We start from the raw sequence: 135,895 nt of genomic DNA on the forward strand, positions 1-135,895 counted from the left end.
GCCAGCAGGAGCAGCACAAGGGACTGAGGACCAGCACCGCCAGCAGGAGCAGCACAAGGGACTGAGGACCAGCACCGCCAGCAGGAGCAGCACAAGGGACTGAGGACCAGCACCGCCAGCAGGAGCAGCACAAGGGACTGAGGACCAGCACCAGCAGCAGGAGCAGCACAAGGGACTGAGGACCAGCACCGCCAGCAGGAGCAGCACAAGGGACTGAGGAAGCCGAGGACAGCACGTACCTGCACCACGCTGCCCACGCTTGGTCCCCAGTGCCAGGGCTGTGCCAGGGGACCCCACTCCTGGGGCCTGCAGCAGGAACTGCCTGGTGCGTCACTTGGGCAACCAGGGTCCCCACCTCCCCAGGCCAAGCTGACTTTGGTCCCTGCAGGAATGGGGGGGGAGGGAGGGAGGGGAGTGGCAGGTCGGGCAGGCAGGGCTGAGATGGGGCAGCCCCAAGAAGGCAATGGATAGGGCCCCGTGTCTGGGAAGGCCAGAGTCAGGGTGGCCTCCTTCCAGAGGAATCTCTGGGCTCAGAGACCAAGCAAATGAGCTTCAGTGAGAGAGGAAGGGGGCTGTCTGGGATCTAAATAAACAGGATTGGGGGGGGGGGGGGGAGTCCAGGGAAGGGGGCTTGGCCAATGCCCTGGTGGCCCTGAGTCAAGCACAGAGGTATGTGCCTCTGCTTGCTAGCCTCCCACCGGCCCCCGGATGCTGTGCTGGACACCAAACTGCCTGACAGAACCTTCTGGAACTCTTCAGAACCCTCTAGGCCCAGAGGAGCCCTGCCCCGAGGAGGAGGCCACCGTCAATGGCCATGCATGCCTCATGGGTCAGCCCTGAGAACCATGACAGAGCAGCCCTACTCCTCCCTGCACCCCAAATGCTCCCTGGCCCCAGGACTCTGAGTATTTTCTCAGAGCCCACACAGCCCACCTCCTGGGCCCAGGTCCTCTATCCACCCCTGCAGGCAGAGCCCCCACTCCCCTAGGTACAGCCCATCTATACCCCTGCCGGACAAGGGGTTCCCGGGAGGGGAGGGCAGATCTGAAGACTGCCCGCCCCACCTCCCCGCACACCAGCATGCCTGTCGCCACACCAAGGGGACACACGTCAGACCTCACCCTGCCGCCCAGTGTGGCCGCCGATGGCCCTCTCCTGAGGACCACCCACCAGGGCCTCCCCAGGGAGGCCGGCCTGAGGCCCTGGGTGCTCACCCGCTACTCCCAACACACAGCTCACCTGGTGCGCAGCGCCTGCCAGGCGGCGTCGATGTCGGCATACAGGTTCTTCTCGGAGGGCTTGCCCGAGCTCACGCCGTAGCCAGAGTAGTCGTAGGAAAAGATGTTGCAGTTGATGCGTGAGCCCAGGCCGATGTAGAAGCTGCTCATCTGGCCCAGGTCCACCGCGTTGCCGTGCGAGAAGAGAACCGTGTACCTGGGGGGTCGGGGCGGGGGGGGGGGGGCAGGTCAGAGGGCAAGGGAGGCTCCCAGCCGCCCCATGGACGAGAGCACTAATGCGGGAGAGAGGCCGCCTCTGCCACAAAGTGGCCTGGCTCCTCTGGCCATGAGGGCTTCCCCTCCGTGAAAGGGGACTGCTGGCCATGGCCTCAGCACAGGGTGGACCCACAGCTCGGCAAGTCAGTGACCGCCGCACCTCTATTGCCTGGGGACAGCAGCTCTCTCCTCTGGAATCACTCCTTTTAGAGGGACTCTGACAGCCCAAGGATGGCATGCACGTGTGCCCGCTGCTTGGAACCTTCCAGAGAATGAGACAGCGGCTGCTCCTCTCGACAGCTGGCCCCCACCCTTGCCCCCACAAACGAACCAGATCAATCCCTGTTCACACCATCTCTTCCCCTCCTACAGAACATGACCCCAAAACTCATTTCCGCCCTACAATGCTGCTGGCCATCAGGACCTGCCCCAGGTCACCCCGACAGGCTGGATCCTGGCCAACGCACTCCTACAGTCTTCTTCCTCCAGCATCCCTGGGCCCCAGCCTAGATAAAACGTAAAAGCTTGCCCTTTGAACTCAGATCTGGACTCAGACCCCGCCCTGTCTAAAGGCAGAGACACCTGAAGGGCCCCACCTCTTTCCCGCTGTCGTACTCAAGGAAGAGCTGTGCCTCCAGGCTTCAAGGACACTCTAAATGAGGAGGCAGACTTGGCCTGAGCCACCTGCCAGGCCTCAAGTGCCCTGGCCCTGAAGCAGATGTCAAGTCCTCACTGAGCACCAAGCACCCAGGAGCCCTTTCCTGGGCAGGTGAGCACGGAGACCCTGACGCAGGCGGCTCCTTGTCAGGCAGGTGCGACAAGGCCACTCAGGAACCCCCCCCCCCACCCCAGCCCCAGGGTACTCCTCCATGACGGGGCTGGGGCTGCACGTGGCAGGGCACTCGGCAGTAAGGGCCCAGGCAGTCCCACGTGGCCTGCTCTTGGTGGATCCCATTTGCCACCCCTTTGGCAACAAGAATCCCCAGGGCACCCGCGCCGCCTGACGGGCTTTCGCCCCGGCTCCGGCCCGCGGGGAACGGCCTCCGGCAGGACGCCAGGGGCCCGAGGACGGGACACATTCTGCTTCTGCACCGGGAACCTCTCGGGCCTCCCTCCGGGCACTGTCCGGACCCCGTGCCGTCCTTCCGTGACGCTCACCTGGCGCCGGGCGCGCAGCGCACGTACATGCAGGAGACGCGGTTGCCCCGGCTGCTCTTGGTCAGGAAGACCTCGATGGTGTCCAGCTCGCGCTGGCTGTATTGGAAATCAGCACGCTCCATCAGGTGGAGCTTCCAGCGCCCCGGGCTGCCGGCGGAGGCCCGCAGGGCCCCCGAGGGGGCGGCCCCAGCTCCACCGGGCCCCGGCTCGGGCTCGGGCACCAGCGAGTAGGTAGGCTCCGGCGGCAGGAAGGCGAGCTTGGCAGCGATGCGGCCGGGGCAGGGCGGGCAGCAGAAAAGGCAGCAGAGCTCGCTCACTGACAGGCCGTTCATGGCGGGCGCCGGGCCCCAGGGCGGGCCTCACTTGGCAGGGGAGGGGTGGGGGTGCTCTGAGACGCGGGCAGGGCTCAGGGCAGCCCCCAGCCACTGCCCCAGACGAGAGCCCCCTTAGGAGGCTGCAGCCCAGCCCCATCGTGGTCCAAGCCGAGCCCTCGGGAGCCTCGCAGCCTTGCGTCTCCACGTCCTGCAGAGGGAAACCCTGGGGAGGGGGGGAAGCGAGAAACGGGGTTCCCTCAGGGTTCCGCTAGGACACAGTGACCCGATCTTGTCCGTACCGAGCCTCTCGGCCTTCCCCGCAGCCCAGTCCACCCTCTCCCACTCAAACTGGTCTGCTCTCCGCCCCATGGGCCTGGGGGCCCAGCTCGTCATCCACAGGGACCACGTACCCCCCATATGCCCCTTGTGGGACCCAAAGCTAACCGGACCACCACCTGCTGCACCCTTTCTCAGCACGCAGTCACCAACTCTTGCCAGGTAAGCCCCCCCAGTCAGCCCAGCCTCGGCCAGCAGGCTGTACTGGGCAATCAGACCCCTGGCTCACGCCAGCTCTCCCCCACACAGCCCCTGCTCTGGGCGCAGAGAGACCCCGGTGCTCTCCCTACGCCCCTGTTCACACAGCCGGCCCAGACTCCCCCACCCCCCCAGCCCATCTCCAGGCCATCCTTCAAGGATTCATCTGCCACCAACCCCAGGTGACACACCGCAGCCAAGGCAAGGACAGACTGCCAACTGAAGGAACTCGGACCTAAGAGCATGCTCACAGGGGCCGGGCCTCGAGGGGCAGGACTGCAACGTCCAGAGACAGTGGAGCCCAGGCAGAGGAAATACAAGAAACAAAGGCTCTGGTAACAAAAGCAGGATACATCTAGAGGCTGGGAAGGCCTACTGAGCTCGGACAATGGCTGGGCCCTGTGCTGGGGCCAGGCTGCGGGGGAGGGGGGCACTGGAGCCCGAATGGCTTCCTTCTCCAGCTCAACGGAGGGCTCTGTGACCTTGGGCAAGGCTCCTTCCTTCCCTGGGCCTCAGTTTCCTCACCTACTGGGAAAGACAACACTGCCTCCCACGGGGACTTAGCGAGAAGTAGGTGGGGGACGGGGGGTGTGTGGCTCAGAGGCGGCACAGTAAGTCACAGACTACAGCTAAATCACTAACAGTCCCACAGGGAGTTGCCAACAGAGACTGTAAGAAATACAAAGCCTTGAGAAAATAACCACTTACTAGGCTTTTCCTTACAGACTGGAACACTCACAACTCACTTTCAGCAGCACAGCGCCTTGGCACACGCGGTTTTGGGGCCGTGGCATTTGAAAACCCCCCGGGCCGGGGACCCACAGATTCAGAGCGGACCAGAGCAGGCTGAGGCCCAGAGACACACGTGCCCCCTCTGGGCCTGTGATCTGGTGCCAAGGTCAGGAGACAGCCACAGCCTGAGTTTGCCCAGAGTCTGGGCACACAGGAGGGAGTGGGAGGGCCCAGGTGGGGACACCAGGAGGGGACACCAGGCAGCTTCCAGGGTCCCTGAACTCGCAGGCGGGACGCACACTTTACGTGCAAGCATCCTTTGGAGGAAAGAGTCCATCGTACCTGTTCCCAGGTAGGAGTTTGTCCCCAGAACACCTGCCAACTCCTGGGGACACTTTGGGTTGTGGCAAGCGGGGAAGGGTGTTCCCATTCCTGAGTGGGTGGGGGCCAGAGATGCTGATGGATGCTCTCCAGAGCACAGGATGTCCTCCCCCATTACCCCAAGGGAGTTATCCGTCCCCAAGTGTCAACCAGTCAACCCAGCCCAGGCGGCTTCAATGTCTTCTCAGATCCAGGCCCGAACAGCAACACTGCCCTGGTGCTGGGGAAGCTTAGAGGGTCTGGAGCCGGGGCAGCACAGCAAAGACTGCTTTTGAGAGAAGGCCTGGCTGAGAGTCCGTGGGCAGGCGGGAGCCCCCCGCAACCCCGGAAATGAAGGGGCACACCAAGGTGGAGAAGCCCCACTGCCCGAGCCAGAGACACAGCATGCCATCCTTCGCTCCCCCGTCTGCCGGGGCCTGATGGGTCTCCATCCAACCAACGCCCGGTCCACGCAGCCACCACCTTGAACCTGGACGGCTGTGCCGTCCCGTTCATCGCCCGCCCGCACTCTCCCCCAGCAGCCACAGAATCCCTCTCCCGGCACAAACCTAAGATAAGAAAGCACACCCTTTTTCTGGACACGCTCTGGCCTCCTGCCACTTCCAGGTAGAAACTGAAGCCTTGCCACAGCCTGCCAGGGCCCACCTCTGCGGCCTCACTCCCGCTCGATCTCCCCAGACAAGCCAGAGCCCAGGCAGTTGCCCAGCCAGGGACCCCCTCCCCCAATCTCCACTGGCCAGCCCTTGCCCCCTGTCCTGCCCACCCTTCAGATCAACCTTCCAGCGCCCCTGGAGAGGCCTTCCAAACCACGGGAAGATGCCACAAGCTCTCCTGGTTCCAGTCTGTCCCCACAGCACCTGCCACAGCTTGTATTTACCTGTCTGACCACCCCCGACAGCAATCAAAGAGAAACCCCATGAGGGCAGGACAGCTATCTGTTCTTATCCAGTGAACCCTGGCTGAACAAGAGAGCAAGTGACAAGAGGTAAAGAGAAAAGAGGGAAGCTACAGTGTGCCGGCTTTGACAGGGAAGGAGGACAGTCTTTTCTTAGGCCATGAACGCCTGGGGCCTCCCGTGCGACATTTATGAGTGTCCCTAGGCATGCCCTGCGAGCGGGGCAATTCGGTCCACGAGCGCGGACTGGGCACTCTGCCGCCAGGCCCCGTAAGGGCTGCCGGTGTTCTGAGCACCAACGAGGAAACAAACAACCGCGATACTCGAGAATGACCTAAATACGCTCGGCCTGGCGGCACCTCACCCAGCCAGTCGGGGTGGGAAAGCTGCCTGGAGTAAGGTGCAGTCTGAGAGGTGCACAGAAAGTGACCGAGTGGCAAGGAACAGGGCACTGCAAAACCCCAGAAGTGACGGCGAGTTCCAGGAACTGCAGATCTCCCTGTCGAGCGGACGCTGGGAGGAAGAGGTGAGCAGAGGGGTCCCAGAGGGAGCCAAGGCTGGGTCAGGCTGGGTCAGGCCGCGCCCGTGAGCCCTGCTGCAGAGTTTGGACTTCATCCTGGAGGAAACGGGGAGCCCTGGAGTCCTGGGCGGAGCATGGACGGGCACCACGGGTTAGGGGCTGCGGTACGTCCCCTGGCTGCAACCTGGAGATCAAACTGGAGTGAAGACCGGGAAGTCTACCCCGGTGTCCCAGGCGGCCAGAGGACGCCCGCGAAGGGGTACAGGCGTCCGGGAGACGTTTAGGAAGGAGGACTCCGCTAAGGGATGCTGCGGCGGGCCCGGGTGTCGGGCTGGGGCGGGAAACTAGGTAGAGTCCGCGACTCGGACGGCCCCGGCCCGGAGGCGGGGGCCGCGTCCCCAGAGGGGTGGGCGCTCACCCCACATCCGAGACCTCAAACGACCGGGGGCCAGGACTCTGCCGGGGTCGCCACGTTGGCCCGCGGTCCCGGTCCCTGGTCGACGGGTCCTACAGCCGGGACCGCGGCCTCCCCAGCAGTGAGGGGTCTCGGGGGCGTCCCACCCGGCTGTCCCGGCCTCGCGGGCAGGCCCAGCTCCCCAAACGGCCGCGGGCGGCACCGAGGTCTCCCCGCGCCGCCGCGCTCGCCCCTGCTCGGCACTCACCGCCGCGGCCCGCGCCCCCCGGCCCCGGGGCCGCGCTCCATGGCTCCCGGCCGCCGCCCGTGCGTCCGTCGGTCCCTCGGCACCCCGGCCCGGCCTCCTGCGCCGCCGCCGCCGCCGCACCCCCACAGGCGGAAATGAGCCTCGATCCCGCCACCGCCCCGGAAGTGACGCAAGGTACGCGCGGGGGCCGAGGGGCTGCGGACAGGCGCTGGCGCTGCAGGCGTCCGGGGGCCGGGGGGCGGGCTTGGAGGCGGGGGCGAGCGTGGAGTAGGCGGGGCCTAGTTGTGGTTGGTGGATGTGGGCTTGGGGGCGGGCCTGGCTCGCTGGTGGGGCGGGGCATGGTGGGGTGGGCGGGTTCGGCTGCCGTGGGCGGGCGTGGCAGGGTGCGCGGGGCGGAGTTAAGGGTTGCAGCCCAGGTTTTCTGCAGAGACACGGCCATTCATTCGTTCTTTCACTCATTCCGGGGCCAGGAGTAGAGTGAGGCGAGTGAGGCACTCGCTTCGGAACGAAATTTACAGAGGCGCCAGGAAACTCTGTAATCAAGATAAAAATAGTAACGGACTATCAAAAAATAAAATTTTACTAGAGCCAGGACCCTGACAGGGTGAGGACGGCGAGGCAAGGTCATGCTAGTGCAGGGTCTGGTCCTACCTTTTTAAAAATCTTAATATTTTGTCCATTGTGGATTATTTTGCATTTGTTTCAGCTTTTTATTTTTTTATTTTTATACTGTTTTAAGTGTATTTATTTATTTTGAAAGAGAGAGAGAGTGAACACAAGCAGGGGAGGGACACACAGAGAGAGAATCCCAAGCAGGCTCTGCACTGTCAGCACGGAGCCCGACTAGGGGCCTGAACCCACGAACCGTGAGATCATGACCTGAGCCCAAGTCGTTCGCTCAACCGACTGAGCCACCCAGGTGCCCCTAGTTTCAGCTTTTAAAATATTGGATTAAAATACTATGTGGGTGGCTCAGTCAGTTAAACATCAGACTTCAGTTCAGGTCATGATCTCACGGTTTGTGGCTTCTTCGAGCCCCGCGTCAGGCTCAGTGCTGACAGCTCAGAGCCTGGAGCCTGCTTCGGATTCTGTGTCTCCCTCTCTCCCTGCCCTTCCTCCGCTCACACTCTCTCCCTTTCTGTCCAAAAATAAATAAATGTTTAAAAATTTTTAAAAAATACTATGAACCTTGGGGCACCTGGCTGCCTCAGTGAGCGGGGCATTTGACTCTCAATCTCAGGGTCTTGAGTTCAAGCCCCACATTGCACATCAAGCCTACTCTAAAGAAAGAAATGCACAAGCTTTGAGTCTTCGTGAGCTTTTTCTTTGTGCCCCTTGAACTTTGTGCCTTCAGGGAGTGCTTCTGCCCCGGCCCTAGTCCAGTCTCAGCTCCCGCTGCAGGGAGGGAGCAGAACATTAAACAAGGAAGGAACAGAAGCTGAATAAGGATGAGAGTTGGGAACCAAATGGGGAACGTGGCGAAAGTTTACTGATGAGCCTCTGTTGAGAGGGTGATCAGGCCCAGCCTTCAGAAGAGGTGACAGGGACAGAGGCAGAGTCTGCAGAAGCCAACAGAGCCCAGCCTGGAGGCAGGATTGTGAATTAGTTGGAGAGCCCTGCCCTTCCAGGCCTCCACTCTGCCCCCTCTGCCTGCATGCAGGGTTTTCCAGCTCAAAAATGCTCCCACCGCAAGCCCCGGCTCCCTCTTCTCCCCAGGGACTCTAATCTTCAGTTTTGTTTACAGAGATAAGCCTGAAGCTCTGGGCTTCCCAGCCAGCCCTTCCCCAGCGCCCCAGATCTCCCGACAGGGGCCAGAAGAGGACCTGGGCTCCTGGGCTCGGGGGTCCAGGCTCCCCAGGGTGGCTTCCTGTGATTTCCTCTGGCCACCTTCCCCAGCTGTGGGTCAGGGGGCTGTCCAGAGGGGCCCCACAGTGCCCCTGCCCAGCTGCCTCTGTCAAGCTCAAGTTCCTCTGAACTCCAAAGGTCACAACCATGCCAGGTTCCTTGATGTCCTCGTGACTTCTCTGAGCAGGAAGAGGCTTGTCCACAGCCTCCTTCTCCAGCCCCCCTTCCTCCCCTGCCCCTCTCCCTGTGGGCTGCACCAATATGCCTCAAGGGGAATGCTGGTGGTTACCAGTGACAAGTGGGGAGGGCCCAGGAGGTGGGGATGAGGCTCCATTCCCACCCAAATGAGATCTGCTGAGCTCGGTGAGCTTCCCCCACTGACCAGAGCAAACTCTGCAAAGACACAAGCATTGCTGTAAATCTCCCAATGTTTCAGGACAGTCACCTCCATTTTCCTCCCTTCCCAAGGGTCCTGGGTGGCCCAGACGCCAGCCCATTTTTTCCTACCCCTTCAGCCCCAGCCATGCTGGCCTTCCCAAGTTTGTTCCTGCCTCAGGGCCTTTGCACCAGCAGCACCTACTGCTTGCAGTGCCCTGTCCCCAGATAACCCCGCAGCCAACATCTTCTCATTTCAGGCCTCAGGCCTCGCTCACACATCACCTCCTCAGAGAGCCCACCCTGACCACCCCCAGCCAGAGTCCTTACCACAGGCACCGCCATCCCATGGCCTCATTTATTTCCATCATAGAACTTACCATTTGTGATCTTTTATTTACGTTTATTTATTTTGAGAGAGAAAGAGAGAGAGTCAGAGAGAGAGAATCCCAAGCAGGCTTTGTACTGTCAGCACAGAGCCCAATGTGAGGCTCAATCCCACGAACAGTAGGCTCATGACCTGAGCCGGACCCACAACTGACTGAGCCACCCAGGCACCCCGATCTCTGGTCATTCTGGGGGGTTGTTTCCTTGATTATCCCGTCTTCCCCACATTCCATGAGCTCCTTAGGGCAGCGACCCAGGCTCTCGTTCACCATGTCCCCAACTGTCCCCCATGATGTCTGACAAATGTGTGGATGCATGACACTTGGGATGAGGATAATCCGAAGGCTTTTGTGAGCATCTGAGCGGCACCCAGCATAGATCTCAAGCGGTCTTGACCCTGGACTTCTTCTCCTCTACTGACCTGAGACACAGCCTGGGTCACAGGAGTCAATGGTCTTAAAAATGCTCCCACCCTGGAGCCCTGAATTCCAACCACGTGCCATCCAATAAGGAACCTATTAGCCCCATGTGGCTATTTAAATTTAAATGAATTGATTAAAAGTAGGGGCCCCTGGGTGGCTCAGTCGGTTGAGCCTCCGACTTCAGCTCAGGCCATGATCTCACAGTTCGTGAGTTCAAGCCCTGCGTCAGGCTCTGTGCTGACAGCTCAGAGCCTGGAACCTGCTTCGGATTCTGTGTCTCCCTCTCTCTGCCCCTTCCCCGCTCATACTCTGTCTCCCTCTGTCTCTCAAAGATGAATAAACGTTAAAAAAAATTTTTTTTAATGAATCGATTAGAAGTAAATAAAATTTGGGCTGCTTGGGTGGCTCAGTTGGTTAAGCCTCTGACTCTTGATTTTTGGCTCAGGTTATGATCTTGTGGTTCCTGGGATCGAGCCCCGCATTGGGCTCTGGCAGTCTGCTTGGGATTCTCTGTCTCCCTCTCTCTCTGCCCCTCCCCTGCTCACGTGTCTGAGTGCACACACTCTCTCTCTGTGTCTCAAAAATAAAAAATAAACACTAAAAAAGTAAATAAAATTTAAAACTCAGTTCTTCAGTTGCAAGGACCCATTTCAAGTGTTCAAGGGCCACAGGGCAGCTGGTAGCTCCCAGATGATACAGATGGAGAATGTGTCCATCGCCCAGAAAGTTCAAGAAGCATCGACCTAGCCAGTGAGCTCCAAGAGGAAAGGTATCTGTGTCTGTTTTGTTCCTGGTTGTATTTCCAGTGCCTGAGTCAGGTTTTAACATTCAGTAAGTGCTCAATAAATGTTGATGGAAGGAGAGAAGGGAGGGTGGGAGGGGAGGAAAAGAATTCTCCTTCTCAGGATCTAAGCAAATAATACAGAAAGAGGGCGGCTAATTCTGCCCATAGCTGTCCATCCATTTGTTTTTTATTTGTTTGCTTGTTTACTTATAAAACATTTTTTAATGTTTATTTTTGAGAGACAGACAGAGCACAAGCAGGGGAGGGGCAGAGAGAGAGACACACAGAATCCGAAGCAGGCTCCAGGCTCCGAGCCATCAGCACAGAGCCCGACACGGGGCTCGAACCCACAAACCGCAAGATCCTGACCTGAGCTGAAGTCGGACGCTTAACCGACCGAGCCACCCAGGCGCCCCTGTTTGCTTGTTTTTAATATTTTATGTTTACTTGCATTCATATAGGAAATATACTTGCATGGTTCAAAATAAAGGGTCCGGGAGACAACGCATAAAGTGTCCTGCTTTCGGTCCTGTCTCCCAGGACAAGGATGGTCCCATCCCAAGGCAGCCAATGTTCAGTTGCTTCTGTTTCTGTGCTCGGAAATCTATGCATCTGTGTGCACCTGTGAGCAGGTGCAAAGAGATCCTCCCTCATTTTAAAAACTCTTAAACACACATAGTAGCCTTCAGCCAACACTGCACGGGTGGTGACTTCTGCCTTGGCCCAGCCGCAACCTTCCCGTGCAACCCCCAGGCTGGTCCAACGCTTGGGGACTCCCATCCCCTCCTGATGAACATGCGTGTTGTTTCTGGCTGTGGCCAGAACAGAAACGGCATGTGGGGCATTTCACACTGGTGGGCAGGGACCAGCGGGGAAGATTCCTGGAGGCACAGGATTCCAGGGAGAAGGTCGAAGGTCCGGGAAATGAAGAACCCACAGGTCCCCCCCTGAGAAAAACACGCCGCCATGAGAACGGCCAGCAGTGCAGGGAGATGAGGTTTCTGGTGGCTGTTTTCTGTTCTTTGCACTTTGGTGTGTCTTTTGAGTTTGTTTGGGTCTTGCTTGGCAGAGGATAGGTTTCACTGTTATGATCAGGCAGAGGCTGAAATAAAATGAAATGGTTTAAAGAAGACTGGCCGTTAAAAAAATTAATGTTGGGGGGCGCCTGGGTGGCTCAGTCGGTTGAGCACCCGACTGCGGCTCAGGTCATGATCTCACAGCTCGCGAGTTCGAGCCCCGCCTCGGGCTCTGTGCTGACAGCTCGGAACCTGGGGCCTGCTTCCGATTGTGTCTCCCTCCCCCTCTGCCCCTAACCCACTCACATTCTGTCTCTGTCTCTCTCAAAAATAAATAAACATTAAAAAAAATTAATGTTGGCCCCCGGGTGGCTCAGTCGGTTAAGCGTCCGACTTCAGCTCGGGTCACGATCTCGCGGTTCGTGAGTTCAAGTCCCGCGTCAGGCTCTGCGCTGACAGCTTGCTCGGGGCCTGGAGGCTGCCCTTGGAGGCTGCTTCTCTCTGCCCCTCCCCCGCTCACACTCTCTCTGTCTCTCTCAAAAATAAATAAACATTAAAAAAAATTTTTTTTTAAATTAATGTTTAGACTTCTTGGCATCTGCCCAAGAGTGAGAGCAGGGACTTGAACCGGGGAACACACCTGCCATGAAAGTTAGGACGTCCTGCCACCTGCCACCGCGTGGAGGGACCCGGAGGACACTGTGTGCAGTGACAGGAGCCAGACAGAGAAGGACACGTCCCGCGTGACCCCACGCACAGGGGGTCCCCAGAGGAGTCCCGTCCACAGAGACAGAAAGCGGATGGTGGGAGCCAGGGGTGAGGCAAGGGGCGGGGAGTCCGTGCTTCCTGGGGACAGAGTCTCGGTCTGGGGAGATGGAAAGTTCTGGAGACGGATGGTGGGGGGCGGCTGCACCACAGTGTGAGTGTGCCTGATGCCGCTGAGCTGTGCGCTTGGAAAGGGTTCAGATGGTGAATTTGATGTTATGTGTATTTAGCCACAATAAAGTAGATAAATACAAGTTTATGGAGCCACGAGGTGTGGGGAGAGCCCCAGATGTTCAGGGCGGCACCAGCTTCGGGGGGCTGGGACCTGTGCAGTCGCCCAGAGCCTCAGGCTCCGAAGGACCCCACTCGTGGTTTATTGCTCTGTGGCTGCTGTCTTGAAATTCCTACTGATTTTTGAACAACGGGCCCTGTATTCTCATTTTGAACTGCGATCTGCAAATTACGTGGCCGCTCCTGGTTTGTGCAATGGACAGGGAAGCCCAAATTCCGGGTCTGGGGCCCTAGAAACACCCCAACTTGCAAGTCTGTCTTTACCCCACCCTGAGAGGACAGAGCGAGCGAGACCCAGTCAGGAAGTGGGCTCCTGACAGGGGTGAGGAAGGAAGTGGGGGGTGACTTAAAATAGCACCACTTACCCAGCTGCCTAGGGGTGGGGTGGGGAGGGGGGGCTACACAGGAGGGGGCACCGGGAGGCCAGGGACTTCCCAGGAAGCCTCTCCCGGGAATCCAGCCGTCTCCTTCTCCCAAGTTGGCCAGACTCCTCACCCATGCCTCCTGTCCCTCCTGGGCCTCCTGTCCCTTCTGTTCCACTGCCCTTCCTGTCCCTCCTGTCCCCCTCTCCTCGTGTCCCTCCTGTCCCACTGCCCCTCCTGCCCCTCCTGCCCCTCTTGCCCTCTGTCCCTCCTGTCTGTCCCACTGCAGGAGTAGGGCTTGGAAGCAGAGAAGGAGGTGCTGGGAGGAGCCCCTGGGAGCTTGTATTAGTCGGGGTTCTCCAAAGAAACAGAACCATAAGACATATAAGAATATGAGAATGCAGCGGGCGCCTGGGTGGCTCAGTTGGTTAAATGTCCAACTTCAGCTCAGGTCATGGTCTCATGGCTTGTGGGTTCGAGCCCCGCGTCAGGCTCTGCGCTGACAGCTCAGAGTCTGGAGCCTGTTTCAGATTCTGTGTCTCCCTCTCTCTCTGCCCCTCCCCCACTCATGCTCTGTCTCCTTCTGTCTCTCAAAAATAAATGCCAAAAAGGTTTAAAAAAACAAAAAAAATATGAGAATGGATGCCTGGGTGGCTCAGTCAGTTAAGTGTCCAAAAGTGTCTTTTTTTTTTTGTAAAGTTTATTTATTTATTTTGAGGGAGAGGTGGGGGTGCAGAGAGAGGGAATACAGAATCCCAGGCAACCTCCGTGCCCAGAGTCCAATGCAGGGCTGGAACTCACAAAGGTGAGATCACGACCTGAGCCGAAATCAAGAGTCTGGCACTTAACCATCTGAGCCACCCAGGCGCCCCTTAAATGTCCAAATCTTGATCTTGGCTCAGGTCACGATCTCACTGTTTGTGAGATCGAGCCCCGAGTCAGGCTCTGTGCTCACAGCTCAGAGCCTGGAGCCTGCTTCGGATTCTGGGTCTCCCTCTCTCTCTGCCCCTCCCCCATTCTTGCTCACATTCTCTCTCTCAAAAAAAAAAAAAAAAAAAAAAAGAACATGAGAACGGCTATACGGACAGGGACTTACTATGAGGAATTGGACCGTGCAGTTATGGAGGCTGGAAGTCCCACGATCTGTCATCCGCAGGCTGGGGACCCGGGAGGGGCTGGTGGTGTGGGTCCCAGGCCGGGGCTCAGCCTCAGTGCCCAGGCAGAAGACACAAATTCTCCCTCCCTTCACATTCTTTCGAGTTCAGGTCCATGACCGACTGGAGGATGCCCACTCAGCAGGGGGTGGTGCCTCTGCTCTGCTGAGGCCACCAACACGCGTCATAATCTCATCCAGAAACATCCTCGCAGACATACCTGGAAATAACATTTATACAATGAAGATACGCCTTAGAAAGTAGCGTGCATGTACCTTGCCCGCATAGCTTAGTCAAAGCACACACGCACAGGCCGAGCTAGGCAGGCAGCACGAAGGGGTGGGGTTGCCGGGGCCTGGGGAGGGTGGGCACGGGTGGGGCACAGGGCAATTTTAGGGAGTGAAACAACTCTACGGTGCAGACATGTCTGTAACACGGATGGGGGAGCTGGTCACACCCCCGTCTCCTAGAGCTGGGGGGTCTGAGATCAGGGTGTCTGCCGTTTTCTCCTGAGGTCGCTCTCCTCGGTCTATAGACGCTGCCTTCTCCCAGTGTCCCCACAGGGTCGTCCCTCTGTGTCCCCGTCTCCTCTTGTTATGAGAACACTGGTCACACTGGATCAGGGCCACCCTTGTGACCTCGTTTTAATGTAATCACCTCTTTAAAGATTCCGTGTTTAAACAGTCACATTCTGAGCTCTTGGCAGGTTCAAGGTATAAATGGGGGGCGGGGCGCAGTTAGGTCCATAACAGGTGCTTATCTATTCAGGAGTTGATTTGTGTGGTCAGAGAATATGCATGAATATAGCTTTAATGGAAACTGCCAAAGGGTTTTGCAAAGTGCCAGCACTCTCTGGCTCTCTTGGCTTCTCCGTGAACCTCTGAGTTCACCAAACTCCAACCTGCAGGATCTTGTCCCTGCTTTGACTATGCTGAGCCAGGCTCTGCCTCAGGACCTTTGCACTGGCTGTTCCCCATGCATGGAATGGTCTCCCACGGAAAACATTGCATTGTTTGGGGCTGTGGGAAAGTGTCACCTCCATAGAGATGTCTTCCCTGACCACTTCAGGTACCTTAGCCTTTCAGTCCCTGTGAAGGCCACACCTGCCTCCAGCTCTCCGCGGAATACTCACCCCAATGGCATGACCTCTCCCTTCTTTTGTCCTCCTTGACTGTCATCTGTCCCCTTCCCTTGCTCAGGAGCTCTGCTGGGCAAGGATCAAGTCTGTTTTCCAGAGCCCTGTGTCTAGAGCCCAGGAAAGGAGCTGGTGCATAATAGGTGTTCAATAATCATTGTCACCTCCACATCTTGAGTCATCAGGGAAATGCAAACCCAAAGCATACTGAGATGATTCTTCACACCTGCTAGGACAGCTACCTTCAAAAAGACGGGCCATCGGGGGCGCCTGGGTGGCTCAGTCGGTTGGGCGTCCGACTTTGGCTCAGGTCACGATCTCACGATCCGTGAGTTCGAGCCCCGCGTTGGGCTCTGTGCTGATGGCTCAGAGCCTGGAGCCTGCTTGGGATTCTGTGTCTCCCTCTCTCTCTGCCCCTCCCCAGCTCACGCTCTGTCTCAAAAATAAATAAACGTTAAAAAACAAAAAAAAAAGACAGGCCATAACAAGTGCTGGTGAGGGTACGGACACGTCAGAATCCTCGCACACAGGCAGGTGGAGGCACGAAACGGTGTAGCCGCTGCAGAAAACAGGCCGGCCGCTCCTCCGAGGGTTAAACACGGAGTTGCCATCCGATCCAGCAAACGAAAGCATATGTCCGCACACAAACTTGTGCACACGTGTTCCCGGAAGCACTACTTGCGATGGCCACGGAGTGGACGCAGCCCAAATGTTCACCCTTTGACGAACGGAATGTGGTCCAGCACGCTGGAATAGTATTCACCTGTAAAAAGGAGCGGCATGCTGGCACACGGGGGGGTGAGCCCTGAGAACATCGCCCTCAGTGAAAGGAGGCACGAAGGGACAGATGCTGTGTGTCCCACTCACACGAAATGTCCAGAAGGAGCAAATCCGTAGAGTCAGGGGAATTGGTGGGTGCCGGGGGTCTGGTGTGGAGGGTGACTGCTGATGCAGTCTTTTCAGAGAGATGAAAATGTTCTGAAATATATTATGGTCACGGATGCACAGCTCTGCGAATGTACTAAAAACCAATGAACTGTACATTTAAAATTTTTTTTAACGTTTATTTATTTTTGAGACAGAGAGAGACAGAGCATGAACAGGGGAGGGGCAGAGAGAGAGGGAGACACAGAATCGGAAGCAGGCTCCAGGCTCAGAGCCGTCAGCCCAGAGCCCGACGCGGGGCTCGAACTCACGGACTGTGAGATCGTGACCTGAGCCGAAGTCGGACGCTCAACCGACTGAGCCACCCAGTCGCCCCTGAACTGTACACTTTAAATGGGTGAATTTTTGGGTAAGTTTTTATTTATTTAAGTAATCTCTACACCCAGCGTGGGGCAGGAACTCACCACCGAGATCAAGAGCCGCACGCTTCACTGACCGAGAAGCCCGGGGCCCCTAAACGGGTGAATTGTATGGTATGTGAATTCTATCTTTATACAGATGTTGCAGAAATTGATAATTGTGTCTAATTACTTAATTTTTTAAGTTTATTTATACATTCTGGGAGAGAGAGAGAGAGAGAGAGAGCAAGCGAGCAGGGAAGAGGCAGAGGGAGGACAAGAGAGAGAATCCAAAGCAGGACAAGCCCACCAACCCTGAGACCATGACCTGATCCAATATGAAGAGTCACGTGCTTAACCGACTGGGTCACCCAGGTGCCTCTAATTACTCAATTTATTTTTAATTTTTTTTTTAACGTTTATTTATCTTTGAGACAGAGAGAGAGCATGAACAGGGGAGGGGCAGAGAGAGAGGGAGACACAGAATCGGAAACAGGCTCCAGGCTCTGAGCTGTCAGCACAGAGCCCGACGCGGGGCTCGAACCCACGGACCGTGAGATCGTGACCTGAGCCGAAGTCGGACGCTTAACCGACCGAGCCACCCAGGCGCCCCCTCAATTTTTGAATATAAGGCCAAAGGAGCCAGGTCCCCTCCCTGTCCATCCCCTGAAGGTCAGTAATGACTCTGACCCCAGCATCAGTGTTCCCCAAATGTGGATCCACTGAACTCACTTGCCTATGACCCTTTCTGTTGAGCTGGGACCTGGGTCAAAAGGGCAAGAAGCTCAAGTTGGGCCCAAAATTTACAAGACGCAAGAACAAAAACAAAACGGTCATGGAGGTAAATACTATTTTATTGGAATATATTTAAAAATCAAAGGTAATGCAGAAACAACACCCCACAGTGTTGAAGATAACATTAAAAAAATATTTTTTACATTTATCATTCATTTTTGAGAGACAGACAGAGACAGGGCACAAGCGGGGGAAGGGCAGAGAGAGAGGGAGACACAGAATCCGAAGCGGGCTCCACGCTCTGAGCTACAAGCACAGAGCCTGATGTGGGGCTTGAACCCAAGAACCTGAGCCAAAGTCGGACGCTCAACCGACTGAGCCCCCCAGGCGCCCCTAAAAACACTTCTTTTGATGTTTACTTATTTTTGAGAGTGAGAGAGAGAAACAGCAGGAGCAGGAGAGGGGCAGGAGAAAGACACACACACATAGGAAGCAGGCTCCAGGCTCTGAGCTGTCAGCACAGAGTCCGACGCGGGGCTCGAACCCCAAAAGGACAAGATCACGACCTGAGCGGAAATCGGAGGCAGAGATAACATGTTAAATAAAAGCGGGTAGCCGGGACTGAGTTGCTTCGTCTGAGAAAGGAAAAGTGGTGGCGGCTGAGGACCTGCAGACTCACCTCCCGGCAGGCCCGTCCGGCGGTGGGCGGGGCGCTCTGCAAGCCCCGCCCCACCATAGCAGCAGCCCCGCCCCTGTCCCCACCCAGCCGGCGCCGAGCCAGGGCTTGCCTACAGGCGCAGATCCCGGGCAGGGCCCTGGAGGCCCCGCCCCAGCCCGTCCATCACTCGCCGCTACACGCCTCTCGGCCAATAGGACCTGGCTACCTCTGCCTGATGGCCAATAGAAATTGCTCTTCCAGAGCGGGGGCGGGATGTGGCGCAAGTCCCTCCCCGTAGCTCCGGGGCCACGCGGGCTCCACGTTGGGACGTAGAGGACCGAGCTGTGGGGGGTACAGGGGCAAGGGGGTTCTTCCAACCCCTGACGCAGGGCACTGCCTTCTCCTGAGGAAGGGCCCCTATTGCCCCAAGTAGATATCGCCAAGTCGGAGAAGAGCCTCCGTTTTACGGGGCGGGGTCTGCCGCCGAATAGACCCTCCCGCCCCCCACCCCAGACCCGGGGTTTGGGTCTCTCCTTGGCCTGGCTTGTCCCTGTCTTTGCAACAGCCGAAGGCGAATGGGTGCTGTCATCATTCCAATTTACAGGTGGGGAAACTGAGGCTCGGAGCCCCAGGACCCTAGTCCAGGGTCCCTCACCGTGGTTAGTACATCGTGGGCTCTAGGGCAGGATTTCTTAACTTTGGCACTATTGACACTTGGGGTGGATGATTCTTGCTTATATGGGATTCAGCAGCATCCCTGGCTCCCACCCACTCTATGCCAGGAACACCCCTAGTCGTGAGGACCACGGACATCTCCAGACATTGCAAACGTGGGGGAGCAAAGTTACTGATTCTCAGGGCCTGGTTCTCAAAGTCAAGAGCACTGGAACCCCCAGGGGGGGCCAGCCCAGAATTCTGATTCAGAGGGTCTGGGTCAGGGCCCAAGAGGCTGCATTTCTAAAGGAGTTCAGGTTGTACCTGGTGTCGCTGAGAGGCCCGCTACCAACAAGACACCCCTGCTTCGCTGAGTGACCTGGAGGAGGCAAGGCCCCTCAGATGGGGGGTGGGGGGGGCGAGGCTGTGGGTGTGGATGCTTTAGGGAGCCCTCAAATAACTGCACAGCTTATCAGGACTGAGGCCAGGGATGCGGACATGCTGCCTTTAGTAGGTGAGTGAGACGGTGCCCTCTTGATTCTTATAGGTTGGGGAGGCTACACGGGGCTCTTAAGGGGATGTGTGAGCGATCCCGTCTGTCTTGTTTTGTTTCTTTTCAAAAATATTTATTTATTTTTGGGAGAACACAAGCGGAAGAGGAGCAGAGGGGGACAGAGGATCTGAAGCGGGCTCTGAGCTGACAGCACAGATCCCCCCAATGTGGGGCTTGAACTCACAAACCGCGAGATCATGACCTGCGCTGAAATCAGACACTTAACCAACTGAGCCACCCAGGTGCCCCCCCCAATTGTTTAAAAAAATTGTTTTTTAAATGTTCTTATTTATTTTTGAGACAGAGAGAGACAGAGCATGAGCAGGAGAGGAGACACAGAATCCGAAGCAGGCTCCAGGCTCTGAGCTGTCAGCACAGAGCCTGACGCGGGGCTTGAACTCACGGACTGTGAGATCATGACCTGAGCTGAAGTCGGTTGCTTAACTGACAGCCACCCAGGCGCCCCGTAAATTGTTTTAAATAATAAAAAAAATAGGCAGAAAAATACATTGAGGAGTTTCATTTTTTGCATGCAGAAAATCTAGTCTTTGCTTTTAATATGCCTATCAAACACCATGAAAATTTAAAAAAAAATCAGCAAAAGGGGCTCTACATTAGTCTGAGGGACACCTCCAGGGGTGGAGAGATCTGTGTAACAAACAAAAAACATGGGGCACCTGCGTGGCTCAGTCAGTTAAGCTTCTGACTTCAACTCAGGTCATGAGCTCACCATTCATAGATTCTAGAGCCCCGGGTCAGGCTCTGTGCTGACAGTCAGAGCCTGGAGCGTGCTTCTGATTCTGTGTCTCCCTCTCTCTCTGCTCACACTCTTGTCTGTCTCTCTCTCTCTCTCAAAAATGAATAAACATTAAAAAAAAAAAAAAAAAGCCCGAACACTAAAGGACATATTAATCTGAGTTTTTATTTGTAAGAGAAAAAGGAAAGTGACCAGCTGTGAGCAGCATTGTTTCCTGGGATGTTGTTTTACCAGGAATGAACGCGGACATCACGATGCTTTGCAAACTAAGAGAAACACCTGCGGATTGATTCCCAGGGCCCCGCAGGGTTGAGGGACATGGTGGCAGCTAGGGTTCTCCCCTGCAGCCACCCCCTCCATGGATAGACATCTGACAGATGTGGGGGGGGGGGGGTTCCTTGGTTCTTGCAGGAAGTAAGCATCCAGAAAATGGAATTCCAGTACCCCCCCCTCCCCCGCCCAGGGTGCTTTTAGAGCTGTATTTTTCTCTTTACTCAGCAACGGGGTTAAACCAGGGTCGTCCAACCTCTGCTCTGTGGACATTTGGGGTTGCTTGTGTTGCGGGCGTCCTGTGCACCGCAGGGTGTGGAGGGACATCCCTGGCCTCCCGGTTTTGATGCCATTTGATGCTAAGCGCACCCCCAGTTGTAACAACCACAAATGTCCCCAGACATTGGCCAATGTCGCATTGCCCCTGGTTGAGAACCGCTGGGTTAAATCTGTTTAACTAGAATGAATAACTGGAGTTGCTCATAAAGTTAGCACGTTTTGCCTAAAAGAGTCAAGAGGTCCCCTTCATCCACTGTACAGATGGGAAAACTGAGGCCAAGCATCGCCCACTCCTAAGACCCTTATGGGAACCTGACCCATCCATCTGGGTCTCTGGGGACAGCCCTTTTAGGAGCCACGTGGCAGCAGCAACCTGGGCTGGGGGAGCGTCACATTGGGGGTCGTGTGCCCCTCTGCCTCAGTCCCCCTACTCTGACTCCCTAAACGGCAGCCAAGGTTTTCTTTTTCCGGCCGCCCGCAGGAGGTCTTGAACCCTCAACTCCGCGCTCACCCGCACTCGAGAGAAGGGCGGCGCTCGGCGGCCAGGCGCGCAGCCTTGTGGGGATTGTAGTCCGGACCCCGCCCCAGTCCCGCGCCGACCCCGCCCCTGGAACTACGCTCCCGTCGTGCCGCGCGGCGCAGGCGGAGGCGGGGCAGCGGTCGGTTGCTAAGACTTGTGAGGCGCAGTCCTCGCGTGCGGCTCTTCAGGTAAGCGCGCGGACCCGGGGGTTCGGTTCTCGCGGCCCCGGCTCCCACGGGCGGCGAGCCGGGGCAGTCAAGGAGAGCCTCGGCTGGCGTGGGGGCGCCGGCCGCGCGGGGCGCGAGGAGGCAGCAGGGGGCATCCGCTCGTGTGCGCGTGCGCGTGGGGCGCCCGGGCCGCGGGCCGCCGCTCCCCGCGCCCGTCGACCTTTTGCGCGTGCGTGCGCCCCTGCGGCCGGGGGTGGAGGCCCCGTACAGCCGGCTGCCCCTCTCCTCCCATCGCCTTTCCCTTCCCCTTCCCCTTCCCCTTCCCCTTCCCCTTCCCCTTCCCCTTCCCTTTCCCTTTCCCCTTCCCCTGTGCGCTTGCTTGGGGTCATCGCGGCCAGCCCCCTGCCTCCGGTCCTCCCTTTCACTAGCTTCCCGCCAGCTCCTGGCGTCTTAAACGTTGGTAAACGTGGCAAACATTAAACTTTCCTGATACTGAAAGAGTGGGTTTTCGAGGCCTTCTCTTACCCTGGCTCCGCGGATAAGGGGTCTCCTACCACACCCCACATGCCCAGTGTTCGCGAACTGTCACACACAGAGGGGCCGTTTGTAGGGTGGCCAGGTTGGGCAGGTGAAGCGCAGGACGCGCCGGGAGGTTAGGATTCCGTGTACACGACAAGCGATGTCCGTGTTCGCGTCAAGCCTCAGAGCTTGCAAGGGACCCCACCGCGCTGGCAAATTCTGCGCATGTCCAGAATTCGATTTAGCGGCCCCACTCCAATGGGGAGTTTGTTAGGGACGCAGGTGGCAGCCAAACCCTGGAAACTATTGGAATCCAGCAGCTACCGCCCCGTGGGCGTGTGTGAGGCTCTAGCCGTCTGTTCCTTCTGCTCAGGACTCCCCACCCTGCTTCCCCTGCCTTCCGGGTCCAGCTGGGGTCACCGCCTCCGAGGAGCCCTCCTGGACTGCCCACCACAGGGCACTAGCCCTCGGAGATTCTGCCAAGGACTCCCCACCCTGCCTCACCTGCCTTCTGGGTCCAGCTGGGGTCACCGCCTCCCAGGAGCCTTCCTAGACTGCCCACCACAGGGCACCGCGCCCCCTGGGAGCTGTACCCTGGGACAGCGTGGAGCTCATGTGGCTTTTCTCAGCCTTGGGAGGTGGTGATGGGTTCCCATTTCTCAGAGGGGGCACTGAGGGTGGGGTCTAGGGCAGGTGCCCAAGGTCTCACAGGCAGGGAACAGCTGGGCTGGGTGTGGACTTCTAGGACAGGGCAGGACACACACCCAGGTCCAGGTTCTGGCCTGCCTTCGTCACCCAGGGACAAGATGAGGCCTCGAGCCTATGCTTTCCTGGGTGTATAAATGCCATTTTCTGTCTCCCTCCCAGAGCCAGCTGCCCCGTATCTTCGGGGGGTCCCGGAGCACCCGTGCTTCCAGTGGGGAGGTGCCTAAGCTGCCAAGGGGACTTGAGGTTAGGGTCCCATCTCCCTGGTCCAGCACACCCTCTGGGGGCCGCCGATGCTGTTAGTGCTCCCGGGCCCTGGACTTCTGCACCAGAGGCAGAGGCGCTGCAACCAGAAACGTACACAGGCAGTTCTGAGCCCGCCGCGGCTGTCCTTGCAGATGCCAGGGTGGGGACTGAGCTGGGTGAGACCAGCAGAGTGGCGGGGGGGGGGGGGGGGGGGGGGTAGAGGCAGCCAGGTGCCTGGAGCTGGGGACTCATCTGGGGCTTTGGGGACAGAGGAAGAGCCCAGGTCCAGCAGCTGACCCCATCCTGCTCCACATCCCTGGGCGTGTTTAAAAAAAAATTTTTTTTTTCAACGTTTTTTATTTATTTTTGGGACAGAGAGAGACAGAGCATGAACGGGGGAGGGGCAGAGAGAGAGGGAGACACAGAATCGGAAGCAGGCTCCAGGCTCTGAGCCATCAGCCCAGAGCCTGACGCGGGGCTCGAACTCACGGACCGCAAGATCGTGACCTGGCTGAAGTCGGATGCTTAACCGACTGCGCCACCCAGGCACCCCCCTGGGCGTGTTTATACGGAACACGCGTGCGTGGACACTGCTTGCCCCCGTGCTGGCACTCCCCTCCCGACGTTGGGGTTGGGGGTTCAGGCGGGTGGGTCACTGTTTCCTGAAACCGCTTCTTTCTTTTTCTTTTATTTATTTTTTTTATTTCTTAAAGTTTATTTAGTTTGAGAGAGCGGGATGGGGGCAGAGAGAGAATCCCGAGCAGGCTCCACACTGTCAGTGCAGAGCCCAACATGGGACTCAAACTCACGAACCGTGAGGTCTTGACCTGAGCTGAGGTCCACGCTTAACCGTCTGAGCCACCAGGTGCCCTGAAGCTGCTTCCTTCTTATCTGTGGGAGAGGCTCAGGACCCCTGCCCTACGCAGGGGCTCCGAAGGCAGAGGCGGTGAGCTGGCCCGCCTGGCCAGAGCCTGGTCACATCGTGACTCTGCCTGCCTGTGGCCCCAGGCAAGGCCTTGCACCCCACAGAGCCTTGTCTTTGTCCTGTGGAACGGGGACAGTTCCAGGAGCTCCCTCCTGTGTCACTGGGAGGACACGTGGTGGGGACCGCACCAGTGGTTGGGCCTCGCGTGGAGTCTGCTGACCTCACGCCTGCCCCGTGTCCTTCCCCCTCCCCGCTTTCTCTAGCAGCCTTACCGCTTTGCGGCTCACCCGTTTCAAGCGTCCGGCTCTGGGGTTTTCAGTACGTCCGCAGGGGTGCCGGACTCTCCTCGCTGTCTTCTTACAGAGATCTCCATGCCCCCCACAGCGGAAGCCTCGTCCCCATCACCAGTCACTCCTCCATCCCCTCCCTGGCTCCCGCGAGCCCCCTCCCCGTCCGTGGATGAGCCCGTTCCGGACGTTTCACACACGTGGACTCACACCCCGCGTGGCCTCTCGTGTCGGGTTCCCTCCCTGACCGTCGTGCGTTCGGGTCCGTCCGCGGGGCGGCGGGGGCGGGCGCCTCGCCCCTGCTCGCGGCCGAGGGACGTGAACCTTTCGCGGTGGGCGCGTGTATCCGTCCGGTCATCCACTGAAGGGCGCTTGTGCTGTATCCGCCGTCTGGCTGCTGTGGACACACGTGTGCGGGGTTCTTTGTGGACGTGTGTTCTCGGCTCTCGTGGGCACCCGCCTGGGCGTGGAGGGGAGCGGCCACTGGCTCACACGGTGACTGTGCTGCGGGTTTTCCCCCTTCTGCCTCAGAGCTGGCACCCCCGCCGGCGGCGTCCCCCTGACAGCCCCCTGTTGCCTGTGTCACTCAGCGGCTGTGCTCCTGGAGGACAGGTGAGACGGTGTGTTTTGCCGTGGAGACAGTGGGAGCCTCGTGACCGGTGCGGGCCGTGGGGTCCTGAGCGTGGTGTGTGCCGGGAGCAGATTCAGGGTCGGTGCTGCGGGCCCTGCCGGGCACAGTACTGGGAACGCACGCGGGGCCCCTCTCCGCTCTCTGCCTCTTGTGGCTGCCGTGGGCCCCCCCCGATTCTGTGCGTTTGTCAAATTTGTATCATGAGCTTAGGACGGACTGCGGTGGGCGAGGGTGCCCTGTGCCCTCCAGCGGGCCCGACCGATGAGTAAGTGAGGTTCTGGGCGGCTCAGGCGCATCAGAGAGGGTGAAAGCCCACGGCTGTAAGACGATCCCAGCACTTTCCTGTCCACGGGGAAGGGGCAGGGGGCTGGTCCACCCCAGGACTCCAGAGGACGGTGTGTTCCGGGCACACGGTGGCACCTTTGATGCCTCTGAATCTCGTCAAGAGGACCAGTGGTTCAGCTCCGATGTAACCCGAGGCGGTGCTGACCGACGGGGTTATGACGCGGGGTACGCACGAAACGTTAAGCGTTTTAGAAGCCGCGTTTCCAAAAAAATGCGCAAAGAAGCAGGTGAAATTCGCTGTAAAGATGCGTGCGCTTAACCTGAAACACGGAACGTGAGCACCTGAGCACGTAGTCAGCGTGAAGACGCTTCACGAGACCGCTCACGTTCACCCGTGGCACCTCGCACAGGGAGAAAAGGATGCCAGTGATGGCCTAAGCTCTGCAGACCAAGAGTTAGTAGGATCTGAGGGCGAGCGCGGCCGGCGGTGCGCGTCGCGTGGGCAGAGCTCCCGGACTTCGGACGCCGCACGCTGGGACCTGGGACCTGGGACGGACTCCTGCGGCTGAGGGATGATGCTCTGCCCCGATCTCTGTCTCCCACAGTCGGAGCCCTGCCGAGGATGGACCCCGCCCCGGGCCTCGCGGAGCAGCGTGGGGACGAGGAGGCCACGAGCCCCCAGCCAGCGCCTGCGCCGTGGCAAGCCCTCCCGGTCCTGTCCGAGCAGCAGTCCCAGGACGTGGAGCTGGTGCTGGCCTACGCCGCGCCCGTCCTCGACAAGCGTCAGACCTCGCGCCTCCTCAAGGAGGTGTCGGCCGTGCACCCGCTGCCCGCCCAGCCTCACCTCAAGAGGGTGCGGCCCAGCCGCGATGCCAGCCGCCCGCACGCACTAGAGATGCTGCTGTGCCTGGCGGGGCCGGCCCCGGGTGATAGATCGCTGGCCGAGCTCCTCCCGCGGCCGGCCGTGGACCCTCGCGGCCTGGGGCAGCCCTTCCTGGTGCCCGTGCCCGCCCGGCCGCCCCTGACCAGAGGCCAGTTCGAGGAGGCGCGCGCCCACTGGCCCACGTCCTTCCACGAGGACAGGCAGGTGGCCCGTGCCCTGGCCGGACGGCTCTTCTCGGTGCAGGAGCAGGCGGCGATGCAGGGCCACATGGAGCGGGCCGTGTGGGCGGCGCAGCAGGCGGCCGCCAGGGGCCTGAGGGCCGTGGGGGCGGTGGTGGTGGACCCGTCCTCGGGCCGCGTGCTGGCCACGGGCCATGACTGCAGCAGCGCGGCCAGCCCCCTGCTGCATGCCACCATGGTGTGCATCGACCTGGTGGCGCGGGGCCAGGGGCGCGGCGCCTATGACCTCCGCCCCTACCCTGCCTGCTCCTTCGCCCCGGCCGCCGTCGTCCCCCAGGGCGTCCGCGCGGGCTCTGTGCGCAAGCTGGAGGAGGACGGGGACGCGCACGGGGACGGCCTGCCCTACGTGTGCACCGGCTACGATCTCTACGTCACCCGCGAGCCCTGTGCCATGTGCGCCATGGCCCTGGTACACTCCCGCGTGCAGCGCGTCTTCTACGGGGCGCCGTCGCCCGACGGTGCCCTGGGCACCCGCTTCCGCATCCACGCCCGGCCGGACCTCAACCACCGCTTCCAGGTGTTCCGTGGTGTTCTGGAGGCCCAGTGCCGCCGGCTGCACCCCTTCGTGTAGGCGGCCGTGCCCGCTGGACCCCGGACCCCGGGCCGGGCTCTCCCCTGGCATCTCAGCCTCCCGGCAGACTCTACCGGCGGGCCCCTGCGTCCGTCCTCGTCCCGGCTGTGATCCTGCCGGTCAGTTGGAGGGACGTTCACGTCTCCCAGCCCGGAGCCAGACCCTGTGCTGTCTGCACCGGTGTGTGGGGACGCATCTGCGCCCAACTGAGCTCTTCCCTGGGCTTGAGCTTAGCGGGGGTCCGGCCCGGGCCGGGGAGCCGGGCACTCGGACTTCCTTCCTCCAGCTGCCCTTTGCCCCCAGCCCGAGGGTCCACTGGCACGGTGTCCCCCGTGTGTCAGGTGTCACGGAGCGGCTCCACATGTGAAAATAAACACCCCCAAACCAGGTCGGTGTCTGTTGACGGAGGCATGGGGCCGTGGTGGCCGAGGGTACCTGGGTCGGAGTGACCGCTTCCTCCCGGGTGTGGGGTTTGTACAGCGGAAGGGGAGCTTCTGAGCCAAGTGGGGCAAGAGCGTGGCCCTGGGAGCGGGGCCTCTGCCTGCGTGCTACGTCTGGAAGGGCGTGGCCGGCCAGCGTGTGTTTACGCTAGGGTGTAGCCTGCCGGCCTGGACTCACCCCACCGAAAGGCTCCTTCCGGTCAGCCCGGCTCCTGACCTTCACAGTTGGCCAGAGGGGCTGAGCCGGGGGTCTGCCGCAGAGCAGGTAGTGCTAGGAGTGACTTCAGCAGCCGTGCGTGATTGGATCACCGGGCCAGCTGGGGGCCCCGGGTGGTCTTCGCTCTGAGCCCGCCGTTGAGCCCTCCCGGCCCGTCCTAGCCCCTGGGGCCGGGGCAGGGGGTCTGCCCTCGAGCTAGTGCAGTGGATGGGCGGTGCGGGCGGGAGGGTCTCGGCGGCGTGGACCCTGGAAACTCCGCGTCACGTCACTGGAACCTTCTCGCCCGGGCTGTGCGTGAGAAAGACGTCTGTGGGTTCCCGTCCCCCTGCCCGCCTCCAGGTACGGTTCCCTTGCCCACGCCGGGCTCACCTGTGCCGTGAGGCCCCGGTGGGTGCCGGGCAAGGCCGCGTTGTGGCTCATTTCCTGGAGATGGCGGTGCCCACCCGCAGAGCCCTCGGGGACCGGCGCGTTCTCTTCGGGTGTGTGTGTTAGTGGCAGCCTGGTACGTGGGGCCGCCGTGTGACACCAGCTCATGTGGCTGCACGTAGAAGGGCCGCTGGGGTGCCACGTGCTTGGCTCAGGTCGTGACGCGATCCTCAGCTCTGCGAGGCTTGCAGGGGCGACAACCGCAGGCCAGAGAGGTCGTGTGACTGATTGCGTGTCACGTAGCAGTGAGCGCGAACCCAGTTCTCAGTGTCTCACAAGTTGGGCTTTGTGGCCCCGAGGAGGTGCTCAGAGCCAGTCGTGGATAATGAGAAAGCCTGGGGGGTGGGGAGGGCATGGGGGGTAGGTTGGGGGGGGCGTCCCAGGAACATTTTGGCTCTGGCCGGTGTGTGACCTGGCAACAGCCTGACCCCTCTCCTGCCAGCTGCCGACGGGGCTCTGGAGGGAGGTGGTGCAGGGGACTGACCTCTGGGACCAGACCATCCCTGGGGTGGCCTGGAGGTGAGGACTCCACCCGTGGGTGCTGCTGGGCACACAGCTGGTGTGGGGGTCCCCCAGTGGCCTTGGGGACCCCCTGACTGTGGCTGTCTCCCCTCCAGGTGGCTGTAGGCTTCGGCCCCGCCAGTTGTCACAGCGGAAATGTCTGGTAAGTCTCGCCCGGAGGCCCTGCAGCGGGGAATCCAGCTTGTCTGTTCCTCTGGGAAGCGTCCCCTGGTGGCCGGACGGACCGTAATGCCCCCCACCGCGGGGAGGGGCGCACACCTCGCTCCCCTCCTCCCACGACGGGTGTCGGGGCTGCCTCCTAGCTTGGAGCCAGATTAGAGGGAGAGGCCGGTCTCCATAGGAGTAGCTGGCCCGGCCAGGCCTTCTGCCTTGGGGCCCGTTGGGCGGTTGACATCAGTGTAGGCGTGAGGTTGGTACATCTGGGTTCATCCCTACGTGCGTAAGATGACACCCTCACTCCCTCGTGGGTTTGCCTGCCCCCCTCCCGCTCAGGAGGAGGGGTGGGGCACGTGAGGTGGGGCCCTGAAGCCACTGCCAGGCGCCACAGGGACACGCCTTCCAGACAGGGTCACCCTGCCCCCGAGCTCAGGTGTAGGGCGGCTGGGGCCCTAGGTGCCTGGGGTCAGCTGGTGGTGCTGCTGCTGGGATTGGAACTCGGGCCCCCGAGTCCCAAATCTGCGCACAACGTTCCCCTGGGGCTTTTCATCTGCCAAGAAGACAGGGTTTCAAGGGGCGTGTGATTTGCCTGGTGGTTTTCTGTCTCCCCCCTCGGCACAGGGTGTGCTGGCCGCCTGGCCGCTGGAGGCGTCACCCCGTCCTTGCTGTGGGCAGCGGGGGGCGGGGTCACACGTCAGGGGAGGGGAGAGCAGCGGGGCAGGGGCCAGGTGAGGTCCTTGCTGGGGCCTCGGGCAGGAACCGCGAAGGGCTGTGACCTGTGACCGTGGCACGGAGGCTGTGCCGGGGAGGCCCTTCCCCGTGTCTCATCACACAGGCGCGGAGCCAGCAAGCTCGGGGTGGGGTCGAACCCTGCCGGGCTCAGGCTTGGCATGCTCCACGGCTTCCTGTGTCCCTTGGTAGATGCCTGGGGCTTCTCTGTGACCAGTATGGTATGGTCTGCCTCTCCCTGTCCTCCCCTCCGGCCCCTGGTCTCCCCGCTGCCTCTAGAGCACCTGGCACTCACCCCGGGGCCTTTGCAGGGGCCAGAACCACCGGCCTCTCCTCTTCGCTTTCTGGAGTCTTGGTTCCAATTCTGCCTTTTCGAGTGAGGCCTGCCCTGACCCGCTTCTTAAATCACAGCTAACCAGCACCCAGCACACATCCCTGGTGGCCTGCACGTGACATCTCCCATATGATTACTGCCGGGCTCCCCCTGCCTAGGAGGGCAGCACCTCGAGGGCAGGGGTCCTCTCTGTTTTGTTCGTGGTCTGGCGCCCCGAGGTAGTTGGGAGTCGTGTCCTGCCACACGGTGGTATGATGTCATTGACACCTTGACCTCAGACTTCTGGGCTCCAGGACTAGAAGAGAGTAAATCCCTATAGTTGATACCTCCCAGTTTGTGGTCATTTCTTAGAGCTTCCCCAGGAAGCTCATACGTTCAGGATGCCAGAACCTTCCTTCGAGGCAGCTGTCACCAGCATTTGTGTTCTGCCACTGAGTCTGCGTGTCTTCTGTGGCTGCTCTGAGGAATCACCACAACGTGGTGATTTAAACCACGATTATGGGCTCCGAAGTCCTAACACCCGGGCGTGGGCAGGGCCGGTTCTCCCGGGGCCCCAGGGAGACCCGTGTCCCCCTTTTCTGGCTGCCAGAGGCGCCGCATCCTGGGCCCGCGGCCCCTCCTCATCCTCACGGCCAGCAGCGCGGGGTCCGCCCGGCTCTCCGGCCTCCCTCTCGTGAGGACGCCGGGCACCCAGGGCACCCAGGGTCACCCCCGCCTCAGGGGCCTTGACACGGTCCCCTCTGCCACGTGAGGTGACATGTCCACGGGTTCTGAGGACCAGGACAGGGACGTGTGTGGGCCTGTCACTGGGTCCCTTAGCCTGGTTTTGTTTTGCGGTGGTTTCTGTCTCTGCAGAAAAGGAGAATAATTTCCCGCCGCTGCCCAAGTTCATCCCTCTGAAGCCCTGCTTCTACCAGAACTTCTCCGACGAGATACCCATCGAGCACCAGCTCCTGGTGAAGAAGATCTACCAGCTCTGGCTGTGTGAGCGGCCGGGGTGGGGCGGGGGCGGGCATGGGGCACCTCCGGGCCACAGCTTGCCCCCTCCCGGGCGGTGAGAGCCCAAGGGTTCTGGGATAAATCCGTTTTTCCAACCAAATGATGTCCCTCGAGCTGTTCTCTGGCCTCCCTGGTGCCCACGCTGAGCAGAGCCGCAGCCCTGCTCGCCCGGCGGGTGGGAGAGGCCCGGCCCGGAGCCCTCCGCCCAGGCTCACCCTCCTCGCCTCTCCCCCCTCCCCCCGCCCAGTCTACTGTGTCACCTTGGGGGTCAACCTCATCGCCTGCCTGGCCTGGTGGATCGGTGGCGGCTCGGGAGCCAACTTCGGCCTGGCCCTGGTCTGGCTACTGCTCTTCTCCCCCTGCGGCTACGTGTGCTGGTTCCGGCCTGCGTACAAGGCCTTTCGGTGAGTGGGGGTGCGGGGCGGCCTTGGAGCGTCTGGTGCTTGGAGCTGGGGGGTGGGGGGGAGCCAGGACGCCCGACCGCGTGTGCTCAGGTCCATGCAGCTCCCGCTCTCACTCTCGGGACCTGCACCTGCTCTGTGCCTGGTGCCTGGGTCCCTTCTCCTGTCCGGTTGGCGGGGGACAGGTTGTGTTCACGGTCTGCGGGCTACAGCCAACCACGACCCGTTGTCTTTCAGTAACTTCGTCAGGAGACGCTTCGTGTATCAGTGTTTCCAGCATCTTTACGGGGCTGTGGGTCCATCGCCTCTTTCCAGTTCCAGAACGTTCCATCCCTGTTCCACCCCCTCTCCTCCCCCAGCCCCCACGAGCCCCCCTCCTGTCCGTGGATGAGCCTGTTCTGGACGTTCCACACACGTGGACTCACACCCCGTGTGGCCTCTCGTGTCTGGGTCCGGCAGCGGGGCAGCGGGCGTGGGCACCTCCTCCTGCTCGCGGCCCGAGGGACGTGCGCGTGCGAAGTGGACACGTGTGCCTGTGTCTGGCTGCTCATGCGTTTGCGAACACTTGGGTCACTGGCACCTCTTGGCTCCTGTGGATGTTCGCCCCCAGTGGGCCCCACGACTCAGGAGCGTGCCGCGTTTGCCCCTAGGTGGTCACCGAGACCCGGGCTGACCCGGGGAGGCAGCCAGTCCCCTCACTGGCCGTGCGTGCGCGCGGTGACGGCCGTCCTCTCCCTCCTCTCCCTCCGCAGGGCCGACAGCTCCTTCAACTTCATGGCGTTCTTCTTCATCTTCGGAGCCCAGTTCGTCCTGACCGTCATCCAGGCGATCGGCCTCTCAGGATGGGGCGCGTGGTGAGCCGGGCCCCCGGGCTGTGGCGCAGCGGTGTGACGTGTGGGTGCTCAGCGGTGCCCCGGCCATCGTGAGCACCCGCACGGGGCGGGGGGGGAGGGGGGGGGCTGGGGGTTGTTGCCCTCCGGGTTCTGCCCAGGACGCGCTCGCGGGCCACCGGGGCCACCGGGAAGTGCGGTCCGGTGGCATGTCCTGGGAGGAGCGGCTTGGGGCACAGCCGGAGAGAGGGCCGGCCTTCAGTTTGCCTGGACGGGTTCGTACCTGGTCTCATGGCTGCCGGAACAAATCACGGCAAACGTGGGGTACTCGGAGGGAAGCAGGTTTATCTCACAGCTCTGGGCTCCGGGATCTGACACGGGCCTCACGGCCAGGTGTGCGCAGGGCTGGAATCCCCCCCGCCCGGGGCCCCAGCGAGCCCCGTCTCCTCCCTTTCCCGGCTCCCGGAGGCGCCGCATCCTTGGCCCACGGGCTCTCCTCTTCACGGCCAGCAGCTCGGGTCGCCTGGCTCTGCCTTGCTCTCGTGGGACCTCGTGAGGATGCTGGGCACCCAGGGTCACCCCCGCCTCGGGGGCCTTGACAAGGTCCCCTCTGCTGCATGAGGGGACAAGTCCCAGGATGAGGATGTGGGCACCCCCAGGTCACGTCTGCGGCACCGAGCGTCCTGTGGGCGACAGCCACGGCTGCGTGTGTGTGGCTCTGCTTGGTCGGTGCCGTGACATCACGCGCCTCTGTGCTCACGTGTGTCTTGCTCGGCCTGTCGGTCGAAATCTCGGTATCGGGAGCTCGTCCCCTGAGGGTGGGTGTCACACGCCGTGGCCCTTGCCGTGTCTCCAGCTCTCAGCTGGGGACACCCTGCTGCCATCCTCCTGGGTTTCACTCCTGTCACTCTTTCCTCTTTGCCCTGGAAGAGCCACGAGGCTCTGTCCTGGTCACCGCCTGTCGAACGTGTGCTGTCTTGTTGCTCGAGGCCCCGGGTGGGTGCTGGTGGCCTCCTGGACCTGCTCCTCAGCTCCCTCCCGTGTCTTCTGCCCCCTTTATAGAGGCTCGAAGTCCCTTCTCGCCTGGGACCGTTTCCAAGATACACCCTCCCTCTGGGTCTTTGCACCTGTCGGGCAGATGAGCTCTCTCTGATGCCCTCTCAGATCTCGGTCTACAGGGCCAGTGAGGGGCTGGCTTCGGACCCCAGGGGTGGGGCTGTGCCGGGAGGACACCCAGGGCTCAGCAGCCTGTCGCCCCCAAGGCCCCGGTTTATACAGAGAAAGGATAGGAAGTAATTTGAACTCAGGGCAAAGGGATGGAGGGCAGGGGCGGGGACACTGGGCCAAGCTTCTAGAATCCTCTCCCAGGGTGTCCCCCAGGAGGCACTTAATTCCCCCAAAACAACATGTGGCCGTGTGGGAGGTGTGGTTTCCAGGGGGCATAGAGACCCAGCGCCCAGGTTCTCACTGGGGTCGGTCAGCAGGTCCCTCTGCCAGGCTCAGGTGGAGACCCCAGACCCCAGGAGGGGAGCAGGTCCTCGGCGCAAACCTCGTGTCTGCACAGACAGCTCCGGGACACGAGCCCCCGGGCGGCAAGGGTGGCGGGAGCCCCGGAGTCCGGGTCCGGATGCTGCTGAGGGCCAGCCTCGCGAGCCGGCCTCGGGGGCGGGAGGTGTCAGGCCCATGCGGGCTCTTTTCTGCCCGGTGCCACCCCCACGCCGTTTTCCACACTGGGCTGGCATGGTGGGCACCTTCCTTGGGGGTTGGCTTGCAGAAAGGGGACTTCAGGAACGTCCCAGCCCTCTTTGAGTGCAGGCCAAACAGAGCAGGGGACGGTGACCAACCAGCTGGTGAGCCTGGGCAGAGAGCTGCTCTGGAAAATTAGGGGGAGGCGGGGGGAGGGGGACGCTGCAGGCCCATCCGCTCTCCCGAAGCTCGTCACCGCTCCCGTTCTGTCGCAAGGCTAGGCCTGGGGCCAGCATAAGCGGGGCAGGGCCTCCGGGCCCTTTCATTTCCCCAAGTGTATGGCGCGCCCCACCCCCCTGCCCTGCTGTGGCTTCTTTGACTGTCACACAGGTGGACTGCCTGGTGCTGGCACACCCCCGGCCCCCCCGCCGGCCCCTTGGCCTCCTCAGGGCGCGGAGCAGGGGGTTGGGACCGAAGGTGTGCTTCACCAAACCGCACTCCCCCTGAAAGCCCGGCCAGGGTCTCCCCGTCCTCCTGGTCCCCGGTGGCCGGGTGGACCGCGGCTGTGGCCCCGGCCAGTCCCTGCTCGCGACCTTCCGCGTGGGACGCGGAGCGGCCGCTGGGCGCTTCCCGGAGACGGTCCAGCGCGTCCTCAGAGGGTGCTCTCGGGGTGCCGGCCGCGCTGCGCAGCCAGCTCTGTATCCTGCGGGTCTGTTGCCCCCCTCACGCTCCACGCGTGGGTCATCTCCTCCGCAGACGCTTCCCCGCGAACTCATAAAGGAGAAGAACTTTCAGGACGTACAAGTATCCTATGCAGTGTCCCTACGTGCGAGACCGTGATGCTGCCTCACGCCTCACAGACCAACCTAAAGTCCTTCGTGCCGTCCGCTCGCTGAGATCCTGTCTTTTTTAAACAGGCTGGCTCAGTCCGTGGAGCGTGCAATCCTTGATCTCGGGGTTGTGAGTTCAAAACCCACATTGGGTGGCGCCTGGGTGGCTTGGTTCATGAGTTCAACTTTACTTAGTAATTTTTTTAATTAAAAAAACTTTTCTTAATGTTTATTTTTGAGAGAGAGAGAGCGTGAGCAGGGGAGGGGGGGAGAGAGAGGGAGACACCCAATCCAAAGCAGCTCCAGGCTCCGAGCTGTCGGCACAGAGCCCGACGTGGGGCTTGAACCCACGAACCACGACGAGATCATGACCTAGGCCGAAGTCGGATGCTTAACTGACTGAGCCACCCAAGTGTCCCAATTTTATTTGTAAAGTAATCTTTATGGCCACCGTGGGTCCTGAACTCACAAACCTGAGATCAAGACTCACCCGCTTCACCGACTGAGGCTCCCAGGCGCCCCTTGAACAGGGTATTTTATGTCAGGCTACTTGGAGGTTTACAGAGAGGCGCGGAGACGGGACAGCGCGTGGCCGTGCGCCAGCAGGGGTGTCTGATACGCCTTTGGTACGACCCCAGGTGTGCGCGGCTGCAGTGCCGGTGCTCAGACGTGGGCCGCGTTTGGATTTCCGCCGCGTCCCCACGGCTGCCCCCCCTGCTCAGGATTCCACGTGGCGTTGAATTACGTTCTGCTTTAGCCGTCCTTCCGGGTCAGACCCAGATGAGGCGCGCACGTCTCCATGAGTCGTTTTCTGTCTTCGCTCTTCCCAGTCTTTTTCTGATCGATTCATCGAAGAAACAGGCTTGCTTGTCCTGTAGTTTCCCAGACTTCAGTTTTTAGAATAATGGCTTTGGTGAGGTACGTGTCACAGACCAGAAATTCGCTCTTTTAAGGTGAACAATTCAGTGGTTTAGAGTACGTTCACAGGTGGTGCAGCCATCACCTCTGTTTAGTGCCAGAATGTTCTATTGCCCCGAAAACAACTCGCCCCCATTGGCCGTCACCCCCACCCGCTCCCCCGGCCCCCACAAGCCCCCTCCCTGTCCCCGGATGAGCTTTTCTGGACCTTTCACACAAGTGGACTCACACCCCATGTGGCCTCTCGTGTCTCATTCCCTCCCTGAGTGTCGTGTGTTCACAGTCGGCCCGTGGGGCGAGGGGGTGGGGGCCTCGCGGCCGAGGGATGTGCGCATGCGCGGTAGACACGGTCATCTGTGCGCGTGCGCGGTGGACGCTGTGGTTCTGTCCACAGCTCACGGGCTCTGGGTGTCTATGGGCGTTGCCGTTAGTAGTGCCGCTGTGACACAGGTCTCAGTGTCTCGGGTGTGCACCCGGCTGCCAGGTTGCTTGGTGACGCGGCAGCTGAGTTGACCTCCTGGGGAGCTGCCAGACTCCCCAGGTCTTGTGTCCGCATCGTTCTTTTACGTGCATGTTGTCCTGTCCCTGGTTCCAGCCCCGCGAGCTCCTGAGACTCTCTGGGGGAGCACCCAGCAGCACCCCCTCATCTCCAACCTGAGCCCTGCCCTCTCCATCTTCCCTGCTCCCCAGCCCTGATGCCGTGGTGTCTCCCCGACAAGGGTGGCATGCGGCAGGCTCCGTCGCTCATCCAGTTGGTCCTGACGGAGGCCAGTTTGTCACCTGCTGTCCTTAGAACCTGAGTGCTGTCATCCTGGGTAATAAAGGAGGTTATTCTCACTGCTGGGCTTGCTGGGAGCCTGGGGCAGACTCCCAGTCCTACGTTCAGCCCGTGGGTGCCTTCGCCCTCCCCGGGGACCACGATCCTCAGGCTGGGGCCCCCGCCCACCGGCCCCTCTTTCCAGAGCCCCAGATCTGGTGGAAGGATGTTCGTCCCCAGGTGACACCCCCAGCAGAGCCAGCGTTTCTCCCCTCCCAGGAGCGCCTGGTGCCCGCCTGGCCCTGCAGCTGCCTAGCTGTGCTCACACCCACTATGGGCTCCCACCTACCTCTCCCTCGGCCTAAACACCCAGCTGAGTCTCCCCTCCCAGTGGCTTTTCTTTTTTTAGTTTTTTTTTAAGTTTTTTATTTCAAAATTTTTTCTAATTTTATTTTGGGGAGGTGCAGAGGGAGAGAGAGGATTTCAAGCAGGTTCCACGCCCGGCACAGAGCTCCACGTGGGGCTTTGATCTCATGACCCTGGGATCACGACCCGAGCCGAAATCGAGAGGCGGACGCTTGGCCGACCGAGCCCTCCGGGCGCCCCCAGTAGTTTTTCCACCTCCCCCAGGCTGAGTGGGAACAGGCAGCAGGCCTGTCCCCACCGCCAGGGTCATTCTCGGCCCCGGCACCCAGCACAGAATAGGCCTGTGGGCCAGGGGTCCTCTGCCCCCACTTCACACACTTGGGTGAGGAGGACACGCAGCTTCCCTTTCGGTGGGAGCGTGGCATCGTCCCTAAACATGCTTGCGGGAAAGCCCACGTGCTGCTGAGCGCTGCGGTCCTCGTGCTGTTCCGGAAGGCACGAGCAAATACGGGCAGCCCCTGGAGACGTGGGGCTCCACCACGTGCGTGCTGGGCGGCCACCTCTCCGGGTGTGACGCTCCCACGGTGCGGGGGTGGCCGCAGGAGCCTGTGCGGGGGGGACCTGGCTGGACTCTCAGTGGATGTGGCCACACGACAGGCTCTGGAACAGGGATGCCAGGGGAACAGCAACAAAACCTGAATAAAGCACATGGTTCCAGTAATAGTAATGAACTGGTGATAATTTCCTAGCCTTTAGGTTCCTTGAACCTTGAACCGTGTGTCTTTATTACCTGTTTAGAAAAATGAAATCTCAAGGGGCACCTGGATGGCTCAGTGGGTTAAGCGTCTGACTCCTGATCTCACCTCAGGTTTTGATCTCAGGGTCGTGAGTTCAGGCCCTGCGTTGGGCGTGGAGCCTACTTTAAAAAAAAATCAGTAAAATGATAAAATCTCGACAATAGTTATCTTCTGTCTCTCCCCCCAGAGGCGGGCGTGGGTGTTCTTTCCACTTTGCACATGTGCCATGGACAGAACGGGTCACGTAGAGTCTTGCTGTCCTGACTCATCTTCAGCTTTCTTTTCTGCTCTGTTTTTGTTAACGTCTCCTCAGCATTCTGTCGTGTGGCTGTGTTTCCGGCTGGTGAACATTTGGGTTAGTCCTGGCTTTTCATTATAAGTCATTGCCGTGGTGTGAATTCTCAGAGGAGGAGAGCCGGGGTGCAGGAAATGAGCTCTTAGGGCTTTTTGTAGGCCACTCCCACTGCTCCCGCAAAGGGACACGCTCCCACAAAGGGACACGCTCCCGCAAAGGGACACGCTCCCACCGGTGCAGTGCTCCTCTCGGCCCCTCACACACACCACACGTTCCCGCGTTCTAGCTTGCATTCCCCACTGCTGGGTTTGAGCATCGTTTCATGTGTGCATTGGCCCCTGCGAGCCCTTGCACAAATTGCCCATTTCTCTGCCATTCGTTTTTGTTGTTGTTGATTTGTTGGAGCTGTTTACATATGAAGGATGCTGGGCCCTTGTTTGGTGGACGTGCTGGCACCCATGCTGCTCTCTCTTGCCCCTTGCAGTGGTTGGCTGGCGGCAGTCGGGTTCTTCCAGACCAACGTCGGGGCCGCCGTGGTCATGCTGCTTCCGGCCATCATGTTCTCCATGTCAGCTGCCATGATGGCCATCGCAATCATAAAGGTGAGTCCTCTGGGCCCGGGACTTCCGGCATCTTCCGGTCGCCGGATCGCCCGGGCCCTGGGAGCTCGTATCCTCCTTGTTCCAGGACGTGACCTAATGTCCATGACGAGCTGATCTCTGCTAAGGCAGGCTTAGGGAAACCGCAGAGTGTGGGCTGATGATGACCGCGCCTGCCTTTGGGGGCCCACCCACTAGTGTCCCCGCACTTGCGTGTCCCAGGGTGTACTCCACGCTGCCCGATTTGGCCGCCACCGGACATTGTTGCCATTTACGGTTAAAGTCACATGAGGTAAAGTTAAGTAAAACTAAACACGGAGCGGGGGGATCCGCTGCACCCCCCCACCGCATCTCAGATACTTGCCGGCCGTGTGGGGCTGGGGCGCCGTCTCTGTGCCGGAAAGTTCCCGCGGGCGGTGCCGCCCCGGGTGTGCGGAGGCCGCAGCGGGAACGCGCACCGAGCGGTGCTGGGGAAGCCGGCCGCACCTGGCCGGCGGCCTCGAGCCCCCCCGGAGGTGGTGGTCACAGGCCCGGGCGCGGGGACGTGCGTGGAGTCCCCGTGGGAAAGAGGAGCGGTGCGGGCTCTAGCGCTGCGCCCCCAGCACGCGCGGAGTGTCGTGAGCGTTTGGCCCCGCGCCTCTAGCTGTCTGAGTGGGGCTCCTGGCCTACGTAGGCTTTCTCCCGGGTGCACCTGGCTGGGCGGACAGAAGGATCCTGCCACTGCCCCCCCCCCCCCCCCCCCCCCCACCGTTTGCACCCCAGATGCCTTCAGCCGTGTGGACAGTCTGAGGGCAGGGAGGGGCCGGCAGAAAACACGCGCGAGTGAGCCTCCAGGCGGTTCCACCACGAGGTCCCTGCAGGAGCCGACTTTCCAACCAGGGACTTCGGAGCAGCAAACCTCACAGAGTAGAAAGCAAATGCAAATTGAAAAGGGCTCTTGGGCCAGAAAGAAAGGCTGCCTGGACAGAAGGAGAGCCTGTGCTTCCAAAACAAAGAGATGCCCCAGGGGCGGGGCATGTCAGGAGGACCCCCAGGGCTCAGCAGTCTCCCCAAGGCCTAGGTTGATACAGAGAAAGGATGAGAAGCAAAATGACCTAAGGGCAGAGGCTTGTGGAGTGGGGGTGGGGACACCAGGCTAAGCTTCCAGAATCCTCTCCCAGGTGTCCCCCCAAAACGGCACGTGACCACGTGTGAGGTGTGGTCTCCAGGGGGTACGAAGGGACCCAGCGCCCAGGTTCTCACCGGGTGTCGGTCAGCAGGCCCCTCTGCCGGGCTCGGGCGGAGACCCCAGACCCCAGGAGCGGAGCAGGTCCTCAGTGCAAACCTCGTGTCTGCACAGACAGCTCCGGGACACGAGCCCCCTGCCGGCGAGGGTGGTGGGAGCCCCAGAGTCCGGGTCCTGACGCCCCTGAGGGCCAGCCTCGGGAGCCGGCCTTGGGGGACGGAGGTGTCAGGCCCGTGTGGGCTCTGTCTTGCACACCCCCCACTGCCTCCAAGAAAAGAAACATATTTAGTAATAGTTGTGTGGAAGAAGAAAGGCAAATCCCAGTGAGAAACGAGGAAAGTGTTCAGTGTCACTAAGCATCAAGAGCGTTGAGTTAAAATGCCAGTTTTCACTTACTAACTTTTCCAGGACTTCTAGAGTTTCTCGTACTGCCCCGCATTCCCAGAGGTGCGGTGGGGGGCCTGTCAGCACAGGCCTGCTGGGCCGTGGGGAGTTAGTCCTTTCTGGGGGTCTCTGCCTGGAAGCCACCGGTCACGCCCAGGGATGGCTGTTAGCATCACAAGGGGCCCGAGGGTGGGTGTTGGGGGGGGGTGGCGGTCCACAGAGAGAAGCTGGGAGGGACGGCCTCAGCTTCCATGCATTTCCTGAAGTCTCCACAAGGATCGTTCTGGTATTTTATAGTCTGCTTAGGAAAAGCACAGGCTTAAGCACGAGGTCTCTCTTGGTCACGTGCACTTCTCTGCTCCCCACCCCCACCTTCTGTCCCTGCAGGTGCACAGGATCTACCGGGGGGCCGGTGGAAGTTTCCAGAAGGCACAGACAGAGTGGAATGCGGGCACCTGGCGGAACCCGCCGTCTCGGGAGGCTCAGTACAACAACTTCTCGGGGAATAGTCTGCCCGAGTACCCCACCGTGCCCAGCTACCCGGCTGCTGGCAGCCAGTGGCCTTAGAGGGGCCGACCAGCCCTGCTGCCCGCCCCCGCCGCCCACCTCCCCTGCCCCCGGCCAGAGCGTGGGGCCCACTCGTGTTCATCTCACCTTCAGGCGTGGAGGTCCAGCCTCTGCTGCCCAGCAGGAGGACGCCTCCCTGGCTGCGAGTCCTGTCTGGTTACCGAAACGCCCACGCCCCCTCCTGTCGAGGTCTCAGAGGGCCGACCACAGGCCTCCCCACAGACAAGGCAGCAGCAGGCCGCCCACCCGCCCTTCCTGCAGAGCTGACGGCCCCGTGTCCGCCCGCTCGCCCTCTGCCTTCTCACCTCGTTCCTGACGGGCTTGGCGTGTGGCCGAGTCGCCCATGTCCTCGTCCTTCTAAGTCTCTGTTCACCTGCAGCCAGAGGGCTCTTGTGGACCAGCCTCCGGGGTCGTCCAGAGGCTCGTTAGCTGGGCTTCCCCGTCCGCCTGCCCCACGCGCTCCCTGCTGGGGCCATTGGCCAGCCTGGCTCCAGCCTTCCTGCCCGCGGTGGCTCTCCTCCTGGGGACTTGCAGTAGACCTGTCGAGATCCGAAACTGGGGGCAGAATCCTTCTGGGGGAGGATGGGGGGCCGCTGGCCTCTCCCTCCGTGTACAAGCCGAGGAAAGCAGCGGCACCTGGCAGAGGGCGGGTGGCCCGCACGCTCACCGCCTGCCCCCGGCTGCTCGGAGCCTGTGGCCTCACAGCCCTGTGCTCGAGCTGCAGGAAGCGGGGGATGGAGTTTCTCAGGAGAACGGCTTTTCGGAAGGAAAGAAGACAGGACAAACCTGTGCCTTAGTGAGGAACCGGAACAAGACTCCACTTTTCTCCCCTCCGATTGTTCTAGCTCCTTCTGAGACGGAGCAGCCGAACGTCCCATGGGGATCTCTGCAGCACCCTTGTGAACAGATGGTCCGAAGGAGTAGTGGGCTCTTCGCCCTTGCTGGCCAGGCTTCCCGGGCGCCCCGAGTGCTGCCCCTCTCCTCCCAGCTGGCTGCCTCGGGGTAGGACGGGGACCCTCTCCGTCCCACACTGCCGCACCGGGTCGCCGGCCTCTCCAGAAGCCCCAGGACGGCCAGCCTTGTTCTCCACACATGCTTGCTTGCTTTGGCTACTCGTGCTGAACACCACGCGGTGTCCAAAGGTGGCCGCGGTCCCTGAGAAAGTGCCCGCGTCTGGGTGCCCGAAGGTCAAGGCCTCCTGCGTGGAAAACCCAAGCCTTGGGTCTCCCGGGGGTCCCTTTAACTAAGTCCCCAATTCAGCCTCCGTGAGAGGCACGCATTGCACTAACTGTGGGGCCGAGTCCCTCCCGATAGCCGGCTCGCCAGGCGGTAGCCCGTCCTGGAGGACCGTGCGTGCGCACGTACGGATTCGCCCCTGCACAGCCCGTGCCCCTGTGGCGCTGGGCACCTTTGTTACGTCACGGTGGGTTTTGTTACGGGGGAGGATCCTGGAAATAAACATTGTAGTCCTGCCTGCATCGCAGAGCCTCTGCGGGGCCGTTTGTGGCTGGCGCGGTGTTGCCCTACCCGGCGCACGGCCCCGGTGGCCTGTCGCCCCTGCGCCCTGCCCGTGGACCCTGCCCCGCACAGGCACCCCCTCAGCCCTGCCCATCCGCCTCCACGGTGTGCTTTCCCTCCTGTTCTCCTTTTCAATCAACTTGGTTTTATACGCTTAGCTGTTTTTTTGGTTTTGTTTTTAATTATTACTTTCTAATTTTGAGAGAGAGTGTGGCAGTGGGGGGGAATCCCAAGCAGCCTCCACACTCAGCACCCCGCCCGATTCCACGACCCTGGGATCATGACCTGAGCCGAAATCGCCAAGAGTCAGATACGCGTAACCGACTGGGCCCCCCAGCTGCTCGACTTTTAATTTGAAAAAGGGAGTTTGCAGAAAATGAAAAACCAGCGTCACTTGGCATGAAGGCAAAGTAATGGTGGAAGTGTCTGGAATAAAAACAGGAAGGTCTCACAGAAACCCACCTGGAGGGGCCTCCCCGGGGCTCAGCGTGGCGGCCTGTTGGCAGAGTGGACATCCCGCGTGGACACAGGAGGGAGGGCGGAGTCCTGTTCCACAGGACGCTTTGCCACCACGGGAAGGAAACGAGACCTGCGGACAGAAACCAGACAAAGCAAAGCCCCAGGCAAGCAGCGTGGGTTGTGCTGTGTCCTCCCCCCAGGTCCGTACGTTGAAGTCCTGACCCTCAGACCTCAGAAGGGGACCTTATTTGGGAATAGGGTTGTTGCAGGTATAGTTATTTGGGGTGAGGTCACGCTGGAGTAGGGTGGGCCCTAAAGCAGTGACTGGCGTCCTTCTAAAAAGGGGACGTTGGGACTCACTAGCAGGGGGAAGCCCCGCGAAGATGGGGCCGAGATGGGGTGATGCTTCTACAGGCCAAGGGGCGCCAAGATTGCAGTGATCCCCGCAGCCCTGTGACGCTTCCTGGGCTATGTCCTGAGTTGTGAAGATAAATGTTTCGGCTGCAGCAGGAAGGCGCCCCGCAGATATTAGGGAAATGAAACCATGAAGAGATGGGGTGCGCTGTGCTGGGGGGATGCGCCTATGGACGTGGGACACGGGTTGCGTGGTTGTGCCTTGACTGCACGTGTCCCTGGGCTGGGTGGGAGATGGTGTTGGTGACAGGAGGAGGAGGAGGGGACGGCCTAGGAGATGGACGCCCAGGCCCGGAGGAAGGAGTGCACGTGTCCTCGGCCCCCAGGTGACCTGTAAGGACAGAGGACGGGGGTGGAGTTGAGAGTGGGACAGTTTGCCTGGGTGGCTGCTCCAGGAGATCATGAACTGGGGGCTTAAGCCACAGGCGTCTATCCTCCCACCTTCTGGAAGGCAGAGCCTGCAATCCAGGGGAGGCAGGCGGAAAGGCCCTGGTGGGGATGATGGGGCGGTGTGGGGGCTCAGCGTTCTCAAATCCTGGGGGCCGGACCATCCCAGATCAAGGTCTCCGTGGGGCTGTGTTCCCTCTGCAAGTTCCAGGGACCGGTCCTTCCTGCCTCTCCCTGTTAAGTACTAGGACTAACCAGAATTTAAGACAAAGTTTAACATTTGTTAATGTTATTTAAAAATATGCTCATTACATTCTAAGATTAAAAAAATAACATTTTTTAGAAAAAGGGATGAGTCGTATTCTTTTCATTTTTGCAGAGAGGGCAGCTCTATTCTCCCGTCGCCGCTGCATTCACTGTGTTGTGACCTGTCTGGGCCCAACATAAAGACTGGGGGTGAAAGCTTTATGTGGGAGACGAGAGGGCAGGAGCCAGTAGGGAGGTCAGAGGTACAGGCAGTCGGGGCTCCGTCCCTCTGGGACGCTTTGGAAGGCACCGAGCCTGTCTCAGGTTGTCCGTGTTTTGGGGGTTGGAGGGCCTTGACTGTGCCCTCACTCAGGTGGAGCGTGGTGGGTGCTGGTCCTTGTGCCCGTGTGCGTACCCCCCGTGGTGGGTCCGTGCCGTGTGCCCGTGTGCTTGCTCTGCTACGAGTTCAGTTGAGTACCTCTCCATCTATACGTTGGAAGTCCTAGCCCCCAGGATCCCAGAAGGTGACCTTCTTTGGAAAGAGGGTCATTGAAGGAGTAATTTTTCAAGTTAAGGTGAGGCCACACTGGAGGAGGGTGGCCCTAATCCAATACGACAGGTGTCTGCAAAAAGGGGACATTGGGACACACAAGCAGGGAGAAGCCCCGTGAAGATGGGGCCAATATGGGGTGATGCTTCTACAGGCCAAGGGACGCCAAGATTGCAGTGATCCCCCCAGCGACGCTGCGAGAGCCTGAGGCAGATTCTCCCTCAGCAGGAATAGCCCTGTGACACCTTGATCTTGGACAGGTATGGGAGTTGGAATTTCAACATACCTTTTTGGGGACCACAACTCAACCCAAAACAGTGGCCAACTCTGGGTCCACGTCTGTGGGAGTTTCCTGAGGCTGCCGTTTCAAAGTACCGCAAACTGGGTGGCTTGAAACAACGATTTATCCTCCTAAATGCTGGAGCCCCGAAGCCTGTGTCAGGGCTGCTCTCCCTCTGGAGGCTGCAGGGGAGGGACCGTCCTGCCTCTCCCAGCTCCGGGGGCTCCAGGCGCGCCTTGGCTTGTGGCTGCATGCCTCGGGTGTCCACTCTGTCCCTGTGTGTCTTCTAAGGACACCAGCCATTGAGTCATGGCCCACCCTGATCCAGCACGGCCTCATCTGAATTTAATTTCCATTGCAAAGACGAAAGACCGTATTTTCAAATAAGGTCCCATTCTGAGGTTTCAGGTGGACTTGAATTTTGGGGTTGACGCTATTCAACCCTCTACCTCACCCAGGCCTTGGCCCCCTGGGAGTGGGGTGGAGGAGCTCCTCATCTGGGATCTGTGGTGACAAATAGCACATTGCGTGTCCCATGCTCGGGTGACGAGGCCATCTTGGTTTGCTGGGACTTTCAGGGTTTTAGCACGAGAAGTTTCAGGTCCCAGGAGGCCGGGGCACACTGGGGCGCTTGTTCACCTATGGTGCATCTCAACACCACCAGAGTCAGATGCCGGAGAAGCCACACGAGGTCAGAAGACCACTATCTGGGGCACATTTAACATAAGCAGACAGAGATACGTCCCGCCCCGCAATCCCAGAGGAGGAGCTGATTGGCTCGCTCTGGGCCAATCAGAGGTGGCTGGTTGGTCACATGGTACAGCCTTGCTGGGGTCCGTTCTCAGAGGATGGGAGACCTTGGGGGTGGGTAGTTACACGCGCGGGAGCTTCTGCACTCTCTCCCAGAAACTCCTGGGTTTCTTCTCATTGGCTACCCCTCACTGGCTGCCTCTCACGTGCCTTCTGGCCTCGGTTTCCCCTCCAGAGCTCACAGAGAGACAGAACTGTGAGCGTGTGGCACCAGGCCTCACCTTGGGTTGAGCGTTCTCTTCCACCACAAACACTGGGACTGGGAGTGGGGGGTGCTGCCTCCCCCCAAGCGGGGGGATGGGGGACTGGAGGGAGAACAGTGGGGGCGGGTGCTACCCACCGGCGGAGGGTACCAGCGTTGCAAGTTTGAAGCCAGGGGACAGTGGGCCAGCCACTTCTTTGTAAACCTCAGTTTCCACATCTCGAAAACGGGAATGTGCGCGTCTGCATCCCTGCCCCACAGGGGGAAAGGCCTGGCTGCAGGGAGCGAAAATCCAATTCAGTTTGACAAAAGTGACCCCCGGCACCTGCTTGTGCCTGTACGCTGTCACTGGACCCCAGGATGCAGGCCTGTTCCTGTGCTGGGGTCTCTCCAAGGACAGGCAGAGAGATGGGCCTGCCTCTCGTAAGGGTAAAGGAACAGAAGGGGTCGCTTCCTGCCCATGCCCTCCCTGAAATCCACAGCTGTTTGGGATTTATCGGGAGGCTGGGATTTTGTTTGGCTTTTCCGGATGGGGGGATGGGCAATGGAGAGAGCAGCTCACCCTTTTTACAATGTTCTTATTGTGCTGAGAGCCCCCGCGGGGCTGCTTCCCACCCCAGCTTTCCAAATGGTGTCCCCATGATCAAAGCTAAAAGGAGGCAGGGACATGTGGACCACATTTGAAGTGGGTCCAAAATGAGGAAGCACAGAGGCCGTTTGCTTTTTCAGAGACTCCGCGATTAGAGAGATGTTCATTTGAGGCAGAGGGTCCTGTGCTGGCAAATTCTTTCTCCATGAATTCCCATAATATACCTGAGGAGGCTATGGATAGTCCTAACTTACAGATGAGGACGCGGAGAAGCAGAGAGGGTGGGTGATCGGTGCATTGTCACACAGCCTTTTACTGGCACAACCCCAGACTTGGCCTCACTTTCCATGATCTTTCAGCTGCATAGCCACGCAGCTTTTTACAGGGGCGGGGCTGGAGCTCAGGGTTAAGGCTAGGCTGAAATTCCTCTGGAGAAGCGGCCACCGTGCTTCCTGACCCCCTGGGAACTGAGCGCAGAGAGCAGATTTTCCTAAAGAATGAGAGGAGAGGAGAGATGGGGCCAGGAAGTCTGAGGAAACAAACCCCTGAGTGCTCCAGAATCTGGAAGGACTGTGAACTCTGTTCATTCATTCCGTCATTCCTTTGCCACACGCAGTGATCACACACAGACTGAGTGCCTGCTGCTGGGTGCACAGACATAGATAGTGAGCAGAGCAGATGTGGTCCCTGGCCTGGCTGGTGGACAAGGTAGATTTCTTTCTGCCTTTTTCTCTTTTCTTTCTTTCTTTTTCTTTCTTTCTTCCTTTCCCTCCTAGTAATCCATTGAGCACTGTATTTAGGAGGAGGCTGATTTTAAAATCTACTTCTTTATGGAAAAGGGTCAGGATGTGGTGAGAAAGGACAACTCGGGAATGTGGCATGGGCTCCCTGGTGGTGGTGACAGTGCAAGGGGGCTGGAGAAAGTTGTGGCAGGAAAAGCCCTAACGTGGCGGGGGTCCAGGGGTGCAAAAGCACCTGGCTCCGGGAATCCCAAACAGACCAGGTCCAGCCTTTCGCTGCCAACAAAATCCAAAGGCAGAGAACCCGAGTGGTGGTAAAACGAGAAGTTTCTTTCAGTGAGGCCAACGCCGGGAAGAAAGCAGACTAGCGTCTCAAGACCCCCTCCCAAATGACGAAAATACTTCCAGGTTTATATAAGGAAACTGTGGGACAAAGTCAGTGGGTATGAGCGTGTGGCCAGTGATGTCAAGCACATCGCTGTCCCGGGATCCATCACAAGTGGGGTCTTGCTGGCTCAGGGCAGTCCCTCTTGCTTGTTGGGGTAAATTTTGGTTCCCATCAGGGGATGGTTCCCCTGCAGGCTCTTTTGCCTGAGTTAAGAGATAAGCTGGAAAGAAGTTCATCAATTAGAAAGTACCGACTGAGGTGGAATGGAGGTGGCTGAAGTCCTGGGTTACCAACGCCAGCCTCTGCGAGCGCTTGGCTTGCCCCCCACCCCCACCCCGCCCGCTCATGGCACCCGGCCGCTGGCCCTTCCGGCTGGACTCTTCCCAGCCGGTTTCCTCTGCATCCCATCTGGCCGCCACCAGCAGGACCGCACTCTTCCACCTGATCACATCTTTTTTCCAGAGTACTGGGCCCTGCCCCACGCTGCCCACAAGACCTCGTGAAGGGCCCTGCCCATTATTCACTGCCCGGACCCCCCGGGAAAGCCGCGCCCGGGGTCCTGGCCGGCAGCCACCTTGGGAGCCCAGGGCAAGCCCTGCAGGCCGCGCCAGATCAGGTGGACCTGCCCCCGCCCCTCGAGTTTCCGCTGCCGCGGCGCGCGCCCGGCGGCGGCCCGGGGAGCGCTCCCCCGCCCCGCCTTGACCGGCCCTCAGCTGCGCATCCCGGGCGCCGCCCCACCGAGTCCCGGTCACTCCCGGCCCGTCCCCGCGCCGGCCACGCCCCGCGCCACCGCCCGGCCGTGACGTCAGGTGGCGAGACCGTGACGTCACAGAAGCGCGGCGGGGCGGCCGGCCACGCGTCGCCATGGCGACGGCAGGCGGGCCCGGGCGAGCGGCGGGAGCCCCGCCCCCGGGAGGGTGGACGCTGCCCGGCTCCTTCCCCGCGCGCCCGCGCGCTCTCCCCTGCCCCCACCCAAGCCGCGGGGCGCGCGCCTCCGGGAAACCCCCCGCGGGCAGCGGTCTGGCAGCCCCGGAGAGGCCGCAAAGCGCGGCGGCCGTCGTGCGGCGGCGCCCGCGGCCTCGAAGCCCCGCCCCGCGCTGAGCCGTCGCGCGCCCCGGGCCGGACGGCGGCTGCGCAGTGGGTGCGGACCCTCCCCCGACGCCGGGGCGTAAGCGCGGGCCGCGGGCGACGCTGCGAGACCGGGGCGAGCCGGGCGCCCGCGCGGCGGGGACGGCCCGCGCCAACATGCGGAGGCCGGCGGCGGCGGCGGCGGAAGCGGCGGCGGCGGCGGCGCGGGAGCGGGGGCCCGAGCGGGCGCTGGAGCCGGAGCCGCGGCACGAGCGGGGCCCGGAGCGGGGGCCCGCGCCGCGCTGCTGAGGGAGCCCGGGCCGCCTGCTGCCCGGCCGGCCACGGCCACGGCCACGGCCACGGCGGAGGCCCCGAGGTAAGGACGCGCGCGCCCTCGCCGCTGCCACGGCCACGCGCCCGGGCCGCCGCGCCCCACCGCGCGGACCCCTCACTCCAGACCCTGTTCACCCCCGCCCCCGGGGCCCGTACTCCATCCCCACGTCCCCCGCAGCCCGGGGACTCCCGCGTTCTACCCGCCGCCTCCTCGCTCCAGACCTTGCCCCTTTCCCCGGGCTCAGGCCTTACTCATTCCGGCTGGCGCCTACCTTGCAGATCTCACGGTCCTCCCCGACCCCCTGACTCCAGACCCGCTGTTCTCCACGGACCCCTCACTCCAGACTCTGCTGTCTTCCACGGACCCCTCACTCCAGACCCTCCTGCCCACTCCCGGTGTGCCCTGACTCCAGACCCTGCTCTCCTCCACTGTCTCCTGACTCCGGACCCCACTGCCCACTCCCCAGGTCCCCCACCCTCCATCTTTCACCCTGGACCCCTGCCCCAGCGCACCCACCCGTTCCTGGCTTTGTGGTGTTGAAGGCCCTGAGGGAAGAGCAGGGGCTGGGGGGTGGGGAGCGCTGGGGTGGGGAAGGGGCGTGCAGCCCGAGACCCGCAGCAGGAGGGGTCTCGTCCAGGGTGACCTGTTGCAGGGCACTGCTTGGGAACTGCGGCCTCCGTGTGGCTGTGCCCTCCCCCTTCCGCCCTTGCCACCGGTTTTGTTTTCCGGAAACACTTCGGATCAGGGAGGGGGTGAGGTGTCTATGCGCCCGGGGCGGTGGCCACGCTGATCTCCCTGCCCCCTTCTGCCCCAACTTTCTGGGGAAGCTTTCATGTTAGGGGCTGTCGTCCTAGGCAGGCTTGGGGGTTCTTGGCCTCTGGACGGCATTGTTTGTGGGCAGTGGCCCTGGAGGGCTCCAGCACTTTGTTCCCAGTCTCCCCACAGAGGACCCTGGCCTGCGGGGGCGTCCACACATCATCCATCTGCTGGGGCTCCATCTGTGTGGGTCCTCTGTCCCTACCCTGAAGGACATGGCCAGGCTCAGGCCCCTGTAGCTCGTGGGTGTGAGAGATGAGTGGGAGCACAAAGGCTCCAGTGTAGGGGGGTGATGTCCGCAGGGACCTGATCTGGTCCCCGAAGGAAGTGGTGTCTGTGACGAGAACAGATTGGGAGCCAGACCCGCAGGTTTGAAAGGGGGAAGTTTGCGGTTTCCCTGGTAGTTTGTTTTTGTTTTTCGCTCGTGTCTCCAAATTGTGCCCCCGGAAAGGGACCCCCAGGCTCTGCAGGTAGATGGGCAGGGTGATGGCTGGGGACTGACTGCAGCACCTCTGGGAGTGCATAGGGGGTGCACACACCTGAGATGATCTGCCCCCCCCCCTTCCCAGAATGGTGTCAGTAGCCCTGATAATTGGAAGGGGCTGGGGGGCCACCGCTGTGTGTGCTGCATTTGGCTGATGGAAGTGTGACCTGCGTGGGGCCGTGGGGAGGGAGGTGTGAGAGGAGCTGGCTGGACACACCCGCCCCGCCCCAGCGGTGGGCAGAACCCCAGGGGCGCCGGGCTCGCAGTAGTCATGGGGCACAGGGCTTGCTTTTTCTGCCTCAGGTTGGCAGTCGGACCTTCTCGGGTAAAGGGGCTTGTGGTCGGATTTTGACTACTTCTCATTTCTCTCGAGCGGATTGGGGATGAGTGTCTCGTTGCCTGGTCCTGGGCGTGTCCCTGCTCGGGGAGGACAGAGCCCCTGTGAAGACAGACTTCTTTGAACTCCTGGTTCCGGTTCCAGCTGGCTTTCCTCCTTTTCTTCTTAATTACATAGTAATTATCTGTGGGTCGGGAGAGGAAGTAGGTGAGGTGTGTTTTTTTTTTTTTTTTAAGTTGAAAGCCTTCCCATCTACTCATCCCCGCTCTGAGGAAGCCGGCATGCTAGTCAGTGGACATTCCAGACACCTACGGTGTCACCTGTGTCCACGGGGATTTCCTGGTGGGTCTGAGTAAATGCTTGGGACAGGTCTGGGGGCCCCCGCTGACCCGGTTCCCTCAGGGCTGTACTTGTGGAGGGTGGCGTTTCTCCTGGGATGCCCAGTAACCTCTTGTCCCGTGATTGCCTTTGGTGCCCGTCCCCTGGCCCCCATGGAGCTGTCCCAGGCCACCTCACGAGCAGCAGGGTCCCTTGTCCTGGTTGTGGTGGATTCCTGGTAGATTCATTCCAGGTGGGCGCTGAAAACCCAGGGCTGAGCAGCTGGGGCTCCGTCTCCTCCTGTGAGGAGTTAGAAGTCCATCAAGGCCATGGGTCAGGTGATGGGCAGAGGGCTGGGGAAGGAGCAGGAGAGACGGGGTGCTGGGGGCCGCCAGCCTTCAGGCCTTCGGTGGCATTGGGCAGGCCAGTGTGGGCGTGCTGGTTGGGGTTGGGGTCCGCATCAGTGTCCGGTGGCCCGTCGCACCCGATGGATGCCTCGGGGTCTTGGGCTTCGCAGCGGGACATGCCAGGGAGCGCTGTGATGACTGGTCGGCAATGTTGACGTGTGGCACACTCCGTGAACCTTTGGGGAAGGGGACACCTGAACCAAGTCTTGGTTGGCGTGGGAGGACCCCACCTAGGGCGGTTTCGAGTCTGCTCCCTTCGCCTTTGGGGGCTTGGGGAGCCCGTGCCGGGCCAAGCCCTGAGTGACCCGCTGAGTGTGGAAGACAGCGCGCACGCCTATGCTCCCCGGTGCCCGCGGGACTGGCCCACGCAGGAGTGGGTGTGGCGGGAGTCTGCTTGTAAGCACTCCCCCGCCCTCACTCTCCCCGTGGCTGGTGGCCTGCCTTTACGTCTCTCTCCTACCCGGCTTCTACAGAAGCTTCTGGTGCAGGCCGTGCTCGCGCAGGACCCTACTGGCGTGGGGGTCCACACGCAGGGCCGGAGGCGCTGTCACAGGGTGGGGATGACAGCACATCTTTTCCTTGCTCAGAAACCCCGTGTCTTCCTGCTCCCAAGAACAGACCGTGGCTCTGGGCCCCGCTGTCACGCCGCTCCTGTCCAGGCCTTGTCTGGGGTCCCCTCCTCTAGAAGGCCTCCCACGTGCTCTGTTCAACCTTGGGGGGCAGCCGGAGGTCCCCTCTGGGAGCCTTCCCCCTTGGGACAGGTCCTTCCCCTTCTGGGAGCTCGGCCACAGCCGTCGTCGAATGCTGGGTTATTCCTGTGAGTTCCTGGTGGCGCGAGAAGGAAGTCAAGTCAACTAGCAGGCCGGAGCTGGGGTGCGAGGTCGGCTCTCAAGTTACACCTCCCGAGGTTCTCGAGAGCCGCAGTGACGCGGAGTGAGTCCCTCAGCGGAGAGGGTGGCCGTGGGGACCAGCGTGGACGGGGTGCGTGCAGGGGAGGGTGGGGACACCCGGGGGCCATCGCTCCCCCCGACCCCCGCCGAGGAGGGGCTGCTTGCACTTGGGCCGCTCCCCCCAGAAGCGCCAGTCCAGGAGCGTTCTTGGCGGGCGGGCCAGGTGCCAGCCGTCTCCGCGCTGCTCAGAGCCTCCTGCCAGACCCCGAGTGGTTCCGGGGGGGGGGGGGGGTCCCGGGGCCGGCAGTTGTTGTCTCAGAGGTGGAAAGGGGCGTGACGTGTTGTTACCTGCCTTCCCGTTGGGCTGTGATACCTTAGAGTCCAAAGACAGCCGGGGACCCTCCTGGAGCTGACAGCTCATCTGGTCTTGGGTCTGGAGAGACCGGTAACTCTTCCCTCTGCGGACATGGCCTCCACGGGCAGGCGTTCCCAGTGCTGCCCCAGAGGCTGTGCCTGTCATCGGGGGTCTCTGCTTGCTGTGGTCCCAGGACCGGGCTGCTGGGCACTGAGTAGGCGGGGTGGCTGACCCAGCGGGGAGTGGGCCCAGTGGAACTTTGCTGCCAGCCTGTGGTCGTAGGGGCTCTAGACAGCACCCCTCGGTCGAGCGAAGCCTCTAGCGGCTTCCCAGCAGAGAGATGAGGACGTTTTAGTCTCTCCAGGGTCACCTGGGTGCCCCAGGGATTAGAAATCCCAGACAGAGATTTCCAGAAAGGCTGGGGGCTGCGGGGGCGGGGGAGACTGGGATGTGGTTTGTCTGGACGCAGGCACCTGAGGGCTCTCTCACTGGTTCTAGAAGTGCTTAGGGGCTGTGCTGGGGGGCAGATGTCTTTACAGTATGTTTACTGTGCCACCTGTGCATCTGTGCTGGCTCTCAGGACTCACCCCCAGCCGACTCAGGAAGAGCCAACGTACCGGGGGCGGGGGGCGCAGGGTTGTGCCTCTGCCGTTACACCAGCAGGGAGGGTGTTCGGGGGGCTCGTGGCTCTGCTCGCTCACGGCCCACCCTCTTAGTCCGCTGGCCCCCGCTCTGGGCCGCCTTCTCTTTCCTTCAGCTGCACTGATGGGTCTGTTGGAAATTTCTGCCGAGGACACTTTCTACACTCGGCTCTTTGCCTTTCGGCACTGCTGACATTGGGCTTGGATCGCTCTCCGAGGACGTCCTGGGCGCTGTGGGGGCTGAGCGGCGTCCCGGGCCCCACCCACGCGATGCCAGGAGCCCTCCAGTCGTGACGGCCACAGATGTCCCAGGTGTCGCCCACTGTTCCTGGGGGCAGGATTGTCCCGGGTGAGAGCCCCGCCCTAGAGATTTCCTGCCAACCTGCAGCTGTTGCCGTGAGCTGGAGCCCCGAGGGAGCCCGTCTCGGGGCCTCGGGGCCTCCCAGGGTCTCGGGGCCTCCCAGGGTCTCGGGGCCTCCCTGGGTCTCGGGGCCTCCCAGGGTCTCGGGGCTTCCCTGGGTCTCGGGGCCTCCCTGGGGGTGTGGCCGGGCCTCCTTGGCTCTCGGTCCCAGTCCCGGACCTATAAAGTACGGCCCTCCCTCGCCCCCCGGAGCAGGAAGGCTGAGGAAGCAGGTGGGGAGAAGGCGATGGGGGCAGGTCATTCCAGCAGCCGTTGGGGAGGTGGTCTGTGCTGCCTTGTGGCTCCCTGGTGGCCAGGGTCGCCCCACGCCCGCCCCGCAGGGGGCAGCTGTGCGTCCCTGCCACTCTGCCCTGTCCTGCTCCTTCCTGGTTTCCTCGATGGCCGCCTGGCTGCAGGGGGAGGACTTGTACCTGCTGCCCGGGGAGGGGAGGGGAGGGGGGGGTCTGCCTTCTGTTCCGGGTGGAGGGCCCCGCGGCCAGGTGGGCCGGGGAGCTGGTCAGGAGATGTCCTTGGTTGGTGGAGAGCAGAGAGCCACAGCGGATGCTGCACTGTCTCCTTCCAAACCTGAGGGCCCTGCTCGGCTGGTCCCCACCCACCTCGTGGCTCTTGCCCTGGCCCCCTGCTCCCCGGTGCCTCTCACCCCTGGGCCTCGGCTGAGGTCGCTCGGTGGTGCTAGGTTCCTGGGTGGTGACCCCGGTGGAGTCCCCCGGTGGGAATGGGACTCGGGCCACACGGCTAGTTGACAGGACACCGGTGGCCTTGGCGAAAACACAGTAGGTGAAACTCACTTTATCTTGTTTTGGTCAACGTATTTAGGGTCACGTAGGCGTGTCCTTGCTATTAGAGGTTGTTGGGACGGTTTGCTGTTTTCTTCCCATTTGGGTGTGTATTTTATAGTCTTGGTTCGTCACTGCTTGGAAGCTACATTTTCTTTGGAAATGCTGGGTCTTAAGAGTACACAGGACTGAGTAGAAAATTAGCGCCCTTGCGGCCAGGAGGCTCTCGGGAGGTCTGTCAGTCGGCCGTGTCTAGGGACCTCGGTTTCAGCCAGCCAGATGTTGCCGGGGATGAGCGTGTCCCCCACACCGCGAGGGGCGCAGCCATACGGAAAGGTGTCTGTTGCTCAGCTGCAGTTGGTGTTCACTGGGCGCCTTGCGTTCTTATCCGCTCTACCCGGCTGCTGACGCCAGGGCCGCTTTGGGCTGGGGCGGGTGGCTGACGGGCCTGTGAGGTGTGGAGCGGAACCTTCACGGTCTCACGGTGGCCCCCAGGCCACACTCCGGCCGCTCCGGCCACCCGCATCAGCATCTCGGATGGAATCCGCGTTTTCAGCAGTCCTGCGAGTGAATCCCGGTGCGGTCTCCTGGGTGTTGGGGACTGTTCCGTCTCGGGGCCGATCTAGGGGACTGTGGTTGGGGGCTGCCACACTGGGGCCAGAGGCAAGGGCTGGGCAGCTGTGGGGTTTCTTTGGGTCTTGAACCGGCCCCCACTGCTGCACGGGGAGGGCAGCGTCCCGTGTGCCTTAGGTCGGCCCGCTCCTGGTGAGCCCCGCGCAGGTAAGTGGGGGTCCTGCCGTCGCCCCGAGCCCCTCACTGGGCCTGGTGCGCCTTCACCTCTGTGCCGAGTGAGCTCTGTGTCCTCCCCGTGGGCTGCGCCCATGGGGGCAGGGGGCTCGCCCAGGGCCACGGAGAGGGGCCGAGGCGCGCAGCTTGGGGTCGCCGAGCCAGCCCTCCCACCTCTCCTGTCGTACACTTCCTGTGGCCCCACGGGCCCTGAGCAGGAGGCGTGGCCCCGGCTGTGGGCTTTCTGCACGGGTCTCCCCACTCGCTGTGCCTTTTTCACCAGCTTTATTGACACATCACGCTCTCCGCTTGGTTTTAGTCGAGACGAATTCACAAAACCGGACAAGTTCACTGGAATGTGCACCTTGGTAGGTTTGGTTTTTATTTTTTTTTGGTTTTTTAAGCTTATTTCAGAGAGAGAGCGCTTGTGCGCACATGGGGGAGGGGGGCAGAGGGAATCCCAAGCGGGCTCTGCGCCGTCAGCACGGAGCCCGACTCGGGGGCTTGAACTCAGTGAGCCTGTGACATTGTGACCTGAGCCAAAATCAAGTCAGAAGCTTAACTGACTGAGCCACCCAGGCCCCACTTTGGTGGTTTTTAACACAGTCACAGGGTTGTGCAACCGTCATCTCTGTTCAAATCCAGAACATCCCATTACCCCAAAAGAAGCCCCCTGAGCCCCCGTCCCCACGAGCCCCCTTCCCGTCCGTGGACGAGTCTGTCTGGACGTTTCACACATGTGGGCTCACGCCCTGCGGGGCCTCTCGTGTCGGGTTCCCTCCCTGAGCGTCGTGTGTTCGGTCCGTCCGCGGGGCGGCGGGGGTGGGCGCCTCGCTCCTGCTGCGGCCGAGGGACGTGCGCGTGCTCGGGGGACACGTGTGTATCCATTCACCCGTCTGTGGACGTTTGGGCCGTGTCCGCCTTTCGGCTGCCGTGAACACGGTTTCGTGTGGACGTGTGTTTTCGGTTCTCTTGAGTGGACACTGAAGAGCAGTGTTGCTGGGTCACTTGGTGGCTCCGTGTTTAACCTTTTGAGGAACCGGTGGCCGTTTTCCACAGTGGCCACTCGTGTCTCCTTCCTGGGTCAGGGTCTGATCCCTTTCCGGGCACGTCTGCCTCCTCTGGGCACCCTGACCGGTTTCTCTGCAGGCCCGCCTCCCCGCTGCCCGGCACTTTCTAGAAAGCCGGGCTCCCGAGCCTCATGCGGCAGGTCTCCCGGCTCCCGAGGCCGTGGGCTCCCCTCATCCACCCCCCTCTGAGCAGTGAGTCCAGTGTCTTTGAGGGACACGTGGGCCTTGTGAGGACACAGAGTCAGCGCCCTGGTTTTGGTGGTTTTAAGTGGCGGAAACGCCGTGCGCGCACGTGGGTAAGCACGTGCTGACCCTACAGGGGAACATGAAAGGACGTTGGGAGAAGCCCCTCGGAGCCTGGCAGGTGGGCACCATTGGCACTTCAGCGTGACCCTGTGGGCATCTGAAACACAGGAGCACGCTCAACCGTGGGACCTGCCAGGCAGTGCCTGCCCTGGACGGCCGGCGCGGCTCTGACTGTGGGGGGGACAGAAACCGCTGGAAGGCCCCGTGGAGGCTCAGGTGTGGGCTGAGTGGGGGGCACGGTGCCCGGGCACATGGGGCACGCGCTAGACTCCTTCCGGGGGGGGCTGCTGCCTCCGTGTCGCCTGTGTTGACGTAGCTGTCGGCCCTTCCGGCCCTGGCGAGAGTCACTGGGGTCCCTAGTCCGCTTCCGTGCCTGGTTCTCGGGGACGCGTGTGGGTCGAGGGGTGGTCCTTACCCTGAGGGAGTCCCTCCCGCAGGTAGCCCAGTGCAGCCCCAGTAGAACCAGAGAGACGGGGCAGTGCCCTCTCTGTGCGTTCTGGGTGGTTTGCAGGGGCCTTGGGGGCCCTCCAGGGCCCACACCATGACCTCCGACCTTTGCACGCCCGGAGGCTTCGCGTGTGCTGTACCCCGAGCTCACCCCTGAGGGTGGCCAGGCCTGGGGCAGAAGGGAAGAGGCTAAGCTCCGCCTGGCTCCCCTTCCTTCCCCCCTCCTTTCCCCTCTTCCCCACTCCTCCCCGCTCCTCCCCGCTCCTCCCCTCCCCCCTCTGCCCTCCTCTTCCCCCTCCTCCCCCCTCCCCCTCCTCTTTCCCACTCCACACCCACTCCCCCCCTCCCCTGCTCCCCCCTCCTCCCCCACTGTTGTACATTGTTTTCATGGCGGAGGGTGCACTCACCTGGAGGGAGAAAGCAGATCCCTGCGTGGGAAAGGCGGACGCGAGAGTCCTGGCGTTTCTCCCCACACCCCAGCTTGTGAGGGGCCCCTGAGCCCGAGAGGCCACCTCTGGGACCTCTGCCCACACACAGGGACATGCTTTGTGGGACTGGCACCATCGCTGCTTCCTTTCTGTGCGCGAGGCCACCGAACCTGCAGAGCGGCGGGCGGTCCCTTGTCCCCCTGCGGGCCTGTGGCAGTGCAGACGCCTCCTCCACCCCCTTGGAGGATGTCCCCTAGGAAGCACGGTTCTGCTGACGTCACGGTCGTTATTCCCGCGCTCTTGTGGCTCCTGAACGCCACTCCTGTTCTCAGTCTCCGACAGCCTGACCGGTGGCGATGGTCTCCGTCACCGATGAGCCTTGAACAACACGGGCGTTGGGGGCGCCGGCCTCTGACGGCCGAAAATCCACGTGGAACGCCTGAGTCCTCCAACGCGGTTGACTGGAAGCCTCGCCCGCGACTAAACCGTCACCGACAGGGGTCTTTGCCTTACGACAGAGCGAGCTAGAGGGAGTGAGCGCCCCTGGGAAGGCGGAGGAGGAGGAAGTGCTCTACGGGGCCGCGCCGATGGAAAAGTCCGGAGTGCGTGGGTGCCAGCCCGCGCTTCCCGAGGCCGGTGCACGTGGCCCGCCGTCGTGGGGCCGTTTGTGTTTCTTCTGGGGCTTTGCCTGTTCTCTCTTTTGCGTCCTGTCGTTTCTGGATAGTGTGCCGTCACCGTGAAGGTAGTGACCGCCCCTCCCTGCATCTGTGTCCTCTCTTCGCGGGGACGCTGGTCTGAGGAGAGGGCCTACCCTGATTTGCAAATAGGGTCACGTTTCTGGGGGTCAGGACGTGACTTCGTGGGGACACAAGCCCGCCCACCCTGAGGACTGCTGTGCTGCTGGCGTCGCGGTCACAGTCACGCTGGGCCGGTGGGCCTGCCAGGTGAGCGGCGCCCTGGGGACCATCATGTGCGGTGGGACGCGCCTGCCCCCTCGGCAGGCAGTAGCTCCGTGGACAGGTGCGGGTGGGGGTTTGTGGGCACAGGCCGGTGCTTGCTGATGGTGGCTGGTTCCAGACGTGCGCCCTCCAGGACAGTGTGCGCCAGCCCCGGGCAGCTGCCGAGCCCTGGCACACGTCCGGCACGACTGAGCGTGTTTCCGGTAATGTGACGGTGACTCCTTGCTGGACGGCTCGCGTGGACTGTGTGCGGAGCGTTGGGGGGGCGGGGGGGGTCAGTGCTGCCTGAGCAGCAGGACCCAGCCGGACGCTCGTGCCATTAGTGGCCCAGCGTCTCACGCGAGCCATCCGGTGGAGGGCCTGCGCCCGGACCAGCCACGCGGGCATCCCTGCCGTCACCCCGGACCCCTCCCGTTTGCCTTCAGCCCTTCGTTTCGGAAATGTTCGGACGCAACTGGGTGCAGAGAGAGGCCCCACGGTCACCAGCCTCCCAGATATCCTTTCCTGCCGCTGGAAATAGAGCAGGAGGTGCCGGCAGGTGACCCTGGGCCTTGCCATGGCCCCACCGTCTGGAGGACGGCTGCTGACAATTCTTTGCTCGGTCCTGGTGGCCACAGTCTAGGCTGTGGGGCTTGTGGTCGGGACCTTGCCTCTCTTTTGTAATCTGATTAATTCTGGGAGAATTCTAGCGTGTCCAGAGGTCACAAGGAAAGTACAATGCTCTGGACGCCCCTACTCTTCACGGCCCAGCAGCCTGTCACCTGTGCCTCTGTCCCTCGCCTGCTGTGATGGGACCAGCCTGCCTCCTGTCCCTGCGTCCCGGCCAGGACTCTGGGCAGGAACCCTGTGCCCCCTCAGTGCGCCCGCGGGCTTACGCTCACCCTGGACGTCGGCCTTTCCCTCCTGGTCACTGAGAAGTGACCTCAGGCCACCCTCTTGGCACACGTAGCCCGCGTCTGTGGTTCCCACGGATGACGGTTCTCCCGCTTTCACCCCGCCGGTTAGCTGGCAGCCCCCGCCGTGGGGGTCGGGGTGGGGTGTGCACTCTCCTCCCCGGTTTATTTGGGGTCGGGGTCCTTCATCGTAGCTCCACTGTGACGACCCGTTTCTGCTTAACTTGCGTCAACACTGGCCTCGTCACGGGGGGCCGGTTGGGCTGGCGCCCGTGCCTGCCATTTTGGGGCCGCTTCCTTCCTCTTTGTCATAACATGACCTCGCGGGTGACCTTGGACTTCTCGGCTGCTGCTACAAGGTCGGCCGTGTCTCCGGGGTCCAGGTCGCTCCCGGGGAGTGGCACCCACAAGGGGAACTTGGGGCTCCTGGGGCACTGTGACCCTGAGCCCAGGTGACTCTTGGGGAGGGGGCCTCGCCTACGCGTCAGCAAGCTCAGGAGGGATGCGCGTGCCCAGGGATGCCCGGTTGGGTCCCGAGTGAGGCGCATGCTTCTGAGTCCGCACCCACCGCCGGCTCCTACCTGTGCTTAGGCAGGAGGCTGCCTGCGTCTGCACGTGCCCCAGCTCTGGGCCGGGCTGGTGATGTCAGCCAGGGACTGTGACATCACTGAGTGGGGCCGGTCAGAGAAGGGGGTTCTTGGAGCCTCCACCAGGGGAGCTGACCCCTGGCCCTGACAAGATGGGGGACGCCCCCAAAACCACAGCAGGTAACTCAGCTGAGGGGGCACTCGCAGGACGGCACTGCCCCGGCCCGGAGCAGTCTCTGCAAAACCCGCTCGGTGTGGCCACGGCGGGCCGGCAGCTTCCAGGGGCTCTGCCTGGGCGCTGGGCAGTGGTCCCTGCGGTGGGGTTCCTACCCCGTGTCAGGAACCCAGGCCCACGTTGGTTGCGTTGGGACGGGGTTTATTTTCGTCCCGAGTGAGGGATGGGAGGCCCTCTCCCCCAGGACAATTATTTTTAGCTCTGGCGCTGGGCCTGGGCCGACAGCAGACACTTCCGCTCCCCTGAGGTCTCGGGTTACCCTGCCTCCCCCAGGTATGCCGGGCTGGGCCCCTGCCCGCTCCTGGGACCTGGAGGAGCATCGTTCTCACTAGGCTCTGGCCCCGGACCTGTTTCAGCGGCGCTGTGTCGTCCCTGTCCCTGCTTCCCACCCGCCAGCACGTGATTCGCTCTTGCCATTCCCCTGCGGGTCCCACCTGGCTTTCAGAGTGTCCCGAGGGGACCCAGAATGCTCCCATGTGGCCCGTGCTGGGTGGGGTGGCCTGCCAGGGCATGCTGAGTTTGGCCACCGTCCGGAACATTTGCAAGTCTGTGCTGCCTTTGGGGTTGTGGGGTGGTGGCCCTTTCCTCGTGAATAGGGGCCGGTGTCCTCCAGGCTGTCCGTGGAAGGGGTCGCAGTGGAGCGCTGCTCCCCCGCCTCCATGGCGCCTGCCGTCCTCTGCGGGCGGTGACCCACGTGGCGACCGTACAGCCTGTTGTAAGGAGACCTACAGGGGCAGACGTGAACCAACCCTTGGCCAGCACGCGGCTTGGGGAAGCTGCCGTTGGGGGGCGCCGGCGTTGTGTCGAGGGACCTGTGGGCTCCGGGACCGGTGGTGGGGCGGTGCGTGCACGAGCAGGCCTCCAGCGTTGCGCCCGGTCGCCTGGTCTCTGTTGCCCGCGGGGCCGTCAGAGGCCCCCTTGGGACCGTGAGGCCACGAGGGGCTGCAGGGAGGCGCACGCAGAGGGAGCCTGTTGTGGAGCGGGGAGGCTGGTGGAGGCTGCTGCCAGACCCCGGACCCCCAGCGTCACAGGGATCTCTCAGAGGGGACCCTCGAAGCCGTCCCACAGGGGCACGCGGGCCTCCCTGGCCCACAGAGGGCGGCTCTGCGCGCCCAGGAAGGGTTTGCACCCCAGATCACGCGGCCGGGCGGAGATGGAGGGCGTGCCTGCCGATCTGGGGTGGGGACCGAGGGCGCCTCCCACCTGGAAGCGCAGGTGGGGGTCACTGCGCAGGGGGTGAGGGGGCTGCTAGGGCCGAGGAGGGGCCTCCCAGGAGGGCTGCGGGCTAAGGTGCAAAAGCGGGAGGCGTCCAGAGGGGCGGCTCCTGTGTGCCTCGGGGCAGAGTGGTACGGGTACTTCCTGCCCCATGAAACCTGTGTGCAGGGTGGGGTGGGGGGTGGAGTCCGGACCCGAGTCTCCCTGCCTGCAGAGGGGGTCGCCGAGCCCTCCCCAGACCTTGTGCTCTGCACCGCAGCCTCTCCAGCTCCGTTCTGGTGCCCTGTCCCGGCATGAGCTCCTGTGTGCCGGGAACGGGTTGCTTCAGAAGGGCAGAGACCCTCCCATCACTCGGGAGGTGCCCAGGGTTTGAGAAGCTGCGTGCCAGGCCCCGGGACAAAGACCGCATCTGTGGTTATCTGCCCCGAGTGTGTGTCCCCCTGGCTTCATCTGCGTGGAGGCCGTCCCTGGCCGCCTGCTTCTGTGTGGCCCCGAGGAGGTCCCGCTCCTGGCTTCCGCCCCGTTTCTTTGACGCTTCCTCTTCGGGGCGCGCCCAGGGCCCTTCAGCCCTGAGTTCTGCCGTCATCAGGACAGTGCAGATCATGAGATGAGGGCGCGTTCTGTCTCCTTGGGGTCTTTTGATTTCCCGTGGATTTTCCATCTGATTGACTCTGGCGGCCCGTGTGTGTCTGTGTGTGTCTGTGCATGTGTGTGTGTGCACGTGCGTACGTTCTTAATTACTTTGTGACGGAAGGTGTGTGTCTGCAAGGGACGCAGGCATTCGGGGAGCTGCAGACTAGAAGCACACCCACCGCAGGCCGCGGCACCGGGGCTGGAGGGCACTGTTGTGCGCGCTGTGCGGGCTTCCAGGAAGTCGTGCCGCCAGTTGGAAGTTTCCATCTGAGCCGGCAGGTGCACCCCCAGGTGTGCACCGCGAGAAACAGAAGCTCGCGTCCACACGGGAACTCGTGCACCAGCGTCCGTCCACACACACGCTTCTCAGCACCCAAAGATGGACACGACCCAGATGTCCGCTGACGGACGAACAGATACGCTTGGTCCACCGCGCGCGCACACGTCCCTCGGCCGCGAGCAGGGGCGAGGCGCCCACACCCGCTGCCCCGTGGACGGACCCTGAACACGTGACGCTCAGGGAGGGAACCAGACACGAGAGGCCACACGGGGTGTGAGCCCGCGTGTGTGAAACGTCTGGAACAGGCTCATCCATGGACACGAGGGGGGGGCTCGTGGGTGCTGGGGGGTGACTGCTTGATGGGGATGGGGTTTTTTTATTTTGGTTGATGGAATGTTCTGGAGTTGGATCACGGTGATGGTTGCATAACTGAACGTATTGAAGACCTCTGAACTGTCCACTTTTCGAGGGCGAGTTGTATGATATGTGGATCGTATCTCCATAATGCAAATAATAAACTAGGGACTTCGAAGCCAAAGCAGGCAGCCTCCACCCTGCGGAGGAAAGAAGTGCTCTCTGGCTTTTCTCTTCGGATGGATCTGATGCCCCCACCATACGTGGGGAGCAAGGCTCTGGCATGAGCTCAGGAGGGCGGCTGCAGCCGGTGGAGGACTTTGTTCTAATAGTAAACTTCAGACTCGGGTCCGTCCGTGTAGACTCACCTTCAGGTGGACAGAGGCATTCGCAGGCCTCTGGGTGCTCATGGTGGGCGGGGGACGGGTCCCATCGGCCCCAGACGTACACATTCCTTCCCGGGTGAGCCCAGCCACCGTCCTGAGACCCCATCCCCCCTGCCTGTTCTAGGCCATGCCACTGATGGAGCGAGGAAGTTGGGGATCTGTGCAGACAGCCTCCTTCGGGGTTGGGCCCTGTTCGCGACTGGTCCTCCAGGACCCACTGGAGCGATGGCCCAGGGTCCCCAGGGCGTACCAGAGCGATGGCCCCCAAGGCAGGCAGGGCCTTGCTTCTTCCTGACTAGGAAGCCTGAGGGCCTGAGGTCTTCGTGGCTCAGGCAGGGGGGTGGGAGGAGCTTTCTAAGCGATGCGGATGCGCACGTGTGTGCGTGGGCATGTGTGTGTGCACCACACCCCGGACCCCCTCCGTGGGGCCCCCCCGGCCCTGGGCTGGTCAACGTCGAGGGAGTACTGGGGTCAGGTGACACGGTCACTGCCTCCCTGGGACGTCCCGCAGCAAGGGCGCTTCCACATCCTGCCCACCCTGCTCACACAGCCTCAGTGTGGTTCCCTCGAGGTAAAACCGCTGCCTGCCCCTACCCGCACTGAGCCCGGTGGTGCCCACGCTGCCCTGTCTTCTGTCGCCTGGACTCTGGTGGTCGCTCACGGACGGTCAGAGGTGCACGGCCTCTGCAAGATGTGGGAAGGCGTCCGGTGCCTGTGGGGCGGGAACTCGCAAGCTGGGTTGTGGCGCTCTGGGCCTGATGGCGGTGTGGCCCCTGGCGCTGCACTCAGACTCTAAAGGGGGACGCGTTTGGTAGGGGGCGCTTAGAGGAGCTCGTTGGTGGTTTCTGTTTGAGGAGATTCTTCAGCTTTGGTGCGAGCAGCTGGCGGGGGTTGCAGGCGGAGGCGTGGCTGAGAGGCCAGCTTGGTGGCAACCACAGGCTGCAGGGACGGGGGGTGGGGATGGTTGGGGAGGGCTGGGCCTGGGGACACAGACCCGGGGTGGTTTCTGTGGGCACCTGTCCCTCACTGCACCCAGCTCGGGTGGCTGCCTGCCTGCCCCCTGCATCCTGGGGGCTGCTCAGTGTCTGCCCTGCCCTCCACAAGGCCAGCTTCGTACCCAAGGGGCCAAGGCCAGTCCCACCCCGGTGGCGCGCACGGCCTGTGCCCTGTCAACCTCGGAGCCCGCCTGACCTCCCTCGGCGGCTGCTGCCCAAGTGAAGCCTTGCCAGGGTCAGGATCCTCCGCAGCCCCACCTGACCGCGGGGTCACAGGCTCCTGGAATTAGGCCCAGGGACATCGTGGGGTGGGGTGCTGTGCGGGGTGCAGTTCAGAGGCCTCTGAGGTCAGTGGTGAGGGCCTGTCTCCCAACCTTGGGCACATTCTGCTCTGTTGTCTGTCTTCTCTCTACCGAGGAGCACACCCTTGGCTTGGGGAGAGGGCCCAGCCCTCTCTGCACCCAGCCTTGGTCTCCACACCTGGCTTTAAGGCTCTAGGGCCCCTGTCACTTGACTGGCCGTCACCTCTGCCAGCAGAATTGTGCTTGAGCCATGGGGTGGGGGTCAGAGCACCCCTCACGCGTGCAGTTCACGATGGCCTGAGTCACTGCACTCCTGTGCATCCCAGTCCACAGCCGCATCTGTGCCTTGAGAGATCTTTCCAGGACGCCACTGTGCTGCGCAAGCCTCCGTGGCGTGGTTTTCCGCTAACACCACAGTCTTGGGTCTCCCTGCCAGTCTGGGCTCTGGACCCCGGGGCTGCGTCGGGGGCAGGGGGACAGATTCCGGCCTAGACTCTAACCTGTGCCTTCGTTTCTCCGCCAGCTGGGAGCCACGAGATTTGAGGCGGCGGGACCGGTCAACAGAATGCGTCCTCCCTCTGCACGCGACCCCGAGGCCACCGAGATGAGCGCCACGGCCGGGCCCTGGCAAGCGCCCACGTCTCACTAGCAGGGAGCCCGCCGGGCCACCATGGTGTACTAGCCCCGAAGAGCCGCCCGCAACCTCAGGTCTGCACAGACCCGGGATTTGCTCGGCAGCAGAGTCACCGTGGAGAGGCCAGGGTACCACAAACTTATGGATTTTGACAAGAAAGGAGGGAAAGGGGAGTCGGAGGAGGGTCGGAGAATGTCCAAGGCCAGCGGCCGGACCAGCCATGGCGTCCGGAGCTCGGGGACCAGCTCGGGGGTCCTGATGGTGGGCCCCAACTTCCGGGTCGGGAAGAAGATAGGCTGTGGCAACTTCGGGGAGCTCCGGCTAGGTGAGCCCACTCGTGTGTGCGTTCTGGGGCCCGGGGGAGGGGAGGTCCTGGCAGGGCCGCGGTCGCTGCTCCCAGATGGTTTCCAGGTTGTCGGGACTGGGAATTCAGGTACGTGTGAGTTTCTGCCCCCGAAGGAGGAGGCTGTGCTGGAGGGGCGGGTGCCCGGCCTCACCCCTGCGTTGCTGAGGGCCAGTTTTGTGGGGGGGGGGGTGGGTCTGGGCCCCCGTGTGGGTGGACCCACGTGGAAGCCGCTAGCTTCTAGCTGGTGGGTGCACGTGCAAGGTGAAGCGAGAGCTCGGCTCCCTCTCCGCACTTGGCTCAGCAACCGTACGCGGGGCCGGGGTCACTGGTGGCCCCTCGGGGCTGGGTTGACCTCCCTGTCCTGAGCCAGAGCCGTACCTCAGCCGCTGCAGAGGCTGCCGGGGTTGGGCTTGGGGAGTGTCACTGCCTGTCTGTGGCTTCCCCGGCCCCAGGCTCGGGGTTTCTGAGCCAGCAACGGGCAAGGGCTGGGCTCGAGTCTCCGTGTGCGGGTTCGTGGGGCGGGCAGGGCGGGTGCCGGGCTCCAACACCAGAGGCGTCTGTCATTCAGCGACTGACACTGCCGGCTTCACGGGAGAGACAGGCGCCTTCCCCAGAGCCGGACCGGGTGTACCCGGCCCGGCCCGCACAGCAGGGCCCCCGGCAACCTGGTGACCAGTCTGCAGCTCGTGCCAGATGGGGCCGCCTCGACGCACGCCTGCCCCGTTAGGATGCGTGTGTGTGCACACGCGTGCTTGTGCAAGCAGACGGACACGCAGCGGGCCCGGTCCTGACCTGCGGCCTGGTGTGCGGATCACAGTCTGTACAGCAGGGGTCTTCTGCACCGACAGAAGAGTGCGTGTGCTGGGCCGTGGGTGCAGCGGCTGGTAGCTTAAACGTTTTCTAAAACTGAGGTATGTGTTCCTTTCCGCCCGGCTTTTGCTCTGCGAGGTTTCGCGAGTGTCCCCGCGGTTGGGTGTGTAGGTGACCGGTTGCTGTCTGTCACCCTGTCCATCTGTGTGACCGCACCTCACCGTCCACGTCTGTCGTCCTGCTCAGGGACGCTCAGCCGGGTGTAGATTTCCGCCGTCGTGAATAAAACTGGCCTGAGCGCCCCTCTCCGAGTCCCACGCACGAGTGTTTCTGTTGAAGCCCCAGGTCGGAGGGGAGGTGTGTGTCGATGAGAAAGTGCGGATTGGTCTCCAGAGTGATGGTAGCTTTTCTAAGCTCCCGCGGGCAGCGCGTGAAGGTCTGGGGTACCCCAGTCCTCACCACCATCTCAGTGGCCAGGCTTTTCCAGTTTGAACGTGCGCGTGGATGTGAAGGGGTTTCCGTGTGGCCTTCCCTGATGACAGTAAGCTGGACGTTCCGAGAGCTCCTTTTTACCTCTGGCGTCCGATTTCGATCCTGCGCTGTTTAAGGTGGTTTTCTTTGTGACAGTCCCGGTTGGGGCTCCTTGGAGCCGCGTCGGTGTGTGTAATACTTCCTCATTAAACTGGAAAAACTTCAGTTATTATTTCTTCGGGTTTTTTTCTGCCTCCGTTTCTGTCTCTGCATCCTCAGGCTCTAGTTACACGTAGGTGGAGAGGGTTTGATGCTTCCTGTAGGTCCCTCAGGCTGCTCTTCGGTTTTCTTGTAGTTTTTTTCCCCCCTGCTTCACTCCAGTTACCTTTTGCTCTCGTGTGAGTTCACCCTTCTTTTTTGCTGCCGCGTCCAGTCTGTTGTTGGAGTCATTCTGGTGACTTCTTGATTTTCTATGTGGCATTTGTGACTCCGCTCGACCCCTGCTTCTCTCTCTCGGGATCTCCCAGCTGCTCGTTCAAACCTACTTGTAACCGTTTTACAGGCCAGGTCTTTGGCGCCTTTGACTATGTTTTTCCTTGTGATTGTCTGATTTGCCTCCTTTTCTACACATGAGTGGTGTTTCACGTGTTGGAAATTGTGGGTGTCTCATGGTATTGGTCGGGGTTCTGCCTTGTCCTGGAGACCCCTCTCGATAGCGCGAGGGCCGGTTTTTGGCTCCGTTAGGGGAGGCTGAGGGCTGACCTTACTCGAAGCCTGGAGCCACCCGGCCCCGAGGCGAGGGCTTTCTGGGTTCTCGGCCGAATGTCAGGGGAGGTCAGGGCAGCCTCCGCACGCTGGATGGCCACGGCTCTGGCCCTGTGTGGCCCCCGGAACCTTCCTCCTGCTCGCGGCCCCTCGGGAGGTACTTCCCGTCTGGCCTCTGGACTCTTGCCTTCCGCCCGTGCAGGGGGCGAGGCTCCCAGAGCCCCGAGTGCCTGAGCTCCAGCCCCTGCGGCCTGCACGTCCCCAGACCCCAGTCGTGCCAGACACACCCACTCTCGCCTTCACCTCGGGCTGCACTTCAAGGAGACTGGCTCTCCCTGAACTCACGTGTGCAGTCAAAACACGAAGGTTTCTTCAGCAGGACACAGTAAAGTTAGCAGTTCCCAGAAAGGCTCAATAGAACATCTGCTTATGAGAACGCGTGGCTAAGAGCGAGGCCGGGCAGGCCGCGGGCAGGCCACCGCTCGCACAGTGTGACGCTCGCACAGGGCACCGTGTGACAGCGCTGGTTCCTGCGCACCGATGCTGCGATGAAAAGCGGGCAAGAGGGGTGCCGGCGGGCTCAGTCGGAGAAGCACGTGGCTCTTGATCTCGGGGTCATGAGTTTGAGCCCCACCGTGGGCTGTAGAGGTTTCTTAAAAAGTTGAACACGGGCGACAGATGTGAACGGACACTTTGCAAAAGCAGACAGGCCAACAGCCGGGGAGCACGGGAGGCTTTCCGCCGCAGGAGCCCGAGCAAGGCAGCCGCGTGAGTTCCTCCGTCGGGGGGGCCACCCCAGCAAATCTGCCAGACGAGGGAGCCGGCCGGCCCCTCGGAGGTCCCGTGTGGCGCCGCTCACGTCAGCCGTGCTTGTAGAAGGACCTGGGGATGGGGTGGTCGTCCCCCAGGGTCACGGGTAAGCCAGGCAGTGTCCCCGTGATGGACGTGCTGCAGCGCGGCGTGCAGGAGGACCCAGGGAGGAGAGAACGTGCCGGATGATTCCGCCTCGGAGGCTCCCTCTCGGGACGTGAAGGTGGAGACTGACCGGGCAGGGGCGTGCGTGGTGGCCACGTTTTCTGTCCCGATACAGGGCTGGCATTGCACAGGGTTCCACATTTGCCAGAGCTCCCGGTCTGAGGCACGTAAGGTGTGTGCATTACAGGTAACTGTCTCCCTGGGGAGAACGAGAACTGGGTCCACCCTGAGCTTAATCCGCGGTCCTAATAGGCTGGGATGTTGACGGGACAGGCTGCTGATGTCTGCGACTGTGAGATGCTCTTTTTTTTTCAATTAAAAATAAGGGAGATCCAGCGGTGCCTGGGTGGCTCGGTCGGTTGAGGGCCTCACTCTTGATTTTGGCTCAGGCCATGGTCCCAGGCTCTGCGCTGAGCACAGAGCCTGCTTAAGATTCTTCCTCCTCCCTCTGCCCCTTCCCCACTGGCGCCTGCGCTCTGTCTCAAAAATAAAAAAAACAAAAGAGCAGGGGGTGACAGCTGCGCAGATACGCAGTGGGACGAAGAGCAGGCTACTGATGTCATCTAGGCAGTAAGGACGTGGGTCTTCCCTGCACCGGTTTTCCATTTTTTTGGTTTGAAACTTTCATAACACAGGAGGCAAAAACCTATTTGTAATCAAAGCCCAGGGAGCAGGGCTTGAGGGGAACTTTCTTTCCCTGCTGAGAGTCCGCAGGAAGCCTTTCAGTTGTCACACCGAGAGAACCGAGGTCTGCGGGAAGATGGGGCCCCTCTGCCCACCCCTTCCAGGCCGTGGCAAGAAATGGGGGAAGCGGAAAAACCGACCGGGGAAGCAGCGAGCTGGGGCTAAGCCCAGAGGCGTGATCACGTGCACGCAACAGCCAGAGCGATCTCTCAAGAAGCAGTTAGAAATGAATTTTTCTGTTTGAGCAACAAAGAGTTGGAAAATAAACATTTAAAAGCATTACCATTGTAAGTGTGCCCAGACCTGCCCAGTGCCTCCGGAATAACTTAATAAAGGACGTGCAGGCTCTTCACCAGGAACCGAAAACATCAGCGAGGGAAGTTAATTCCCAGTCGTGGCTGGGGCCGGGATGTCCCCTCCTCAGCCTCTCCTGCAGGCCTGAGGCGACGTCTCTGCAGCCTTCTGGGGACGTTGACAGGCTGACTCTGAAATGGCCACTTGGAACAGAGGCCCGAGAGTGGCCGACGCAGGGCCAGGCCCCCCCCCCCCCCCACCGGGCGCCACCGTGGTGCAGACACCTCGGAGCACGATGGGGCGGGGCGGTGACCCATGCCGTGGGCTGACGTGCGTGGGGAGCCCTGGCCGTGTCCTGTGAGGTGGGACTCAGCCATGTCTCTGCCACCACATCGGGGCGGGTGTCGCCCAGACCGTGCACCGGGATGGAGAGGAAGCCGAGGCCTTCTCCCACGATGGATCCTACTCAGGACAGCGGGACAGGTGGTGATGGAGCAGGTGTACCATGTGGGGGCCACGTCCGTGGACTTCAGGGCCTGGTGAGGCCAGTCCAAGGGCAGGGACAGGACAGTGCGGGCAGGGGCACAGGCGCGCACAGCGCCGTGCACGGTAATTTCCACAGGGGCTGGGGGCCGGCAGTTAGACTTGAGGGGTCGGGCGGCCCCTCCATCACGCGGCAGGTGGGGGCCGGGTGTCCGCACACAGGGAGGTGAGACCCTTCACAGAAGCCCCGAGCTGCCGGAAGGCCCGTCTGGGGTACTGCCGGCGTCAGGGGCTCTAGTTTTGACAGCTCTGTGAGTTTGGGCTCCCTAGGGGTCCTGAGGGCTGGTGATGGGCTTGGGAAGGCCGTGTGCCCTGGGCTGTGTGTGTCTCTAACCCATGAGGCACACACTCCCAGCCCCAGGTGTGGTGACTGTGTTGCCCCGAGAAGCCAGCCAGGGACTCTCAGCCTACCAGGTGCTGCCGGGCAAGGTGTCACTGGAGCACAGGTTCCTTCCTGCACGGGCAGGGGCCTGGGGCCAGTCCCTTCTCTGTGCCACGAGGGAGCTCCCCACCCTGAGGGCCGGGAGGAGGGTGTGCAGCACCTTGGGTGAGTCCTTTGCAGGACTTGACCAGGACAGGCCTCTCTGTGGGGCTTCTTGCCAGGGGGGCCTTGCTCCACAGTGAGGGGGAGGCGGGGTCCAGGGAGCTGGGGGGGGGGGGGGGAGCGGGCAGGGGCCTGGACGCCTCCTGGTTCTCCGCGGTGGGAGCGGAAGGGGGCGCCCCGGGATCACCGCGGCCGTCTGTTCTCTTTGTTTTTATAGATGGGAGAAATTGGAGCGAGCTGGTGTGCTGGAGGGAAGGATCCCATAGAGAGGAGTTTGGGACCAGCCCCCTTGAGTGGGCGGGGTGGGGGTTAGAGGGGGAGGAGAGGCTGGCTGGCAGGGTGGGCTCTGCGATGAGGGTGTGGGGCACATGAGCGCCGCCCATGGTGGGGGTGGGGCTCGTAGGCGTTCTTGTTACTCCTAGGACATGGTCAAGTTCAAGGGGGGGGGGGGGCTTGGCCCCTGGGGGGGGGTCTCCTCCCTGCAGGGGGGTGCATACCACGCTGACAAGCCTCTCTTCCACAGGGAAGAATCTCTATACAAATGAATACGTAGCTATTAAACTGGTGAGTCCCGGCCCCCCCTCCCGCCTCCCTGCCCTACATCCGTCCCCGCTGCCCGGTCTACAGGGGAGGGGCGGTGGGCGCGCACCTCGGGTGACCCGACCGCCACGTCTACCTGCCCCTCCCAGGAGCCCATCAAGTCCCGGGCCCCTCAGCTGCACCTGGAGTACCGCTTCTACAAGCAGCTCAGCGCCACAGGTACCCGCGCCGGCGCAGTGCGGGGCCGGGGTGGGGGGCGCCTCGCCTCGCGGGCAGGGTCCTCACAGGCCCGTGTGTCGTCCCCTGCAGAGGGCGTCCCTCAGGTCTACTACTTCGGCCCGTGTGGGAAGTACAATGCCATGGTGCTGGAGCTGCTCGGGCCTAGCCTGGAGGACCTGTTTGACCTGTGTGATCGCACGTTCACACTCAAGACGGTGCTCATGATCGCCATCCAGCTGGTGCGGGCCGAGGGCGTGTGGGGGCGGGGACGGGGCGGAGGCAGCTGCGGGGGCGGGGCGGGGGGCGGGGAGGGGCGGGGCGAGGGGCCGGCCCTGAGGCCCGCCGCCCCGCAGATCACGCGCATGGAGTACGTCCACACCAAGAGCCTCATCTACCGCGACGTGAAGCCCGAGAACTTCCTGGTGGGGCGCCCGGGCACCAAGCGGCAGCACGCCATCCACATCATCGACTTCGGCCTGGCCAAGGAGTACATCGACCCCGAGACCAAGAAGCACATCCCGTACCGCGAGCACAAGAGCCTGACGGGCACGGCGCGCTACATGAGCATCAACACGCACCTGGGCAAGGGTGAGCCGCGCGCGGGCCGGGCGGGGGGGCGCGCGGGCCGCGCTGACCTGCTCTCCCCCCGCAGAGCAGAGCCGCCGCGACGACCTGGAGGCGCTGGGCCACATGTTCATGTACTTCCTGCGCGGCAGCCTGCCCTGGCAGGGGCTCAAGGTGGGCGCGGGGCCGGGGGCGCGGGCGCGGGGCGCCGCCGGGTCGGCGTCGGCTGACCGCTGTCCCCGCAGGCCGACACGCTCAAGGAGCGCTACCAGAAGATCGGGGACACCAAGCGGGCCACGCCCATCGAGGTGCTCTGCGAGAGCTTCCCAGGTGAGGGACGCCGGGTCCGCACCGCCCCGGGCCCGCGCGGCCCGCGCCCCACGCCCCACTGACCCCTGTGTCCCCCGCCGGCTCTCCACAGAGGAGATGGCCACATACCTGCGCTACGTGCGGCGCCTAGACTTCTTCGAGAAGCCTGACTACGACTATCTGCGCAAGCTCTTCACCGATCTCTTCGACCGCAGCGGCTTCGTGTTCGACTACGAGTACGACTGGGCGGGGAAGCCCCTGGTACGTGGGGGTCCGGGTTCCTGGAGTGGGCGGGGCCCCAGGACAGGCGGGCCAGGAGCCTGGGTGCCTGCTGCCAGCGGGACCCCGGCTTTGTGGGGGGTGGGCAGAGACCACCCGGCCTCAGCGCTGCGTCCTGCCCCCCTCCTCCCCACCCCCCACCCCCCCCCCCCTGCAGCCGACCCCCATCGGCACGGTCCACACCGACCTGCCCTCGCAGCCTCAGCCTCGGGACAAAGCCCAGCTGTACAGCAAAAACCAGGTGAGGGGCCGGGGCAAGGACCCCAGTGATGTAGGGGTGGGGTAGGGCCACCCGGCTCCCCTACTGTACTCCCCCCACCGCATCCCTCCCCAATCCTAGGCGCTGAACTCCACCAACGGGGAGCTGAATACGGACGACCCCACTGCCGGTCACTCCAATGCCCCCATCACGGCGCCCGCAGAGGTGGAGGTGACTGATGACACCAAGTAAGGCCCCTGGGCAGCCGCGGGGGGGGGGGGGGGGGGGACGCCTGGGGCGGGCTCCACACCCCCTCCCCCTCGCGTATTTCCCCTCCCCCGCACCCACCTCCCCCGAACCTCCCACCCCGTTCAGGTGCTGCTGCTTCTTCAAGAGGAGAAAGAGAAAATCGGCGCAGCGACACAAGTGACCCGGGGCAGTGGTGCCCTGAATCCTCCCGCCGCAGCCCCTGGGACCAGCTCGTCCGTGGCTGTGTGGCCCACGGCCCAGACGCAGACTGCAGGGCCGGCCGCAGCTGCCCGCCCCCCTCCCCCCCCACGTGGGGTCACCTTCACACGAGACTTTGGCCGAAATTTCTACACCTGTGTCTAGTCCTCCCCTCCGAGAGCATTAACTATTTGAAACAAGGAAACGAAACACAGCGGCCGCCCGCCCTGCGCCCCTCCCGCCGCCGAAGTGAGTAGTCGGCCGCCCTGTTGGTTTCATAAAGTCCAGCTTGTCTCCCTCGATCCAAAGGCCGTTTTCTCGAGGGGGCGCTGTGGGCGACGCTGCCGGGGGCGAACCCGCCGCGGGCCTCCCCCGCACCACAGGGGAAGGTGGGGTGGGGGCGGCCCCCCCCCCAACCAAAATGCTGCACCAAAGCCTGGGCCGGCGGGCACAGCCCCGCGGCGGTTCCCGCGGCACCTGCTCGCGGGGCCGCGTCCGGAGCCCGGGGGCGGCCCCCCCCTCCCGCCTGGCGCCCGCGCCCCGGGGGGTGCGTGGGCGCCTTTGCGTCCGCGCTCCGCGCTGCCGGCCGAGCAGCGGGAGACAAGCGCCTTAAAGCCCCGTCCCAGCCCTGCGGGTGCGTTCGGGGCCGGGCAGCCCCCGTGGCGGTGCGGCGCTCGCGGGTCCCCGCGTGGGTCCCGCGGTGCCGCTGGGGGCCGAGCGGCTGCGGACGGCCCGGCGGTGGTGTGTGTGTCCAGGGCTTGCTTTACACGGTGTACAGAAGTGGCACTTCGGTTTCTTCGGCGCTTCCTGGAAGCCATAGGATTTAGGGGCTTTTTTAAAAAAATAAAGGAAAATGAAAGCACTCTCGGGTGTGGTGTCCGGTGTTTCCAGGAGGCCCGGCTGGCGGCATCGCAGCCTCCCTCCCCCGGGGAGGGGACAGGCTAAGAGGCGGTGACCCTCCTGCTGGGGAGAAAGGGATGGTCGGAAGCAGTACCGCTGAGCCCGGTCAGTGTCCGAGTTCGGTGCGCTTCCGCCTGGGGGCTGCGGGCACAGCTGTTCACCAAGATGAGAGTCAAGGACAGGTCGCCTTGGGTCTGGCTCCACACAGGTGCATCTGAAACCCTAATGGAATGGCTTGTTTTTTGAGGAGAAACGGAGGCGGGGGTGGGGGGGGGCGGGCAGCTGCATCCGGCTGGGTCTCCAGTGCACCCCCCAGACAGGGTGGGACACCCCAGGACAGTCTCACAAGTGGCCTTGAATGCGGCATGGAGGGAGAGTGATCTTCTTGGTGGATCGTCCATACGTTGACCCCTAATCCCAGTGGGATGGGACAGTGTCAGGGACGGGGCTTTTGCGAGGTGACGAGGGTCAGGTGAGGCCGTGAGGTTCTGCCCCCCACCCCCCCCCCCCCCCCCCCGTGGGATTAGTGCCCTTGTTCAGGGGTCTAGGAGCCATGTGGCCAGAAGCAAAGGGAGTGAACTCTGAGCAAAGCTAGGACGTGGTCCTCACACTACATGGCGGAGAGTGTGACCAGGGGACATCCAGCCTCCCCGGGGAGGGAACTGGAAAGCTGAAAAAGTTGGCAAGGCTTGCTCCCAGCGGCATTTGAAGAAATTTGGGGAAATCCTCTTGGATCAGAAATTCAAAACCTGAGGACGGAGATGGGCAAAGACTGCCAGCGGAAACAGCCTGAATTCGGGAAGGAAAGGACTCCGGAAACGGGGAGTGAGTCGCAGGGTGCCCAGGGCCCCGAAAGATCTGCCGGAGGGCGGGGAGGCAGGAGAAGGAGATGAAAGGAGAGGAGGTGCGAGTGGCCACGCGTCGGGGGGCAGGCAGGGGTGGGGGAAGCCCGGCCACGGAGGAACAGCACGCCAGCAGAGCCCCGGAGGAGGCAAAGCGGAGCTCGTGTTTAAAAGCCGCCGTGGGAGGAAACTTTCCAGACAGAGGAAAAGCCCCGAAACGCCACGCTGAACGGGCCCCTTGGAAGCGCACGGAACAGCCACCTCTGAGGCCTCGCCTGGCAAAATGACTCCGTCGTCAAGATGACGATGGTCCTCGAGGCCTGCAGGCAAGAAGACAGAGTAATCCACCGGGGCAAGAGGATCCAGCCAGGAGACTTTCCAAACCGGCACATGGTGCGAGGCACGCGGGCAGCAGCCTCTCATAAAGTAAAATGAGTCGGGCGTCCGCGTGCCGCCAGGCTGTCCTTCAAGCGTCAAGGTAGGAGAAAGCCCCAGAAGCTCACGCCCAGAGTCGCAGTCCTGTGCGGGCTGGCCTGGGGGCGGGGGGCGCTGGGGCCGCAGGCAAACATGTGCGCATACACACGTCCACCTGAGACGGAGAGGAAGGAGCACAAATGACACAAGTGTAGGCTCAAGACTCACGGCGGAGACCAGCATGAGCCCTGCGGTGCCGGGTTCGAGCCAGAGGGCTCAGCTCAGACTGGGCCCCGTGATGTGTAAGCAGGTAGATGAACGCAAAAACAGACGTGCGGGTGCGTGCCGACCTGCACACGTATTTCCCGTTTCACTGACCCCACTTTTTGTGCTCCTCTCGCCATTTAGTTTATTTCTGACAAATGTCACAAGCCCACAGTTCCCAGGTGTTGTATTTGTGTTGCGTGGTTATCTGTTGAATACGCTTTCATATACACGTATCCATAGACACGTGTGGTCCACACGCGGACTCCACAGTGCTCTTCATCCTTGCCCACTGGAGATGCCATCCGGGGGCCTCTCCTTTCAGCCTGAAGAGTCTTTCACGTTTTTTGTTGCGTGGCTTTTTTGGGCAACGAAGCGTCACGGCTTCTCGTTGCCTGAAAAACAGCTTTATTTTGCCTGCGCTAACGGTGGGTGTTTTTTGTTGGAAATGGAATTTTAGGTTGGCAGGTGGATTCATTTTTTTGTGTGGGTTTTTTTTTTTTTTTTTTGCCTTCCAGCATATTTAAAAGAAAAAATTTAAGTTTATTTTGAGAGAGAGAGCAACTGTGAGCAGGGGAGGGGCAGAGAGAGAGAGAGAGAGAGAGAGGATCCCAAGCAGGCTCCATGCTGTCAGCACGGAGCCCAACGTGGGGCTCGGACCCACAAAATGCAAGATCGTGACCTGAGCCGAAGTCGAGAGTGGGACGCTGAACTGACTGAAGCTGCCAGGCGCCCCTTGTTGCCTTCCAACATTTTAAAGACCTCGTCCGGTTGCTTCTGACGTAAGGTGAGTTGCCATCATTGTTCCCTTGGAGGTTGCGTACCTCTTTGCTTGTAAGACTACGTGTGTGAGTTACTTGGCTGTGATGTGTGGTTTTCTTTGGATTTATTGTGCGGGGCATTTGTTGAGCTCCTTAGATCTGTGGGTTGTGTCTTTCATCAGTTCTGGCAGATTTCCTACCGTTAGCTCATACGTGTTTTTCCACAGCTTCTCTCTCCCCCAGGACTCTGGTTATCGACATGCAGGACCGTCTCATCTGACCCCGAGGGTCTCTGACACTCTGGGGATTTTGTTTGATTTTGTGGTTTTCCTTTTTGTTTATTTTTTTTAATTTTTATCTTTGTTTATTTTTGAGAGAGAAAGAGTGTGAATGGAGGAGGGGCAGAGAGAGAGGGAGACCCAGAATCCGAAGCAGGCTCCAGGCTCTGAGCCGTCAGCCCAGTGCCCGACGCGGGGCTCGAACCCACGGATTATGAGATCACGACCTGAGCCAAAGTCAGTGCTCAACTGACTGAGCCCCCAGGTTTCTGTTCTTCCCTTGTGCCTCCAGTTTGGCCGGTCCCGATGTGTCTTAGACTTACGGGTCCTTTTCCGTTTTGCTCCGTGTGCTTTCAAGCTCTCCGGGGCAGTCTTCTCCGGTATCTCGTACCTTCTAGAGGCCCCGCTCGTGTCTGAAGCTTGTTTCTCCGCGAATCCTCCCAGCTCTTCACCTCGGCCTCGTCGTCTTCTCCGTTCTTTTAACGGGTCCACAGCAGCCACCCGATGAGCCTTGACATCTCACCTCGGCGTCCCGTCCCCCGTGGGTCCGCTTTTCTTAGCGGCTTCTGCTCCTCTTGGCTGCAGGTTACACTTTCCCCCTTCGCACGTCTCAGAATTGCTGTCGCGCTCCAGCCCCCTTCCCGGACCGGCTGGACCAGGGGGTTGGGCCGCTGGCGAGACCGGGTTTCTACCTGGCTTCATCTCACCTCCAGCTTGCATGTCTTGAACTTTGTTCCTGTCTCGAGCTGCCTTGCTTGGGGGAGGGGTTATTTTTTTTTCATGTTTTTTTTTGAGCGCGCACATGCGAGCTGGGGAGAGGGAGAGAGAGAGGGAGAGCGCGAGAACCCCGAGCAGGCTCCACACTGTCAGCGCAGAGCCCGATGCGTGAGATCGTGGCCTGAGCCGCAATCGAGAGTCGGCGCTGAACCGGCTGAGGCGCCCAGGCGCCCCTTGAGCTGCCGCGTTTCCGTTGTCAGCCCCGGGTTGTAGCGGGGGCTCTGATTTCCAGGCACGGGGAGACCACAGACTTCGCTCTGCCTCTCCACCCCACCCACCCGCACCAGCAGCCAAGCGCTAAGCAGAATGCCAAGGGAGAAGGCAAGCCTGCCGCGTTTCGAGCCCCTCCAGGTTCCAGGCCTTTGCGCCGCCCCCACGGGCACCGGCCCCCGCCGGCTTCCCTTTTGTCAGAGAGCGCCCTGCCCACGGCACAGCCCACTCGGCGAGGGCCTCCGGGGGTGGCCTGCCGGCCCCTGTTCATCTGGCAGTGGCTTTTCCCCTGAAAACCCAGCTTCTCTCCACGGCCTGGCATCCACGTCCCTTTGATGGGTTTACAATTAAATATTTCTTTCACGTTTTCTTTTAAGCTTAGGGTTCTCGTCGTGGTCTGATGCGCGCGTACAATATGAAATAATTAGCCCAAGGTGAACTATCGGGGTAACAGACACACCCGCCACCTCAGAGCCGACCACGTGTGCATACGGGGAGAACACCGGGTCCGCTGTTAGTCCTCAGGCATATGGGATAGCAGTGACTGTGGCCGCCAGGCTGTCTGCTGTACGCCCAGAATGTGCGCGCCGGACAACAGAAACCCGTACCCCACGACCGGCACCTGCCCGTCTCCCCCACCCCTGGCCGCCGCTGTGCTCTCCGGCTCCGTGAGTTCAGATGTAGTTTTGGATTCCACGTGTGAGAGGTCATATGGCCCCTGCTCGTCGTTGCAAAGGGTGAAGCTTTTCTTTTTTAAAAAAAAGGGCTGAATGATACTACACATTTTCTTCATCCATCCTCGACACTTGGTTTCCCTGTCTGGTTAGCAGGGCTGCACTGAACTTGGGAGTACAGATGTTTGGGACACTGATGTCATTTCCTTTGCATGTATACCCAGAGGTGGAATTGCTGCATGTTATATATAGACAAATTTTTTAACTTTTTAAGTTTATTTTGAGAAAGACAGCGTGAGTAGGGGAGGGGCAGAGAGAGGGAGAGAGCGAGAGGATCCCAAGCAGGCTCCGAGCCGTCAGCACAGAGCCCGACGAGGGGCCTGAACTCACGAAACCATGAGATCGTGACCTGAGCCAAAAGCAAGAGTCGTATGCTCAGCTGAGCCACCCAGGCACCCCCGCATCACGTATTTCTATTTCGAATTCTTGGGGGCGCCTCTAAGACTGTTTTCATTGGCTGCACCTGTGTATGGTTCTGTAGTGCATTTTGTTTTAAGTTTATTTTGAGAGAGAGAGAATGCAGGCAGGGCAGGGGCAGAGAGAGAATCCCAAGCAGGCTCCACACTGTCAGCACAGAGCCCAATGTGGGGTTCAGTCTCACAAACTGTGAGATCATAACCTGAGCTGAAATCAAGTCGGACACTCAACCAGTTGAGCCACCCAGACGCTCCCATCTTGTCTTTAACCAGCTAAAGTTATGGTCTGCTGCAGTTCTGTATGTTCTAACCAGAAGTCACCCCTCTTACTGTGTCCTCAAGGTCTTTAGGGTCTGTAGTGCTGTCCCCTTTTCGACCTTGACATCGCTCTTGGGTTTTCGCTCTTTAAAATATATTTGTTGTTGTGATTTCATCAAGGAACCAGCTAATGGTTTGTTTTGTATTTCATTTGTCTTCACTTTTGGTCTATTTTATTTCCCATTTTTGGGGTCAGATTTGCTGTTTTGTTTCTTAAAATGAAAGCTTAGACCTTTGGCTTTAAACCTTTCTTCTTTTCTAATGTATATGTAAATTTCCCCAAGTTGGCTTTAGCAGGATCCTGAAATTTTGGTATATTATAATCAGAGTATCATTCAGTTCAACATAGTTAATTTACATATGGCTTTTTTAGCCCATGTTTGATTCCACTGTCATCAGAGCTGGTGTAGTGTTCTATGGGTGATTAGGGAAAGTCTGTTCAACTATTAAAGATCCTTCTTGATTTTTGTTCATTCTGTCATTTAGAGAGAGATGTGACAGTGTTAATTTCCAACTGGGGTCACAGGTTTCTCATTTTTGTACTGCCGACTCTTAAAGATATCTAATGGTGCTCTGGTGCATAGACTTAGGGCAGTCCTTTCTTCCTGTGGGATTGACCCATTCATCCTCGTGAAATGTCCTTTAACTGTTACGAACGCTCACTGCCTTAAGGTCTGTCTGGTAGTGATACAGGCGTGGTCAGTGTTTGCACAGGGCGATTTTTCCCACCGTTCAGCCTCAGTTTCTGTTTCTTTGTAAAGTGAGACTCTTGCAATCAGGAAGTTGTCTGGTTTTGGTCTTGCATCCAGTCTGATGGTCCTAACCTTTCAACCGGAGGATTTAGATCTGCCTATGTTTAACGTAACTGATGCGGTTGAGTTTCCGTCGGTCTTTACTTACATTTTTGAAGGGCTCAGAATTCTAGTTTGGTAGTTCTTTCTGCTGGCTGTTTGTGACATTTTTTTCCCTTTGGTTTTTAGCAGTTTGTGTATACGTGAATTTTTTTTTTTTAACCTCACTTTGGGTCACTGAGATCTTTCAGTGTGTGAATTGAGGTCTTTATTCATTTTGGAAAATTCCTGGCTACCGTGCTGTTCCCTCTCTGCTTTTTCTCAGGAACGCCCTAACACGTGGGGCAGAGCCAGGTGGCGGACCCGGGTCAGGTTACCCACGCTGCACAGGCACAGCCCCGGTCCAGAGGGCAGAGCCAACAAGGTGTAGGCACAGCTTGTCGCAGCAGGTCTGGGTGGGGGCTTCTGCAGGGACATGATGGGCATCACAGAAGTTTTGTGAGGACAGAGGGCATGGGGAGGATCCCCACCTGGTCTGGACGCCCTAGGGGTGGGACATCTGTGTTAGCAGCGACTCCGGATGCAGACAGAGTCACAGCGCCCCCCCCCCCCCAATCTTACAGGTGGAGGGGGCGGGGAGACAACTGCAGAGAGAAGAGCCAGATCTCAAAGCTGCCAGGGTCCCCTCCCGCCACCCCTGACCGGAAGAAGCACGCAGGTCAGGATGGTTTCGTTTCTTTCCTTTATTTAAAAAAATCATTTGGGGGTCTGGTGTGAGGAGGGCACACCTTTCATGGCTTGGGGAGGACAGTTTCCGGAAGGGATCACTGGGGTGAAAACGCGGTGGGGGAAGGACTGGGGACTTAGGGGAGGGGCTCCGCCCCCCAGCACCTCTGGACCTACAGCTCACTCAGAGGCCGGGTGGGGCGGGGCTTCGGTATGTACAGGGGGCGGGGCCAGCCGGGGTCGCAGCCACCAAGGCAGGCCCCGCACCATTCGCCCCTCTGGGCAGATCAGGTGGGGAGTTCGTGCCCGCAGCTGCAGGGGCCCTTCTCTGGGCGGGCCAGGGCCTGGCAGAAAGCCAGCCTGTGGGACCTCGAGGGGGGCTGGGCCAGCGTGCTGGGGGCCAGGGTCAGGGCGGCCCAAGCATCCCCAGTGAATAGACCAGGACGCCACACGCTGCCTCCTACCAGAGAAATGGGGACCCAAGATGCATTGCTATGTGCGGTTAGAACAAACATGAGACGCAATCCTATTTGAATCCTGTGGTCAGGCGGTTGGTCAGGTGGCCCTGAGCTGCAGGGACGGCGTGTGGGACCCCCCCACGTCCAAGGCCCCGGGGGGGACACTTGGCTCAGGGCGGGTCCGGGCCAGCCCTGCCCACCCCCCCACGTCCTGAAGGACCGCATCACAGCCCCTGCCCGGCTTCCCCCGAGCAGGGAGTGAAGACCCTCTCCTGACGCCCAGAAACGTGGCAGGGGGCGCGGTACGGGGTGGGGGCGGCCTACTTGCATCAGGTGGCTTCGGGGACCGGGCGGCCTAGGTGTAGAAGATGACCTCGGGGATCTGGCCGTCCTCCACGGACGTGCCGTTGTTGTTCCCCGCCGCGTAGCAGAAGGTGAAGCACGTCTTGGCCCCCGTCGTGGGCGACTCGTGGGTCACCTTGCGCAGGCCCTTGGTGCCATAGTGGGAGTCTGGGCCCTGGGTGGGAACAGTCCCTGCGGTCAGGCACCCAGGGCCCCAGGAGGGTGGGGGCTGGGGGGGGGCCCAGGGTGAAGAGGGGTGGGGGGCAGCAGAGCCCCTCCCCAGGGTGTCTGTGCTGTGGGGGGGGTCGGGGGGGTATGGGGGGCGGCAGAGCCCCTCCCCAGGGTGTCTGTGCTGTGAGGGGGGGCCGGAGGGGGGATGGGGCGGCAGAGCCCCTCCCCAGGGTGTCTGTGCTGTGGTGGGGGGGTCGGGGGGGATGGGGGGCGGTAGAGCCCCTCCGCAGAGTGTCTATGCTGTGAGGGGGGGCCGGGGGGCGGCAGAGCCCCTCCCCAGGGTGTCTGTGCTGTGGTGGGGGGGTCGGTGGGTGGCAGAGCCCCTCCCCAAGGTGTCTGTGCTGTGGTGGGGGGGTCGGGGGGGATGGGGGGCAGCAGAGCCCCTCCCCAGGGTGTCTGTGCTGTGGTGGGGGGGTTGGGGGGATGGGGGGCGGTAGAGCCCCTCCCCAGAGTGTCTATGCTGTGAGGGGGGCCGGGGGGTGGCAGAGCCCCTCCCCAGGGTGTCTGTGCTGTGGGGGGGTCGGGGGGCGGCAGAGCCCCTCCCCAGGGTGTCTGTGCTGTGGTGGGGGGGGGTCGGGGGGGATGGGGGCGGCAGAGCCCCTCCCCAGGGTGTCTGTGCTGTGGTGGGGGGGTCGGGGGGATGGGGAGCGGCAGAGCCCCTCCCCAGAGTGTCTATGCTGTGAGGGGGGGCCGGGGGACGGCAGAGCCCCTCCCCAGGGTGTCTGTGCTGTGAGGGGGGGCCGGGGGGATGGGGGGTGGCAGAGCCCCTCCCCAGGATGTCTGTGCTGTGAGGGGGGGCCGGGGGGTCGGCGGGTGGCAGAGCCCCTCCCCAGGGTGTCTGTGCTGTGAGGGGGGGCCGGGGGGCAGCAGAGCCCCTCCCCAGGGTGTCTGTGCTGTGGGGGAGGGCCGGCGCGGCAGACACCCCCACAGCGACACACCGCATAGGCGCCCTATACCTGTACCCACTAGGGGCGGATCCCGGACAGGCCCAGGGCTCACCTTGAGCGTGGCGCAGGCTGTGTAGTTGACATTGGGCAGCATTTCCACCGGCTCCTTGAACATGACCCGGAAGGTGCTGGCGGAGCCATCACAGCTGAAACCCGTGTCGTTCTGGCCCAGGACGGTGTTGCTGTCCGTGTGGATGATCTGCGGGGGCGGGGGGAGGGGGGGCAGGAGCCGGCGCTGCTCACCAGGGCCCCCCCACCCCCACCCCCCGGGGCCCCTCAGAGGCCGACGGGGGCCGGGGGGGGCCCGCGCGAGGAGTCCAGCCTGGGACCCGCGCGGAGGCGACGGGGGCGGGGCGGGCACCTGGATGTTCACTTGGTAATCGGTGGGCCCGTGGATGGAGCCGTACAGCCCGAAGCCAACCACGAAGATGCGCTTGTTGACCGAGAACCTGAGCCGCGGACACAGGGGATGCTGAGCCGCCGGGCCGGCCGCCTTGGCCGCTCCCCACCCGGTGCCGCGGGGACCCCGGCTGCGCCCGGCCCCACCTGATGCGGTCGCTCGTGCCGCTGTAGCCCCAGCGGCTCTCCACCTGCTGGAAGCGGTTGATGCTGCACTCCTTCCCGCGGAGGCAGCAGCGAGGCCGGTCGATGAAGTCGACGCGCGGCTTGGGGTTGACGGTGAAGTGCAGGAAGAGGCTGACCGCCTCGCGGTCCACGAGGATGCCCGACTGCGCGGGCCCTGCGGGCACAGGGGGCGGAGGTCGGGCTGGGGCGGGCGGGCAGGGTGGGTGGCGGTGAGCCTCCAAGGGCACCAGAGTGAAGAGGCGGGGGGAGAGGGGGGTGGCCCCTCCCTGCATGGGGGAGGCGGGAGGGAGTCCGATTCATGGCCTCACTCAGCAACCCCACCGCCCAGGTGGCCCACCTGGCGCGCAGCCACCCCTGCCCTGCGCGCGTGGGGCCGCCCGCTGCCTGGGCGTGACTTCCCGGACAGGCCCCGAGCCGGAGGGGCTCCAGGAGGTGGAAGCCGAGGAGGACAGGCGGCGTGGGGGGACTCCCCTCGACCCCCCGCCCCCCCCGCAGGCTCACGAGAATCCTTCAGCTCTGAGCCGGTTTAGCAGGCTGCCCCAGTGCTGCTCGGCCCCCCGCTCCTGTGCCCTGGCCCTGGGGCCTCTACGTGAGTAAGGAGGATACAACTGGGAGACAGAACGGTAACCAGGGCTTTTTAATCTCTGCACAGAAAACGCAGAAGGAGCTACAGGAGGCCGCGGCTGGGGCACACTTAGCTGGGGGGGGGGGGGGGGGGCGGTCTTCGGAGGGTTTTTTCAGACTTCCCTCTAGGTCTCTTGTATTTAGGGGTACCCGAGAAGCAGGACACTTCTCTAAAACACGCTGAGTGACAAGGGACACCCATCACGGAGGAACGGAACAGGAAAGCCTGGCTCAATCCAAGAGGACACAGTGTCCTTCCCCACGATTTGGGCAGAGCAGGGGCCAGGACTGGGCTACCTCAGCCTGGGGGGGGGGGGGGGGAGGTGGACACAGGAGGGGGCCCGCACAGGGGGTGGCGGCAGGAAGCAGCAAACACTCCCCTCCCAGGGTGAGGGGGTGGGCCGGGTCACGGGGGCCTGGGACCCCCCTGGGTTTGGCTGCCAGGTGGGCAGGGGGGCCTCCAGGAGAGTGCTGGGGGCACCAGTCTGGTGGCGGGGGAGGGGTCTTAGGATGGGACGGTGCAGCCTGGAGCCTGGCCCCCTGAGCCACGTCTAGGTTAACATCTGGGACCCTCATGACCAGGGTCTGGCCCCAGTGACAGCCCCCCCGTCCATCCTGGAGAACGACCCAGCCCCGGTCGGAAGTGGCCAGGCCACCACAGTCACCACCTACTGCCAGAGCCTGGCACACGGGAGGCACTAAGTGATGAGCAAGCAATCCCGGAACACAGAGCCTCACCCCAGCACTGACAACACTATGGACGAACAGACGTGACACAGGGGACCCTGTCGCATCCAAATTTCAGATCAAAGAGAGCTAATCTCGGGGGTAAATCTGTCCCAGGGAGCACAGACAAGAGACTCCTGCTACACGGTCCCAGACAGCCCTAACCGGGGACGGGGGTGCACCGGCCAGGCCACCGGCGGTGACGTGGCCTCACCCAGGACCCTCCAGCCCCGCAGGGGAGGGCTGGCTCTAGGTCAGGCACCGCGGCGGGAGCCACGTCCACACGGGACAGGAGGCACGGCCGGCTGCCCCCGCGTCCGCCCGGGGCCGAGCCCCCCCCCCCCCCCACAGGCTTGTCAAGGATGCTGATGCCAGAGCCCGGCCCCCGGGACGCCGGCCCCAGCCCCGGGGGGGGGGGGGGACCAGCGCGCAGACGCAGACACGCGACGCAGAAGGAAGGGAACCCAGGCGCCGATCTGGCGGCATCCGCGGGGCCTTCCGTCCTCACACGTGGACCCTCGCCGTCCAGCTCTCGGGGCGGGTCACACCTGGGGTCCCCGGGGGTCAGGCTCCCGCCGAGCGGCCCCCGCCCCCTGACAGTTACCTGCAGCGAACTCCTCGATGGTCATGAGCGGGAAGCGGATGAGCGCGAGCGCCTTGCCCAGCACCTTGCGCTTGTTCTCGGGCGTCACCTGCAGCTGCTGCCGCTGGCACTCCGCCTCGGCCCAGCGCACGACCGCGTTGAACAGGCGCACCTCCCGGATGCCCAGCGTGTCCCGCTCCAGCACGGCCACCAGCGCCACCAGCGTGTCTGTGGGAGGGCCGGCTCAGCGCGGATGCCCCTCCCCCTCGCGGCCGCGCTCGTCCCCCCCCCCCCGCCCCGCCCCCCTACCCAGGCCGGCGCGCCTCACCCAGGTCGATGTCCGTGAAGCCCTCGGCGGTGATGGCGTCGGCCGTGTTCTTGTCGATGTTCTCCAGGCACAGGCTGGCCAGCTGCGGCTCGTCGAAGAGTCGTGCCTGGAAAGAGGGAGCGCGTCAGCCGCGGTGGGAGGCACGCCCCCCCCCCCACCCGGCTGCCGCTCTGACCCTGTCGCAGTCTCCCAGTGTCGCGAGGTGGGTGGACAGGACACGCCCCTGCGGGTCCGGGGGGGGGGGGGGGGGGGGAGGGGCCCTGAACGGCCCGCGCACTTCCCAGCACCGGAGACCGCGCCATCGGGAACCTGCCCGAAGGGTGGGGGAACCAGGAGCCCAGAAGATTCCGGCCCCTTCCACCCAGCACGACCCCCACAGCCTGGGGCCGGCGTGGCCGCAGCTCTGAGCCCCGCGGGCCCAGCTCCAGCCTGCCAGGGCAACTCAGTGAGGGGTCCGGGACCCCCAGGGAGAGGGACCGCCCCCACCGCCAGCCCCTGCGCAGCCGCTCTGGGCCTGACCAGCCCCACCTGGCCACGCCCGGCCCCCTGGAAAAGGGAAAATCGCGGGCGGAAAATCTTCAGTCAACAAGTGCCAGGTGCCCGCCCGTGAAGGGCCTGCGAGGGCACCAGGTCAGGATGGGGGGGGGGGGGGGAGAGCAAAATTTAAGGGACACCAAAAATTCAGGGATCCATCCCCATCTCAGGTCCTCGCCCTTGCCCCTCCCCCCCCCCCCCCCCCCCCCCCGCAACCTATCCGCACCTGCGTGCTCGCGCCTGGCCCTTCCCCTCCCCCACACCTTCCTCCTCAACCCAAGTCCGCGCGCACCTCCTCCCCCCGGCCCCCAACCCTGCGCCTTCGCCCAGCCACCCGCGTTCTCGCCCGCCCCCCGGCGCCCCCCAAACCCTCGTCTCCGCCGCCTCCCCCACCTCGCGCACCTTAGTCTCCGCCGCGTCCCGGCGTCCTCCCACCCGCGTCCTCACCGGGTCCCAGCGCCCTCACCTGCCCTCCCCGCAGCACACCTGCGCCCTCTGTGGGCGGCGCGTCCGCGCCCGTAGCCTCGCGCGCCCTCGGCCTGGCCCCGCCCCCGCGTCCTCACCCATCTCCCCACCCCTTCATCCTCACCTGGTCCCCGCCTTTGCCCGGCCCCAGCGCGCCCGCACCCTCTCTGGAGCACGAGCACCCCGCCGGGTCGCACTGCCCTCCCCTGCCCTCCCCTGCCCTCCCCAGCCGCCCCCGGGGCCCGGCCCCGCCCCCGCGCACCTGCGTCAGCAGCATGAACGCGTTGTCCGCCCGCAGGTTCTTCTTCAGGAACTCCACGCAGTGGGCCTCGAGCGCCGGCACCGCGTACTTCTTGGCGGTGTACAGCGTGGTCATGACTGTCTCGGGCCCGATCTGAACCTCATCCGAGTAGAGAAACCTGGAAGACAGACGGCTCGCTCGCTCAGACCCCGCCCCACCAGCCCGGCCCGAGGAACCTTCCAGAGCCCGTATCTTTCGCTCTGTAGCCTACCGACGTGACCGGGCAAAGACCATCTGCCTCGAAACCGGCCAGAGGCTAAGCCACCCGCACTCGGACACCAGAACGCGGGGCCGTGCAGCGACCGGCTTCCTTCCCGGTGACACCCCCGTGCGGGGGCACCAGGGCCACCAAGACTCCCCCAGAGGCACCTGCATGGGATCTGCCCTGGGGAGAGCCTGCCACACCTCCGGGCCTGGACGGCAGGCCTGGCTGCAGAGCTCAGCGAGTTCTGGGCGAGCGGAGGACCAGAAACGCCGGCCTGAATCAGACACTCCACACCATGACCGCCCCTCCCGCGGTGTGAACTTGGGCTCAACTGAAAAACAACGAGGCAGTGGAGGTACCAGGAGCCTCGTGCAGAGCTGGCAGGGGGTTCAGGACGCAGCCACAAGGGCAAACACCTGGAAGGGTGTGCCTGCCCTCGTAGCGCCCCGCCCCCCCCCCCCCCCCCCCCCCAGAATGTGCCAGAAGCCAAACGCAGCCCCACGTGTCAACAGCTACGATCCTGTGGGGTCCGGGAGACCCTGGACCTGAGGAGACCAGGGATGCTGCCCGACCCCCCACAGGACCCGGGACCCAACCCCGAAGTCAGCAGTGCAGGGGTGGGGTGGGGGGGACAGCCAGGATCGGTGCCAGGAGACGGCTGAGCCTTTCACACACCAGTTATGACAGTGTCCACCCTCTTGGTGGCAGCCCAGCAAAACTGACTCAAGCCCGGGGAGGTCGGGGGGACAGCGGGAGAGACAGAGCAGGGAGATCGTAGCCGGAACCCGCATGTCACCAGACTTCAATCTAAACCTGTCCCCTGCTGGTGTGTGTGTGTGTGTGTGTGTGTGTGTGTGTGTGTGTTCTCATGGCTATCACTTTTCTTCTATTCATTACAATAAAATACAACACAGGGGCGCCTGGCTGGCTCAGTCAGAACACGCAAATCTTGACCTTGGGGTCGTGAGTTCGAGCCCCACATGGGGTGTAGAGATTAAATAAACTTAAAAAAATACTTTAACTAAACCATCATAAGCATTTCTACGCATACACTTCAGCAGCATCGGGCACACTCACGCTGTCCTGCACCCGCCCCCGCCATCCGCCTCCAGAACCTTCCATCTCCCCAGACTGAGACCCTGCCCCCACGAAGCACGGACTCCCCACCCCTGGCTCCCACCGTCCGCTCTCTGTCCCTGTAGACGGGACTCCTCCGGGGACCCCCTGTGAGTGGGGTCGCGCGGGACGCGTCCTTCTGTGTCCGGCTCCTGTCACCGCGCACAGCGACCTCCGGGTCCGTCCACGCGGCGGCAGGCGGCGGGACGTCCTTCCTCCCTGAGGCTGGGTCATCCTCCGGGGGTGAATGGACACCCCGTGTTTGTTACATGCCAGCAGACACTGTGTGTCCACCTTTCACGGACGCTGCTGCTGTGACACCGGGGTGCAAGCGTCCGTCCGCGCCCCGGCTTCCGGTTACCCGCACAGACATCCGGGAGTGGAACAGCCGGGTCACAGGGTGACTCTACGTTTACGCCTTGTGAGGGGCCTCCACACTGTTTCCGCGGAGGCCACGAGGGCCCCGATGTCTTCACTTCCTAATTGTTGTTACTTTCCTTTGGCTTTTCTGGCTTTTGGTTTTTTTAACACTAGGTGCCCTGGTGGGTACGAAGTGATAGCTTATGGTTTTGTCACCTGTTTTTGTCAATAAAGTTTTATCGGCACGCAGCCCCACCCACAGCTTACGAACAGGCCGTGTCCGCTTTTCCGGGAACCGCGGCAGTGTGAGCGGTGGTGACGGGGCCCGTCTGGCCCCAAACGGGCAGTCGGCCGCTCCTGGCCTTAGCGGTCTGAGAAGCTACACAGAGACGCAGCCGTGAGATTGTCCCCAAAAGCGCTCCGTCACCGGGAAGACGCTGGGGGCAGCGCACGGGACCAAGCACGTCAGCGTCAAGGACTAAGGGGCATCCACAGACGGAACCAACCAGAACAAAGTTCTCCCCAGGGGCAGGGGGGTGCAGGGACACCAGCTGGGGGGCACAGCCAGGAAGCACATGGCCTCGGACACGGCAGATGGGCGGCAGATCTGTCCTTTATGCTCTTCTGGAACTTTCTTTTTTTCCCTTTCCCTCCCTCCCTTCCTCTCTCTCTTGCGACCTCTGCCCTCTTTATCGTGATAATAGAGAAAAAATAAACTGCGTTTACAGAGATGTTTTAACTGTTCGGGGTAATCCTTAAAGTTACCCACTGTGATCCACACCCAGCGCTTCTGGAAGCAAGAGAATCGTGCTCGGCTGAGCAAGGAGAACAGTCTGGAAGCTCGGGAGAGCCAGCGGCCAGGCCTCACCTGTGGCCTCTGGCTGCCAGCTGCCTGCGGCCCCCACGCCGGGCACCCACCGTGTTTATTTCAAGTACTTGAGAAATTCTGAGGCTCAAAAAAGGAAAAGCTAGAGGTGGCATTTAACATTCTTGCAACGTCTTACTTCCTCCAAAACTCGTGTCGACTCCAAAGGATGAAAACGGGGACTCACGCGCACGGCAACGTGGCCTCAACATGCGACGCTCAGGGAGAGAACCCGACACGAGAGGCCACGCGGGGTGTGAGTCCGCGTGTGTGAAACATCCAGATCATCCACGGAAGGGAAGGGGGCTCGTGGGGGCCGGGGGAGGGGGTGACGGCCGACGGGGACGGGGCTGCTCTTTGGGGCGATGAGAAGGTAGAATGAGGCAGTGGTGAGGGGCACACGACCCCCGCGAATGCCCGCAGAGCGCTCAACAGCACGCTGTAAACGGGTGAACCGTACGGTGTGCGAATCACATCTCAACGAGAAGTCTGCGAAAGTGGAAATGGGGTGGGGGCCCCCAGAGCCCACCCCTCACTTCAGGGGCAATTCTGGAGATCTTCAGGGGCTCTGGAGGTGCTGTCCCTGGGGGTCTCTGTACCTTCTTCCCGAACTCTGTGTACTTTCTAGAACGTCAGGCTGGTCCGTCCCACCCCACAGTGTGAAAGATCTAGAAAGTCTTACTTGAGCAGGGCCAGGAAGGCGGCGGGCTCCACGTCGGGCAGCTCGATCTCCGTGGACGTGGTGGCCATCCCCCCGTTGAACATGGCGTCGAAGACAGCACTGCCCACGGCCAGCACGAACCTGGCGTGTCAGAGAAGACCGAGGTTACCCTCCACGTGGCCCTGACTGCTCCCGTCACTGAGCCCGGGGGCTGTTGGGGGGGGGGCGGGGGCGGTCCCCATAGGAGATGCTGCGGGAGCGACCCCAGCTAGCACCCCGGCAGACCCCGGCAGACCCCGGCCCAGCAGGTCCTGCCGGCAGAGGGCTCTAGAAGGCCGCACTCTGGAGCAAGGCTGCTCAGAAGGTTCAGTGGTAACACTGGGGAGGACGAGTGAGGTCACCGGCCCCACGGCAGGATGGCCTCGTGCCCCCGCAGCCCCGTCCGCGCGTCCGTCCACCCCCTCGCTCTGCACGCACATGCCGCGCTCACGTCGTGGGCACGAGGGTCCCGGCCATCCTGCAGTGGGGCAGACACAGTAAGTGCAGGGACAGCCTGACTGTGGGGCAGGAAGAACCCAAGGCCGCGACAGGAGCGAGGGTCAGGGAAGGCTTGGCAGGGGCACCTGAGCGGGGCCGAGTCCCCGGGGCAGCCTCGGGAGGCGGTGGCCGCGAGGAGGCCTGCAGGCTCTGTCGCGTGCGGTGTGGCCACTCGGGGCCCCCCAAGCCAGCCGGGGACCCTCCAGCTGGACCACGACGTGGGGGGGCCTCCGCGGTGGCCGGCCGAGCTCAAGGAGGCGCCGCCCGCCCTGTGCTTTGTGCTGTCCACGCACAGCCTCCGGGGCCCACCCCACGTGGCCCAGGCACCGTCCCCGGGACACCCACCCACTCCCGGGCCCACGTGGGGACAAACACAGGGCTCCGAGCGGCCACCCCGGCTCAGAGCCCTCCGGGTCGGCACACATCTGCAGGCGGGGCGCAGCCAGCCCCCACGTCCTGCTCCCCAGCCTCTGCCTGCCCCAAGCCGAGCAGCCCCCCACCCTTGACGGGCAGAGCACCCCTTCCCCCGGCCCCTCCCTCCCCCTCCCTCGGCGTCTCCGGCCCTCGTCTGGGCCACAGTGCGGCACGGCGGCTGCATCCCATCCGAGGACCAGACCCGAGACGGACGGGAACCCGAGTGCAGTGGGGCGAACAGCGTCCCCCAAAAACCCCGTCCGCCCGGAAAGGCAGAACGGGACCTCGCTTGGGAACAGTCCTTGTAGAATGTGACTGGTTCGGGCGAGGGCATGGAGGGTGGCCCTAACCCCATGCTGGTGTCTCTGCAACAGGGGAATTTGGACACGGACACGGGGAAAGGACACGTGAGGACACAGGCAGAGACTGGAGGGGACGCCTGGACCCCAGGAGCTGGAGGAGGCAGGGGGGGCCCTCCAGGGCCTCCGGAGGGAGCGCAGCCCTGCTGACGCCGTGACCTCGGACGCCTAGCCCCGGAGCTGGGGCAGGAGACCCCGTGTGGCTCTCGCGCCCCTGAGCTGTAGGTTCCGGCCGCACCCACGTCTTCGGAGGCCCTGGGCTCTCACGCCACCGCGGCAGGTCCCCAGGCCCCGCTGTCCTCCCGCACACGGTCCCTAGATAAGGTGCCTTCCCAGAAGCACCTCAATCTCCTGCTGGAAAACGGATCCAAACACAGAAGAGGCTGCTGACTGCACCCGGCGCGTCAGGGCCGAGCCACCCGACACGGGGTGGACGGGCACAGACCTCACGCACCCCGGGCATCCCCGCCAGCGGGCAAGGAGTCTGAGATGCAGAGGTGGGCATCAAACCACAGAAACGAACACGGGGCTCCGATCAAGGACGGCCCAGCAGCGAGGGGACACCCAGAGCCCGGAGCTTGGTGTCCAAATCCCACAGCCACAGAGGGTCCAGGCTCCTTGGAGAAACGGCGGATTCCGGGGCCGGGGTCGGGGGGGGGAGGGGGTACCCGACGGGCTCGGAGTATCTTGCGGGGCCAGAAGGAAAGAGCTGTTCCCAACGTGCCGGGGAAACGCGGACGCGGCGCCCGCCCGGCGAGCTCGCGGCCGAGCTGGGGATGAGAGCAGCCACGGGACACCGTGCTCACTGCACGGGAACCCGCAGGACAGAGCACCGGCCGGGGGTCCGTGGGGACTGAACCGAGTGAGCGGGTGAGGGGCCGCGGGAGGGACAAGGGGCGCCAGCCCCCCCCCCGCCCCCCATCAGGACTCCAGCCCATGAAGCACAGAAAACGGCCACACGGCGGACACGGAGTAGCCACCGTTTCCGGGGCGGATCCTCAGCCCTCCGCCCGGCAGCCAGCGGGCAAAGCGGAGGAGACACGGGGTGTCTGCCCAGCCCCACGGCGTCCCTCGGGGACAGCGCTCACGGCCACCGGGGAGGGCGCACATCACCGCTGTATATGCACACACGCGGCAGGGGCAGGGACGGGAGCCGGAGCAGAGGCCACGGCAGCACACAGCCCAGGCCCCGGAGCCCGGCCGCCCCCGGCCGCCAGCAGGAACCAACCGACCTTCCGGGGACCCTGCCTGCACACGTGGGATGTCCTTCAGGGCCAACAGGTGCGCCGGGCAGCGCCGGCGTCGGCCAGAGCGTGGTCTCCAAACACAGCCGAGTTCGATTACCAAGCCGCAACCAGAGGAAGTCTGAGAGGTCCCCAAATGCTTGCAAATGAACCCACTTGGGAGCAGCCACGGGTCCGAGAAGGAACACGAGGAAGCGAGGAAAGATCTTGGCTGCAAAGGAGACCACAGCGCGACAGGCCGACCTGAGGGTCGCGGCTCGAAGGACGCGTCGCGCATCTATTAAGGGTCCAGGAATCCGCGAGGCGAGCTCCCGCATCAGGAGTCCAGAAAATGGAGAGTAAACCAAACCCACGGAGAGAAGGGAACAGCCAAGGTGGGAACAGGACACCTCGTGAAATCGGGCATGGGGATGGCAGGGGGTGCAGAGAAACCACTGGAAACGGGAGGGCCGCGAGGTACCGAAATCAGGAGCAAGGGTGGGCACATCGTTCAGGAACGTAAGGAACACGATCTCACCCCACGGCAAAGCCTGTCCCCAGACGGCTTCACGGGGGACCCCTCCCAATCACGCCGGAAGTGACAGCGACCGCAGGCAGACTCTCCCAGAAAACGGAGACGCCCCCGAGCACGGCTGGGCGCAGATGCCGCGGCCTCATCGGAAAACAGTCCGGCACTTTCTGAAAATGTCACCTGAGTTACCCTAGAATCCCAACAGTCCGCTCCGAGGTGCTGACCCAAGACCACAGGACCGGATTTGCACACCAGCGTTCACACGGCATGATTCGTGACAGTGAAAACACCAGACAGAGCCCATACACCCACCGGCTGGCAAAGGGACAGACGGAGGTCCATTCGTACCACTGAATTCAGCAATCGCGGGAATTACTTGCCAATAAAAAGAAGACAGCTGTAGCTGACCTTGAACAACACGGGCTCGAGCGTGCGGGGGCCGCTCGCACGCAATAACGAAGGATACCGTGGATGACACAGACAACGGGCTAAATACGGGGAGGCCTGGCCTTCCGGGTGGGGGCGGGGGGGACCTCGGGGGTGGCGGCCGCCAGGGCCCAAGGCTTGCACACCTGCACAGACAGCCGTCAGGTCAAACAGACCAGACTCCAGTGACGCCCCGCACCCACACCTCAGGACACCTCTCAGCAGGCAGGGAACAGAGAGGAACTTCAGCGAAGCTGTCCCACAGAGCGCAAAGGTGGCTTGCTTCCACCCCCGTCAGGGGGCGACGCCCCGCGGCCAGAAATGCGCTAAGAAAAGCATTAAGCGGCACAAATAGGAGGGACGGAGAGAAATAATCTGCCCACGACATGGTTTTCGAATCTGAAAATTCTAGGACTGCACTGCCCAATGTGGTTGCTCCTGGCCACGCAGGGCTATTTAAATTTTTTTTTCTTTTTTACATTTTACTGATTTTTGAGAGAGAGGGAGAAAGAGAGAGACAGCACGCACAAGTTGGGGAGGGGCAGAGGGAGAGGGAGACACAGAATCCGAAGCAGGGTCCAGGCTCTGAGCCGTCAGCACAGAGCCCGATGCGGGGCCTGAAGCCACAAACCGTGAGATCATGACCCAAGCCGAAGTGGGACGCTTCACCAAGACTGAGCCACCCAGGGGCCCCCACACAGGGCTATTTAAATCAAAGTTACAATCAGATTAAAGATTCGGGGCGCCTGGGTGGCTCAGTGGGTTGAGCGCCCAACTCTTGGTTTCACCTCAGGTCATGATCTCACGGTTTGTGAGTTCGAGCCCCACATCGGGCTCCGTGCCGACGTCGCAGAGCCTGCTTGGGATTCTCTCTCCCTCTCTCTCGGCCTCCCCGCTGCTCACTGTGTAGGTCTCTCTCCCAAAGATAAATAAACTTAAAAAAATTTGTTTAAAGATTACTCACAACAGAGGAAAACAATACAGGAGCAAAAATCAGCAATAAATGTGCAAGAAAACTATATGAAGAAAGCTACAAAGCTATCCTAAGAACATAAATGCCCTAAACAAATAGAGAAAGACCATGCCCCCAGATATCTGTGTGCTAACCTGCCCGTTCTCCCCAGCCTGGTATCGGTGGGGGACCAACCCCCCCCCCCCAATAAATCCCTTGAGCACTTACTTGACAAACAGACCCTAAAGGTCACAAGGGACCACGGGATGCCTGGGGGCCGGCAAACTGGCCAACCGCGTGCTTTTGCAAATAAAGTTTTATTGGAACGCATCCATGATCATTCACTCGCGTTGTCTACAGCACTTCCGTGCTGCTAAGACAGAATTCAGGAAGTGGGGCGGACTGTGCAGCCTGAAGAAATCGTCCGCTGTCTGGCCATTTACCTTCGCTTGCTGATGCTGTGCTAGAGCGGCCGTCCCGCGGGGAAAGGGACGTCCTCTGCCAGCACCACGTTCCAATGACAGTTTGAGGGAAGGGGGAGGGCGGGACGGGAGGGTGATCGGTACTGGAGGGGTAACCATGTGAGACCGGCTGAAAAAGTCTCAACAGAGAAGAAAATTGGGAACAAGGGTCCTGGCGGTTCTCAAAACAGAAAGCCACAGTCATCAGAAGCTGTGCTGTCCTACGGAGAACACAAACACACCAATGAAATGAGAAACCCCAGACGGGCTGTTCCACCCGCCGGGCTTCTCCGCGGCGCTGCACTTTCCAGGCTGAAGGAATAAAGACATCTGAGGGGCGCCTGGGGGGGCTCAGTCGGCTGAGCCTCTGACTTGGGCTCAGGTCACGATCTCACGGTTCGTGGGGTCGAGCCCCGCGTCGGGCTCGGCGCTGACGGCTCGGAGCCTGGAACCTGCTTCGGGTTCTGTGTCTCTCTCTCTTTCTCAAAAATAAATAAAATGTTGAGAGAGAGAACACAAACAACCTCTCAGGTGCTGGTTTTGTGGGTCCACCCAACACCCACCCCGAAGAGACTCAGTGTTTCCTCGGAGCCAGCCCAGCAAGAGAACGCAGACACTTGATTCAGGCCGGCCGGGGTGCCACAGAGTCACCGAGCGCCCGTGTGCCCGGCCTGCTCCCGGGGTTTGGGGTGCAGCAGAGGAGGAGAGAAGCTAACGCCTGCTCACACAAGCCGCCAGCAGCCGCGATGGAGGCGCCGGGCAACAGATTAGAAGGAAAAAGGGACGGAAAAAGCAGTGCAGGCTGAGGGCTGCCCAGAGCCTTGCGACGGGACGAGGGGCCAGGGCCGCTCAGCACTCGTGTCCCCTGCCCCAGGTCGGCCTGTGCCCAGAGCCCACGGCCACTCTGAGCCCTGGCCCGTGCTGCTCCCCGCACCCGGGCCCTGGCGGGGCCACACCGAGGCGCCTTTCTCGAGGTCCGTGAGAGCCCCTCCCCCATGCCGCTTTGTGGCCCGAACCCCAGACGCGGCTCCCGTGCCACCACATCCTCTCCCTGCCCCGGGACGCCACCCAGGGCCCCAGGTGGCATTCGGTCACCCCCTTGGGCTCTGCTAGGCTGTGACAGCTCTCATGACCTTGAGAGCCTCCAGGATGAGCCGCCAGCTGGCCCGCGGTGTGTCCCCGATGTGGGTTTGTGGGGTGTTTTCCTGCAGTCGGTCTGGTTTCCCAGGGCTGGGCAAGTCTAAACAAGATTTCATCCTCTCCCAGGCCCGGAGGCTCGGAGCCCTCCAGGGCAAGGTGTGACCTCCTCCTCTGGGGGGCTCCAGGGAAGGGTCCTGCCTTCCTCTCCCAGCTCTGGGGGGCTCCAGGCATTCCTTGGCCTCATCCCTCCAGTGCCTGCCCCCCGTGGTCATCATGTGGCTTTCCCTCTGGGTCTCTTATGGAAGACCCTTGTCATTGGGTTTAGAGCCCCCCCCCCCCCCCCGAGAATCCAGGATGAGCTCATCCCCAGACCCTTAACTTAATCATACCTACAAAGACTTTTTCCACGTAAGGTCACGCTCATAGGTAACACGGGCTAGGACGGGGACACACCTACACCTGGAGGTGAGGGGCCCTTCTGGTCCCATCCTATCAGGGGACCCCGCAGCCACTCAACATCTCTCAGAAGGTGACCTTGACCCCTGGCTAAGGTGGGGGTCTGCCGGGTTTCTCCACGGTCAGGTTACCCTCGTCCGCTTTCCACTCACTTCTTTACAAGCAAGTCCCGAGTGCAGCCCCCAGGAGCGGCGTGGCAAGCGGCCCCCCGCGTCTTTTCAAGCTCCGGATTACGTCCCCGCCTCTACTGAAGCTCGCCCTGGACCACTGTCATAAGCACTTGCTTGGGTCACTGAGTCGATCCTCCCAGAGGTCCTGGGATGGAGGCATCTGAGCGGTCAATCCCAGTTCACCGGTGGGGAAACTGAGGCACAGGAAGCCCAGGGTCACCCGTGGGCAGCACCCACCTGGTCGCTGCAGGGAAAACGTCACCAACGTGTAGGAAATAACAACCCAAAGGCAGAACCTTCTACGGTGACGACCAAACCGCGGGGCATTACCACCAGGACAATGGGGACAAATGCCATCGGCCTGACCCAGGCCCCCTCTGGACGTCAAACACACGGCCAGGGAGTCTGCGGGGCCCAGGTGACGAATGACACCTGCAGGGACCAGCAAGGTGAGCCAGGGAGTCAGGCCGCTGGCGGGGTGGGGGGGGGGGGGAGGGGGGAAGAGCCACAGGCCCAGTGGGCCGGCGGGTGTGGGGGCAAAGGTCAGCATGTAGGCACGTACCCTCCGTGCCCGGAGCCCTTTCAGGGTGGCTCCCTGCAGCCCTTCCTCAGCACCACCCCTCCTCCCCCATCCACACGGCACCCCTAGGCCACCATCCCCCCCACCCCCCCCCCCGCATCACTCAACCCCTGCGAGCCACAGACCCCAGACCCCCAGACCCACATGTGCCCTCTGGCCGGCTCTCTGCCAAGTGCATCAGCCCTCCACGTACATCCCTGCCACAACTGCCCTTCTCTGGGATGCTGGAGCCAGGGTCTGGGGGGCCACAGCCGCGGCCCCCCACCGCACCAGGGAGAGGCACCTCCTCCCAAGGGAAGCCGAACCCTCTGCCTCCCATTTCTACCCTCCCGCCAAGCGCCTGCGGCCTCCACCCCCAGCCGGTCCACCCTTCAAAGCAGATGCGGTCACTCAGGCCCACGGTGCCCCTGCCCCTGCTGCGGCTCCCGAGTGCCCACCTGGACTCCAGACGGCCCCTCCCCTCGCCCTGCTCAGCACAGCGGCTCAGGTACCGATTCCTGTCACCACCCCCCAGACCCCGGGTCTCCGGTTCTCATTAAGTCTCACTAGAGACCACGCCCAGCTGACCTTACTCTCCGACCATTTCCTACCACACCCCTCGCTCCAGGCCTGGGACACTGGCTGCCCTCCCACTTCTCCGGAGCCCCTGCGGGGCCACACCCTTCACGCCTCTGGGGGCCCCACGCCCACTGCCTCAGCCCTACTTCACGACGCTGAAACCAGGACAGGAGGACAGGCCGAGGGCAGGCGCTAAGGTCACTGGTGCCTGGGGGCCCCTGGCTCCCCCTGAGGTTGCCCCCCCACCTGCCTGTGGGGTTTCCAGCCACATCCACCTGACCCGGTCCCCAAAGGGCTTGGGTCAGGCAGGTGGGAGCTCGTGCAGCCTCGCCTTACTTATTCTGCTCCCCGAAGGTGGTGAAGGAGACCAGGCCTGGCTGACCAGTATGTAGGAGCATGACGGGCCTCAGGGACGCCTGGGGGCGGGGGGAGGGGGTGGGGGCTCACGGGCAGCCCACAGACCGGGCCCCTACTCCAGCTTGGGTGGGGGTGAGGCCCATGTCGGCGACTCTGGAGAGAGCTGCTCGCACATAGGGGAGGGAGGAGCCACGGGAGGTCCTGGGGACCCAACCACAGGCCTGGAACGTTCTGCAGACAGGAATCTAGATCCAGTTGTACATAAATAACCAGGAAAAAGCCGGAAAGAAAAATCTCGAAGGCACAGGTTAAATAAAGGCCACAGGCCAGAAAGGCAGGGAGAACCCCTCGCAGCAGGCTGGGGAACACTCCAGGCGAGTACAAGAAACGCCCCCGGCCCCCCTCCTCTGATGTCACACACACCCCCTCCCCCATCAGCGAGCCCCCGTCCCTGGGGAGCAGAGTCAGGAACACCGGCAGTGGACTGGGAGTCTGACTTCAGCCCCGCCCTGCCCGGGGGTCTGGGGGCTGGGTCCTGGAGACTGGCTGGAAGCACAGGTCAACAATGTCCCCTTTTTCAGAGAGGCCGGGGGACTGGGGTGTCACTGAGGGGCTTCTGTGGGTTCAGGAGGCAGGAGTCTGGCGGGGGCCTGGGGGTCACCACAGGGGAAGCACGGGACATTAGGCGCAGGAGGTCACTGGGGCAGGACCGAGGGGCCTAGAGGTGGCCGGAGCTGGTGGGGGTGGCTGGGTGGCCGTGCCTGGAGATCCTGGCCTGGGTGGCAGGGTCCGGCATCCTAAAGCCAGGAGCCTCTGCTGGGAGTGGAGAGGTGGGGGGGGGGGGGGGGGGCGTCCCAGGGCCAGGGTGCAGCTAGCATCAGAGGAATGAAGGGTAGATGGGGGCCCGGCAGGGTCACGGGGCTCTGGCAACGCGGGTCCCAGGGGACCTGGGGGGTGGCACGGCGCAGGAGGGTCCGGAGGACGGTCGGTCCCTGGGGCGGTTGGGTCCTGGGGTGGCGGGGGCCCGGGGGTGGCGGGGCCCGGGGGGCGGCGGGGCCCGGGGCCCGGGGCCCGAGGACGGCGGGGCCCACCTGTGCGCGGGGATGCGCTGCGCGCCGAGCCCCTTGCCCACCAGGAAGTGCACGTCGCAGAGCACCTCGTTGTTGAAGAGGAAGGCGAAGCGCTCCTTCAGCGTGGGCTTGGTGGCCTGCCAGTTGTAGACGGGCTCGCGCAGCAGCGCCGCCGCCCCCGGCTCCTCGGCCGCCCGCTCCCCGCCCGCCGCGGCCTGCGCGCCCGGCCCCGACCCGGGTCCCGGGCCCGGTCCCGGAGCGGGGGGCGGCCCGGGGGCGGCGGGGGCCGGGGCGGCGGCGGCGGCGGCGGCGGCGGCGGCGGCGGCGGCCGCGTTGCCGGGGGCGGCGGCGGCGTTGGCGCTGGGCCCGGGGCCGCCCCCCGCACCCGGGCCGACCCCCGGCGGGCACGACGCGCGCCCGCCGCTCCCACCCGCCGCCATCTTGTCGGTGCGGCGGCCGCGGGGCGGGGCGGGGCGGGCGGGAGGAGGGCGGGGAGTCCGGAGGGGAGGGGGAGGGGAGGGCGGGGAGCCGGGAGGGGAGGGGCGGGGAGCCCGGAGGGGAGAGGGAGGAAAGGGGAGGGGTGAGCAGGGAGCTGGGAGGGGAGGGGGAGAGGAAGGCGGGGCGGGTGGAGGAGGGATGGGGGAGGGGAGGGGAGTGGAGGGGGAGGCGAAGGCGGGGAGATGGGAGAGGAGGGGGCGGGCGGGAGGAGGAGGAGAAGGAGGGAGCTGTGGGCCGAGGGGGAGCGGGGATGGATGGAGGGGGGCGGAAGGGGAGGAAGAAAGAACCCGGGTACCTGATAGGCAGTGCGGACTGGACTGGAACCCCCAAACTGCTAACCACACCCATAGTGTCAGACTGCCCCTGGTGCCCTGAAGAGGGACACCGGGAAGTCCTTGGGCGACCTGGGGCAGGGGTCAAAACCCAGAGCTTCAGCCTGGGGGAGGGGTTCCTGGAGGGAAGGATGCTGACCAGTGACCAGGGGTCAAGATGAAGAAGCCAGGGCGAGCCTCTTCCAGGTCCTGAGCCTGGTCAAGGTGGCCGGGAAGCTGGGTAGAGAGGTCACGGCCAGCAGCCCCACTGGTGGGCGCGAGGCCCTCTCGCGGCCCCTCATCTGCTCGCAGGGCTTCAAGACCCACTTCCATAACATCCGCGACGATTCAGCACCTAATAAGCGACTGGGAGACCCCCACCCCCCACGCCGGGTCTCAGGGCTGGTCATTCCCATGGCGGAGGGATTTTTCTTGGGGGTTCACAGCCCAGTGACACCTAGGAGAGCCACAGGAAAGGCAGCCCCCCTCAGCGTCCAGACTCTGCCCCCGAACTCCATGAGCTCTTCACCTCCAAAGCAGAGCAGACCTTGAATGCGCCCTTGTTCCTGGATCCCCACCCCGGTCACCTTCCTGGCCTGCAGCCCGAGGGCTCACCCAGGGCCCCATGCTTGATGTAATACTCTGCTGTCACCATCTTGAGATGTGTGATAATTCTGGAACAAGGGACCCACGTGTTCATTTGCACCGTCGCCTGCTTCAACGACTTACCCTTCTTTACTCTCTAGAACCCAGTCTCTTCCAGACTTAATCTGGTGTCTTGTAGCCTTTGCCTCAAGCCCTTCAGGGGCTTCCGGCATTGCCAGCCAATCCCCTTGCCCTGGGGACCACCTCTCCCTCTGGGGAGGCCAGGCCACTGTCATCTTGTAGCTCCTCACCTTCCAACCCACCGCAGAATGTGCTCCCATCGGCAGCCTCGCCCACTGGATTTCAAAAAAATGCCACCTTTTGAGCTCACTGCCTCTGCTCTTTTAGGATGAAAAACTTACCCAAGGCCAAATCATGCAATGTTATAACCATGGGCAAAAGCATCCCAATCCTGGAAATCTGTTTTTCATTCTAAAAGTCATGTATGGGGGCGCCTCAGCCGGTTAAGCGTCCGACTTCGTCTCGGGTCATGATCTCACGGTTCATGGGTTCGAGCCCCACGTCAGGCTCTGTGCTGACAGCTCAGAGCCTGGGGACTGCTTCGGATTCTGTGTCTCCTCTCTCTGCCCTTCCCCTGCTCATGCTCTGTCTCCTCTCTCTCTCTCTCAAAAATAAAAATAAACATTAAGAAAATGTTTAAAAAAATAACTAAAAATGTATGAAAAAAAAAGGAGGGGCGCCTGGCTGGTTCAGTTGGCGGAGCATGTGACTATTGATCCCGGGGTTGTGAGTTTGAGTCCCGTGTTTGGTGTGGAGGCTACTTAAAAGTAAAATCTTTAGGGGCGCCTGGGTGGCTCAGTCGGTTAAGCGGCCGACTTCGGCTCAGGTCATGATCTCACGGTTCATGGGTTCGAGCCCCGCGTCGGGCTCTGTGCTGACAGCTCAGAGCCTGGAGCCTGTTTCAGATTCTGTGTCTCCCTCTCTCTGACCCTCCCCTGTTCATGCTCTGTCTCTCCCTGTCTCAAAAATAAATAAATACATAAATAAATAAATAAATAAATAACGTTAAAAAATTTTTAAAAAATAAAAATAAATAAAAATAAAAAAAATAAAAGTAAAATCTTTAAAAATAAATAAAATAAAATAAAAATAAAGGAGGGACCTTGGAAATGCCAGAAAAACACAGAAAAGAACATTACTATCCAAAAATAATAACAGTGGTAACACTTTAGTGCATTTCTTTATTGGCCTCTTTTTTTTTCCTTGCCTTTTGTTTTGCTTTGTGTTTTACCAAGAGTAGAATCTTTCTGTATAATTGGGATCACCCTGAATCTGTCTCAGGTGGTAAGGGGATACCAGGTTCCCAGGCTTTTTGTGAGGATGCCGAATGGTGATTCATCCAAATAAATCAGCCCTGGATACAGTACTAGTGAGGCGATAGGAATGAAAATCCTTACTCTTGCCTTTTGAAGATAATTATGGATTCATGGCATTCAGATTCAGGTAGTTTTAATTGATTGGAATCATTATTTACGAAGGATACCTCTATGTGGGCCCCTGTGTGCCCTCCACACCCCTTAGAATTTGGAGAAGCCTCCTTCCCTTCTAGCAACGACATAGTCCAGGCCCACCTTCCCTGCCCTCAGACACAAAACCAACTATTCTCCAGAGATCCCTCGTTCCCTGGGGTGGAAAAGAGTTATGTGTGACTACATTTGGGGGGGGGGGGGAGGGGGTCTCGTGACTGCATTTTGGGTATTGTGGACATTGAATTACTACACACTAGTTTTGGTGGAAAACTGCTTCGTGGCTACTTCGGTGATCAGGTAGAAATGATAAACTTTGGAGAGTGTGAGCTCATACTGCTATTTCCAACTTCGCTCTCGCAATACTCTGCAGCAACTGTCCTCAGCAGATATGGCCTGCCTGGGCGCTAGACGCCGCCGGCCACCTGCTGTAAATAAAGTTTTATTGGCACACAGTCATGCCCATTTATTTGCATGTTATCTATGCCCGCTTCCTGGCTTCCAGGGCAAAGTGGAGTATTTGCCACAGAGCCCAGGTGGCGGGCAAAAACCCTTTGCAGAAAACATTTGAAGACGCTGCTCGAACGCCTCCCTAAACTTTTAGCCCCTCCCCCCAAATATAACGTTACCTTTTTCTTTTATCATTTGGCGAACCATGGTAAGTATCTGAAGATCCTGGTTGTAACTTGGGTAATTTCATATTCATTTTATCTCCCAACATCGAATACATGCACAGACCCTAAGGGTAACGGCCGCAGCACCTGAAATACCGCCGCTGGGAAATGAACAGCTGAGATCGCGGGCGCTGTTGCGGTGGCTGTGAATGCCTCGCCAGCTGATTGGGTCAGGGAAGGGGCACGTGACCAGCCCTGGCCAATGGGTGTCACGCGTTTCCTAGCGAGGCCTTCAGACCAACCCGGTATCACAGGACCCACTTCTGGAGGTGGGGAGCCCGACGCGGTCGCAGGGGCTGAAATGAAGGTGTTGGTTTGCCAACGGGCGCCTGTGCGCGCTGCCCAAGGAGGAACTGACGGAGGGGGCAGAGTGTTCCAGACCGGAGACGGCAGGCTTCGTGAGCAAGGGACCTTCCTTACAAGGCTTGTCCGGCGCCCTGTAAAACGAGCGTGCTCTGCACCCACCTGCCAGAATCTTAAAGCCTATATAGAGGCTCGGGCACAGACCATCCAGACGGCTCAACACCACCTCCCTGTCTCCGGGCTGTGTCCTTGGGCAGCTTCAATGCAAGGAAGCAAGGGGGACCACTTTCCCGGGACAGGGGAGGGGGGTGGAGCCTCCAGATGCCGGGATCCAGCTCACAGGTCCGCCAGCATCACATCCACCCAGTGACCCCCCCCAACGTGGGGGCAGGGCTGGCTCCTTCTGGAGGCTCCAAGGGAGAATCTATTCCTGCCTTTTTCAGCTTCCAGAGGCCACGCTACCCATGGGTTTGTGATTGCCTCACTGTGACCTCCACTGTCACAGCTCTGACTCCAACACCCCCTTTTATAGGACGCTTGTCCCGTCATTGGGCCCTCTGGGGGAATCCAGGGTCACCCCCATGCCGGGGTCCTTAACATAATCCCGTCTGCAAGGTCCCTTTTGCCATGTGAGGTAAATGTCTAGGAATTAGGACACGACATGTCTGGGGGCTGCTCTTTGGCCCGCCACAGGGTGAACCGAAGGCTCTCTATTTTAATAGAGGCTCCATTCCCATTGAGGTGTGCCTTTGTTAGAACTCAGCAAATGTGGGGGTGCCTGGGGGGCTCAGCTGGTTGGGCGTCCGACTTCGGCTCAGGTCATGATCTCACGGACTGTGAGCTCGAGCCCCACGTCGGGCTCTGTGCTGACAACTCAGAGCCAGGAGCTTGCTTCGGATTCTGTGTCTCCCTCTCTCTGCCCCTCCCCTGCTCATGCTCTGTCTCTCTTTCTTTCAAAAATAAATAAATATTTTAAAAATCTATTTAAAAAACCTCAGCAAATGTACACTTAAGATTTATGAAAGTCATCGTGTGTACATTTTACTTCAAAGGAAAAAAATTCAGGGGTGCCTGGCTGGCTGGGGGTGCAACTTTTGATCTCAGATTCGTGAGTTTGAGCCCCACACTGGGTGCAGAGATTACCGAGAGGTGGCGTAATTATTCCAACTTTGCTAGATGTTTGCACATTTTCAAAATCAAATGTTGGTGGGGGGAAAATAACATTATTTTTCACCATTTGGGGCTCAGGCTCCGAAGGCAAGGACAAGGAGGTGTCCCCGAGGCTCTGCGGGAGCCAGGTTTACCTGCGGCGGCGGGAACCACAGGCCCCCAAGGTCGTCTGCGGGGCCTCGCGTGTTGCAAGAACCGCGCATGCGCCGTCCGCCCCCACCACCGCACGGTCTGTCGCCGGTCTAGTCGGAATCGCTCCTGGGGCACTGGTTTGGGGGCGGGGTGGGGCCGGCCTGGTCCTTGCAGTGGGGTCTTTCCGTTCCTGATCGCGTTGGTGGGGCTGATGGCACATCAGATGTTGCCTTTACTGTTGCTTTTTTTACGTGATTCTTCTCTTACCCGTGTTTCTTCTTCTGTATCCCCCATGTCCTTGCTCCGCCCGGAACCAGGAGCGACAGGGTTAGCTTCTGGAAGTCAGCTGGGACAGTACCGCCAGTGCTGGAGGTGACATCCAGAGAGATTCAGTCTGCTGTGAGTTTCAGAGTTTTTTTTTTAGCCCAAGGGACACCTGCCTGGCCAGCTGCGTGGAAAGCAGCCATCCAGACTGCCCGCGTGTTCCAGACGGTTCCAGAGGTGCCTGGAACCTCTTCTAGGCCGGAGAGGTTTTGAGATTTGCCGGGAGCCTCGGCGGCTCCTTGGGCTTTGCAGATCCTGGGTGTTTGGCGACCTCCGGGCAAACAGGACGCCGAGCGATCCTGCTGCTAATCTGCGTCATCCCTTTGGTGAGAAAACGAGGAAGCTCTTTCACCTTTCCATCCTGCTCACTTTGTCAAAGTTCAGCTAGCCGGCCTGGGTGGAAGCGGTCTCTGAAAAGTTATGTTGTTGACAGTGGCATTCTACATATATATTTGTGCTCTTACTTTCTCTACACGTTTTTTCTTGTTCCGTTGCGGAAAAAAATTTGAAACTTGCGGTCTCCTCTGAACCTCTGTGCTCCCCATAATCTACTGTATCCATGGTGTTGGGAAGTGTCCACAGGGCCTTTGCTTAGCCTTTGCGCCTGCAGAAAAACTGTATGGCACTCTCATGTTGATCCTATTGTAAATCTAAATAGACATCTCCCTGGAATAATTAATTACATGTAGCACTGTGCTGTGTGGATAGTTCCCAGTGGGGGGGGGGGGGGGGGGGGAAGAGTTGAAGCTTATTCAAGTCAGAAAATAGGAGATTCTATTACGTTAACTTCACTATGGGAAATCCACATTTCCCCGATTTTTTTTTTTTTTTTTTGTCTTTTTAGGAAAGATGTATTGTGAAAAGTGTTAACATTAAAGTGAGAATTTAGTTCCAGTGGGCTTTTATGATGACACTAATGGAGTCTAGAAATAGCTATGTCTTTAGGGAAGCGTGGTTTCGTTTTTGATTTTTATAGGTGCGTACAAAGGAGGAATGGCCTCATGAATATTCTAACGTGTAAACTTAGCCTGCGGCTTTTGAAATGGAATGAGTTTGAGAAACTCAGAAAGTATAGCTGTATAATCTTCATGTTCTTTTATAATAATTTGAAGTCCTTGGGGCACCTGGGTGGCTCAGTCGGTTGAGCGTCCGACTTTGGCTCAGGTCATGATCTCACGGTTCGGGAGTTCGAGCCCCGCGTCGGTCTCTGTGCTGACGTCTCGGAGCCTGGAGCCTGCTTCGGATTCTGTGTCTCCCTCCCTCTCTGCCCCTCCCCCCCTTCTCTCTCTCTCTCTCTCTCTCTCTCTCTCTCTCTCAAAAATAAACAAACACTAATGGGATGGGGAAACAGAACCCCCTCTGGACAGGAGGAACACCATCTCCTTGCAAAGGGAGCACATAGAAATGGGAGGGCTTTGTGCTTGTTGTGCAATCCACCCAAGTTAGTCCGGTTGCTTCAAGTGCAGGTTCGGACAGAAACTGTTGTGACTCCCGACACTTCTTACTCAGGCCATCAATTCTTGTCTGCCAATGGCAGTTTGCTCCTGGAGGGTCGGGGAGGTCAGCTCTGAGCAGCTCACCCTAGGAAGCAGAGGGAAGACAGTGGGAGCCATTCAATGCCTGAAGGTTTCACGAAGAGGCTTGCAAATGCCCACCCGCAGTGGAATTTGTGCAGGGTGGTAGGTGAAGATTCCAGTGCACACAGCCTGCTCAGGCCGCACCCGATCTCATCACACCCACGTTGACGTCGAAGGGCTTGTGAGCTGATACTCCCAAGAGTCCGCGACTCTTCCTGAGAGTGTGGATTCAGGCAAAGGCTGGTAAAGCTGAGGGGCGCAGCTGACGGGGCTGAGTTAGGTGCGTTGCTGAAGGGGGGTGAGCAAACGTGCTGGGTTCCCCTCACTCACAGCACAGCCTCGTACTGCTGATCAGGACTTCTCGAACAGCTACAATCACGAAGGCAGGGGCTGCAGATGGACAGAGAGATCAGGAGCCCAAGACAGACCCTGTTAGCATCCAGGGGGGTGATTCAGGCTAACTGAATCACAGAAAAAACGCACGTCCTTGACAAATCACGCTGGGACAACTGGGTGTCACCACGGGAAAACACAACGTGACCCCTACCTCACACCATACTCAAAGTCAATTTGGGTGAGACTGTAGATGTAAATAGGAAAGACAAAACGATACCCTTGAAAACTTTTCTTAATGTTTATTTATTTATTTTGAGAGAGACAGAGCATGAGCGGGGGAGGGGCAGAGAGGGAGGGAGACACAGAACCCGAAGCAGGCTCCAGGCTCCGAGCTGTCGGCACAGAGCCAGACGTGGGGCTCGAACCCACGGGCCATGAGATCACGACCCGAGCCAAAGTCGGACGCTTAACCGACTGAGCCACCCAGGCGCACCCCAGAACAATAACATTTTAGAAGATGATGTAAGATAATGCTTCTGTGGTGAGAATTTCTGAAACAGGTCACGTAACAATAAAGGAAAAGAATGGTGTATTGGATTATATTAAAATTAAGAACTGTTAAAAAGGCAGCCCATCCAGAGAGCGAAAAGGCAGGACACACAGCGGGAGGTGTCTGTACTGTGTGCACCAAGTGGTTTGTCTCTGGGATCTACAAAGAGCTCCTGGAAATCGTTAAGAGAACATTAGGAAACTGGGTTGAACGCTGAGCTACACTTGACTAGATGAGCCACAGAGGGGGAACCCCAAATGGGCAACGAATTATGAAAAGGTGTTCGGCCTTATTAGTGAGTAGGGACACAGAACTTGAAATCACGGTGAGATAGCACTACAGACCCCACAGGCTGGGAAAAGAAATTCAGATGTGCTAATAAGAAACGATGGCAGAGGTGTGGGGCAGCAGGAACTGTTGTCATGCTGGGAAGTGATAAACCAGGCCACAGTTTTGAGGAAGAGTTTCGCATTATGGAGTTTGAATGCACACAACTGCTACAGCCCGGTAATTCCATTCTTACGTCGTACCCTCGTGAATCACATGCAAACACAGAGCCCAGACATAGTCACAGCAGCATTTTCTAAATGTTTGGTAATCGCCCCAAACCAAAAACAACCCAAGTCAAATGGGTAAATAGCCTGATAGTGTATTCATACAATGGAATATATACAGTCATGAAAATAAATACACTCTGGGCGCCTGGGCGGCTCAGTCGGTTAAGCGTCTGAGTTCAGCTCGGGTCGTGATCTCACAGTTCGTGGGTTTGAGCGCCATATCCGGCTCTGTCCAGGGCTCTCTGCTATCAGTACAGAGCCTGTTTGGGATCCTCTGTGTCCCTGTCTCTCTGTCCCGCTTCCACTTGTCTCAATCAATCAATCAATCAATCAATAATAAGAAACCAGACAGCACGAAGGACTTAAGTTTGGTCTGTAAGGCGTGAGGCAGCATCACGGTCTCGTATGTAGGGACACTGCGTAGGATACTTGTACGTCCTGAAAGTTCTTCTCCTTTATGAGTTCGCGGGGAAGCGTCTCATAAGAGACGCTTATGGAGACGCTTAAGGAGATGACCCACGTATGGAGTGTGAGGGGGGCAACAGTCTGGACAGGGGTCATATGTTGGCTATAATCACTTATTTTTTCAAGTTTTTTAATGTTTGGGGGGGAGAGAGAAAGAGAGAGAGAGAGAGAGTCAGAGTGTGAGTGGGGGAGGGGCAGAGAGAGAGGGAGACACAGAATCCGAAGCAGGCTCCAGGCTCCGAGCTGTCAGCACAGATCCCGACACGGGGCTAGAACTCATGAACCATGAGATCATGACCTGAGCTGAAGTCCGATGCCTAACCGACTGAGCCCCCCGGACGCCCCGATCTCTATTTATCTTTTAAACATCTTGTGTGTCCATGCCTGGCCAGAGAAGAGAGCGATGCATCTATCAGTAAAGGGTTTTATGTTTCAAGTGAAGACAACGACAACAACAAAAAGTTTTAGGTATATCCAAACGCAAACTTTCTTACCTCATGCCATACATTTGCAAAGTCCCAGCTCTATAGCCAGATGGCGAGGACATCCCGTTTGGTCCCAGTTAGATCAAGTTCCAGAACAGGTATAACTTCTATGGAGACAGAAATCAGGAAAATGGTTGTCTGGGGAGTGGAGGGAACTTTCCAGGGGCCAGGGTGTTCTAGATCTCGATGGGGGTGTGGGTGACATACCCTCCTCAGTTGCCTAAACCCATCCAGATGTGTTTAGGATCTGCGTACGTCACTGTGAGTAAACTATATCTCAGTTAAGTTCAGCTGATGTGAAAATATGACATTTTTACCTGTGCTCTGGTCTCCTTTAGAAGACACAGACATAGGCCGTGAGGACACACCAGCCCCAGGGGTGACGAGGGAAGGACAGCAGGCCATTTTGTCTCATCTGATGGACACTTTACGCTGCTTGCTGACCAAACGCCTGTCCCCGGTCCCTTGCAGTGTCCTTGAGGAGGTGAGAAGGTTCCGAATTTTGCATCCAGGGGTCTTTGGTTGGCGCCCAGCCCTGTTCAAGCTGGTGGTGGCCTCTAGGGGGCACTGCTGACAAGCTAATCCCAGGAATGGGGATTCGTTTGGGGGGAGGGGGGACACTCTTTCTTTTTTTTAAATTTTTTTTTAATGTTTATTTATTTTTGAGAGACAGACAGAGTGTGAGTGGGGGAGGAGCAGAGAGAGAGGGAGACACAGAATCCAAAGCAGGCTCCAGGCTCTGAGCTGTCAGCACAGAGCCCGACTCGGGGCTTGAACTCAACAGACCGTGAGATCATGACCTGAGCCGAAGTCGGACGCTTACCGACTGAGCCACCCAGGTGTCCCAAGGGGGCACACTCTTTCTATGAAGCCATCATTGGGGAGCAGGGCGGGTGTCGTCCCCCGCACCCTTCTGCCCTGTCTCTAGGGCCTGGATCTCACGCAGGGATAACATCATCCACACCAAAAATGCCTGACACTGAACAGAAAAAAAATGGAGGGTTAGCAGAAAATCTAGGGGGAGCTCCGAAGGGGACCAAGGCATGCCACCCCAAAAGCCGCCACTTTGGTGTAAGAATTACTTTGAGCCGAGGGCGTCTGAGCTCCCGCAATCCCTCATCTGCCGAAAACCAGAGGCTCCCAAAAGAACTCATTTGTCATAAATCCCTTCCAGGGAGCAAACCCTCTTCTCGGAGAAGGGATGCTAGCACCCTCCCCAGACTTTGTCACAGACCATCAGACCTCCTATCCACCCTCCTAACGGCCTGTTTATTTTTCCTAAAATTCATTTGCTCTCCCGCAAGTGGCCTTTGTCACCTCCTTTTTCCTGTTACGGTGGTGTATGAGCCTCAGACCCCACGCTTCCTTCGCACGCTTACTTCTTTCCGTGATGGCTGAGCGCGTAAAACTAAAAATAAGCAACTTCGTATGGCTCCTATTAAAATGTCTTTCACGGGGCGTCTGGGCGGCTCAGTCAGTTAAGCCTCCGACTGCGGCTCAGGTCATGATCTCAACGGTTTGTGAGTTTGAGCCCCACGTCAGACTCTGTGCTGTCAGGCCAGAGCCTGCTTCCGATCTTCTGTCTCCCTTTATCTGCCCCTCCCGTGCTCGCTCTCTCTCTCTCTCTCAAAAATAAAACATTAAAAAAAAATCTTTTTTAATGTCTTTCACCAGTTTAATTCACAAGCCCCCGGGCACAGAACCTAAGAGGGTAGAGGAAGAGGTTTCCCTCCCCCACACAACTGCTGTTTGTCGATGCTTCCTGGTTCCACTTGGCTCACATTAGCCTGGGCTGAAGGTGGAAACATTTCCAACCAGCCAGCCCAGCCTTCTCCTTGACATCCCGACCCGGGAAGGCACCTCCTCAAAGTGGGTCAGTGACCCCGAACGGGTGAGGCCCAGCCCAGTCGGGTGCCAGTGGGTTCTGTCTGGATTTAATCTCTGGGCCATAGTCTCATGCCAAGTCAGACTACGGGATCTGCCTGGGCAAAGAACGGACTGTTCACCCACGGGGAGAAGGTGGCTTCCCTAGGTCACAAACTGAGTATGTGACTGGGTTTGGGGAAAGGAAGGGGACACCTTGGACCGAGACCAGCAGCTTGTTACGGAACTCTGGAGTCCAGCAGCGGCGGGCAGTGGTGTTGAGACCATAGGTGCGTCACGGGAAGGGGCGCGGGGCGCTGTATGCGCACAGATTCCCATCTCAAATGACAGCGGCCATTCACGCCCACGGGGCTCCCAGCGCCCCGGTCGAAGGATGGGCCCGAGCGCGTGGAAACCACCAGATTTCGCCGGGCGGGCGCACCAGCTCTGAACGAAGGTTTCCAGCCCAAAGTGCTAACTGGATTCGAATCTAGGCTTTGAGTCTAGCCTCCCGCCTACGGGAAGTTCAGCGGGTCAGAAAACAAGCTGAGCGACTCCTCTCGGAAGCGAAGCCCTGGGGGACCTGCCAGGAGGCGGTGTTTGCAGGACCAGGGGTTTAGTCTCTGCAGGAAGTCGGGACAGGAGGGGGACTGATGGGTCCTGCACGTGGGCACCTGCGCAGAGATGCCCGAGCCCCCTCCAGCCAGTGGCCCCAGAGGCGCCAGACGGAGGCCACCGGGCCCTCAGAAGCCCCACTTCTTGGCCGCCCCTGGAGCCTGGCTCACCCGGGCCTGTCCTGCCTCTGCGTGGGTGGGGGCCACATGAGAGCGTGAGCGTGGTGGGGAGCTATCCTGGGGGACTATGACCCACCTGGAGCAAAGGGACCAAACAGGCCCCCAAGTCACGGCAGGCGGCCTGGGTGGGACCGCGAGGGAAGGGGTTTGTTTGGGTTTTTTTTATGAAATTTATTGTCAAATCAGTTTCCATACAACACCCAGTGTTCATCCCAACAGGGAGGGCAGGGTTTTAAATAGGTCTCCTGTTGGGGCGCCTGGGGGGCTCAGTCGGTTAAGCGTCCGACTTCGGCTCAGGTCACGATCACGCGGTCTGTGGGTTCGAGCCCCGCGTCGGGCTCTGTGCCGACAGCTTGGAGCCTGGAGCTGCTTCCGAGTCTGTCTCCCGCTCTCTCTGCCCCTCCCCCGTTCATGCTCTGTCTCTCTCTGTCTCCAAAATAAATAAACGCTAAAAAAAATTTTTTAAATAAATAGGTCTCCTGTCTCCCCTCGGGCCACCTGTGCTGTCCCCGCTTTGCTCGCCTGCCTTCCCCTCTGGCTCCTGCCCCCCCCCCCCGGCACTGCTAACACAGGAGCCTGGATGGTTCTCAGTTGTGGAGCGTCCTAGTCGCTGTGGGGGCCGAGCACATGCTCCATGCCAGGGGCACCCCAGTGTGACACCCCCGAGATGCCCCCAGACGTGGCCCAGTGTCCGGGGTGGGGGGCGGTTACCCCTGTTGAGAATCGTCGCCCTACCGGATCTTCCCAGGGAACCCTAACAAAGAAAGCCTTCCCCCCATGCCTGTCTCGCTGCGTGCTTCCGGGAAGCCTGGCCCGGGAGAGGCAGCGAGGGGGACAACCAGGTTTGGGGCCTGCGCTTTCCGAATAAGCAGAAGGGCGTCTGAGACTCAGCGAGACGGGTCTGATAAACGCACCGACTTGTTGACCACACTGCAGAGCAAAGTCTGTCCCCTACGCCACACGCGCTCCAGAGGCCGGCCCACCTCACGTTTTACGAGCTTCCAGGCTGACTGTTGCACTCCGGGAATGTTGACCAGGGAGGAGGATACAAGCGGGAATATTCTGGAATGTTCTGGAAGCACTCCGCCCTTCTCAGGAAGGAGGTGCCCTCAGGAACCACAGTGACTGGGATCCTACTCCTTCCCTCCCCCCCCCCCCCCCCCCCGCCCCTGCCCTTGACGTATCTCTCCCAGGACGTGGAAAATCCAAAGTCCCCTGCATCACGAGTCTTTACTGGTGACACCTGGCACTGGGGTTTGCGTCCCTCCCCGTCCCTCCCCCAGTTAACAGCCGAGGCACCAGAGGCCTGAGGGTTGTAATGTCCCTTTCCCCAGGGCAGCATTTGGGAGGGTCCCACGGGGGCCCGGGTCACAGGAGCGAGCGGGAGGCCAAGTCCGCGAGCTCCGCAGACCTTCACCGCGGAGGGCGAGGCGGGGACGGCGTCTTAGACGAGGAGGTCTCCACAGTAGGGCCGGGGGTGGATGGAGGAGAGGTTGGCAAACTGAGTACCAAGCGGCCAGAAGGGGGCCTCCCCCCGCGCCCAGCTGCGGGGCCCGAAGGAGATGGCAGGGTCGGGGGGTCCCGCCTGCTGGCCACGCCCCCGCCCCGCCCAGTCCTGGCCCCTCCCCCCGCCGCAGACCACCCACCCCAGACCCGGCTGGCCCCGAGCGCCAAGCGCCAGGCGGGTGACCCCACCGGTGAGATGCTCCCCATCCTGTCCCCTCCCCCTCCGCCCGCTGGAAATGGGGGGGGGGGGAGACACTGGGGGAGGGGTGGCGAGAAAGGGTCAGAGGCCCCACCGGCCAGAAATGTCCTTCCTGAGGCTGGGTCACGTTCCAGCGTGTGGATGGACACATTGTGTTTGTCCTCCATCCACGAACGGCCGCTTAGGTCGTGTCGACCGTGTGGCCCCTGTGCCTATGTCCCCCCCCCCCCCCCCCCGCCGTGGCTTTGTTGATCTATAAATCACCCATTTTAAGTGCAAAACTCAGGGTTTTTAGTATATCCACATAGTGTATACCCATCACCACAATCAATTCTAGAACCTTCCATCATCCCTAAAGCAGCCCCGTCCCCATCAGTCACGGCCCCCACCCCCTCCCCCAGCCCCCCGCGAGCCCCCTTCCTGTCCCTGGATGAGCCTGTTCTGGACGTTTCACACACGTGGACTCACCCCGTGTGGCCTCTAGTGTCTGGGTCCCTCCCTGAGCGTCGTGTGTTCCGGGTCGAACGCGGGGCAGAGGCTGCAGACACGCGCCTGTCGACTTTGGTCCTGACCTGGGGGAGGAGGGCCTGGGGACCTCTTCCCTCCGTCCCTGGGACCCGACTTGTCTTTGCCCAAGAGGATGTGCCGGCTCGAGCCTAGCAGTTTCTGCTTCCCTTCCCTGGGCTCACCTGGGCTTCCGGAAGCCATGCCAGAGATGTGTGCCGTGCACGGAAAGTGCTGGAAGGCGAGCACTCTACAGAGACAGGCTAAGACGGTGGTGCAGCCAGACACGTGAGCGAAGAGCCATCTTGGAGGCGGTCCCTCTGGGTCCGGGACAAGCCGTCCCGCTGAGCCCTTCCCAGATTCCCGGCCCACAGAATCATGAGAAAATTAAATGGTTGTTTTGAGCCGTGAGCTTTGGGATACTTTGTCATGCAGCCATGAGCTGGAGCACGTCCCTTTGCCCTGTCTTGGTTTTGGACGGTCCCCAGAGCAGGCCCGGGGGCGGGGGGAGGGGGCAGGGCGTCGTCTGTGTTGGACACGCCTCTGTGGGTCCCCAGTCTGGTCTTTTCCCCCCAACACGCACCCAGCTGCATCACCCAGCCCCTATCAGCCCTCCAGGGAAACCCCTCGCGATCGATTGCATGTGTTCTGGCAAACATGGGGACACAGGGCACCCCATCTAAACGCCCCCATCCTCCTCTGCTTCCCTGTCTTCAAGCTCTCACCTCCTGCCCCCCCCCCCCCCCAGATGGCTCTGGATTCCCAAACTCTCCTTGCTGGTTGCACAGAGAAACCCCAGCCCTCCCGGGCTCCTGCCCCCAACCCGGTCAGGACCCACCCGACAGGAGCAGCAGAAGCCCGGGAGACAGCCCTGCAGGTGACATCGGGTGACAGAAGGACGCTGCTGGACAGGCTGGAGAGCGGTCGGGAGAACTGGCTGCAGGCAGAGGCCTCCCTCCACCTGACCCCCCCCCAAGCGTCAGGAAAACCATTATCACCACCCCCCAGGGCAGGCACCATAAATGCCTACATTTAGTTAACTTAAAACTTTTTTAAACAATGTTTTAAGTATTTATTTTGAGAGAGACCGAAAGAGAGCGAGCAGGGGAGGGGCAGAGGGGGAGGGAGAGAGAGAGAATCCCAAGCAGGCTCCGCGCTGTCAGCACGGAGCCTGATGTGGGGCTCGAACTCACGAAACTGTGAGATCACGACCTGAGCAGAAACCAAGAGTCGGACGCTTAACAGACTGAGCCAGCCAGGCGCCCCACTTACACATGTTTTAAAACTAATATATTTTATGTGTTTTCATTCTGGGAAATAAAATAGTTCTGGATATGTCGCAAATATTTGCTGCTTTTATTAGAGAAAGAAAGGCAGAAAGGAGGGAGAGAGATAGGTGTCCTGAGGGACAAGACAGAGAGAGAGAGAGACGGGGCAGGCAGGGGAGGCCAGACTGTAAAACACGGGGAAGGAGTGTGTGCTCTCAGGGCTCTGCGGCCCCAGCTGTGCATGCTGCTTGTTTGCACGGAGGCAAGTGACTTGACCTCTCCGTGCCTCGGTTTCCCCATCCGAAAACTGCGTCCTCCTCCCTGCTTGCAGTGCCTGGAATACCCACTCTGGCCCCAAATACAGGGCCGGGAGCTCTCCGTTCCCACTGGGTCTTTGTCCCCTGCTCTGTCCTTCACTCTAGGGTGGGGGTCCAGGGGACACCCCCGGATGTCACGCATTGCTGTGGGGTGTGTTACCCTGGGTGGCCATCACAGGGTGTGAACCCCCAAGGAACCGCACCAGCGAGGGATAAAGGTATGGAAGACAGGTCACACCCTGCCCTGGTCCGTGACACCCCTGCCCCACTATCCGGATGGGGCAAAGTGAGGCCCCGGAGGGCAAGCCAAGCTTCACACGGAGGCGCCACAGTCAGTTTAGATTTTGGGGGCGGGGGGGCGGTCCAGAGACCTCACTCATTCAACCTCTCCCTCCACCAGCATCTATCGAGTGCCGACTGTGTACCCAGGGCTCAGGATGTGAGGACTGAGGACGCAGGAACTGGGGACCAACCGCAGACAGTGCAGAGGCCTGGAAGGGAGGGTTTGGCCCGCTGGAGGGTTTCTAGCTGGAGACCCACCAGCCTGCCAGGCTCCATACATTGAAACGAAATAAGAAGAAACACATGAAAGCATTTAGTTCCTCATGTGCATTGACCACATCTCACTCAGCGGCCACACGTGGCTGGTGGCTGCTGTCTTGGGCAGCTCAGAGGGAGAACATGTCCGTCATTCCAGAAAGTTCCGTCAGAGGCCCCCAGCTCGACAGTCCAGTCTGATGCATTTCTATTTCCAAAGGAGAAGAGAGGGGAGGGAGTTCCTGGAGCTAATCAGGGCGCTCTTGCTGCAGCCCCGGGGCGGAGGGCAGGAGCCCGCGGAGACACCTGGAAATCGGGACTCGGGCGGCCAGCTGCGCTGTAGCAAAGCCGTGTTGGTTGCGACATTGTAACACAGTTTTGCAAAATGTTACCACTGGGGGAACCGGGGGCTGCTTGAATGCCAGAATCTGCAATTGTCTCGGGAAGACCCTGAAGACCCGGTCTTTGGAGCCCCTGAGGTTTTGTGCCCAGGAGAGGCTCTCGCTCACCTGTCCTTGGTCCTGGCTCCTACTTGCAGGGTCGAGTCACCGAGCTGATGACCTTGGGTGAGGAGCGACCAGGGCTTAGACCCACAAGCTCCGGCGGCCCTGGCACCTTCAGGTGCCGCCAGGAACGTGCTGATAGGACACTGACAGAGCCGCGCTCCGCCGGTGTGTCTGTGACTCTGTTCCGGGGACTTGCCAGCTTCAGGCCAGGTGCTCTCCCCGAGGGCCTCGGGCTCGAGCGTCCTGACCCCCGAGCCAAGGCTGCGGCGCTGGGCAAGAACCCCGTCCTCCCCCACCCTTGTTGGTGTCCCCGCCTCCTGCTGCTTCACAGGGGGTCGCAAAAGGGAAACGGAGTCGGGGGGAGCTGGAGCCATCACCGTCACGTTCCATTTGGGGAAAGTGAGTCCTCATGGGGGAAATGATGGACGTGACAGAAACCCTACAGCATCTTCCCGAGGTTGCCATAAACCCCGAGCCCCACGTGGGGAGGAGTGAAAGGCCCGGGTGACCGAGGGCGTGTGTGCAGGCAGCCGCATGCTGGAAACGGTCAAGGCCGATGGCCCACCTCGCGGGGTGTCCCAGGCCCTGGGAACGCAGTGCCCCGCCCCCCTCACGCTGGCTTACCCCATCCAGGCAGCTTCTTCCTCACGTCTGACTCGATTCCATAATGTTCTCTTCTGGCCTTGCCCAACAGCAGGACCGGCGAGCTGGGGGTGGGGAGGGGTAGGGTGGGGGCACATGGAGGGCTCGGCATGGGCACTGGTGACAACGACAGGGACAAAACCTGCAGGAGTCCCCAGCTCTGAGGGAGGTGCCTGTGTGGCCCCCACCTTGGGGTGCTAAATTACTCCCCGATGTAACCCACCCTACACAGACTTGCTCTGCTCGTCTTTTTAACTTAAATTGAGGTGAAGTTTCCGGAACAAATCGGTGCTGTGTAGTACAGTCACCGTGTTGTGCACCCACCACCGCTGCCTAATTCCAGAAAGTTCCATTGCCCCAAAAGGAAACACTGTCCCCATCAGCAGTCACCCTCTCTCCGTCCCCAGCCCCGGCCCCCACGAGCCCCCTTCCTGTCCGTGGATGAGCCTGTTCTGGACGTTTCACACACGTGGACTCACACACCACGTGGCCTTTTACGCCTGGCTTTTTTTTTTTTTTTTTTTTTTAAGGTTTTATGTATTTATTTTGAGAGAAAGAGAGAATGAGCAGGGGAGGGGCAGAGAGAGCGCGCGAATCCTAAGCAGGCTCTGAGCTGTCAGCGCAGAGCCCGACGCGGGATTTGAACCCCAAACCGGGAGATCATCACCTGAGCCGAGGTCAGACGCTTAACCACCTGAGCCTCCCAGGCGCCCACTACTTTTTTTAAGTAAAATTTATTTTTTAAGAAAGCTTTAGCTTTACAGAAAAACTGTGAAGATGAGGGTCTCCATGCGCCCGCCCAGCCCCCGTTGCGCGCACGTAGCTCCAACGCGAGCCACCGTCTTGTGCAGCGCAGAGACCCTGGTCACAGACGTCACCTCCCTGGCGCCTCGGACGTGGCTGGCACCTCCTCTTTCTCAGGTGGAGGCGGGTGGGGCGCCGCAGTCATCAGCATGGGAAAGGCTCCTGGGTCCTCCAGCTTCAGGATTTTCCTGCCACTCCATGAGCGAGAGACGGAGAGAGAGAGACGTAGAAGGGGCGGGATCAGCCGGGAAGAAAACACAACTCAACTGGTAGAACAGGCTGTACCTATGCCGGCCCGTCAGGGAGGGGGCAGGAGGGGGCAGGGAGGGGGCAGGAGGGGGCAGGAGGGGGCAGGGAGGGGACAGGGAGAGGGCATCAGTCCGGGCACATGTCAGGCTGGGCCAGAGCCAGGGAAGGGGCCCAGAGGCACCGAGAGAGGGACTTGGTGGGGGGTGGCCCTGGAGGGGGCTGGTGGCAGTCCAGTCCTGGGCAGGGCAGCCATGGGGTCTCGGGGGAGGGCTAGGAGGGAGCTGAACAGAAGCAGGGGTGGGGCCAGGCTCAGGGATGCCAGGTGGGGGAGGCTGTGTTTTTGAGCCCCGGGTCCGGGCGGGAGGGGTGACCCACAGCCTCTGCTGGCCCAGGCGATCCTAGCGCCTGCCCCCTGGCTGGATCCTAAACACAGGACGCTCAGGGAGGGAAGCAGACACAGGAGCTCCAGGGACCGAGCCTGGCACACTCGAGGACCGGCCCCCCGCCCCACAGGGCCCAGGTCACCTGCAGCTGCCCCGGGTGGCTCATGCGCCCTGCTATCTCATCACCTCGCCTGGCTTCTCAGATGAGCCGGAGCCCGCGGCAGCCCAGGCTGACGCCCCCTAACCGCTGACTTTACCGCCCCTCCCCCCCCCCCCCCCCCCCCACTGTCTCCTGCCTCCAAGAAGCCCTCCCTGGTCCACTGCCTCCCTGCCGGGATCTGGTCAGCCCCGGCTATCCAGCACAAAAGCCTGCTTGCAGCAAGAATTTAATGATGGCCGAGGGCCAGCCACACGGGACAGGCTGGAATTACCGGGTTTCATCGGGCTGCATCGGCCAAAGATAGCAGCCCCACCACCCCAAGCTGCTCGCCTCTGCGCACCCTCGGCTCCGGGACAGCAGAGGGCCCGGCCTTGGATGCGGGGACGTGATGGCGTCCAAGAGCAGGCCAGCCTGGCCGCTCCCGCTTCGGTCCCGGGCAACTCTGGCTGTCCGCTCAGTCTGGCACAGCCACCCACACGTCGGGAGGAAGCCGGGCCCGCAGCCGCCGCGGACAGACGAGGGCCCGGGCCCCTGAGCATCAGGCCAACCCCCTCGGCGCCCGTCCAAACCCTGGACTCCAACGGCATCGGCGAGACCGACGATCGACAAATGGTTTGGGGCTGCTCGTCACACAACAGAAAACCAGGACGAGGGCCCCCAAGTTTTTATGACTTTTATTAAATCCTTACAAAACAATACAAAAATCCGGCATTGACGTTGGTGTAAGGAAGATGAGCTGTATCGGTTCACCTGGTGCAGTACAGTTAAAGTGCTTGATGTTTCCCCCCCACTTCTAAAAAACTTGAGGTTCTTTTTTTTTTTTTTTTGTCTTTTTTATACATCTGAACATTGAAACGTTGCCGTTCCCCTCCCCCAGGGCCAGGGGCCGGGCGCCCATTCACAGTAGCGGTTCTGACAGTCCTCTGGGCCACACTGTCCGTGTGACGGGGAGGAAGTGGCTGCCCCACCTTTGGGGGAAAAAAAAAAAAAAAGCTCCTCACAGCTCAGCTTTCCAGAGTTAAAACGGCCACGGCACCCGCGGCAGGCGGGGGGTGCGTTTCTTTTTTACAAAAAGGCAGAATCCCCAGTTGCAAAACGTAGAAATCACTGATGGGCGAGAAGCAGGGGGCGGGGCGGCCTTCTCCCCCCCACCCCCCCCCCGGGGTCTTTGGAAAGGCCAGTCCACAGATCCAGGCGGGCGGGGGACGGGAGGGGCAGTCAGTCCCCACCGGCCACCAGAGACTGCCACAGAAGCGGCATGTGAGCTCCCCCAACCCACAAGGCCCCCCAACATTCAAGTATTCAAGAACAGGGAAGGGAAGTCAACCGATGTCTTTAAAAAACGAACAAAACGGGACGAACAACTAGAAGCCGGGGGGGGGGCGATCCAGGCCCGGCCTGCCGCGGAGTCTCGCCCAGACCCCGGGGCCAGGCTGCCCTGGTGGGGGGGCTGCAGAGACCCCCCCCCCCCACCGGCAGAAGCACACGAACATGGAGAAGAGGGAAGCCTGTATTGCATAGTGTTTCCCACCCGAGGGAAGAGGGGGGTCAGTCGCCCCGAGCCCGGCGGTCACTCAACATCTGACCCCGGCGCCAAGGTGGGTGGAGGCGGGCACGGAGGTTCCTGGGTGCCCGGGAGGAGGCCGTGGCAGCTGTAGCCGTGTTCCTGAAGGTGGGCACGCAGAAACGCTGCCCTTGGGGGCGGGGGGGCTTTAGCAGGACCCCTGGCTGGGCCCTGGCTCTGAGGAGGAGTAAGGGGGGGGGTGGTGACAGAGCTTCCTCACCAGACCCAGGGGTGGCGGTGAGGGGCAGGACGTGGCCATGGTCAGACTGAGCCCTGAGAAAGGGCACTCCGGTGCCCAGGGTGGGGGTCTGAGGGACCCCCACGTTGGCTGACGGGCGCCTGTCCAACCCCTCCCACTTCCTCTGGCACTGCCCTCCTGGGTGGGCAGGGTCCCCCTTGGAGAGGGCAGGGGAGGGGGCGGCGAGAGCTTAAGGTCAAGGTTCGAGGGAGCCCCGATTGTCAGTCAGAGGCGGGGCCCGGCAGGCAGCTGTGATTGCCACCTGCCCGCACCCAAGCCCCCTCCAGCCACAAGGGAGACCTGAGAAGCCCCCACCCCGCCAAGCGACCAGGGTGCTTCAGGGTGAGGGATTAAAGAGGTGCTGTGTCACCCCGGGGAGACGTGGGGGTGGCCCGTCCCTGCAAATACTGTGAGGGCTGGGGAAGGGGTGCGCTTCTGTGCCCCCAGCTCTGGAAGGCGACAAGTGCCCTCCTCTCCTGAGTCACATCTGGGCAGGGCGGGCGTGGGGCGTGGGGACCCTTCACAGTAGAGGTGAGTATCTCGGGCTGGGACGGGACAAGCCCGGCGACACACCCTCCAATCTCCTCCCCAGGTGCCTGCTTTGCTTTTAACACCTTTAAAAGGAAAAAAAATGGGGGTGAGACAGAAAAAAGAAAAAAAGCCAACAGCAAAAACCTCATATAAAAAGAGCCCCCCCAACTGAGCTTAGCGCCTCGAAGTCCAGCCAGGGGAGGGCAGCCTGCTGGTCACCGGCTGGCAATAGCTTAAAAAACTTTTTAGATTTGATGGGGGGGTAGGGGGGGGAGTGACCTATGTACAGAGGGAGGGAGGGGTCACGCGTGGTCTCCCACCAGGACCACGGGGGCCGCGGACAGGCTGGCTCGCTGTCGCCTCTGGGCCAGCCTGCTCTGGGAGGGCGGCGACAGCCGCAGACAGCGCGCAGCTCGGACGACCACGGGCTGGCCCTGCTCCGCCTCCTCGGCCGCGTCCTCCTCCCGCTGGGCCAGCTGCCGGTTCATGGCGATGGCCTCAGCCGCAAATGACGTGAGCTCTTTGGCACAGCTGTTCCTGGGGACGGGGCGGTCACCAAGGAGGTGAAAGGTAGCTTCGGGGCCCGATCCCCTTGGGACCCCTAGAGTCTGTGCAGTACCTCGGGGGGAGGGGCTGCAGGCCCCAGCCATGCCCAGCCTCCCTGGGGGACCAGGGCCCCCGCCAGGGGCCCAATCCATCACCATCACTGGTACGAGGACACCCAAGCGCTTAGATGGCTTTCCCAGCCCCCCGACTTAAAGACGGCTTGTCATTTTAATCATCTTAACATTAACCACCCCTGACTTGGGGTCCCCCCCGCTCTCGGGCCCGAGACCCTCCCCCGTGGGTCTCACCTCTGCAGGACCATGGGTGTGGGCAGGGTGTTCTCCGGAGCGTACTGGAAGGACAGGGGAGAGGCGGAGCTGAAAGCAGAGCCCAGCTGCCTTCCCGGGGCCCCGCTGGCAGCGACGGAGGTGAGGGGGGGTGTATCTGCCGGAGCCCAGCCAGGCCAGGGGGAGGGCGTAGCAGAAGCCCAGAGCGGTTCTCTGGACCCGCACCCTGCCCCCTCCCCCGCCCCCACAGGTCTCCCGGTGCCCCAGAAGGGGCTGGGAGCCCCTCCACCGACCGGCCTTGACACCAGGGCCCCAGCCTTTGCTTCCTGTGCACTCCCGGTGCCAACGTCTGGTTAAGACTCCTGCCCGTGGGCCCTCCCTGCTCTGGGCAGGCAGCCTGGCTCGGGGCACTGCTGGCCAGAGAAACGCCAGGCTCTTCCCGGCTTGGGGGTGGGGGGACAGGGAGCAGGACTGGGGTTGGCGGGCCCTGCCCGAGGTTTGCCACCTGCCTAACACCTGCACGACCTCAGCCTGCTCCCTGTGCCAGGCGGGAAGAGGCCCCGATGCCTCCAGGGCACAAGCTCAAGCAGTTTCTGCAGTCCTGGCGCCCGGCTGGAAGCAGGTGGTGGGTCTGACTGCTGCGCCTGGGGCCCCTGCAGACCCCAAGGCTGGGGCTCAGACCCACGTTGCATCTGGGGGTGTCGATGCTGGCCTCCCCGGAGATGCTCATACCCCTGCTCCAAGTCCCTCCCTTGCCCATCGGAGGCGGGCCAGAGGCAGGAGGTCCCCAGCAGGGCTCACTCACCCCCTGCACCCAGGGGTGCTGCAGGACTTGGGCGGCGCTCAGCCTCTGCTTGGCGTCGCGGACGAGGAGCTTTGAGATGAGGTCTTTGGCAGCAAAGGAGATGTGGGCCCAATCCTTCTCGGGAAACTCATACTTGCCCTCCTGGATGCTCTCAAACAGCATATTCTGTGGGGGAGGGGCAAGGGGATGAAATCAGCTGCAGCCAACTTACCCCAACATCCACACCGGCCTGGACGCAATGGGGTACACCATGACGCTGCTCGGTAACAAGCTGCCGTAGGCCCCAGACCCAGCCATGCAGCCTAACCCGTGACCTGAACAGCTGGCCCCCAGACAGCAAGGGGGGGTGGGCAGGGGCTGCAGTGGGGGCCCTGAGGTCAGCTGGCGGGACCGGGGGCTCTGGGTGGCCAAATGCCTGAGAGGAAAGCAGGCTGGACTAGAGACCTGGCCTCAGGAGAGTGCTCAGTGAACTCTGCCCAAGAGAAGCCAAGCAGCAGAAAGGCAACTCTTGGCAGCTGGGCTCATGGGAGCAGAAGGCCACAAGGCTGAAACGTGATCATCCCAAACCCTAAATCTTAGTCTTGCCAGACGGCAGATTCCTGACCTCCAAATGCTTCCTCTCCTGGACCATAAAACCAAGAAGTCTGTGTAACCCCAGGAGCACCAGGCCAGCACTGCCCCGTGGATGGATCAGGCATCACAGGCCAGGATCTCGGCAGCAAGCAGGCCCTGGGGGAGGGCACAGAGGGGTGCTGGGGGTGGGGGACGCACATGCTCAGAGACTGGCACAAGGTGGGAAGGGGCGCACGCGCGCACAGACCAGGCCTGCGATGCACCGGGCGCACAGGGGACGGGGCGCACGCGCGCACCTGGCAGGCCGGGCAGGCCTCGCCGCGGTCCCAGCCGCAGTCGCTGCCGCAGTGGCCCACGAAAGGCGGGTAGCCGCTGAGCAGGATGTAGAGGATGACACCCAGGCTCCAGAGGTCGCAGCGTTTGTCGTAGATGCTGGCCTCCTCGCTGAAGGCCTCCACCACCTCGGGGGCCATGTACTCCGCTGAGCCGCACTGCGGGCGGGACGAGGCGTCAGGGCCCGTGGAGGGGAGGAGGGGACTGCAGCAGGCCGGGACTTCCCGGCATCACGTGAAGGCCCCAACACTGGGTCACCTGAGCCTGCGGTGCCCGATGCCCAGCCTGGCCAATCAGAGACGGGCTGGGGGCAGGCCCCGCCCCCACACCCGCCCAATCAACAGGTGGCAGGTGCCCACCCGCCCAGCCACCCAATCAGCGGCAGGTGCTGGGAGCCCGCCCCTCCCCTCCCGCCCGTGGCCCCGCCCGCCACTTTCCGCGGGCCAATCAGTGGCTGTTGCTAAGCAAAAGCCCCAGTTCCACGGGCTGGGCAGCAGAGCAGCCAGCACCTCGAGGTTACGCAACGGCTGCAGGGGCAGCGGGCCGCAGGGGCAGCGGGCCGCGCAGCCCCAGAGCAGAACGGAGCGGGTCGCTGCGTGCCTGCTGCCTGGGCGCCTCACCGGGGTGAGCAGCTCCGGAGTGGAGATCGGGGAGCAGTCCCCATTGAGTTTGATGCCGCTGCCCAGATCGAAGTCGCAGATCTTCACAGGGGACACCTAGGAAGGGTGGGAAAAGGCGGTAAGGGAGGGGGGGGCGTTGGTCCAGGCCAACCCAGCCCGGGCCCTGGCGCAGGGAAGGCGGTTCCCCGGCGCCCCTCACCTGGTTGGGATGCTCGCAGAGGATGTTTTCTGGCTTTAGGTCCCTGTGTGCGATGCCTGCGGTGAGAACCGGGACTCAGTGGAGGGAGAGGAGGCATTTTCTAGGAGTCTCAGGCAGCTGGACAGGGAGCGAGGCTGGACATCCCAGGGAACAAGGGAGCCCCACCACCCACCTTTGTTGTGCAGGAAGTCCAGGGCACTGGCCACGTCCTGCACGACCACGCTGGCCTCCAGTTCGTTAAAGTGCCGCCGCTTGTGAATGTGGCTCAGGATGGAGCCTGGGGCCAGGCCGTGGTGGAGGAAAAACACATACGCGTCACTTCCGTGTCTCCAGGCCACCGCCCGCTTCCACCCGACAGGGAAGTGCCCGCTCTGGCCTCCCTGGGTTCAGAGCCTTCAACCCTGAGCTGCCATGTGGACAGGAAGCTCGGACCCCACAAGCCCCCTCTGACGTGCAGGAGGAGCACATCTGAAAAGTCCTCCCTGGTGGCCAAGCCCACAGCCCATTAGGACACAGCTGCAAACGTCCCCCAGGCCCCACATACCGCCCCGCATCTTCTCAAACACCAGGTAGAAGCGATCCTCCTCCTCAAAGAACTCTATCAGCTCTAGAACATTCCTGAGGTGTGGGGGGTTGGAGAGGCAGGAGAGGAGGGAGGCTTCCTAAGGCCCCTGTGCACCCACAGCCCAGCCCAGGAGGGGCCCACCCTTTCCACCCCCACCTGTGCACAGGAAGGCTGGGACTGGGGCCACGGGCCTGCTCCCACCTTGCCCACTCTGGGTTGCCTGCCTAACGCTGGGTCTTCCCCAGTGCACCCTGCACAGCCTCTGCTACACACTGGATGCTCCCCAAATGCTTGCTGGGGGTGAGGAGGCATTCAGGCCCATTCACACACGGAAAGATGGCTAAGGGCCCGGTTCTGTGGCAAGGTGGGTCACATTACCTGTGTCCCTGGCACTGATACAGCATCTCCACCTCCCGGAAAACCCTGCTCCGAATGTGGCCAGGCTGCTTCTCGATGATCTAAGTCGGGGGTGGGGGGGGGGGGAGGGGCGGGCAGGAGACAGAGCAGTGGGTCAGCCAGAGCCCCTCCCAAAGCCCAAGGGGCTCCCACCAGAGACCTGCCCTGCGCCACAGCTGAGACCCCATTCGAGCTTAGACCTTAAGTTCTAAGCAGAGCTCTCCTCTTGCGGCCCAGAATTTGCCAGAAGTCAGAACTATGGCGTCAGCACAGGCTGGGGGGAGGGGGGTGGGGGTGGGGGTTGCAACATGTTTCCCAAGTGGCATCAGGGGAGAGACAAGCTGGACAAGAATGGCAGAAAGAGGCGGGCCTGTTCCGCTCCTGACCCCACAGGCCTCGGGGGCATGTTTGGGGCCTGAGACGACTGCAAAATGCCCCTTCAGGGTGTCAGCATCCCCTCCCTGCCTGGGAGACTGGTGGCCACTGTGCGGACTCCCACACCACACAGGGGACTAGGGTGGCCTTGGGGTGCCTGGCTGCCAGCCAAGCCGTCCCTGCCCACTTTGGTGCCAAGTCCCACCTCCCCTGTTCTGTGACAGTCTGGGCAGCTGCCACGGGCCCCTCAGCCCAGGCCTGTTTCATGCCAGCCCAGATTGGCCCTCCCGTCAACCAACAGGGACAGTCTCCCCGTGACTCCAGAGCCTCCGGAAGCCAGCTTCTGCCCCTGATCCCGCCGGCACCTGGCAGCTCTGGGCCCACCTGCCTCCCGGATTCTCCCTGAGACACCTTCGCCCACAGAAGTGGGGGCAGAGGTACCAGCTGGTTCTCTCCGGGCCACCTTGGCCCCCGGGCACCCACTGGGAATGTCTTCCCAGGTTGGATGTTAGGCCCCTCTCACTGGGCAGGCGGGGCAGGCCCGGGGTTCCCTGCCGGCCTGGAGAAGGGGAACACGGTGTGCCACCAGCTCGCCCCTGCAACAGGCAGGCATGGTGTCCGCGTGCTGCCGGGGCCCAGCCTACGTGCTGTCCCACCTGTCTGGTGACAAACGCACCCGTGCCTCGGAGAGGCAGACCAACCAGATGTCGGGGCCTCGTGACACAATGCCAGCATCCATGCCCTCCTGAAGAACCTCATCCTACCCCTTGGGAATCTGGCTAGGACCCCACCTCATGGAGGAAACTGGAGTCCCTCGGGGGAGAGGGATGACCTTACAGGAGGCCAAACAAGGTCTGACTCAGGCTGTCTAACCCCTCAGAGCCTCGTTCCGAACTGTCGAAGGGGCACAGGAGGCCAGGCTGCCCTATGGTCCTTAAGAGGAAAACACTCAGTGCGTTGCCTGTTTTACAGAAAGCGCTCAAAGCTAAGCATCCGGTTCTCTGGCACCATCATGCCGCCCGACCTGGAACTCACGGGGCAGGGACGATGGCCACTTTTACCATCAGACTTCTACCAAAGCGCTGGGCTCTGGCCAGCCTCGCTCACCGGGGAGCACCGGTCCTCATGCCTGGTCTGCCAGCCTCCTGTGACCCCACCCCACCCGGATGCAGGGTCACCAGGGAAGACCGGACGGTTTCTCCGAGCACAGGGCCGTACTGCCCGGCCAAGAGACACAGGTTTCGAGGCCACACCCTGGTCTCCCCAGATGCCAAGCCTCCCTGGGCCCCAAGTACAGCATTGCCTTTTAACCCTTGTAACCAACACGGAGAACCGCTGGTCGCTGAGGAGTGGCCTGGGGTGACCCAGCAGGCAAGAGCCAACTCTGACCGAAGCCCCCAGCTCTCAGGCGCCCTGGCACCAGGTCCTCAGCCACCTGTGTAGGGAGCGGCTCCTTACGGTCACTTCCTGCCCAGACCCAGGGGCTCAGAGCAGGCTGACCTAGATTCCCAGGGGTGGCCTGAGTCACTGGCCCTGGGGCCATTTTTAGACACTAGTTTTGCCCCCAGCTGCTGGTCCGGGAGCTCGAAGGCCAGCTCCCTCCTCCCGCCACCCGCGGCCAGGGCCAGAGCCCAGGCGCTGCAGGGAGAGGTGCGGGGAGCCGGCCGGGCGCTGGTGCTCACCTTGACGGCGTATTCCTGGTTAGTGATGAGGTTGACGCAGGTCTGCACTCGGGCGTGGGCACCCTCCCCGAGCACGTCTTCTTGCAGCTGGTAGACATCTGGGGAGCAGGGGTGCGGTGAGAGCCGCGCCGGGCTGGCCGCGTCTCCCTACACCCCCACCTGCAGTCCTCACTGACCTTCGAACCGGCCCGAGAAGCTGTCGGTGGCCCGGCACCGCTTTTTCTTCTTGCCCCTCTTCTTGGCGTCTGGGATGTCGATGGGCTGGCTGGCGGGCATATCTGCACTGGGAGACCCGGAGGTGAGGCCCGCCCTGCTCAGCAGGCAGCCCCTGCTGCCCTCCCGCACCGGCCCTCCCGCACCGCCACCTTCCTCTCCGGCCCTCACCAGGGCGGGCGGGATGCTCCAGGCTGAAGTCGGTCTCCCCGAGGTGGGTCTGGTCTAGGGAGAAGGCCAGCTCGAAAGGGTTCTGCCCCTGCAGGGGACGGGACAGGAGGGCTCTCAGGACCTGCCCAGAGAGTGACCCAGCCTCCGCGTCTGCATCCACAAGTCCAGGGGGACAAAAGCCTGGCTTTGCCTGACTGTAAGGAAATGGTCCTTCTTCCCCCGAACCCCAGGGCCCTCGGGGTGTCCAGGAAAGGGATGCGCTGTGGGGAGGGGCCCCGAGCAGGCAAGAGGGCCTGGCGTGAGTCACTATGGTGCCCAGGCCAGGCCTCGCGGCTCACCCGGGACAACCTCTGCAGCCCAACTGGCCCCCTGGGCTGCAGAGGATCAAAGACAGCAAGGCGGTCAGTGGGAGGGGGTGAGTCACCGGCTTCTGGCTTCTAGGCGGGGTTCCCAGCAGGGGTGACCCTGCCTGCTTTCCCACAGCCTCCAGCACGAGGCCCTGAATTTCTGGCCTCAGTCTTCCCTCTGTGAAACAGGGAGCCACTGCCCTCCTGGTCATGCGCTGCTCCCTCTGAGGTCCCACTGTCGCCCGACCGTGGCTCATAGGACGGGCCTCCAAGGCCTCCGGCTGCAACAGTGTAGACACCGGACCGCCCTCTGCCCAGCCCTGCCCGGGCCACAGCCAGCACTGTCCCGTTTTGCCACCAGGACAGAGCTCCTCACAGGCCCCCATGCCCAGCTAAGAAACCAGCCCTGCAGGGAAAGGCCCACTGGAGGTCACCCGCTAGTCCCCAGGACCGGGGGAAGGGTGCTAGACCCTGAGCAGGGAAGGAAGGCAGCTGGGGCTTGGAGAAACCTTGTATTACCCGCCCCAGAGAGCTGCTGGAATAATCTTCTGCAGAGCAGATGGGCCACAGTGAGGACGGATGGCCCCTGGCTTGAGATGTGAGGCCTTTGAGGCCAGGACACTGAGGCCCAGCAGAGGCCTTCAGGAGATAGCTCTAATTTAGCTCCCTGCACCCTGGCCGACTAGGTGGCCGGGGCCTCAGGTGGGTGAGGGGGCCTCTGTGCACGGTGGTGCTGCTGATGCTGGGTGACCCGAGCCAGGTCACTGCCCCTCCCTGGGGCCTCAGGACAACTGGGGATGGGGCTCCAGCAGGAGGATCATCCAGAGAAGGAACTCCAGGAAAGCCCCAGAGAAACACCAAGGGGCCCAGGGCAGAAGGAGCTGGGCCAGATTCCTACAAACGGGAGGCCCGGAAGCCAGGCCGGCAGCAGAGGGGGCAGGCGGAGGTCAGAGGGAGCGGCTGAAAACACAGGCGCAGGCCTCTCAGCCTCCCCACCCCCCTGTGCAGGGCTGCGAGGAGGCCTGGGCTGGGCCAAGCCAGGCAGACGGGAGAAGGGAGTGCTCCGGCCCTTGGCCCTGCCCGGTGGGGGTCTGGCCTCCGTGGGGAGGCAGGCACACAGTCACCAACGCCAGAAACCGGCACCCTGCCTTGGGCTCCTCCAGAGGTCTCGAGAGGGGCCAGGTCACTACTTCTACCTGGGAGGAGGGGCCCCAGGGTAACCACACAGGGGTGGACAGCGGCGGGGGGGGGGGGGGGGTGGGCGCTCAGGGCCAGCAGCCAGCAGCCGCTCACCTCCGTCTAGTGACCTCGGCCCCGGGCCTGACCCGCGTCTGTGGCTGGGTGATGGAAGGAAGCTGCCTGTAGCTCCTTGGACCGAGGAACAGTGCGAGGACCCTCAAAGGGGCCTACGGGTCCCCTCGCCACCCCCACCAGCCTGTCCCAGCCTCCACCTTGGTGGCTTGGCCACCCCTGATGAAAGCAGCTCCTGTGTCCTTGTCTCCACCTGCAGGGAGACTCGGGGCAAACATCTCTTTCCAAGGCTCCGATTTCCCAACTGAAAATGGGGAAAGTGTGTTGGGAGACGCCCAGCAGCAGAAAGGGTCCCGGCAGTGCTGCTGCTGGACTGGGGCGCGAGGGCAAGGCCCAGCCCAAGAAGCAAGCTCAGCATGGCGGGAGGGGAGTCCCAGAGTGGCTGAGAGGACCTTCTCATAGCTGAGGCTCCCTGGCCAGTGTCCTTCCCACTCCTCAGGACTCCCATGGTCCCACCTGGGAGCAGCCTCCAGTCCCAAGCAATGTGGGCGGGCTGGGCCTGGGGCTGGCCTCAGGCCTCCAGTCAGCAGGCCTTGGCAGGAGGCAGCTGGAATCATCCAGAAAGTTCGAGTTTGCTTTGGCTGCCGTGCTGGCCCCTCACATTGACCCTGTCCTAGCTCATGCCTAGCCCCAGGAGGGAATAGACCACTGCCGGTGACGTCTCGGGTCCACCCCCCGCTTCAGCCCGGCCCCGGACACTTGGACTTGCCAAGGCTGTTGCTCCCCTGGCAGGGGGTAAAGCGAGGATGACAGGCGTGTGGGCAGGGGTGGGGCACGCTGGCCGGAGATGTGGCTGGACAGGCCTGGGAATTCTAACCCAAACAGTCTCAGCTCGCTCCTCCCACCCCGGTTCTGGGAGTGCCTGTGTACACACACACACACACACACACACATGAAAGTGCACCGCACGCACACACACACACGCGCGTGCGCGTGCCCACACACACCCAGGTCCTGCCTTCTTTACAGGGCAACAGGTCCCTGCCCAAGAAGGCCCAGGGAAGCCATTACATAACGCGGCTGGTGGGGTGGGGAGGCCGTTGACATCACTGCGTCCCCTGAGCCAGCCCCGTGGGGCCCCTCCCCAGCACCTGCCCGCCCCCCCCAGACTCGCTCATCTGAGACCAAGACTGCAGCCGTGGGGCCACCGCAGAAACTTCCTGCTCCCACAGGAAATAGCACTTGGGCCCGACTGTCTGGGAGGCGCAGGGCTGAGGGGCATCCAATTCACTCCCTTATTCCAAGGACCACCTAGGAGGGCTTTCTGGGACCTGCAGTCCTACCTCGGATTCCTGGCGGAAAGACCCCACAGACCCACAGGTCCAAGGCGTTGAGGACTGGACTGTGGCCTGAGCTCCCTAGCAGTGCACTGGGGTTTGCAGGGGACACACAACCAGGTGCTCCCAAGGGCCTGGGGGCCCTGACCGCGCTTGGGGTTCCTAGAGGAAAGACCTCACAGTCCCCAGGGCGCTGGGGACTGGACTGTGGCCCGTTGACCACCCCCACGAGCGCACTCCCGGCTGGGGCAGCCCCAGACACACGGCGGGGTGGGGGGGAGGGGCGGGGAGGGCGGGCAGCAGCCACGGGTGGATCCCGGGGGTGGGGGCTACGCGCCCCCCACCGGCCACTCGAGTGGTCCAGCCCCAGGCGACCCCAAACCCACCCGGCCCTCACCTTGAACGAACGGTGGAAGCCCTGAAGTTCGGCTGTTTTCTTCTGCACCATCTTCTGTCCGGGCCCCGCCAGCGGGGGAGGGGACGGCGGGCCCGGGAGAGCGGCCCGTGGGCGGGGGGCGGCCGGGTAGGGGACCCTGCAGGCGGGAGCAGACAAAGGAGAACGTGAGTGGCTGCGGCCAGCGCGCCGTGAGCCCCGGACGCCGAGGCTCCGCGGGGCCCGATCCCCGAGACCGGGTCGGGGCCAGGCCAGCGTCGCCGGGCCGCACTCACCGGGGTCGGACTCGGGCCGGGGCCGCAGTGCCACCGCCGCCGCCGCCCGAGACACGCAGCCCGGACCCCACTGCGCGGACCGCGCGGGGAACAGCGCCGCCGCTGCCGCCGCCACCACCGCGGACTCCTCTGCCTGGGCCGCCGCCGCCGCCGAGAGGAGCCGGGCGCACCGCCCCGCCGCCGCCTTTATAGGCCAGGCTTCGCCCCGCCCAATACGCATGCCCCGCCTCCGCCAATCCCGCCCACAAGCGCACAACGGGGGCGGGGCTGGAGAGCTCTCCGGGCCGCGTGCGGCTGCGCACTCGGGCCTGGAGGGGTTTCCGCGCGCCTGCGCAGTGAGGTGCGCGGGGCTACAGGGGAAGGACCTGGGAGGGATGCTGGCGGTTGTGGGCAGGGGTGTGGGTGCTGGACTGGCCGCCTGAGGCCCTGGGAGGCCCGCGGATCCCCGGCACCAAGCTGAAGCCGGGCCCTACGCTCTGGCAACTCCCCCGGGATGCCGGCCAGGGCCTGGGACACACCGACTCCTTTGGGCGACTTCCCTGCCCTAGAATACACCATGGCTCCCTCTTGCAGCTCCCCAATCCCGGAAGAGCAAGAGCGTGCTGTGGCTCTCTCTTGATTAATGCCACAACCTGGGACCCTGGACCAAGAAAGAGCCCCGGGGGTGGGGGGCAGCCAGGACAGGAGATAAAATGCCATCCCATTTGGGCCGGCGCCCCCGCCACCCAGGCTTGGTAGAATCGGCCCTTCCGGAGCTGGGCCAGCTCCCTGTCCCTGAAGCACTGTGGTGCAAAGTCCTCAGACTCCAAACCCTGGGCGCATGGAAGCGCAAGCCTGTGGGGTGAACCCACCTCCGTCTCCTCCAGACCTCAGCTCGCCCTGCCACCACCCAAACCCAACTGTCCCCCAACGGGCCCCGCTGACCTGAAACTGAATTGTCCCCTTCCAGGGGGCTGCCTCTGTGTGCCGCCTGCCAAGGCCACAGCTCAGGCCACACCTGACTTCAGTCAGCCCCAAGTCCTCTGTCCCCTGCGTGTGTGTGCGTGTGTGTGTTTGTGTAGACACACACTTTGGCTTCAAGTGCCTGGGGTGTGGCTGTTAGACCTGCCTGCCCCGGAGAGGCCACCTCGAAGCTGCCTCCTCCTCCTCCCTCCCTCCTTTCTTGGCTGTCCCCTCCCACCTCTGCCTCTACAGGAGCCCTCTCTGTGTGTACATGGTTACCTGCAGGTTTCCACGCGCTTCGGGTGGCTCAGGGGGGTACAGATGGGTCACTGCCCCTCCTCAGGTCAGCTCCATAAGAGCACAGCCCTGTCCACTGCCCGTCCAGAGCCCAGCACACGGGGCCTGGCGCACGGGGAGTGCTCACTGAATATTGCTGGAAGGAATAGGTGTGTCTGAGCGTCTGTGTGTGCATGGTTGTGTGTTTGTGCCTACGGGGCTTGTGTAAGTGTGTTAGCCTCTGTGGCTTCTGTAACACGGCGTCGCACACTGGGGAGGCCTGAAACAGAAATGTATGCTCTCCCATTCCGGAGACCAGGAGTCTGAAATCAAGGTCTCCGCGGGGCCACACCCTCTCGGAAGGCTCCAGGGGGGAGGATGCTTCCTGCTTCTCCCAGCTTCCGGGGTTGGAGTCCCTCAGGCTTGTAGACGCCTCCCCCTGCTCCCCGCCTCCACCTTCAGGTGGCCGTCTCCTCTGCGTCTGCTCTTTGCTTCATGGCACCAGGCCCACCCTACTCCAGCACCCCTCATCTTGTCCAGTTATACCTGCCAAGACCCTGTCGCCAGATGTCACATTCACGGGCTCCAGGGGTTGAGTCGTGGACGTATCTTTCTGGGGAACGTGGTTCAGCCCAGGACAGGAAGGTCGGTCTATACCCCAGTGTGGGTGTTTAGCTGCGTCCGCCCTCACGTGTGCACCTGTGTGGGGTTGCCGTTCACACTGACCTCAGGGAACGGAAACGAACGAGGGCCTCGCCCCAGGGCCATCTTCCCAGGTGCAGCCACGCTCGGGGCCTGGTGGCCGATCCTGGAGCCTGGCCAGTGGGGACAGACTTGTTCCCAAAGCCAGAAGCCGGGCCCAGCACTGGGCACCGTTCAGACAAGCTGCCTCAGCGTCACACAGCCCAGACAGGTGGTCCCTTTGTGGGCCCCAGGCTGTAGGTGGGCAGACAGGACGATGGCCCTGCCTCTGGGGCCTTTCCAGCAGGTCTCCCCAGTAGTAGTGACGCAGTGGCAGGTCATTCTTCGTGGGGGCCGTCCTAGGCACTGCGGGGTGTTGAGCAGTGTCCGTGCCCTCCCACCTGATGTAGAGCACGCCCTGAGTTATGACAGCCACAAATGTCCCCAGACATCACCAGTGTCCCCTGCTGAGTCCTGCAGTCCCTTGCCCCGTGTGTGAGAAGGTGGGGACCGTGAGGGGAGCACACACTTGTATGAGCGCTGGGAGGGGCCGCGATGCACATGGTGGGCCCCCTAAGCGGGTGGGGCCCGTGCATGACGCGCACACACGTACAGGCTTCTGTGCGCACCCCGGGCTGCATAGGGGTATGTTCAATCAGTTGGCCCACATACCCTGAGCAGGTCAGGTCAGAGACGCCCCCTCCCCCCGCAGAGATGCCGGAGCCCCCGGGTCTGAGAGCCGGGCCTAACCTCGTCGGTACAGGTGCCTGTGGGTGCCTGTGCTATGCAGGCCCTAGCCTGGCCTGCGCTGGTGGCCACAGGGACGGGCAGGGGGAATGTAGGAAGGGGAGGGGCGCCTGTGCCCAGCCTGCAGGCTCTCGGGCCTAGGCCCTGTCCTGCTGTGGGCCAGCCCCACAGATCCCCACAGCCAAAGCCTACCATCTTCCTGGAGGAGGCCCTGTTTATGGGCTGAGGTCCCAGAGGTGCCGGGTGCCCAGGGGCCAGGGAGTGAGGGAGAGAGAGGGCTGGGAGGTACCTGCCAGCCACCCTGCCTCCCTCCTCTTGGACCCCCAGGGGTCTGGCTCCCCGCCTCCGACCTCCTCTGGGGGTGGAAGGAATCTGCCAGGCAGGTGAGGGCAGGAAGACGATGTCCTGGCCCCTGCTCCTCACACCTCCCCAGCTCCTGGTGACTGTCACTGGGGCGCGGGGGAGGGTGCAGTCCCAGCCAGGCGAGGCAAAGGACAGACACAGCTGGTGGGCAGGACAGGGAGGGCCCAGGGCAACACCGCTTCCCACCCCTCCGATGCCAGATGCCGAGGGGGTTGCCAGAGCCTGGGAGGGGGGCTCAGGACAGCCCTGGGGGCCCAGGGGCTACTTTGAGGCTCCCAGAGCCGCAGGTACTGGCCTGAAAAAGGAGGACAAGCGGGAAATGATTCCCTGGCTCCTGGGCCTCCCCCTCCCCTCCCCTCCCCCCACCTCCCCATGCAGTTTTTTTTCTTATTCCAGCCGCCCCTGTGGCTCCCTAGGGGCTCAAGGAGGGGGATGCTGACCCCCTTTCCCGCTGCAGTCATGAAGCCGGCTTGGCAAAGCTTAGACCAAAGGTGCAGGGACTCTGCTCTTTCCAAGAGTCTACACCCAGCCAGGCCCCTGAGAAGCCCCTCGCTTCTGCGGGGTGACTCTCAGCCTATGCCGTGTGTGCGCTCTCCCCCACACCCCAGAGGAGACAGCAGGCAAGTCCTGACTTCCATCCTGGGGTCTCTGCTTCTGCCAGCCTCCTCTGAGCCAGGAGGCAAGCTTCTGTGCTCAGTGGTCTCCCCTCTGACCACCCCCTCCTTGGCCTGAGCCCTGGGCCCCTGCGGGGGCTTGGGTGCTCACCTCCTGGGCAGTGCCTGGGGGAGCCCCGGGAACTCAGGGCCTCCACATCCCAGCAGGCAGGACTCCCAGATTTAGCCAATAAATTACAGAACACCCAGTTAAATGTGAATTTCGGAGAGACAATGAATACTTTTCAGAGAGAGTCCCACGCATACAAATATCCCAAACCTTATTCATCACTTCTCTGAAATTCAAATTTAACTTGGTAACGGTGGGGCCCTGTAACTTACCTGACAACACTACCAGGGGGCAAGGGCAAAGACCTTTCTCCCCCGGCATTACAAACAAGGCGCCGGTCCGGTGTGAGCATGTGTGAGTGTGACCAGATTGGGGTGTGTAGATCTGTCTGTGCACGTTTAGAGAAGCAATGAGCCTGGGTCTGTGTGGGGCGTGGGAGCCGGGTGGAGGTGCGTGGCCCATGCACCTGCTGGTGTGCACACGCCGGAGAGAGGACGGGGCCTGTGTCCGGGGCTGGGTGCCGTGGGGCATGTCTGGGATGGCTCCAGTGTGCTTACAAGCAGTGCCTTTGGGGGACGGCCCCGGCCTCTCCCTCTCCTGCTCAGAGCTGGGCGCCCTGAGACTCAGAGGGGGCACAGGGCTGCCTTAAAGCCCTGAGCTGGTGTGGGACACCTGGGTCCCAGTGCAGCCTCAAAGGAGGACCAGGGTGCTGGGATCAGGATTGAGAGTTGGGGTGAGCATGGCAGTGGGGGTAGGGGACTCGTGGAATTAGAGTCCCAAGCTGGTGCCCAGCCTAGCCTGTACCCTCTCCACCCATTCCCATCTGTCTGGTCCCCCATGGACAGGAACCCCAAGCCGGAGGAGATCCCCAGAAAAGCGAGGGTCACGAGCTGGGGCTTCTAGAAGGTTGTGGGACCACGCGGCAGGAACATCTGATGCAAGTGGCTGTAAGTGTCCCTTCCTGCTGACTGACTCACAGCCCGCTCCATTCCGGTGGCTCAGCAGTCCTGGGGACGGAGCCAGGGCCGCGGGCCTCGGTGAGGGTGGGGGAAGGGCGGGGAGAAGGGAAAGCAGGGGTGGGCGTGGCCAGGAGTTCTGGGCTGCGCTGCCTGCCTGGCTGTGGGTGTCTCTGGCTGTGGGCGTCTTTCCGGGAGCCACGGGCGGCGCGTGTGGTTTCTTGGGGGGTCAGTCATTGAAAGTCCCCAAGGTGGGGGCAGGGGTGGGGCTGGGGGCTGGCAGGGCAGGCCCAGCAGATGGCCAAAGGCCACCACTCTGCCCTAGTGACCCACGATGGGGCCCTTGGCTTGTCATCTTGTTTCCTCTCTGCCCCGTCCTCCAAGGCACTGGAGGTGGCTCTTGGGGAATCCGGGGCCCCTACTCCCAGCTGACCTCTCCCACAATAACCTGGGGCATCATGTACAAGAGCCCCCGGTTTTGAGGAGGGTGGGGAGCTTTCGGGTGTGCGTGCAGGTCCTGGGAGGCCAGGCCACGGGAGCACAAAAAAAGTGGTAGGTTAGGGAGGGCGAGGGCAGCAGATGCAGGGGGACATCGAATGCCCGGCCAGGCCACACCACTCAGGTCACCTGCCCCAAACCCTCTTGCAGCCCAGGGCCTCTCCCTGCCGGTTGACCCCAGACACCATCTGGAGGCTGCTTCCTTGGGGCTGCTCCTGGCCAGTCTGGGTCCCAGGCCTGGGGGGGGGGGGGGGGGGGGGAGAGGCACTGAGGTCTGCATGTCCTAGTGACACACAGGTTCCCCTCTTCCTAGGGCCAGGCAGAAGGCAGAGGTGGTTCCATGCCTCAGAAAGCTCAGTCACGCCCTGGGGTCAGCGGAGTGACAGCACAAACACGTCCTGCCCTACTGCCAGCAACCTGTCTGTGGCCGTGAACCCTAGCGGCAGAAGGCACTTTGCGAATGAGATTAAGGCCCTGAGGTGGGGGTGACCCTGGGTTCCCAGGAGGCCCAGAGTCCTCACGAGGTCCTCAAGAGAGGGAGGCAGAGGGTCAGAGGCAGAGGTGGGCAGACCCCACGCTGCTGCTGGCCGTGATGGAGGGAGAAGCTGCGGGGGGGGGGGGGGGGGGTTTGAGACGTGTCTTCCTGGGCCTTCGGGAGGAAACAGCCCTCACCTGGCTTTTAGCCCGAGTCCTGTGTGGGATTCCCGATCTCCACAAGTGTCACAGAATAGATTTCTGCCATTTTAAGCCCCCGAATCTGGTAATTCTTACAGTAGTCCTGGGAGGCTCACACAGGCATTGACGCCTGGCGTTGCCATTTTGCAGATGAGCACAGTGAGGCAGGTCCAGCCAGGCCCACGGGAGGGAAACCTGGCCGAGAGGGCGGAGGACAGTGGCGATGTGTCCAGGAGGCAGGAGGGGCCTGGAAGTCTGGACTCCGGGCCAGTGCCTGTGGCCGAAAGCGG

The 135,895-nt window shown here is 61.6% G+C and overlaps 6 protein-coding genes across 9 annotated transcripts in view; 3 read left to right on the top strand and 3 right to left on the bottom strand.

Moving 5' to 3' along the window:
• Positions 1 to 6,832, bottom strand: part of ABHD17A (abhydrolase domain containing 17A, depalmitoylase) — a 9,999-nt gene extending 3,167 nt beyond the window's left edge. Inside the window, exons 1-3 of the mRNA XM_060629753.3 lie at positions 6,690 to 6,832; positions 2,652 to 3,188; positions 1,240 to 1,434 (exon numbers count right to left, since the gene is read on the bottom strand). Coding sequence (XP_060485736.2) covers positions 1,240 to 1,434; positions 2,652 to 2,983 — 527 coding nt within the window. The 5' untranslated portion in view covers positions 2,984 to 3,188; positions 6,690 to 6,832. The remainder of the gene's footprint in view (positions 1 to 1,239; positions 1,435 to 2,651; positions 3,189 to 6,689) is intronic.
• Positions 6,833 to 21,022: 14,190 nt separating this feature from the next.
• On the top strand, positions 21,023 to 42,996 carry SCAMP4 (secretory carrier membrane protein 4). The gene is made up of 7 exons (XM_060629787.2): positions 21,023 to 21,122; positions 28,093 to 28,139; positions 30,072 to 30,200; positions 30,463 to 30,619; positions 31,369 to 31,470; positions 37,580 to 37,697; positions 39,691 to 42,996. The coding sequence occupies exons 2-7, from the start codon at positions 28,133 to 28,135 to the stop codon at positions 39,868 to 39,870; spliced, it is 693 nt and encodes a 230-aa protein (XP_060485770.1). The 5' UTR covers positions 21,023 to 21,122; positions 28,093 to 28,132; the 3' UTR covers positions 39,871 to 42,996.
• On the top strand, positions 21,047 to 26,780 carry ADAT3 (adenosine deaminase tRNA specific 3). Of its 2 annotated transcripts, XM_060629782.3 has the most exons (3): positions 21,047 to 21,122; positions 24,315 to 24,395; positions 25,305 to 26,780. In XM_060629782.3, exon 3 carries the CDS (start codon positions 25,322 to 25,324, stop codon positions 26,390 to 26,392), a length of 1,071 nt encoding a protein of 356 aa, XP_060485765.1. In that variant the 5' UTR covers positions 21,047 to 21,122; positions 24,315 to 24,395; positions 25,305 to 25,321; the 3' UTR covers positions 26,393 to 26,780. The 2 variants fall into 2 exon arrangements, with proteins under 2 accessions (XP_060485765.1, XP_060485764.1); XM_060629781.2 differs by lacking the exon at positions 24,315 to 24,395 and having other exon boundaries at positions 21,048 to 21,122.
• Positions 42,997 to 47,602: 4,606 nt separating the features above from the next.
• Positions 47,603 to 72,101, top strand: CSNK1G2 (casein kinase 1 gamma 2). Of its 2 annotated transcripts, XM_060629776.3 has the most exons (12): positions 47,606 to 47,897; positions 63,700 to 64,135; positions 69,766 to 69,806; positions 69,932 to 70,001; positions 70,092 to 70,240; positions 70,355 to 70,589; positions 70,654 to 70,739; positions 70,811 to 70,895; positions 70,987 to 71,135; positions 71,311 to 71,394; positions 71,494 to 71,600; positions 71,728 to 72,101. In XM_060629776.3, the coding sequence occupies exons 2-12, from the start codon at positions 63,952 to 63,954 to the stop codon at positions 71,780 to 71,782; spliced, it is 1,245 nt and encodes a 414-aa protein (XP_060485759.1). In that variant the 5' UTR covers positions 47,606 to 47,897; positions 63,700 to 63,951; the 3' UTR covers positions 71,783 to 72,101. The 2 variants fall into 2 exon arrangements, with proteins under 2 accessions (XP_060485758.1, XP_060485759.1); XM_060629775.2 differs by having other exon boundaries at positions 47,603 to 47,897; positions 69,932 to 70,240.
• A 7,131-nt stretch (positions 72,102 to 79,232) lies between these two features.
• BTBD2 (BTB domain containing 2) lies at positions 79,233 to 98,251 on the bottom strand. 2 transcript variants are annotated; one of them, XM_078443692.2, is made up of 10 exons: positions 97,818 to 98,251; positions 88,583 to 88,702; positions 85,316 to 85,472; positions 84,055 to 84,160; positions 83,748 to 83,954; positions 81,755 to 81,947; positions 81,570 to 81,657; positions 81,261 to 81,407; positions 80,013 to 80,205; positions 79,233 to 79,690 (listed from the first exon to the last, which is right to left on the bottom strand). In XM_078443692.2, exons 1-9 carry the CDS (start codon positions 98,234 to 98,236, stop codon positions 80,044 to 80,046), a joined length of 1,599 nt encoding a protein of 532 aa, XP_078299818.2. In that variant the 5' UTR covers positions 98,237 to 98,251; the 3' UTR covers positions 79,233 to 79,690; positions 80,013 to 80,043. The 2 variants fall into 2 exon arrangements, with proteins under 2 accessions (XP_078299818.2, XP_078299817.2); XM_078443691.2 differs by having other exon boundaries at positions 79,233 to 80,205.
• Positions 98,252 to 117,700: 19,449 nt separating this feature from the next.
• Positions 117,701 to 129,904, bottom strand: MKNK2 (MAPK interacting serine/threonine kinase 2). The gene is made up of 14 exons (XM_060629774.3): positions 129,745 to 129,904; positions 129,473 to 129,608; positions 126,141 to 126,228; positions 125,933 to 126,034; positions 125,757 to 125,854; positions 123,682 to 123,761; positions 123,283 to 123,356; positions 122,911 to 123,015; positions 122,739 to 122,794; positions 122,540 to 122,635; positions 121,883 to 122,077; positions 121,014 to 121,178; positions 120,230 to 120,273; positions 117,701 to 119,912 (listed from the first exon to the last, which is right to left on the bottom strand). Exons 2-14 carry the CDS (start codon positions 129,521 to 129,523, stop codon positions 119,678 to 119,680), a joined length of 1,389 nt encoding a protein of 462 aa, XP_060485757.1. The 5' UTR covers positions 129,524 to 129,608; positions 129,745 to 129,904; the 3' UTR covers positions 117,701 to 119,677.
• Positions 129,905 to 135,895: the final 5,991 nt, after the last annotated feature.

Source organism: Panthera onca, chromosome A2 (genome assembly GCF_046562875.1).
Source record: "Panthera onca isolate mPanOnc1 chromosome A2, mPanOnc1 haplotype 2, whole genome shotgun sequence".
NCBI classification, from domain to species: domain Eukaryota; kingdom Metazoa; phylum Chordata; class Mammalia; order Carnivora; family Felidae; genus Panthera; species Panthera onca.

Excerpts from the sequence above, each read along its gene's own strand:
- CSNK1G2 (XM_060629775.2), top strand. The coding sequence starts at position 63,952 with ATGGATTTTGACAAGAAAGGAGGGAAAGGGGAGTCGGAGGAGGGTCGG. Across the intron at positions 70,241-70,354 it reads TCATGATCGCCATCCAGCTG|ATCACGCGCATGGAGTACGT; the intron begins GTGCGGGCCGAG and ends GCCGCCCCGCAG. Across the intron at positions 70,740-70,810 it reads TGCCCTGGCAGGGGCTCAAG|GCCGACACGCTCAAGGAGCG; the intron begins GTGGGCGCGGGG and ends CTGTCCCCGCAG.
- BTBD2 (XM_078443692.2), bottom strand. The coding sequence starts at position 98,236 with ATGGCGGCGGGTGGGAGCGGCGGGCGCGCGTCGTGCCCGCCGGGGGTC. Across the intron at positions 84,161-85,315 it reads CGTTCATGCTGCTGACGCAG|GCACGACTCTTCGACGAGCC; the intron begins GTGCGCGGGGGC and ends CCCTCTTTCCAG. Across the intron at positions 80,206-81,260 it reads CAGCCTGCGCCACGCTCAAG|GGCCCAGACTCCCACTATGG; the intron begins GTGAGCCCTGGG and ends GTTCCCACCCAG.
- MKNK2 (XM_060629774.3), bottom strand. The coding sequence starts at position 129,523 with ATGGTGCAGAAGAAAACAGCCGAACTTCAGGGCTTCCACCGTTCGTTC. Across the intron at positions 126,035-126,140 it reads GGAGCATCCCGCCCGCCCTG|ATATGCCCGCCAGCCAGCCC; the intron begins GTGAGGGCCGGA and ends CTCCCAGTGCAG. Across the intron at positions 123,016-123,282 it reads GTTTGAGAAGATGCGGGGCG|GCTCCATCCTGAGCCACATT; the intron begins GTATGTGGGGCC and ends GCCTGGCCCCAG.
- ADAT3 (XM_060629782.3), top strand. The coding sequence starts at position 25,322 with ATGGACCCCGCCCCGGGCCTCGCGGAGCAGCGTGGGGACGAGGAGGCC.
- SCAMP4 (XM_060629787.2), top strand. Across the intron at positions 30,201-30,462 it reads GATCTACCAGCTCTGGCTGT|TCTACTGTGTCACCTTGGGG; the intron begins GTGAGCGGCCGG and ends CCCCCCGCCCAG. Across the intron at positions 31,471-37,579 it reads CTCTCAGGATGGGGCGCGTG|TGGTTGGCTGGCGGCAGTCG; the intron begins GTGAGCCGGGCC and ends TGCCCCTTGCAG.